Source organism: Onychostoma macrolepis, chromosome 10, assembly GCF_012432095.1.
Source record: "Onychostoma macrolepis isolate SWU-2019 chromosome 10, ASM1243209v1, whole genome shotgun sequence".
NCBI classification, from domain to species: Eukaryota; Metazoa; Chordata; class Actinopteri; order Cypriniformes; family Cyprinidae; genus Onychostoma; species Onychostoma macrolepis.
Genome location: NC_081164.1, coordinates 6,830,186 through 6,974,364, shown reverse-complemented (window position 1 = coordinate 6,974,364; position 144,179 = coordinate 6,830,186). Strand labels below are relative to the sequence as shown.

At 36.0% G+C, this 144,179-nt stretch overlaps 8 protein-coding genes and 2 long non-coding RNA genes across 16 annotated transcripts in view; 8 read left to right on the top strand and 2 right to left on the bottom strand.

The window, feature by feature from the left end:
* The window catches only part of tbc1d10ab (TBC1 domain family, member 10Ab), a 21,782-nt gene extending 16,696 nt beyond the window's left edge, over nt 1–5,086 (top strand). Inside the window, exons 7-9 of the mRNA XM_058789775.1 lie at nt 941–1,130; nt 1,575–1,729; nt 2,120–5,086. Of these exons, the coding sequence (XP_058645758.1) occupies nt 941–1,130; nt 1,575–1,729; nt 2,120–2,542 (768 nt within the window). The 3' untranslated portion in view covers nt 2,543–5,086. The remainder of the gene's footprint in view (nt 1–940; nt 1,131–1,574; nt 1,730–2,119) is intronic.
* A 22,309-nt stretch (nt 5,087–27,395) lies between these two features.
* Nucleotides 27,396–29,166, top strand: aplnrb (apelin receptor b). Its single transcript, XM_058789530.1, has one exon. The coding sequence runs from the start codon at nt 27,490–27,492 to the stop codon at nt 28,567–28,569; it is 1,080 nt and encodes a 359-aa protein (XP_058645513.1). The 5' UTR covers nt 27,396–27,489; the 3' UTR covers nt 28,570–29,166.
* A 2,545-nt stretch (nt 29,167–31,711) lies between these two features.
* Nucleotides 31,712–45,906, top strand: LOC131547761 (CD209 antigen-like). Of its 5 annotated transcripts, XR_009273004.1 has the most exons (8): nt 31,712–31,958; nt 33,851–34,144; nt 34,422–34,567; nt 42,686–42,764; nt 43,584–44,166; nt 44,694–44,792; nt 45,018–45,133; nt 45,502–45,906. XR_009273004.1 is itself a non-coding variant. In XM_058788394.1 (7 exons), the coding sequence occupies exons 1-6, from the start codon at nt 31,781–31,783 to the stop codon at nt 45,095–45,097; spliced, it is 825 nt and encodes a 274-aa protein (XP_058644377.1). In that variant the 5' UTR covers nt 31,712–31,780; the 3' UTR covers nt 45,098–45,133; nt 45,502–45,906. The 5 variants fall into 5 exon arrangements, 2 of the variants coding, with proteins under 2 accessions (XP_058644377.1, XP_058644376.1); XR_009273005.1 differs by lacking the exon at nt 42,686–42,764 and having other exon boundaries at nt 44,110–44,166; XM_058788394.1 differs by lacking the exon at nt 42,686–42,764 and having other exon boundaries at nt 44,110–44,166; nt 45,047–45,133.
* Nucleotides 45,907–52,002: 6,096 nt separating this feature from the next.
* Nucleotides 52,003–55,127, top strand: LOC131548745 (membrane-spanning 4-domains subfamily A member 12-like). 2 transcript variants are annotated; one of them, XM_058790249.1, is made up of 6 exons: nt 52,003–52,066; nt 52,656–52,841; nt 53,616–53,732; nt 53,817–53,873; nt 54,477–54,626; nt 55,073–55,127. In XM_058790249.1, the coding sequence occupies exons 2-6, from the start codon at nt 52,674–52,676 to the stop codon at nt 55,112–55,114; spliced, it is 534 nt and encodes a 177-aa protein (XP_058646232.1). In that variant the 5' UTR covers nt 52,003–52,066; nt 52,656–52,673; the 3' UTR covers nt 55,115–55,127. The 2 variants fall into 2 exon arrangements, with proteins under 2 accessions (XP_058646232.1, XP_058646231.1); XM_058790248.1 differs by having other exon boundaries at nt 52,038–52,127.
* A 5,027-nt stretch (nt 55,128–60,154) lies between these two features.
* Nucleotides 60,155–62,153, top strand: pmaip1 (phorbol-12-myristate-13-acetate-induced protein 1). Its single transcript, XM_058790214.1, has 2 exons — nt 60,155–60,167; nt 60,257–62,153. Exons 1-2 carry the CDS (start codon nt 60,155–60,157, stop codon nt 60,379–60,381), a joined length of 138 nt encoding a protein of 45 aa, XP_058646197.1. The 3' UTR covers nt 60,382–62,153.
* Nucleotides 62,154–62,285: 132 nt separating this feature from the next.
* Nucleotides 62,286–68,414, bottom strand: golph3b (golgi phosphoprotein 3b). The gene is made up of 4 exons (XM_058789687.1): nt 68,008–68,414; nt 67,373–67,504; nt 67,177–67,291; nt 62,286–64,158 (listed from the first exon to the last, which is right to left on the bottom strand). Exons 1-4 carry the CDS (start codon nt 68,215–68,217, stop codon nt 63,734–63,736), a joined length of 882 nt encoding a protein of 293 aa, XP_058645670.1. The 5' UTR covers nt 68,218–68,414; the 3' UTR covers nt 62,286–63,733.
* A 2,571-nt stretch (nt 68,415–70,985) lies between these two features.
* isl1b (ISL LIM homeobox 1b) lies at nt 70,986–76,129 on the top strand. Of its 2 annotated transcripts, none has more exons than XM_058789595.1 (6): nt 70,986–71,108; nt 71,252–71,483; nt 72,854–73,098; nt 73,359–73,633; nt 75,160–75,294; nt 75,373–76,129. In XM_058789595.1, the coding sequence occupies exons 1-6, from the start codon at nt 71,090–71,092 to the stop codon at nt 75,487–75,489; spliced, it is 1,023 nt and encodes a 340-aa protein (XP_058645578.1). In that variant the 5' UTR covers nt 70,986–71,089; the 3' UTR covers nt 75,490–76,129. The 2 variants fall into 2 exon arrangements, with proteins under 2 accessions (XP_058645578.1, XP_058645579.1); XM_058789596.1 differs by having other exon boundaries at nt 71,252–71,441; nt 75,373–76,128.
* Nucleotides 73,493–92,651, bottom strand: LOC131548354 (uncharacterized). Its single transcript, XR_009273126.1, has 3 exons — nt 92,561–92,651; nt 90,767–90,856; nt 73,493–73,551 (listed from the first exon to the last, which is right to left on the bottom strand). It is a non-coding gene; the product is annotated as an uncharacterized LOC131548354 (long non-coding RNA).
* A 474-nt stretch (nt 92,652–93,125) lies between these two features.
* Nucleotides 93,126–141,596, top strand: itga1 (integrin, alpha 1). Its single transcript, XM_058789703.1, has 30 exons — nt 93,126–93,382; nt 108,721–108,841; nt 111,250–111,362; nt 114,362–114,453; nt 116,078–116,192; nt 116,841–116,962; nt 118,651–118,799; nt 119,157–119,307; nt 119,440–119,614; nt 120,662–120,735; nt 122,075–122,219; nt 122,961–123,103; nt 124,480–124,623; nt 126,966–127,226; nt 128,544–128,674; nt 129,319–129,482; nt 129,566–129,702; nt 131,666–131,776; nt 133,475–133,551; nt 133,900–134,026; nt 134,152–134,232; nt 134,329–134,405; nt 134,936–135,025; nt 135,267–135,375; nt 135,654–135,767; nt 135,865–135,969; nt 136,066–136,176; nt 136,266–136,361; nt 138,707–138,820; nt 138,914–141,596. Exons 1-30 carry the CDS (start codon nt 93,340–93,342, stop codon nt 138,974–138,976), a joined length of 3,555 nt encoding a protein of 1,184 aa, XP_058645686.1. The 5' UTR covers nt 93,126–93,339; the 3' UTR covers nt 138,977–141,596.
* A 914-nt stretch (nt 141,597–142,510) lies between these two features.
* Nucleotides 142,511–143,786, top strand: LOC131548775 (uncharacterized). Its single transcript, XR_009273238.1, has 3 exons — nt 142,511–142,537; nt 143,199–143,268; nt 143,655–143,786. It is a non-coding gene; the product is annotated as an uncharacterized LOC131548775 (long non-coding RNA).
* Nucleotides 143,787–144,179: the final 393 nt, after the last annotated feature.

Here is a 144,179-nt window from a genome sequence, read left to right as displayed (position 1 = left end):
TCTCATTTTAATTTCATCACACCTGTAATGCCTGATAAAGTAGCATTTGAGCAGTACTGCTTTGTGTACAGCGTTACCGGGGAAACTGCTATTTTTACCCTCCAAAAGTGGCATCTAGTGGCAAAAAATGAATTTGCATTTTTGTTCAGACCAATATGAAAATCGACCGATGGTGAAGTTTTCCCAGGTCTGCGCACGCAACAAGTGGGCGGGCAATTCATACAGTAAATTATGATGTTGTGATGCTTAAATAGCATTTCAAAAAATAAAAATGTAAAATAACAACAAAAATGGAATATATTGCAGGGTATTTGATGTGTAATGTTCAGTAATGTGAAGATTTTATTGTGTGCAGGGTTACCTGTTGCTTTCATAAGGACGTGTATTAGGGTGCTAATTATGCTCTCAAATAGACCAGTGCAGTCTGAAGTATTACTAAACCCGCTGTTGTCCTAAACAGTTGTTTTCATCTTTCTCTCATATATATCTCATGCACAATGTTTTTGCTGGGCTGTTCCATTACCAGGAATCCAGTGCAATCCCAGCTTTATGTGAGGTCTTTTGTGTCTGACCTTCAGGAGAAGAGTGGGCGGCAGATATGGAGTGAATTAGATTAAACCGACATCAGGATCTTGCTTTCTCTCTATCACTCGTTCTCACTCTCTTCAGCCTGGGGGAGTTTCCTCTTATCGTTTCGGTTTTAAACCTGTGAATCGTTGCTGTCACAAAATTTGTTTATCACATCAATGTAAATAAGTTGTATTTGCAAGAGCATCAGATCATCGGAACTTATCAGCAAAATAATTCATTCACCACATATAATTTTACATTTTGAATAATCTCTTTAAAATGTAAAGCTGTTATAGGGAAATGGTTTCACTGTAGTACATCCCAGATTTCACTTTCTCATGCTGTTTCCTTCTCTTCTCTGTCTTCACAGGAGGCCATTCAGTTAGACGGCGAGATCCTGTTTGCTCTGCTCAAGCGCGTGTCACCGGTGGCCCACCGGCATCTGAAGAAATACAAGATTGACCCTATCCTCTACATGACTGAGTGGTTCATGTGTGCCTTCTCCAGGACACTGCCCTGGGCGTCTGTCCTGCGCATGTGGGACATGTTCTTCTGTGAGGGTGAGACTCACTCTAAAGGCAGATTTAAAAAAAACTGTGTACAGCTCACTGGATTCACACCTTGCTACTTGTGACTTTTACTTGCAGAGTGCAACAACTTTTTGCATTTAATGTCACGCATACTCCCAGTGAAACTTACTTTTTAACTGTGATGAATGATAAATTAAGCATATTTATTCATTGAATATTTATGTATTAAAATACATATTGAAAATTAAATAAAAAGTTAAGAAAATTAAAAAACGTGTTAAATTAAGAAAAAATACTAATGCTTTTCCATTCTTGCTTTTTTTATTTTTTATTTTGTAAATAAAAAGTAGGATACATGTTTGCAGTATTGCCTATCAATTATGAAACTTTGTGATATATAAGTAGTTAAAACATTTCTAACTTACATACACTGTTACTTTGTTTGATGGACATGCATGTCTGTGTGCATTGCAGGAGTGAAGATCATCTTCCGTGTGGGTCTGGTGCTGCTGAAGTGCATGCTGGGATCTCAGGAGAAACTGAAAGCTTGTCAGGGCCAGTATGAGACCATGGAGCTGCTCAGGTCAATTGAGCCACGATACATGCAGGAGGCTTTCTTAGTGCAAGAGGTATCGCACACATATTCACTTATGTGCTGTACTTCAATTACAATTTAAAACATTTTTAAACATGAATTAAATTTCAAAATATCCATATTTATTTCCTGAGAGTTGCTACATGCTGAGTAACAATGTAGTACTGCTACCACCTCTGGAATTGTTTATTTTGCCAATGGAAATAGAAGGCAGCATACATTTATATACTGTACAGTATGTAGTCAGCAGTAGCCAAACATAGCCTTTGTCTCCTCCTGCTGGTTGCTTTTTGCACATGCATGCCTTAATCAGTACAATTTGATTTGCCATGTAAAAATCCTCACTTGAAGTTAATTAAATATTCATTGTACAGGTTTATTATTGTTACTGACCTTTAAAAACCATATATCCCCACCATTTCAGGTCATTGAACTGGCTGTGTCTGAGCGTGACATAGAGAAGGAGCATCTCTCACAGCTCCGGCGCTGGAAGGAGACCCACGGAGAGCTGCACTGTAAATCCCCTCCCAGAATGCACGGCGCCAAAGCCATCATGGCTGCTGAGCCGCCCAGTCGCCAGGACCTCAAACAAAACCCCACAATCATCGTCGAAGTACCGCAGACCACCGAGAGCAAGACAGAGAAAGGGAAAAAAATGACAAAAACGGAGAAGATAAATGAAACGAAAAGCACCTCTCCACCTCCTAATCCATACCCGCTACCCAGCAACCCACCATTACCAAGTGATAAGCTCTCGCCCAGCGAATCACAGCACCTGCAGGAAGACACGCCCCTGCAGGGCTCCAATCAGAGTCTCAGTAGCGCCGAACACGACACCTACCTGTAAAGTGCTGGAAGAGGGACACCAGTGCTGACCGCTGAATGTTTACTGTGCAGAAACATCTGCCTCCCCTCTCTCAGGACTTGGCATCAAAGGGGAGATCACATGACACGACTGGACCAAAACATGCTTATGGGAGTCACAATCACATAGGAGGATGAAACTACATCATGAGGTTTCAACTGTGTTTATATGATTATATGTATATGTGTATGTGCATGTTTGGAAATGAAATGAAGGACCAACTCTCAGATCTCCAAATGAAGCATTAATGAGCTGCGCTGGATGCAGATGTTCTCATGCTGTTTAAACTAGTGAGCGAGTGCAGGGGACATTTCCTCCATCTGCCTCAGGAGACTACATTGGTACTTTAACACTGTTTTTGTACTTTAAATGAAAACGTATTTAGGCCTAAATTTAAGATGTTTTTTGAATTGCGTATAAAATTTCCATCCATTTGGATTGCAGAGTTTTAAAATGAACTTAAAATTATTATGCATATATGCCAGTCATACATAAATGAAACCGGTCACATTACTGTAATAGTACTAAATTGATTGTTTAAATATATATATATTATATTTCAAATCAAATTTCTTATTTTTAAATTTTAACTTAACTTTTAACAAATATTGCCTGTTTCACAGCAAGGCCAATTTTAACCATGTTCATACTTTTTAACTAGCTAAATCAATTTTTGAAAATGACCAAATTTATGCTGATTCAATTTCAACCAGTGCACTTTGAATATAATTATTTAAATAAATAAAAACTGATTTTTTTATGCAGAAATCTGACCTGATTCATTTATGACTGACAAATATGCATCGCATTAAGTTAGTTTATAAGACCATGTAATCCAAATGGATGAAAGTTATATATGCATTTCAAATACATATCTTGGGCCTAAATATTTTTTCAAGTGAATAGTTGATGAAAAAAAATCACCCTGGTCTCGTTCCAAAACTTTTGTTATTTTTTAGTGGAACCAAAAGCAGCAATTTTGAAGAATCTTTCCACTGCACATTTCCATAGAAACCCATCTGTCAATCTCCGAAAAGCATTAAATTGCTATTTAAGTATTTATGACATAATATGCTCAGACTGCTTTATAGTGTACTTAACTTTTATTATTATTAATATTCTTCAGAAAAATAAGAGTAAGTAAATAATTGACTGAACTGTTCCTTCATTGGACTGGCAGCAAATATTTTTACAAGATGAATTCAGTCCTGGTCTTTACCACTAAGGGGCTCTATTGAGCTATTTGTATATATCAAATTCAATTGCATTTCACCTTCTTGAGCAATAGAGGGCGCCAAGATGATCCCAGAGTTCTGCATTATATCAAACATTTTTGTTCTGTCGTTGAAAACATTAAATATATAAACCTATTTATCTGAGTGCCAAAATAAACATGTATAAAACAGAATCTAGCTCTTTTGCTACACAGATTTTAATTTCTGCAAATGTCCATTTGAATCCGTCCTTTTGGGAGAAATATTTAACGGAGGTCTGTGTTCAGAGCAGGTTTGCTCCTCTGTCATGACAGATTTTCTGTACATTCCTCTGTTTCAGTTCTCGTCATGATTTCTGTTTCGGTCGAGTGTGATCTTGAGTGCTGTGTATATGTGTGCGGGACAGTGATCTACATTACTGTCAAATTCTTGACCAAGAGATTGTTTTGCACATTTCCATCTTGATTTACTAAAACTGAAGGGATGCTGTAGGGCACAATCCTCTGACATTTTGTAGGGTGCAGAAAATTATATTTTTAAATATCTATGGATTTATTTTCTCTGATGTAAATAGCATAGCCAAGACAATTTTAACACTATTTTATTTCTCTTCTTGCTATGGCGTCTTGCAAGTATGGAAGATATGTATATTCATGAGCATTTATGGCCAGATTTGCTACGGTATGTATGCACTCATTGATCGAGCTGTGTACATATTTTTCTTTGGGAGGAAGTGATAATTTGTGAGCTAAATATCACGTTATTTCATTGAACTCACACTGCTTGCTGAATATTTCACTATGAGGAACCGCAAACAGATATTTAGTGTGCATGCTTGATCATTATTTGATTGCTGAATTTCATGCTCTGATGATCCAGGTGTCATATTTATCAAACCTTTTAGAATTAGGTTCAGTTCTCTTGTGGAATATTACATGCATTAAGGTTGAGAAGGTGTATTTGTATAGATTTAATCCCAAAAAATGCTGTAATAAAGCAATATTACATTTTTAAAGTGAGAAGCAAAAAATCTTAATTTTATCAATCACATTTTATGGTTTAATTGGAGTGGTTCAAAGATTTACTTCTTGAAAGAACATTGCAGTGCAATTTGGGAGAATTCGAGTTTTGAATTAATTTTAATATAGGCTGTGTGCCAAAACATGTCACTTTGATAAGAAAGGAAGTTACTTTAGATTTTATTTTCATGCAGACTTTCTTATTCACACTCAAAATTGTTACATCCTCCTGTATGCAAATGAAAATTTGAGCAAAAGGTTTTTCATGATAAAATAAATTTGATACACTCAGATTCTGTGTTGAGTGATTCTTTGCGGCTGTCATTAGTGAGTCAGGCAGGGTCCGGAGGGACGGCTGAGATGGAATGAGGGATGAGGAGAGGTGAAAGAGGCTACTGTGGCCGTGAGGACGGGACACCTGTCGTCCTCGCTTCTTCAGCTCTGAGATTTGCATGTCAATGGTGCTGGCGTGCTCCTCGCTGCTCATCTCCTCATCGCTCCCCAGCGTTTCCCAGAACCCCTCCCGTCAGCGGATGTACCCGAGTCAAACAAACACAGAGTCAAACCTCAAATGAAGCCAATAACTTGGCTCTAAAATTCAGTCTAAAAAACTTGTTTTTCTTATTTTACGACTATGCATAACCTAAATGTTTCTGGATTACTAAATAGAGATAATCAGCTAGATTCAATTAGCAAGTGGGACTCAAAAAAAGTGTGACAAATATACAAAACCATTACAAATATTCAAGATAACAACAAATATTATAAATACGTAAATTATACAAATAATGAAAACAGCCACACATTTCTTTTTTAAGTTCAAATTCTTCATTCACACCTTTAGGGAATAAAGATTTAGGTTCAAAAATCCCAAAAGCTTCTATAATAATCTCTTGTCTCTATCTCTACATCTCCTATGGAAAATCCTTATTAGGGGGCAAGCACCAAAGGTGCGTATCCCTTAGATTTCTTCTTCTTCTTCCATCCACTTTTGAGTCTATGGCAGCCCATAGAACTGCTTTCGGGAGAGTTATGAAATTTGGCACATAGATAGAGGGCGGTCTCAACATTAACCACAGCAAATTTGGTATCTCTAACTCAAACTCTGTAGCGCCACCACTTGTCCAAAATTTCACCCATGTTTATGCTAATAACTTTTGACCCATTAGGTTTAGAAGAAAAATGTTCTTTTTTTCCTCTGAATACTTGGCTCATGACGAGTCGAATGAACACTAAAATTTTAAATATCGTAAGGTCTAGTTTCTTCGCTATTTTTCATAGTTCGAAAAACCTACTTTTTCGAACTCGTCCTAGACGGTTTGTCTGATTTTCACTAAATTTGGCTCAGATCATCTTCAGACCATGCTAGCAAAAAGTTGTGGAAAGAAAGTTTATTAGTCAAACCTGTTCTCGAATAACGCATTCGATGAAAAGCACGCAAAAATGGATGTGAGGCTATATCTCTACAATGGTTTGGCGTATTGAGACCAAACTTGGTGTGTGTTATAACAAGCATGACCTGATGCTACCTTCTCAGTTTCGGAGCAGCGCCACCTAGTGGTCAGGTGATATGAAAATTGGTTATTTTTGTTTCTTCTGAATGGTTTGGCCAAAAATCACAAAACTGGTCTCTTTAGATTCGCTGGAGCATGCCGAGTCAAACCATACCCAATTCCCATGGCAGCCATTTTGGGCCGTTCTCAATTTTGTCGTAAATAAATTTTGGCATATCATTATGAAACTCTGAAACTAGAAACTACGAAACTAGACCGTTGCTCCGATTTACACTAAATTTGACTCGGATCATCTTCAGACCATGCTGGCAAAAAGTGAAGGAATTTGCATTGATATACGAAACGGTTAATGTTTAATGCATCAACAAATTTGCTGGAAAGATGCCTAACTGCATCTGAGGCTGTATCTCTGCAAAGCTTTGACATATATGTACACCAACCTTTGTATGTGCCATTATCACCTCACACTGACCATGTCACATCATTTTGGTAATAGTGCCACCTATTGGTCAAAAGTAATAAACCATTCATTAACCATTATAAATAAAACTATAAAAAAATGAAATTTTGATTATATTAGCCTATTGTAATGATACTGGTCTCAAAATATTCCTTGGGACATGCCGAGAAAATAGATAGCCATTTTGCCATAGTCGGTCAAACTTCCTGTGCGCCATTTTGATTTATGTTGAAAACCTACTTTTGAACTCCTCGACCGTTGGTCCGATTTTCACCAAAATCGAGTCAGATGATCTTCAGACTGTGTTGACAAAAAGTGATGGATTTCGTGTTTATAACCGAAACCGTTTTTGTATAGCGCCACAACAAATTTGAGGCATGATGCCAAACTGCATCTGAAGCTTTGACATATTGACACCAAACTTTGTGTGTGCCATTATCACCTCACACAGAAAATACCACATCGATTTGATAACAGTGCCACCTACTGGTCAACAGTGATAAGCCATTAAATCATTTTACTAGTGTATTTATGATTTTTAAGCCATTTTGACTAAAATCCCTTAAAATGGCTTCAGTTACACATTGCTACAGTTAGTCTGACGCTTGCTTGCTTCTGTTGTGCTTGGCCCCTTAATAGCTGCTTGCAGCTATATTTGTTTGTTGTTATTGAATTATTCTTTGTGGTTATTTGAATGGTTGAACTAAATCATCCAAGATCAATAACAAAAACATTTGAATGAGATTAAATACATAAAGCATATTTGTATTATTTTACACATTATTTAATTGTTGCAGCAGGTCAGAATAAGGCTAGGTGTTTGTAATTCCCTTTGCATTTTTATTCATTTTGAGGAAAACTAAATGTGTTTTGTGTGACTGAGATGAGTAAAAAGCATCTGTTGCAGAAATCAGCATCTGTCTGGAGTCTATATTTAAGCAACACATGCAAGTATAATCCAAAAGAATAGTTGAGCTCAACTTTTTACAAATATTTGTTTTTATCTTGATAGAAAACTGTATGTTAACACATAATGCATAAATAAAATACTAAATTATTTGTTGTTATTTTAATCTGTTCACTCACTTGTTACCTAGTGCCCTTCGGACTGAATATAAATGCTCACTATTATTTGGAATCTCACTTAAACTGGCAGAAAGAACCATGGCTTTCACAAACGACAGACATGAAATACACGTTACATTGAGACATTCCTCTGGAAATCAATATGGGGACTTGAGAACGGTGGGGAAAGCTCATAAACCATCCCGTAGGAAACGCTGTGATTATTTATGAGCGCTTAAGACAAAAATCCCCTCTCCTGCATGAGGTGTAACGGATGTCAGATCGTACGGAACGACTGTGTGGCTTTCCCATTTCTTCCTCCTTTTGTACTGCTTACTTTTGTTGCTCTTTTCTCCTCTGCTCAGTCACTGGCACTCATTTCCTGTCATGCTTACTGTCAATTAACAAGAAACCATCTTTTCAAAAGATCACTAAAAATAAAAATTCTGTCATTTATTTCTGGCATGGAGGGCATAAAATCTGAGACAGGTGACCCAGACATCACCTCAAACTTAAATCATTCACACTGAGATATTTTATCAGAATGAGTAGCATTTTATAAGCCACAAGACGGCTCCCATGCACATTACTGTGATAGATGAAGAGCAATAGCCCTAAATTCTTGTTATTGCTGACAAACTCCATATGTGTTTTTGACATGATATGTCAGCAAATCAGCATATTAGAGTGATTTCTGAAGGATCATGTGACACTGAAGACTGGATACATTACATTTACTTTTTTACAGTTAAATGCTAAAATAAATTGTAATAAGAATTCACAATATTACTGTTTTTACTGTTTTTGAGATACAGTAATTCTTATGCTCTTTTTATCAGTATAAATGCTTTTTGAATATATATTGTTTTGTTTTTCATAATTCAGTTCTATTTTGCTGAAACACTCATATTGGGGCATGTTGTCACAAAAGGTCAGAGTGCACATTTAACAAACTGTTGTTGTTGTTTTCCAGCACAGTAACTGTGGAAATAAATAACATCTTATGTGGTAAAGACTTCAATGTTTGCGACTAAAGAGGAATATCATTCAAAAGTAAACCCTGATGAATATTCAGAAGAGTGTGATGGTCGGCCCTTACATATACATTTTAACAGACAATCTTTCCATTAAATAAAAAAGAAAATTAGTCTTTCCCCTCCATTATTATTCTGTGCTTGTAATGCCGTAAAGATGCAATCATTATAATCCATTTACCAGTGAAAAGTAAAGTTGATTCATGTTTGTTTAAATGCAGCATTCACATTCCTCTCTTCTTCTGTACTGCACACTGAGCTTGTGTGTTGGGTGTGTGTAGCAGTGTTTGTTAGTCCAGATGATGGCCGTTGGCATGGACACATCCAGTAGTCCGTGCGGGTCAGGAAGCTGGTTCTGTCAGGTCAGGGTCAGAGGTCAAACAGATGCTTTTACTGTGGACAGAGGGCAGGAAGAGGAATTGGGCTGTTTACTCCTGCCACAGGATGACTCCGGGATCAACAACCCGCTCGTTCGACCTCACTGCTCGCTGTTCACTATTTACAGCTCTACAAGCACGTCTTTGGGTGCGTGTCTGCGGACTTTAACGTTTTGTTTGTCAAAATAATGGTTTAGTTTAGTCTCCGCAGGAGGTTGTGCGCAAATTTTATCTGTGTCAGTGGCCTATTTTTGGCCTCGCTGTCACAGTTCGCTTAGTTGAATTAGTTGCGGTCAGAATGATAGCCTTGCGGTCAATTAGTGTGCCGTCTGCTCTCAGTGAGAATATTTTTGCATTGCCTGTAGTCAGAGGCGGACAAAGTACACAACCCCACTATTTGAGTGAAAGTTCAGATCCTGCTGGTCAAATATTACTCCATTACAAGTGAAAGTTGTAAAGACAGATTTTTACTTAAGTAAAGTACTTAAGTACAAAAAGTAAATATCCTTTTTTATGTCAATGCACTGTTTTATTATTGTTGTATGTAATGCTTGCAATACCTCTGAAGCAACTTACAATACATTACACCTACTGAATACACTGACTAGCTTGTCTTTGGGATAAAGAGTTTTTAGAATGTTAAAAACCTATGGGGGGAAAAAAACAAAACAAAAAAATATTTAACCCCACAAAAGCAGGATGGTAGTGATCTCACACAGCTCTGACAGTGTGTGCACACATCTATGTGTAGCCATTCATCCACATTTGAACAGAGTGGACAGTGAAATCCTGTAAATACAGAGTGATATGAAAAAAAAAAAAAAAATCAAACCTGCTTTAAAACCCAGCAACACAACTGTAGCTGTATAACTTTACAACAGCAACACTGCTTTAACAAAAAAGCAAAACAGCAAGATTTATTTGACATCAAAACAAAAATGTAAAAAATGCTGTCTAATCGCTCTCGTGGTACTTTGATGTCACACACAGAACGGTCTGTGCAGTGCTGCTTCAAGTACAACACCTATATTGTGTTTTAATAGGAGACGCACAACAGTTCTTCTGTGGCTTTATAGGTAATATTTTCACTTACACAATTTAGCAAAATCAGACAATATTGTGTCTAAAATATACCACATTTTTAATTATTAAATTGCAAATAAATATCACATTTGCAACTGGTCAGTGTTAAAAAATGCTTCATGTAGCCCTACAAGAGTGATTACTGATAAACCGTCTGAAAAAAAGAAAGTCACGTTTTAGAGACGAAGAAAAAAAAATCACCCACTGAAGCTGCTACATAGTAACGACTTTCTACTTCGAAGACCTTGATAGAAATGTAGTGGAGTGAAAAGTACAATATTTGTCTTTCAAATGTAGTGATGTTAAAGTCATAAGTTTCCAGAAAAAATAATACTCAAGTAAAGTACAGATACTCAAAAAGTGTACTTAAGTACAATACTCAAGTAAATGTACTTAGTTACTGTCCGCCTCTGCTTGTAGTAGATGACTTGCAAATCCTGCTTTACATGGCTCATATAATGCAGTTGTATTAAATTTTTAATTTCTGAATTAACTGTAGTAAGTAAATGTATTACGTCCTGCTTTTATGATCTCTCGCACAACCATTCTTTGCCCAAAAAAACCTCCAAATCTCCATCCAAATGAGAGGGCATGCGGAGGGACTCTTACCAGCCGTTTGAGCGTGTTAAAGGAGTGTGTTTAGTGTTTATTTGAGGAATGTTTTTTGCCTTTATCTCTATTTGATCTGGAAGCTTTTCCTGCCATTGTTGCTTCATGTCCCTACCGTCTCCTATCTTCCCGTCCCTGAAACCCTCTCTCCTTAGTGAGGAAGCCATGGATGCCGATACAGGATACACACACACACACTCATTAGTGTGGCTGATTGGGGTGATTGTTGTAAAATATGGTGTTTAAATGGGTATAAGTGGGTAAAAGCTTAGAAACAGACAGAGATGCACATAATGGATGAAGATGATATGAGAAAAGCTGACGCGGGAGCTGTGATAAGAGTTTCCTCCGAACAGCTCGTCTGGACAGACTGGACGTCTGCATCTTCTCACAATCCCTAGACTTTAAAAAAAAAAAATGCTGACTTTTTTCCAACTAACACACAACATAAATGCTAATAATGTAATTATTGAAAACAGAAATACTCATGAAAAGTCTCTCTCTCTCTCTATATATATATATGATGATAATAATAAGAAGAAATGTTTATTGAGCAGCAAATCAGCATATTGGAATGATTTCTGAAGATCATGTGACACTGAAGACTGGAGTAATGAAGCTGAAAATTTTGCTTTACATCACAGAAATAAATTACATTTTAACATATTTTACAATAGAAAACAGTTATTTGAAATTGTAATAACATTTAATCGAGAAAATCTGTTCTTATTTAACTCATATTGTTTGAAACCCTTAATGTGAGGAACAGGTTGAAATTAAAATATTATTAACTGATAATCTTCCCTCTGCTGCAGTTTTCAAATCAAACACGGCATCATTAATGTGAATAATATTGATGTTTGAATCAAATATTGACATCAGTTGGTCACAAGAACTAATGATATTAGATGTAGACACTATATTTGATCTGAGCGCCACAACGAAAGAAATAAGAACTTAAAGTTGGCATAAAATGAAAAATCTGTTTTAAATGCATCTTGATTGATTTGTCTATGTATACGTTTAAATTTTTAATCAAAATGTCTTGATCTTCCGGTGAAAACTTCTCTCTGACGACTCCAATCATTTGGTCAGCTTAAACCCCGCCCATCCACAATAGACTGCAAGTGCCCCGCCCACATCTCCAAATCCAAGATTGAACCAAGTTCCCGTCCTACATTTTTTGCTTTTTTCGAATCTGTCTCACTCTAATGTACGTCACAATGAAAGAAAAGATTGGTTTCTATGTGCTATCAAAGTTTGAAATTCTTCACAATCACATCACGTAAAAAAAAAAAAAAATCTTCATATTTGTACGTTTTTGTTCCATAAATGAACTTGAAGGTGAGTGAATAATTACATTATTTTCATTTCTGGGTGAGTTACCCCTTTGAATGTTACTTAGGGACTTCTTGTAAATGAAAAAACCCTTTGAAAAGCAAAGACCTTGCACACTCCATGTGCCTCTAGAGTTTGGAAGTGAACAATGAGTCCTAATGAGGCAATGATGTCATACATCTGTGTGTCAGAGATGCATGATGCGTATGTGTGTGTGTCCTGACAGTGAGTAGGATGGATGAGTAGACACTGATGTTGTGCACAATGGGTAGCCACTTAAGAGCACATTTTGGTGTGGATTGATTACAAAACCATATGGCAAGCAAGAGTCTGGTTTTTGTGGACAATGGTTTATTGTGTTCCAGCTGCTGTGAACCGCACCTTCATTATGTGAAGCGTTTGAACGCTATATGGCATATGTGTAAGGACACGTGCAGTACAATTAGCATTTTCTTTAGCAAAGCTGATTTGAACTTCTATTCGTGGCCTTTGATTTGATCAAGGCCATACATGGCTACAGGTTCAGTGGCTACTGGTTCATGAGAGAGTCACACTGCTGAATTATGAGACTCATGAACTACACTGCAAAAAATGGCTTATCTTACTTAGTATTTTTGTCTTGTTTCTAGTCAAAATATAAAAAAATTCTTAAATCAAGATACTTTTACTAGATAAGCAAAATGACTTAAGATATTTAGTCTTGTTTCCAGGGGGCATTTTGCTTAAAACAAGTAAAATGATCTGCCAGTTTTAACTCTTGTTTTAAGAATATTTTACTTACCCCACTGGCAGATAATTTTACTCGTTTAAAGCAAAATGCACTTAATTTAGTTCCCCATTCACTTCTATTGTGCCTTTTCATTAATTCAATTTTTGTTTTGTTTTTAAAAGAAAGAAAGAAAGAAAGAAAACTAGGGATGAATAGATTTTTTGTGGTAATTGTTATGCCACAAATGCTGTCAATTGAGATTAAACGAATCTGAACAGATTTGGAGAAATTTAGCATTACATCACTTTCTCATCAATGGATCCTCTGCAGTGAATGGGTGCCGTCAGAATGAGAGTCCAAACACACAAACACAAAGTTCTCACAAGACATTAACTGATGGACTGGAGTGGTGTGGATTACTTGTGGATTATTGTGATGTTTTTATCAGCTGTTTGGACTCTCATTCTGACGGCACCCATTCACTGCAGATGATCCATTGGTGAGCAAGTGATGTAATGCTACATTTCCCCATATCTGTTCCCATGAAGAAACAAACTCATCTACATCTAATATTCTTTTGTTCTGTTTATTTTAAAGGACACTTTTTAAGGCATTTATGGTGTTCCAAAGAAAGTAACGCCTCAAGAAACCTTTTAGTCCAATACTGCATGTATCCTTTGCAGAGAAGCCAATCCCATAATGCATTGCAATGAGCTCAGTGAAAAAATGAATCCAAGATTACAGCAAAGCTGTAGAAATCTCAATTACAAAAAACATTCTGATAAAAAAAATAAATTAATAAAAAGAGTTTAGAAAATAACAATAAATAGTTTATCAATATGCTGAAACCATACTCTATTGAAGTAAATGGTGAGTAGAATCTTCTTAAGTCAACTCTTCCCCACTCGTTCAGTCCAACCCATTTTCTCCTTCCACATTTACTGGTTCAGGAAGAGCTTTATCAATAATCTGAAGACTTGCAGCTTGCAAAACAAGACTGTCCTCCAGTCTCAGCGGGCCACATCCTGACAGGCCCTTTCCTGTGACAGCTCATAAGTCACTGTGTCTGTTTTGTGCCGCCGTGATCGCCAGCGTAACCTGCGCTGGTCAGACTTATTCTCGTAAGTGTCTTGGGAGCCATTGTGATGTGCCTTTTCTAAATGAGGATTACTGCTGTGGAAATTTGTGCCCCTGTTTTTGTGTGCCCAAGCATTTTGTACAAACCAGAGCTATTTCAGGGGTCATTTTCAGGAGACAGTGGCATTTGTGTGCTATGCGTGTCCTGGTACAAGAAACAGGATGATCTTAATCAGATGAAACATTAATTCAAATTGTGAATGTTTGTTTTTCATTGAAATATCGGATGATCTGAATGTGCCAGTTTATCACAATTACATTTTAATGGGTTATTTGGTTGGTATACAAGTATTTTGTACATTCCATTTATTTTGGGACATTCCCTCCTAATTTTTTTTAAATGTTTTATTTTTCTGAAAATCGTAGTTAAGGAAGTAAACGTATTTGACAACAAGGTTCAAATAGAGATATATTTCTCCTATGCGTATTTAATTATTCATACATGTATTTTGGATCAACACTGCTATTGGAAAAATCATAGTGATCAATTTGACAAAAATACTGTTGAGACAAAGCCGGGTTTTAAAGGGGTCATATGATGCAATTTCAAGTTTTCCTTTCTCTTTGGAGTGTTACAAGCTGTTTGTGCATAGTTAAGATCCCTGAAGTCGCAAAGTCTCAAAACCAAAGAGATATTCTTTATAAAAGTTAAGACTCGACCACGCCCTCCTAAAACACCTCATTTAAACATGTCCCCACATGTCTACGTCACGGTGTGGGGAGATTTGCAAAACACCGCCCAAATGTATACGCAAAGAAAGAGGACGGGACTTTTATTCTCGCTGTAGTATTGTTGCTGCCGCCGGCACCATGTCGTGGAGACGCCGTGTTTCGTTGTGAAAGCGAAAGTACTTTGTTTGGGCTTCCAAAAGAGGACACAACTAGAAATCAGTGGTTAAGTTGTGTTTACAACACTGTTCCAGAACAGTTCAACCCAAATATTAGAGTGTGTGCAGCGCATTTTACGGAGGACTATTTCCTGAACCTGGGAGTAGCTGCCAGCTGTGCACAAAGACTGTTTCTATAAAGTGGGGCAATTCCAACTTTGCAAGGACAGTCTGGTGCTTCTGACTCACAGCCTGTAAGTATGTTTTCATATTTAACGAATTTGCCATTGACTATTCAAACGCGAGTTTTGAGCTGTGTAGAGTAGTGCTTGTTGTTTGTGGTTTCTCCGATCACAAATGCAGACACAGTAATGTTTACACGGCGCGATGCAACTATAATCAGTAATTATGTCCCCACTGGATGCAACAAATGCCTCGTTTATATAGGGTTTTATTGTTTTTGTGTTGTCGCGCCGGGACATGGCATCACAATAAGGTAAGGGTCGTAACATTTCCGTCTCACACTTGAGGTATTCGTCCAATCACAACGCACTGGATAGCTGGCCAATCAGAGCACACCTCACTTCTCAGAACGATGAGCTTTGTAAAAATCAGAAGTGTTTCAGAAAGGCGGGGCATAGAGGAGCAACAATAATGTACAGTATGTGGAAAATAATGTGTTTTTTTAACCTTAAACCGCATAAACACATTGCATTACACAAATACACAAAATAATGTTCTTTTTAGCAACGTCATATGACCCCTTTAAAGATAAATGTTACAGATTTTTAACATTTTTTTTAAATAATGAGCTGAATTTCTAAACTGAATGAGATTACTACATTTAAATTATTTACATTATTCCCTATACTGTTTAAAGGTTTATTTGATCAAAAATACAGTAAAACGGTAATATTGTGAAATACTACTAGAATTTTTTTTTAAAACTTTCATTTTTAATATATCAAAATCAACCAACATATTTGTTTAAAACTGTTTTCACTTGTAAACGGTGTTTGATTTGTGCATATTTCTCTCCTGATTCAGACAAGATGAATTTTTCACTGGAGAAAGCAATATTATGGACAGAGGAGTCATATTTTAGCTTTTTATTTCACAAGACGTTAATTGATGGACTGGAGTGGTGTGGATTATTTGTGGATTATTATTATTGTGATGTTTTTATCAGCTGTTTGCTGCTCAAGAAACATTTCTTATTATTAATGTTGAAAACAGTTATGCCGCCTCATTTTTTAAATAATTTTTTGTGGAAACCATAATAAAAATTTTCCAGGATACTTTGATAATCAAAGAGTTCAATAGAACAGCATTTATTTAAAATAGGAATCTAATGTGTCAGTTTAATGCATCCTAGCTGAATAAAAATCTTAATTTATTTTGAAGAAAAAAACAAAAAAAACAATGGATGAGGACATCCCTCCTGATATGTGCCAGATATTTACATCAGAAGCAACCTTTCCTCTTCCAAACAATGGCCATCACAAAAGAGCAATAAAAGAGTGATTTCTAAGGTCAAATGACCCTATTAGGAGTCGCCCACAAACTCAGGCCGGACACGTTTGCAGCAGTCAGAGTCGCCACATGTACTGCTCAAGATGGCTTTTCCTGTCAAAGCCTTTGTTTGGCCACTGAGTGTTTCACTTGAGCCATTAAGAGGGCAAAAATTGAGACGCCACACGTTTGGACGCACTTCAATCCATATGTCTAATTTTAAAACAGGCTGTGATTAAATCAAAGCTCAAGACTGAGTGCTAACTTCCTACACTTTAATGTGGTGCGGCGCTTTTGCACATGGAACGATATAACAGCATAAAAAGAGGAGGAAACCAAGCCACGGAGATACACCGCAGGGACAAAAGACACTCGGCTTTCTTGAGAGATCCGTGACACCGCTGCTCTCTGGGGGCAAGAGATAAGAGAGAGTTAAGTAAACACAGCCAATTGCTAGCCGCTAAATGCTAACAACACCAGCAGCTTCCATGTGGATCTCATCTTTCAGCTCATTTAATTGGGCCGGACAATAGCGTGTCCTGGCTGCTCTGTAAATCAGCACTGCTGGGGAACATGTGGAAAGAAGGCCAGCCATCTCGAACGTCTAGTGCGGAAGCTGAAATGTGTTGGTGTTACGTCTGCCTGATTAGCATCCGATGTTTTCAACAGGTCGTTAAATACAAACACACAGAGCGCGGGGCAAATGCTTATCTAGATTTTTGATCCCAAGCACAGTGAGGAAACTCTCAGCAGATGAAACGCACACAAATGGAGCTCCTTAGGAGGAGCTCATGACTTCTGGTATCAGGGAGCTTGCATGGTTGAAAAACTCAAAGTTGTCCCGCTACTAAATTTTCCAGTAGCATGATATTGTTTTCAGAAATAAGCAGGTTTTCTAGTAACAAATTACTTTTTCCAACAAGTAGCTGTGTAACGTGACAAAATGTTCATTTGTGATGGTTTTTCACATTGTTTTGCGCACTTTACAGTCATGCAAGGCAATGATCAAATGCTAGAATGACCTCTTTCTCCCTCTATGATTCATTTAGTGAATTGGTTTGTTCAAACAGTTCCAAAAATGACTTACTGATTCTTTCAAGTCCTTATACAGAATTCCTTGTGGCGTTTTTTTTTTTTTGTTGTTGTTGTTAAAAGCAGCAATCCTCAATACTTTTGGCTCGGTTATACAAACTAGCATTCTGTTAGTTGTGCTAGCTGTGTAAATGTGTCTTAAAGCGATAGTTCATTCAAAAATGAAAATTCTGTCATCATATACTCACCCTGAAATAGATCCAAACCTGTATGATTTTCTTTGTTTTGTTGAAAATAAAAAAAGACATTTCAAAGAATGTTGGTAACCAAACAGTTGTCAGTAGCCATTAACTTCCATAGGATTCCAGTCAATGGCTACCATCAGTATTGTAGGGCAAAGTTAATTTTGAAAGTAATGCATTACAATATTGCGTTACTCCATAAAAAAGTACTTTTTTGGAAAGTAATGCATTGCGTTACTTTTGCACTACTTTTTGTCGCCTGAGCTGGGTTTGCTTTTTTTTTTTTTTTTTACAAAACAACAACAACATCAACAACAAAAAGTTATATTTTTGGCAACTGTAAAGGCCCTTTCACATCAAAAGTGAAATGAATAATCCTCAACCTGAAGGAAGTGCCTCTGCACTTACTCGCAATTTCTCTCAACTTACTTATTTGAAAAAGTAACCAATATTGTATTGTAAATTGAAAAGTAATGCTTTGAAAAGTAATCTGATTACATAATTCATGTTACTTGTAATGTGTAATAGGGAATGACTTCAACTGTTGACGGTAGCCATTGACTTCCATAGTATTCCATAATAGTAAATGGCTATCATCAACTGTTTAACAACATTTTCACAGGAGCTTATACAGGTGCTGGTCATATAATTAGAATATCATCAAAAAGTTGATTTATTTCACTAATTCCATTCAAAAAGTGAAACTTGTATATTATATTCATTCATTACACACAGACTGATATATTTCAAATGTTTATTTCTTTTAATTTTGATGATTAGAGCTTACATCTCATGAAAGTCAAAAATCAGTATCTCAAAATATTAGAATATTTACATTTGAGTTTGAATAAATGACCATCCCTACAGTATAAATTCTGGGTATCTCTTGTTCTTTGAAACCACAATAATGGAGAAGACTGCTGACTTGGCAATGATCCAGAAGACGAACATTGATGCCCTCCACAAAGAGGGTAAGTCACAGAAGGTCATTACTGAAAGGTGTGGCTGTTTACAGAGTGCTGTATCAAAGCATATTAAATACAAAGTTGACTGGAAGGAAGAATTTGGGTAGGAAAAGGTGCACAAGCAACAGGGATGACCTCAAGCTTGAGAATACAGTCAAGCAAAGTCGATTCAAACACTTGTGAGAGCTTCACAAGGAGAGAACTGAAGCTGGAGTCAGTGCATCAAGAGTCACCACGCTCAGACGTCTTCAGGAAAAGGGCTACCAAGCCACTTCTGAATCAGAGACAACGTCAGAAGCATCTTAACTGGGCTGTGGAGAAAAAGAACTGGACTGTTGCTCAGTGGTCCAAAGTCCTCTTTTCAGATGAAAGTAAATTTTACATTTAATTTGGAAATCAAGGTCCCAGAGTCTGAAGGAAGAGTGGAGAGGCACAGAATCCATGTTGCTTGAAGTCCAGTGTGAAGTTTCCACAGTCAGTGATGATTTGGGCTGCCATGTCGTCTGCTGGTGTTGGTCCACTGTGTTTTCTGAAGTCCACAGTCAACGCAGCCATCTACCAGGAAATTTTAGAGCACTTCATGTTTTCTTCTGTTGACAAACTTTATGGAGATGCTGATTTCATTTTCCAGCAGGACTTGGCACCTGCACACACTGCCAAAGGTACCAAAAGCTGGTTCAATGACCATGGTGTTACTGTGCTTGATTGGCCAGCAAACTCGCCTGACCTGAACCCCATAGAGAATCTGTGGGGTATTGTCAAGAGGAAGATGAGAGACACCAGACCCAACAATGCAGAAGAGCTGAAGGCCACTATCAGATCAACCTGGGCTCTCATAACACCTGAGCAGTGCCACAGACTGATCAACTCCATGCCACGCCGCATTGCTGCAGTAATTCAGGCAAAAGGAGCCCCAACTAAGTATTGAGTGCTGTACATGCTCATACTTTTCATTTTCATACTTTTCAGTTGGCCAAGATTTCTAAAAATCCTTTCTTTGTATTGGTCTTAAGTAGGGTTGGGTACCGAACTCGGTACTTTTAAGGGTACGGACCGAATTGCGTCGGTACTACCGAGTATCGATTCACATGAAATCATTCGGTACCAAATTTCGGTACCTGAGAACGCATTTGGGCGCATACGAGAGAGACAGAGAGAGAGAGAGAGACCCTGTGACTTGTCACCCCTGCAACTCTTTAAAACACAACACGCAGAGCAAACCGAAATGTTCTGAAGTGTGCTTACATTTCTAGGGTCATATGGTTTCCGCGAAAACGCGGACAGGATGGCGGAGTCCATTCATATAAACGGAATTTACTCTATAACGCGGAATGCCACGGAATTCGGCAAGTTTTGGATGAATAAAAGAATGTCTGTCACTTAATTCGAATCGCGATATGAACTAGTGTATGTGAATATTAAAACGCAAAAAGACGGTTTAAATATGAATCCTGCATGTTCCGTTAGCCTCGGTATGTATGAATGGCGGAGACGCGGTTTTGTTTAATAAACAAATACTGAAGCACACGTGAACTCGCGGTGATTTTCGGCCTCTGCACTACATGAACACATGAACTTACAGGCTGTGAGTCACTTCATGAGAATTTTACCGTTTCATTTGAGAAAACTAGCATCATATCATACTGTATACACACAGAAACTTCACGCAACCTGTCAAAATAAAAGTGCGGTTTAACATGTAACAGAAATATATTACTCTTGTATTACTTTTGTACAGTATAATGTACGTCTTTATATATTCCATTTACTGACAAATTTAAATAAAACAATTAAATTATAAAAATAATTATTACAACCACATTAACGACTTAATTGTAGAAAAAAATACAATTATTATTATAACTTTTTTAAAGGTATATTCACATAATTTTTCTACCATGTATTAATTTTAACAGTAAACCTCTGTTTGTTTGCCAAAAAAATAAAAGGGTTTCATTTTGATTTGATTAGAAATAAATAAATGTTTCATGCCTTCATTTGATTATCAGAAAAAAAATAAAACACAAGAATTTCTGGAAGAAAAAAAAGAAAAACAATTGTTGGGTCCAATTGTTCAAAATGTTGAAATTGAGAGTTTTGGACTTATTTTTTCACTGAAATAAATGTTTTTGTTATTACACAGAGAGTAAAGTACCGAAAAAAGGTACCGTTGGGTACCGGTACCGAATTTCAGATACCGGTACCGGTACCGTACCGGTTCAAATGTGAACGGTACCCAACCCTAGTCTTAAGTAATATTCTAATATTTTGAGATACTGATTTTTGACTTTCACGAGCTGTAAGCTCTAATCATCAAAATTAAAAGAAATAAACATTTGAAATATATCAGTCTGTGTGTAATGAATGAATATAATAAACAAGTTTCACTTTTTGAATGGAATTGGTGAAATAAATCAACTTTTTGATGATATTCTAATTATATGACCAGCACCTGTATATTAGTTTTGAATCAAACCGACCACATATAAGGTGAATCACAACAGTACAAACTATGATTTGAAACAAAAATTATTTGAAAATCAGACAAAAAGAAAGGTACAAGATATATAAATAATATATAATAAATGTAGGGGCCTATACACACACACACACACACACACACACACACACAGATATTTAAATCGCCATTTGCAATGCATCAGGGGAGTGGGCAGAGCTGATTAACTGTTTTGTTGTGATTTGCATGCTGCATTTCTCTGATTGGTGGAGATTTATCTGCAAAATTATGGGTAATGTAGTTTTTCAGGATTGCTGCTGTTACACACAATTATTTAAAAAAATTGAAATAATGTGGGCTGATGGCATCAACAAAAGCATATATCACTGATTAACAATCTTGCAGTTCACAGTACATTTGTCTGTTAACAATTAATAAGTTATTGTTCAAAATCAATTCCCATATAGAGAAAAAGAATAGAATTGTTACTTCTAAGACCCTGCTGTTGCACTCTGTTGTTTCTGTACTAGATAAACACTGCTCTGATTGTATGAATCATCTAATTGTGATTTTAAAAGATATTGCCCACTTAAATAGCAATTAGCTTCTTAAGTAGCTTTCACTGCATTTTAAAATGTGTAGATTGACTTTAACCATTTTAAAACTTGCTTCCCACTTATAATTTATAGTAGATTCCCAAATGTTTTTTTTTTATAATTAGAGGACCTTAATTTGTGACAGAGAACAGATATGGATCAAGTGTCTTGTTTTGATGATTGTTGTTTTGGGTCATGGCAGGACAAGAGAGACAGGAAGGGGCTTTGAGTAACCTGGGATGTTTGGCCATATAATTAGCTTCCTTGCTGTCTCCAGGAAGAGCATACGGATGTTATCCGCACTCTTGATCCCGCGATCCTGTTTTCAAACCGTCCTGAGCCCTTGCTAATCGCATTTCCATGCATTTCGGGGTCTGACTAGAAACTGTAGCAGAAACTTATTTAAAACAAACATCCACACCTTCAATACACTGCCAGGCAGAAGGTAAGTGTGCTCAAGGGGTGAAAAGAAGCGTCCATGCGACGGCTCCAAGGTGTGAACTCGTTCATTGTCCCGTCCCTGGTGCTCAGCGACTTGGTGTCAATGAGTCGGAAACTCTTGTTAGAATCGGTCAATGAAGCATGGGTGGGGTGCCGTAAAAGACTGCCACACCTTTCCACGCAAAGAGGAAAAGCTTATGCATTTACATGTGCCTCTATGTGGTATCACTCAACATTTAAGATTCAGAATCAACGGGCAAATCAATTAAGCTCTTTTTGGAGCCTAATCTTTGTGTGTGATGCCAGAGATGCCGGTCAGAGCATATCAACACCTGAGAGACGCAGTTGTCACATGACACAGGGGGGATGTAGATCATCAAACATCAAACAGACCGGAGACCCTTCTCACACTCGGTTTATCATGCCAGTCACATGGCGAGCGAGACAGTGGGAAAAATACAAGAGATGCACTTTGCTGATTCCACCCTGCCTTGTTAGAGTGGATTGTAGGATTGTATTTATTTAATGTTAAGTTACTTAGACCAAAAGTTATTTTTTATTTTTTGCATATTTAGAAAATTATGATGCCATTTACTTATTTATTGGTTTTTGGTTAAGAGTTAACACTGTTGCTGGTGGTGCCCATACAGTATTTTATCATGTTTGTTACATATGCATATACATGCATGTATGTATGTATGTATGTATGTATACATATGCATATACATATGCATGCATATATGCATATATGCATATATATATATATATATATATATACACACACACACACACACACACACACACATACATACATACATACAGTGTGTACTTACTATATGTATATGTACTTACTATGTGTATATATAATATACTATGTGTATATTATAGAAATATGTATGTATAATGTATATTGTGTACAATTGTATATTGTTTATTGTATACTGTGCAAATGTGTATATTGTGTAAAGTGTGTATATTGTTGTATATTCTTGTCTATGTATATTGTAAATCTTGTTGCTTGTACTGCCATGGCACAGAGTCTGCACCTAAGAATTTCACCATTGGTACACTTGTGTACATGATGTGTGACAATAAAGAGATTTGATTTGATTTGATTTGAGTATATACAAAATATATACATTTTACAAGAAAATATTTTCATGTTTAATTCAGTTTACTCGCCGTTTATTTGTAATTATTTGTGAAATTTACTAGCAATTTCTGAATGAAAATTGTTTCTACACCAAATATTTTTCAGTATGGGGTTAATTGTAACACTGTATATTAAATACAAATTGTGTAACAAAACTAATTAACTAACTAACTCAATAGAAAGTAAAATAGAAGAGACCTTGGTTTCACAAAGAAAAACCTCAGAAAAGGATTTATATGTAGGATTGGAATCAACACAAAAAACAAACAAACAAACAAAAAATAGGCTTTTTTAAGGCTTTCTAATATTTTTAGTTGAAAAAAAAACTGAATGCCTTGTGCAGTAGTTATTTGTTTGTGTATTTATTTATTGATTTCAGGAAAAATTGTATAACTGAAGTTATTTCCTTAAAATATGTAACAAACTTTTATCTATAGCATCTAATATCTATAGTTGAAAATCTTTGGTATTTTTATTTTTTATGTATGTATTTACTTATTTTTATTCATTGAAATATTTATATTTCAAATAAATGTAAAGCACCACTTTGATGTTTTGCTTTAAATATGTCATTCGTGGCAGCTAAAATAATTAGTATTACTGTATATGTACAAGAAAATGATTCAGTAATGTTATTAAGCTTTAAAGCAATGATATTTCAATTATAGATTTGTGCTCTATTTTGAGACACAGCAACTTAATATTTTTTCTATTGTTACAAAGACTTCTTGTACTAAATGTAATATTATTATACATTTTTTTCTGTTGTATTATTATTAGTAAAGTGAAAAATTTTGTGTGTGTGTGTGTGTAATAAATCAAATCAAATATAATTTTAAAAAATCAAATAACATAATTTGCAAACAAATATGCACTGTAATAAGAATAATTAAATAAGAAATAAAATAAAATTGCACCATGTTAACATATGCGGTTTCTTGCAGTGTAATATTTCTATCCATTTCATTCATTCATTTAAACAAATTGATTTCATGGGGAAAAAAACAATTCTGTAATCGTTGATGGTTGACAACTGCTGTTTTGTTAAGATTTAATTTGGCTGAAAAGTAAATAAACACAATTGTTCTGCTCTGTCAGGAGGTCTATATGTTTTCTCAGTTGTCTAAAACATATAGATACACACCTAAATCTGTGCAGCTCTCACACAGATGCCTTGTACACATTTGTTCTTATTAAGCAGTCCATTTGCAGTGCACATTGAGTCCGTTAACTTCTTAAAACACAGCCACTTATTATCCATGGCCAAGGTTAGGCACAGCGGATCAAAGAGGCTGCACTGAATCCAGCTGCTCGGAGAGCTCTGTCACTTTGCCTATGTGTGTGTGCGTGTGTGTGTGTGTGTGGTCTAACACTGCGCTTGCCATTCATTCCATCTATGGTTTGTGCATGCAAATACCACATCAAACTCTGTCATGTGTCAACAGTGAAGCCGACAGAGCCTAATAGCAGTTTCAGTCCCATCATTTAACATTTAAACAACACTGCAGCATTTAGAAACAGATATGAGATACTTTATTTTGGATAGAGGACACTTGAGACTAACGGAAATAAATTTAATGGCTGAGAAATAAACAGTTTGGCAGTTGTCGGACCCCCAATTGCTTTTGTCATGCATTTGCATATCTATCTATACCATTTGTTCCATTATCATATCTATCTTGTTAAAATCAAGGGGAGATAAGTCCAGTGCCACCTGTGATGTGTGTGTATTTGGAGGGGGGAGCATAACACGATCTGTGATTTAGCTTGAGATAACACCAGTTTAGCAGCGTTCTTTTCAATAAAGAATAAATCAAAATAGGATCTTAAGAGTAAAGATTCCTTATTGGAATCAAAGGTTCTGTGAAGAACATTCTTTGCATTCCACAAAAGTTCTTTAGATTATTCAAACGTTCTTCACTTTTAGGAAAGGTTCTTTGGGGAACCAAAAATGGGAAAACACCCATTTGGAGCCTTTGTTTTGAAAAGTGTCGAGTGTTTCTGGAATGGGAGGCACATTAAATCTAAATTTAATTCTTGCTCAAAACTACCAAAAAGAGCTTGTGCACAATGTTTAGAGGGAGTTTTAGAGATTTCGACATCCAGCAACCATGATGAGTCATTTTTATGATGTCACTCACAAATGCTACAGCCTCCCGTCCTGCGCCTGCACGTGTGTGTGTGTGTGTGTGTGTGTGTGTGTGTGTAGGATGGGGTCAGGGAGGGATAGTTGTGTCTGAGCGGGTCAGGTCCTCGGCGCCACTGACGCCTCATCGCTGAGAGACGAAGAAGGGTGCCGAGTGAAACCTCCCGTCTGCTACTTCACTCTGAGACAGTAATACTGCTGAGCCAAATGCTCTGATACTGCCGTTTACAGTGCATTTCCTCTGTGAAATAAACCTCACCTCTCTGCTGTTGTCGTTGCCATTTACAGGATTTTAAGCTAATATTCTAGCTGATCTCTGACTATAAATTTAAATCATTATTCTCCTGCAGTATTTTATGAAAACCCCTTTTAGTTTTCATGCAATAGGCTACTTATTAAATTTTAGATACGATGCAGTCATAAGGCATGGTATATTTGGACTGCATCTCGCATAAGGACTTGAAGTGGGTGGGATGCTATTTTAGATTGTGTAGCAATTATCTAACCGATTTTCTGTAACTGGGTACTTTAACAGCTCCATGTTGATGTTAGGTGTAATGTTTTAATAAAAGCTGACAAAGTTTTTGTGTGCGTGTGTGTTTACTAAACCAAAAAGTGTCTAATAAAAAAATAAAGTAACTTAATAATATGCATTGTGATTTAAATGAAAGCAATTGGATAAGAAATCAAATTAAATTGAAATGTCTTTGTTGAAGACAAATACTAATACTAATACTTTTGCAATATTTATTTATTTATTTACAAATAAATAAATGCTAGATAGATATATTTTATGACAGATGTCATTGTTCATTATTTATTTATTGTTTAAAAGATCAATTGTATAGCCTTTGAAGTAGTTGAAGACTATATTTTGATGTTTTTAATTCTATAAAATAATTATATTTAAAATACTTATAAGGTATCAAATAATTATAAGGTGTTTATTTATTTACTATTTTAAGTTATAGGACACTGTTTGTTCAGCACAAAATGTTACTTTCAGTAGGCTATTCTGCATACAGTAGCTTTTATTATTTGATTACTTTGCACTCTGTCAGTGTATTATAATGTTTCTTATTTTTTAAACAATTCTGTAAAATAAATCGAGGGAAAACGCGGAGGTTTAGCATTTTGTTCAAATTATTGTGTAGTTATCCTACAATAAGTTATGGGCTACTGTGCGTAATGTTCATCATGAAAACTGCGTTAAGAGGTCTTAAACATGTTTATGGCATGCGTTGTTGATGCTGCACAACCATTTTTCGGATTAACTTGGACATTATGTGTTCTTGCTCGGGCAAGTCCGTGGGTGCAGCATGTCAAACGCATTGGGATGGAAATCAGCCCTCGAATCGTCCAACTAATAGACAATTGTTCACACCTTCGCATCCGTCCATTAAAATATCGATTTATCCGTATGGGCAAAAACACAAGTCCTGACATGTCAGATTGAGACGTTTCATGTTTAATTTGAAAAGTAGCAAAACTCCTGAAAAGTTAGCCTACTATATAAACCTATACTGTATACAGTAGGCTAGTATAGTTTATTCGCGATAAATAAACAGTCTAAATAAATAAATAAAACTGTAAAGCTGAGCTCTATATCAAGATAATCCTCTATTCTCTTTTTGCAGCATTATTTACGGCAGTGATTTGCGACTGTGATGCCCGTTCTGATTGTGTATGCTGTTTATCAGCAGTTCTGCTTGTAAAATATTTGTGTTTGCTGGTTATTTTTATAATTCGTTCTCTACTCCGCCGGGGTTTTCCTGAGGAGCTGCAGTGCTGAGATCGATCAAGGGTAAGGGGCGGGGTCTCCGGGGCAGAGGGGCGGGGTCAGGGGCGAGGGGAGGGGAGGGGAGTGTGAGATCCTGAGGGTTTAAAAGCACAGTTTGTCCAGCTGAAAGCACATTCTGACCTGAACACATCACATGCTGACTTCTCTGTGATCATTTAGCTCACTGATACTTTAAACACCGAAAGATCCTTGGAGGAATGAATGCCATGGACATCATGACTGCTGACTACAGCCAAGATGACTACAATGAGACAATAAACAACTCAATGTGTGATTTTGACGAGTGGGAGCCGTCATATTCGCTGATTCCTGTGTTCTACATGCTCATCTTCATCCTGGGCCTCACTGGGAACGGTGTGGTCATCTTCACTGTATGGCGGGCTCAGTCCAAACGGAGAGCTGCAGACATCTACATTGGAAACCTGGCTCTTGCTGACCTGACCTTTGTGGTGACCCTGCCCCTGTGGGCAGTCTACACCGCCCTGGGATACCACTGGCCGTTTGGCGTGGCCCTCTGCAAGATCAGCAGCTACGTGGTGTTGCTCAACATGTACGCCAGTGTCTTCTGCCTCACCTGCCTGAGTCTGGACCGCTACATGGCCATCGTTCACTCCCTCACCAGCACACAGCTGCGGACCAGAGGACACATGCGAGCCTCGCTGGCCACCATCTGGCTCCTCTCAGGTGTGTTGGCTGCACCGACGCTGCTGTTTCGCACCACGGTGTACGACGCTGAGACCAACCATACCTCCTGTGCCATGGACTTCAGCCTGGTGGTGAGCAAACCGGGTCAGGAGACCTTTTGGATCGCCGGCCTCAGCATCTCCTCCACCGCCCTTGGCTTTCTGATCCCCCTTCTGGCCATGATGGTGTGCTACGGATTCATCGGCTGCACCGTCACACGTCACTTCAACAGCCTGCGCAAGGAGGACCAGCGCAAACGCCGCCTGCTCAAGATCATCACCACACTGGTGGTGGTGTTTGCTGCGTGCTGGATGCCCTTCCACGTCGTGAAGACCATGGATGCTCTTTCGTACCTGAACCTTGCTCCTGACTCCTGCACCTTCCTGAACCTCCTTCTTCTGGCTCATCCCTACGCAACCTGCCTGGCATACGTCAACAGCTGCCTCAACCCGCTCCTCTACGCCTTCTTCGACCTCCGCTTCCGCTCCCAGTGCCTCTGCATCCTCAACCTGAAGAAAGCCCTTCACGCCAGTCCTGCCAGCTCCCTTTCTTCACAGAAGACCGAGGCCCAGTCGCTGGCTACTAAGGTGTGAGGAGGTGGGTGGAAGGGTGATGCAGACAAGTCAACAACTGTTACATCCTTCACAAGAACTCAATTGTTGTTGGGGACAAGCAGACTTTCCTTTTGCATCTGACTGTGGGAACTTGAGGAACCAGCTTCCCCTGTCCCAGGACTAAACATTGGTACTCTGTGAACTGCAAAGAAGTACGCTCTGTTTCTGAAGAACTTGATGCAGTCTGTTTGTCCTGGAGACCACAAGCAGACCGGAGCAGACCCCCTCCGACAGCTGCGCTCCAGACGTGTGGGACAGAGTTGGGGAGAAGGAGCGAGGGCTTTTCTGCTTTTCTCTTAGTTGCCTCTGGAGCTTCATAGACTTACATGGAGCTGCAGGGTGGTGGGTGGTCCACGGAGGGGTTCGAGAGCAATTTATGGACTCTGTACTTTTGAAACTGTATTAGTGCATTTAACCATGCTCTTTACCGTCTTGTTTTTCTCGGTTGCTTGTTTATTTTTTGTCCTTTAAGCACTTGTTCCTAAGGGGCAGAGATAAGAACCCTGGTGGCCAGTCAGTCTTATCTAAACCGTCAAGATAGGGGAGGGAGGGATGGGTGCCTTACTTGAGAAGAAGTGTTGCAGCTTGATTAAAGACTTTCGGGGGGAGGTGGGTGAGACGAAAACATGGAGGGGGGTGAACTCAGACAGACAGATGGCAGTTGACAAATGTTGTCGGGGAAAAGGGACGTCCAATTAATAGGTGGCAGCTTCGACAGATGAGATACTGTGCGTGTGAGTGTGAGTTAATGAAATGTGTGCCAGTGAATTTTTTATTTTGACAACCTTGTGGGGAAAAAAAACTGCTGTATGATGCTTTTATGCAGTACTCTATGAATAAAACCTGTATAATGAATTTCTCGTTTGTGCCTCATCTGTTAAAACTCATGGATTCAACTGGAATGTTGGTAACATTCCGTCATGTGTGGTGTTTTCCTGTTAATGCGGGAATGAGGGTATTTGCTTTGTCCCTTATTGTCCTCAGTCAGTTCAAAATCAAAGCAAGTGACTGACAGGAAATGCATGTTTAAAGCTGATTTCCTTGTGGTTCTTGTTTTGTACTTTTTGCATGTCTGTGTTGCATACTCAGACTCAACACTAAGGAGCAATTCATTGACTTAAAAATATTAATCCATTAGATGTCAAGTAATAAGCCTTTCAATAAATATCTTCACATATTTGGTCATTTTAAAACCATTTCAATTAACCATTTTTTATAAGTGTTCCATTTTGGTTGTATTTATTTAATGCATTTAATTACTTGAATATATGAGTCATCTTTTTGGTATTTTGCCAAAAAAAGAAATAATAATATAAATGCCTACTCTGCATATGGAGGGTTATCAGCCCCTAAAACAGACTTCTAATGATTAAGCTCCCTAATAAGCTTTGGTCAGGACATAATCATTGTCGGAGAGACTGTGCTAATCTGAGGTAATTAGGGGGCTGATGTCTTCAGCATGGACTAATATTTGTCCTTCATAATAAAAGGTGTGGTTATTATCAATAACATAAACAACAGAGATAACTCCAGTATGTGCATCAAGATAAAAAATTAAACTACAAAAGTTGTTTACAAAAAACAATGAGTTCAAAACTTTATTTGCTTATATATTTACCACATATGTAATAGTTAGAAACACAAAAAAGACATAAATATAAAAGCATAAAAAATTAAAACATTACTTTTTAATTAATATTTAAAAATCACTCATTTGTAAAGACATTTCACTATTTGTGTTACATTCCTCACTCTGGATAAAATGCATCTGCTAAATGAAAAAACACTAACAGGCAGTTAATGAATAAGTGAATTATATCTAATCTGAAGATTACCACATAATAGATATTGAATAGCGGACAGACTGAACATGCTACAGTACAGAGATTATGAGGCGGGAAAAACACATGCCTGTTGAGCGGAAACAAAAAGCAGAAGCAAGAGGGAGGGACTTTAAGATAGTAGAGGAAAAGTGAAAGAATAGAGAGTGTTTCTTTTATATAAATGGTCCGTAGAGACACCACAAGTGTGTTTTGTTTGTGTGTGTGTGTGTGCAGTTGCTAGTGTGGGTGTGTGGGCTAGTGACCACCTTTGTGTTTATTTTGGTTTGTTTATTTGTGTTCTGTCAGGGCTGTGAAGTGAAACATGGGTAGTAGAAGACAGGAAACTGCTGCCTGTCTTAGATGCCCAGTGAGTTAAATATTTCCTTAATGTTAATAAAGTAGAACGTGAGCTTGTATGGATGATTGATTCAATAAGGAATGTATAAGTGGAAGAACATCACTAGAACAGGGTCATGTGAAGCTGCTGTATGTCTGCTGCAAACATGTTCCATGTTTCTCTGCCAACAGCTGCAGTATGTGGGCACAGATCAAATGTTAGGCTCAGTATTGCACGCAGGTGTCAAATTATACCTTGGGTTTTCAAAGAAAATCTGGACAATATTTCTAGGGACATTTTCAAAGATGCTGTAAAGATTTAGAACAGTAATTTAATCTCCCTGATAAATGTCAATTTCATGGTGTGAAGTTGCATGTGTTAAATGAGCTGCTTCCTGTGCTTTAAAGTGAAACATTTATATGGTAGAAGACGGAAACCTGACAGTGTCAAGTCAAAGAAAGTTAGAGAAGCATGAAATCAAACATCAAAAATCTTTTGTAACTCACTCCATTTCAAAAAGTTAATCTCTACACTTCCTGTACACCTTTTTGTCGTCTAAGTTTCATTCTTTATTCTCTATACTGACATTGTGCATAGACAGCCAGCAATATAGACAGCAATGCAACTGTCTGTTAAGATAATAAATAAATGAATAAACTAACTCATCAACATCTTGGATGGCCTGAGGGTAAAAACATTTTCAGCTAGATTTATAAAAAAAAAAAAAATTTAAATTTAAAAAAATTTTTTTTGCAAATTCATCCAGTCATGCTAATGGTTGAGAAAGCACACACTTCAGTTTTAAAGAAAATATAGAAAATTATGAGATGAGTCACTTGGTTTTAATAGTTCTCTCAATTGTTCCTGCCCTGTCAGCTTGAATGCAACATGGTTGACACATTGACCACTAACAGTTTCATTTTGAGTTCAGTTCCAGCTTCAGTTTTTAAGACAGGCTGAAGAGATCTAAAGCAGTGAAGCTTTAACAATCTGAAACTAGAACAACATACAGGATCAACACAGAGATACAATGTACAACGCTGAGAGATCAGAGATAACACACGTTATTTATGATGATGTGATGACGAGGAAAGGGGACAGAGGAGAAAGCGTAGAGATGATGGTGGATATCTATGAGAGTGTGGATACTGTTAGACATCATGATCTCAGGACACACACAGAGAAACACCAGCCTCTTCAACACACAGGTAATGTCATTTATCTGAGACACAGAATAGTCAGACAGAAGTATTGTAGTATTTATAAAAGATTTTCTCAATTGCTTTGTCCTAACAGTCTCTAAACTGTAAGTGCAATTGTCACGACTGTTTTATGGGACATCACAAATCCAATGCATGTCCAACTCACCCCAAACATTTCATTCATGCTTCAAAGCCTAGTCCGTTAACTGGCCAGTGCCACCAAAATGAAACTATTTTTGTCAATGGGTCAGAAAGTTTAGATGTCTTTCACCATGCCAGTCAACCCCAGAAATGTTTTACAAAGTTCAGCGGGTTTTTTTCTACTTTTTTAATGCACAGTTGTATGTATACATGTATGAACATTGTATGAATACATTTTGTAGTAATGTGTAACATGTAAACATGTAGGTCATCAGTGTTGGGCTTGTTACTCAAAGAATGTAATATATTACTCATTACTAGTTACTCCTTTCAAAAGTAATATTGTTATTTATTAATTTCTGGCAACAGTAATTAGTTACACTACTAGTTACATTACTTTTTCTTCACGCCCCACAGAAGTTGTAACTGCGTATCTTCCACATCAAATTCTTCTAGAATATTACTAACAACATATTTCTGCCTCATCATTTGACCAAAATCCACATTGGATCGCAGTCAGAAGTTATTACAAACACTCAATATTGATTGATAGTGACATTAAAGTAGAAGTGTTGTATTAATCTCATTAATTGTAGCTTGAAGCTAATTGTAATTTCTCCGTTACCCATATATGATTATATGTCATTATGTATTTTATCAAATCACATAAGTTTGTAAGAAACTGTTTAATTTTCCAAAAATATTTTTAATTATAGTAAAAATATTAAAATTGAGTCTGGTGATCAGATCACATGCTGATCAGAGGGATGTGGGTGGGATTTAATGCCAGAGTAAAGTAAAGCCACAACTTACACAGTGTTCAGATCATCTTTTTTCCTGACAAAATCAATATTTAAATCTGCTGCACTGGGGACATCACATGCATGTGTGAGTCGTAAAATTTATGAAAATAAATCTAGGAATTTGATGGATTTTAAATCAGCGGGGTTGAGGCATCAAAAGTAACTTAGCTGTTTTATGGAAAGTAACTAATATTATTACTGAAATCTTATTAGTAATTAGTTACACTACTAGTTACTGCCCAACACTGAAGGTCATATATGGTGAACAGAAAAATTTAGCAGACATCACAAGCATTCCATGCTACAGATATTTTTAGAATATACACATATGTCAAATTAATTAAGAGTATGACAATTTCACTGAGAATCAACTTCAGTTTTGGTCAGCAAGCCATGTGTTTACAAAATCACAAACAACTGTAGGCTACTTACTCTTTTGCGCACACGCCAAAACGTGCATTATGCTTGAATGAATAACAAATTTAAATCAAGTGTGAACAAGAAACTAACTGTTTGTAATGTGGGTTTTGGGTTTTGTTTCATGTTCATGTCTTCATGTCTTTTATTTTGTAGTTTAGTCCTGTTTAGTCCTTGCCCTCGTGTGATCCTGCTATTGGTTCCTTTGTTCAATGTGTCATGATCTGATTGGTTATTTTAGTCATGTGTCTTGCTCCTCATTGATTGGTTTTATTATTTTGTATTTATAGCCCTCATGTTGCCATTGGGCTCATTTGAGATGAGCAAAATCTCAATCAAATTCAATAAAGCTGCACTTGGGTTCTCACTACGCTCGCCTCCAGTGAACTCGTTACACTGTTCAGGGATTTGAACTTCAAGAATTAATTCTAATTCAAAAATTGAGTCAAAGCAAAATCTTCAAGAATAAAGTTCATAATAGTCAAGTGTAAGGGTGAAGACACAACCTCGTGTTAATCTCATCTTTGTCGTCCACAGGAAGTGTCTCAGTGAAGAACAGAAAGCACAGAGCAGCTGAAGTGTGTTTGTGTCTGCTGTGTTTTCTTCTGCTGACTGCTGTAATAGTGCTGTGTGTGTGTCTCACCTCCGAGAGAAAGCAGTTACTAACTCACATCAGTAACCTGACTGAAGAAAGAGAGAAGATATTTACAAATAATACAAAATTAATAGCAGAGAAAGAACATTTACTGAAGAAGAACAAAATTCTGATTGAAGAAAGAGAGCAGATAAAAAACAAGACTGATGAACTCCTACGTGGCCTTTATGAACAAGGTAATTGTGTGTTTATTCTCCCTAAATCATTTTTTTAAAAATGATTCCACTACATACAAATAAGTATTTAATTAATAATTTATAATAATAATATAATATAATACTGCCATGATATGATATTTCTTATTGTTTTCAATACTGTTACTTTAACTTGCAATAAGGGGTGTGTCGTGTCTGTGAATGTAAGGGTGACTGTGATGGATGCAGCAGGTTTATGAACACAGCTAACCTGTCTAAACTAATATCTAAACTAATATCTAAACTGTTCTATTAACAGATCAGCGTGCTGAAAACTTCAAATGGATTTACTACAACTTCAGCTTTTATTATATTTCATCTGAGAGGAAGAGCTGGAGTTACAGCAGACAAGACTGTCATCAGAGAGGAGCAGATCTGGTGATCATAAACAGCCGAGGGGAACAAGTGAGTGACAAAGAAAAAGAGTTTGTGTTTGTTTGTGCACACTGAGGCATATGGGTTGATCTGTTTAACTACAGAGAAGGGTGTTTTTAAAATCATTTTAGCTGTTTATGGATTATATATATATATATATATATATATATATATTACTGTTCTTTCAAAACAGGATTTTTTACAAAAGATTGCTGCTTTTGAGAATTTTTGGATTGGTTTGAAAATGATGCAGGGAGTGTGGAAATGGCATGATGGTGCCGCAGCGGTAAATCGGTGAGACATTACTGAATTTAACTGATAATTAGCCTGAAAGCTTCTCTACAGTCAGCATCATATACTCCTAACTTACAAGTCTACTAAAAATCAAACAATTTGCTTCATTGTTGTTTCAGGTACTGGACGTCTCGGTATCTGCGTTCATATGGTTATTGTGCTCTGATGACTTCATCAGGTTGGGCAGATGAGTCATGTACTTATCATAAAAAATGGATCTGCAAGAGAACAATTCTAAAATAACTCATTGCATTAAATATGTACATACAGTAAAATAAACCTATCATGTTTTCTGAAAAGCAGTAGCTCTGCTTTGTAATTTTAACTATATTATTGTACAATCATTTTGAAATTAAATATCTTTACTATGTGACTCATCAGCATTTTAAATATGTAGCTAAATGTAAATAAAAGTCATGCTATTTTAAAGCTGCAGTCTGTAACTTTTTTTGTGTTCAATATTGACAAAATTTATATATTAAGTGAGTACACCATGAATCCATTTTCCAAACCATATTTTTTGGCTTGTCCTGAATCACTACGGTACACCTATAATAAGTGTTTATATTCTGACTCTTTCAGAGTAGGTACTGCTGCGGAGTAGCCCGGTACCTGCGTGATTCGTCAATAGTCATAGACATAAACAGAGAGAAGTAGCTCCAGGCACAATGTTCAAGATGCACGCAGTTCTGTTTATTAACCGCTAGAGCGCCAAAAGTTACGGACTGCAGCTTTCATGTGATATATCTGTTATTTATCTAAATGTTATATATCTAAATAATTATAGCTATCCACTCCATTAAAGTCCCAACTCGTCACATATTGACGCTTGGTCAGAACCCTTTGGCGTCATTTTTTGATGTGCAGGCAGGGTCCTCCATTGCTTTAAATAAGAAACCCTTGTTGTCAGTATGCCAACGCGAAAGGCACTGAGAATTTTATCGTCATGATTAAAGTATATATTGGGTAATAATATTGTCATTATTGCCACTTCTGAGGTAAAACGATTGATTTGTGAGAGGAATAGATGCGATCGCCGTCTCCGTCCGCTGTAAAGCTCATCCTGTGTGCTTCAGCATAGACATAATAAATACTATAAGTAATAAATAAATAAGCATTTATTATGTCTATGTGCTGCAGCCTGTGCGCAAATAGAAGCCTTATGTTAGCCTTGGTTGTGAAATGCTATTGGCTCTTTTGTGTCTTGTGACCGACTGCGACATGCCACAGGACGGGAGTATGTTTTTGAAAGAGATGTGAGTGAGTTAATGGATCATTTTCAGCGATTAAAACCTCATGTTTTACTCTCTTCTTCTCATAAAGAAATTGTATGGCTTCAGAAGACTTGGAATGCAGCACGACTTGTTTGTAATGCTTTTATACTGCTTGTTTATGGTCAGTTTTTGCAATAAATAGCTGTGACTGTACTTATATTTGCCTGCTATGTGATTTATATTGTTCAGAAGTGGGTAGGTTTAGGGTAGGGGTGGGGTTAGGTGCTCCAATGAAATTATAAATTTAAATAAATTTATTTCTATTTTTTACAAATGCATGCAAACCATTAAATTAAGACAAACAACTGAAAACAATGGACCCTGCACTTCGGAAAGTAATGCTAAATGTCAAAAGATTATGCTAAAGGGGTACCTTGGGTGTCAAAAAGCAACACCAAAGGGTCCTGACCAAGCGTCAATATGTGACGAGTTGGGAGTGAGAACGTGTTCGCCAATGAGAGAGGGGCAGTGGTCTGGTGTCTCATCCTGAAGAGGGTCTATCAGGCAGTTTTCCTCCCTGCTGGTCATATCAATAGCAATCAAAGCCAGCAGACAGACTGATGGTCCCTCATTCTCCTGAGTGACTCTAGTGATAGATGGATCACCACTGATGTGTATTTGTCTTACCTCATCAAAGCCTCAGACTCTTAACCACTGCAACTCAAGTACAGAAGCTTTCATCTACTTCCTTTCCACAGTGAACTAAAGAGTATCAGGTACTCAGATCCCAAATACTTACTTGACAAAGAGGGATGCCAATATATGGCAGTTTTGGTAAAAAAAGAAAAAAAGATTCAATGTAGCTATTGTTTATCTATTTAATTAACTGTACGGCAGATGGTAGCATCTAGTTTCAGCTAAAAGTACGCAGATCAGTGCAATCAAATACACATTTCATCAGTACATTTAAGGTAAAGGTTTTTATGTCCTGTAATTGAATCTGTGGTATTCATATATTCTGCTGCAGAAATAGGTGTGAGCAAAACTATCAACTGATCTCTTCTGTAAACTAATGTTTCATTAACACAGCAAAGCACAAAGCTAACGGCCTCTTGAAAAGTAAAACAACAGACTTTAAAGGAGATGAGCCATTTAGTACACAATACACTCTCTAACTAATAAACATCACAATATCACACTCCTTCCCCAATGCGCAATTACAAGTCCTGCCTCAGAAGCAAAAGCCAATAGAACGGATTTGATGAAACACAATTGATCTGTCAATAACACTGCAGCATGTGTGTGTGCTGTCTGTCCACATTTAACAGCATAGTTGAAATACATATTTTGTATTCGGTCTTTGCTTGCTTTATCTAAGTCACATCAGCTAACCACTGGTGAACCTCCGGGCTTGGTGCTGGGCCCTCTTCTCTTCCTGATGCACACAAACTCATTGCCCCCTATCATTCAGATTTTCTTATAACTTCTATGGCAATAACACGCTCTTCCTGTCATTCCAGTTGGATGACCCTATAGTACCTGGAAAAATCTCAACTTGCCTTTCTGACAGATTGACCTTAATGAAATAACACCATTTTCAGTCTAATAAAGGCTGAGTTGTTTGTCATCCCAGATAGTCTGCAATTCAACACAATATCATCAAACAGCTTAGTTTAACAACACTCTGATGGCCACAAACTGTAACCACACCTATGCAAACTGCCACAGCCTTATGATTGCTTGCAATGAATATGCATTACAACACAGTTTGGACCATGCTTATGTATTCATATGGGCTGTTGATATTGTAGCACAGCTATAGCTATTGAAGTAGATGTCATTGATGCTTAGTCAATGAGGCTTTGTTTTGATTGCGGCTGTTTTGTCACCGCCCAGGTCAGTCGTGAGCATTGGAAGAGAGGTGAACTGATCCTAGAGAACCCAAAAACACACTCAAGCCTCTTGTCCAAATAGCTCCAAAGCTGTATATCAAGACAGTGAAGCTCATTTTATTACACAATGGCATAAACTTGGACAATAATAAAGTCAATGGAAACCTCCATCCTTGAGGTGCAGGCACATTTCACCAAAATTTCAAGTGCAAAAACAGGTCAGTTGTCTATTGTCAATAGTGTAATGATGTATGAAGCACAGATCACAGTGAAGTCAGTTTCAAACAAAGTAGCTTTCTGCTGGTTAGCGTGGTAAATTCACTTGACCAACTTAAACATGAGCAAAATCTGCATGGGGAACTTTTCACTCTCAAGCAAAACTCCTGTTCATGTGGATTCCTATTGAAATGATTTCATCCACAAAATCTCATCAAGCAACAATGTGACCGCACCTTTAGAAAAAAAGGGAAAGACCCAGTCGAGACACAATCCATTATAAATCAAGGCAACAGAGCAAGTCAGGCAAAAATAACTCTTGAGGAAACGTGTGTGGCTTTACTAGGCCAGAACAATGGGACGAGAGGGCGGCTCGAGAAACAGCCTCATTCCGGAGGCCAGCAACTGCTACAGTAGAGGGAAACTAGCGATGACCTCTAAGGAGCTTGTGGAAGACTCGTGCCTCGTGGCTTCCTGCCCTGGTTCATGCCTCCCGCCTCCTCCAGTGTGAAGAGGGGCTTTAGTGCACAGGATGGGGGTCGCAGGGCCAGAGAAGGTCGGGGGTCCGATGAGGGAAAGGTTCCTGTCCAGGGAAATCCTGTCTTTCAACTGCATCACGTCGTGGTTCAGGACCCTCACTGTGTCTTCGGGCCCCTTAGGGACTGTTAGCTCAAAAATGCAGATTGTCTGACAAAGCAAGCCACACTTCCTTAACACTTTATGATCGAACCCGAGGTCACAGAGAGTGTACGCCAGGAGCAGAGGAGTTTCCGAACTGCAGAATCAGGCCAAAGATCATCAACACCTTCAGCATACACTTTTAAGAATAAAGGTTCTTTATTGGCAGTGACGGTTCCATGAAGAACCTTTAACGTCCATGGAAACTTTCCATCGCACAAAAGGTTCTTTATAGTAGAAAACGGTTAAAATGTTCATCACATTAAGAAAAAAGTTCTTTTAAGAACTGTTAACTGAAAGGTTCTTTGAGGAACCAAAAATGGTTCTTCTTCGACATTTATTTTTAAGAGTGTAAGCAGCATCTTCAGACACCTGAGGTTCATCCTGCATGAAAAGCGAAACTAAAGACTGAATATAGTGGGTTGTAGAGGCACGTCGGCGGTATGCATGATGCGATCGCACCGGATCTATGGGTGTGAGACCAGGAGGACTCATCCTCCCTGATGCACAAAGCATCCCTTCATGAGCAGCTCTATTCTCTCCATTGTGAGCGCTGGTTTTAGGGCCGTCTCAAGCTCTCCCTCTCTCAGGCCTGTCACTGGAGCTAAATGACTTCCCTGTCATCAGCTGAACCCACAGCCGGTTCAGCTGCAGGCATTCAGGCAAGCTGAGCTGACAGCTCGCTCCTGATCACAGAGGCTCACAGAGGCACATCTTAAATGGTATGCAGTAAATTAAATGAGGCTGAGTTATATTATGTGGCCTTAATGGGAAAACATTACCTGTCTGTCAAAACTAGAATGCCACATTGTCTAAAAGCAATGACACACTGAATATGTGTGTGTGTATGTGTGTGTGTGTGTGTGTGTGTGTGTGTGTGTACCTGGTATTCACTATATTATGGTTACATAATGTAGGTTCCCTACATTAAGTTTAGTAATACCAGTAAATTTTGACCTTGTGGGGACATTTTTGGTCTCCATGAGGAAACAAGCTTATAAATCATACAGAATGAAGTTTTTGAAAATATAAAAATGCAGAAAGTTTTTTGTAAGATGTAGAGTGAGGATAAGGGGATAGAAAATACAGTTTGTACAGTACAAAAACCATTACGCCAAAGGAATGTCCCCATAATGATAGGACCAGTTTGTGTGTGTGTGTGTGTGATATGTTAATTTCAGTGTTGTTTTCATGTTATTTTCGGGGGTTCGTGAAAGTTTGTATAATTGGTTTGAGAACTGATCGTTGAACTAAGAAACTTTGCAAAAAAATTAAAAAGATAAATAACAGAAGTATAAATTCTGTTTGTTTTGACAGAAATGAATGATTTTATTCAGCAAGGACACATTAAATTGATCAAAAGTGACAGAAAATACTTTTTTATTGTTACAAAAAAAAAATCTATTTCAAATAAATGCTGTTCTTTTAAATTTCCTATTCATCAAAGAATCTCTTAATAATTGTATCACAGTTTCCACAAAATATTAGGCAGCAACAGTTTGAAACATTGACAATAATAATAATAATAATAAATGTTTTTGAGTAGCAAATCAGTATATTAGAATGAAGACTGGAGTAATGATTCTGAAAAGATAGATTGACATCACAGGAATAAATTACAAATAAACTATAAAAATGAGAATTGGAGAAAGAGTTTTCTTATTGTATTTTAAACATAAATTTTGAGTTTTAAGTCAGCAAACAAATGAAACAATTGTATTATCTAAATGTACCATCTGGGGGCAGTAGCTCTTGTCTAAACCATACAGTCTATGGTCTAAACGGAACATGAAGTGTCAAGACACATGTTGATATGTGGTTTACAGGGGACTCTCCACAGGCATAATGGTTTTTATACTGTACAAACTGTATTTTCTATCGACACCAACCCTACACCTTAACCTACGCCTTACAGAAAACTGTGCATTTTTAGATTTGAAAAAACAAAAAAACAAAATGTATTATGTTTTTTTTTTAATCCTTTTGAATTATGGAGACATAGGCTGTGTCCTCATGAACCACCTTCACATTGTAATACCTCTGTCATACCCATGTCATTATACAAATTTGTGTCCTCATAAACCACCCAAACACAAACACACACACGCACACGCACACGCACACGCACACGCACACGCACACACACACACGCACACACACACACACACACACACACACACACACACACACACACACACAAACACACGTTTGTTTTTTGTGAATTGTGGGGACTTTCCATAGACTTCTATTACTTTCCTATTGACCAAACTATATTTTCTATCCCCTAACTCAACCCTACACATACCCCTTACAGAAAACCTGTTTGCATTACACTTTCAGATAAACATCATTTACTATTTTTAATCATTTTTTCCCCTCATGGGGTCCCCACAATGTCAAAAATTTGGTCATTACATTTGGTCCCCTCAATGTAGCATAAACAAGTACACACAAACACACACACAACACAATGTTTGTTTTTGTGAAAAGTGGGGACATCCCATAGGTGTAATGGTTTTTATACTGTACTTACTGTATGTGCTATTGCCCTACACCAATCCTACACCTAAACCTACCCCTTACAGGAAACTTTCTGCTATTTCAGATTTTCAGTACACTCCATTCTGTGTGATTTATAAGCGTTTTGAAAAGTGGGGACATGGGCTAATGTGCTGAAAAGTCACCTTCTCTTTGTAATACCTATGTCATACCCTTGTCATTATACAAATTGATGTCCTCATTTGTCACAAAAACGCGCACACACACACAAACACACACACACACATTTCCATTCTGCCTCCGGATTAATGTGATTTGAGAATTTAATAGTGCATCAAATTACTTAATAGGTTTTTTTTTTTTTGGTTCGTGGTTTGTTGGTTTTACACTTGATCTTGGTGTCAGTATATTTATATTGTTTACTTGAAGACTAGTCCTGTTTGAAATGTCTGGAATCAGAGTTTAATGTCCATTAAACCAGGATTCTGTTTAATGAATAAGAATCTGTCCCTGTGCATGGCAAGAAAGCATGAAATTTGTAAGTGTGTGTGGTTTGTGGTCAGTTCTTCAGCATTCGTTCTCACTCACAGGCTAATGGTTATTATACCTCAAAAGTTGATATTGATCAAAATATGACATCCTGTGTATGCCGCTCACATGCTCATAACTCATCTTATTCTTGATTTCAATTTGGTCAGTGCTGAAAATGAGAAAGGAACATTTTAATGATGTTGCAAAGTCTGCTCAGGTTAAGGCTTTATAGTTAAATATTTTACATTACCCAAAACAGCAAAAGTACAGCTAGCAGACTGAGAAGGAAATATGAGACGACCACAAATGATCCACCGACTTCAACTTGACACTAGGAACATCTGCTGTGGGTGTCTGAACTTGTAAAAGTGACTTACAGTTAGAGCTGCAGGAACACCACATTTCTGTTCAGTTCAGATCTTGAGAGCTTTGTACCCTTTTCTTGTAATATGGTGTATAAATAGTCTCAATATGGCCTGTGGCTTTTGTTGATGTATTAAATGTGCCAAAGATACTGTAGACTAAGTAACTCTTTGTGCCTAAACAGCACAGCAAAGAGTTATGTAACTATGGCTTTCAATTGATGAAACATTTACTTATTTGGATGTAATATATAATTAATTTGGAATATGCATCCTAGTGCTCTATTCTTACTATTTATAAAAAAAATACCTAATTAGGTTAATTTATAATTCTGTGTCTCATTGTTTTAGACACAGAATGTCATTGATTACACTGATTGTCTTAAAGTATTTAATGTTTCGACAATTTAATAATATTGTATTAATCCTGACTGTACTAACTTTTTTCTTTTTCTTTTCTAGTCCCTCCTTAACTGTTCTTCACAGAGTCCACACACTCTAAGATACATCAAAAGAGTTTCCAGACATTATCTCATTTCAGGTTAAATATTATATAAATATCTTTCACAAATCATTATACGTATATTTATATCTTTTTTTTGTTTGGTACTAAATGTTTTGTGATTTGTTTTTACACTAGGCTGGACAAAGACATCTTTGTCAAGAAAGTATTTAGCTTCACTGTTAAGTTAAAAAGACAAAATCAATTTAAAGTGAAAATGAGGGTGTGTTTTTATTTGTATGCACCTTAAATTTATACGGTGGCCGAGAGAGCCGAGCGAGCTCAAAGCGCTGCAACTTCAGAAAACATATGCAAATGGAAAAAGCACCAGCAAATCAAGAAAACATCTTCATCAGTTTGACAGCAGGTGCTGCAAATTATCACAACACAAACAAAGAATTTTATTTGCAGCGCGTTTCTTTGTTTGGTTGTGCTGTGAGTATTTGCAGCACGTGTGTTGTCAAATTGATGAAGTTGTTTTCTTAATTTGCAGGTGTTTTTTTTCTCTTCTATTTGCAGCGCGTGAGCTCTCTCGGCCACCGTATATTTACCTTGTTATGCTCTTTGATTCATCATGTGACTTTCTCATTACTACCTGTTTTGGTGGTTGACGAAGATATGAAACAGATTTTAGTAGTAACATTACATCTGTATGTTAATGGAATATACATTTACAGAATATACAGTTTTATTATTACTGTAAATTTAAGTTCAATCCATAAAAAATAAAACCACCATAAAGGCTTGTGTGTGTCCAGGTTCTAAGAAGAGATATTTTTATACTCTTTAAACATCATTTCTCCTGTATGCAAAGTACTTTGCTCATATTTTTTATTGAACTTGACATGCATATTACAGAAATTGAAAACTTTTCCAATAATGGAAAGCAGCAAGGACATCTCAATGGACAAATCTACAGTTGTTATCCAGTTAAATGCACGGGTGACACAAGGCGGGGTTATTTGTGATGAGGGACAGGAGGCTGGTGGAGAAAATCAATATGCAGCTCTTAAAGGATTTTTCAAAGCAGAACCAAAGGCACTGGCGGTAATGCATTGAAGGATGAATTAGAATTATATGATGTATGGTTTGGAAAATTATCTGTTAATATAAATTCGACTAGATCGCTGTGTCCAAACATGCCATGATGAATATAACATCTGACCTTCATCTGCCCTCTAGATAGTCCAGATAATGGTTGGACTGATGGTCTTCTTTCTTGGTATTGTACTCAGCACCAGTGTCCCTGAATACAATTACTTAGCTGTTCTTGAATAGTGGCATAACCTACTGGGGATCCCTTGTTGTTAGTTTCATTTAATGGTTTTGGTTTTTTGCTTCTCATTTCGAGGAATCTTTAAAATGTCCTGTGTTTCCTTCTCAGTACATCAGTGCTGGATCTCTGTCTGTTGCTGCGCAGAATAAACGTAGTCCGTGCCTGGTATGTACAAATCAACCAATTCAGCCTATTATAACTCTTTAATTGTAACATTGTTTTTAATGTATTTCCCCACTATTATCAGTTGTAACCTTAGGTTGTCAAAAATGTAGCAGAAGTTCACACTGTAAAAAAAAAAAAAAAGTTGAGCCAACTTAATATTTTAAGGCAACCAGCTTCAGCAGATTTTTGAGTTTGCTCAACTTATTTTTGTGGGAGATTCTCAAATTTTTGTTGTATAAACTTAAAACGACAAGTTGAGAAAACTCAAAAATCTGCTGAAGCTGGTTGCCTTAAAATTTTAAGTTGGCCCAACTTTTTTACAGTGGCAGATATCATCTGATAACAAAGACTGGTTGTCTGGAATCTTGTAGCCTGGCAGCTAGTGGTAAAAACTAAAGACTATTTTATTTTATTTGAGTAGGTCTCCTCCACTTAAACGTATTCATGAGTTTAATGCTTTTTCATTGATCTTTTCATTGAGTTTAAAATACTCCCAGTGGTCTGAAACAAGTATTGTTTTATTGTAGGTGAAAGCCTCTCAGGAAATGAATATTTTCAGCACCCTAATTGCAATGATAGCCATTCTTCTGATGAGCTTGCAGTTAGCATTTATACCAACAAATCGTGTAAGTTTACATCCTCAGCACAATGTATGCAATATTTTGCATTCATGTTTAATATGCATTCATTTGTTTTTAGCTTGTAATTACTGTGTCAATTGTAACTGATGTGTGTGTGTGTGTGTGTGTGTGTGTGTGTATTCTGATTGTTGAGATGATCTAATAACTAGCTCAATATATCTGCTTCAATACAATTTTTCTTTAATTTTCATAGTATTGTATTTTGGATAGTTGTAATATTGGCATTCACCATCCTTCAGTTCATCATCTCCATCTGTATCTCAACATTTGCCTGCAAAGCCATCAGCTAAACCAACTCTTCAGTAGTAAATGTGGCACTAAACCAGGTAAATGATTTAGAGATGATGTTATTATTCCCATTACCAGGGTGGCAGTCAGTTATTTGAGTTGAAGTCAACTGAGAGAATGATGCAACTCCACTGAACAAGCCATAACCAAAGTTAAAGCTATTAGAATGAAAAGGAAATACAAAGCAATGTTTCAAGGTGAACTGCTTTTAGTGCACATCATACTGTATGAAATGGGTCTAAGAACTGTAAGTCAATCAGAACATGCTTTATTGTTTTTCTCTTTATAATTTAGCAAAGATAATACAGCCTATAAAACAGTCTGTATGGTGTGTGGCTCTTATTAGCAGTATTAAAACTGAGTCTCTTCTGTACTAACATACAGTATCTTGTCTGTTGCTTCCCAGGGAAACTGAGTCACAGTGAAGAGATCAAAGGCTGCAGGAAATTCATATCTCACATTGTTGCTTTTTTTTATCTGTTCTAGTGTTACAGTGATGTATTCATGCATATTTGTTTATGTTTGACATGGAGAAAAAGATTGTATTTGTTAACCAAGTTTCCGAATGAGTATATTCTGAAAGTCTTTTAAGACCCGTTTTGGGGATAACAAGTATGTGAGTTATGTAACTTGTCACACACTCATTGTTTGGATCCTGTTTGTGTTGTGTAGTAAATTGGTTGTCATGGTTGTTCATCTGACTTCATCATTATGTTCAGGTGTGTGTCTCCCCTACTTAAGTGTTTGATTGTTGGGTCTTGTCTCTGTGTAGTTGTGCTGCTGTACTGTTGGAATTACTCTGCGGAGTATTAAAGCCTGTTTTCTTTAATCTTATTCATGCATTTTGTCTCTCGCCTCACAGCCTGTGACATAACTAGTAAAGTAACACATTACTTTTTAATTTACAGGAAAAATATCTGAGTTACTTTTTCAAATCGTTAACACCAGCTACTTTGGGGTGCGTGATCGCAAAATCACGTTCAGTTGTTCAGTGGACGAGTAACGCAATATTATAATGCATTACATTTAAAAGTAATTTCCCCAGCAGTGGTTAAGACTGTTTTGTCTTAACGTATGTTAATACATCAGAAAAACACACACACATGCAGAGCCGCAGACACACACACACACACACACACACAAAAAGCTGATTTTAAAGATATTTGTATTCACAAATTTACCCAAATTTATGCTACCTTGTAGTTTTTATTAGAATTTGAGGAGGAAGAGTTACATAATCATTAAAAGTATAAAGGAAGTTCATATGGCACAAGCTCCTCCTCAGCGGTTCTTCACAGAGCACACACAAAGATACCTGATCACAAGAGCGATCAGACAACACACCAACACAACTCATTTCAGGTCAAATATTTCATGCATCGATTAACATCTCTGATTATTTCAATTCTAAAGCCTATATTTATATACACACTTTGAAATACATCATTTAAAAATCAACCATCGTCTTTTGAATTTTGTGATCTTCACACCAGTGATTGTTTTAGTGTAAGTTTTTGCTCATTTATTGAGTGTATATTAGAGTGACAACATTTTTAGCATTTTTATTTTTAATTTTTTTTAACTTATTTCCTTGCAAGCTAATGTGAGCCTTAAAATGAATCATTCTTGTTTTAGAAACCCTTGCAGTATGGCAGTTTTATAAGTCACTCTAGACAAGAGTATCAGCTAATGTTTTAAATATTTAATACAGATATACTGTACATGAAAAGCAGAGAAAATAAACTGTAAATGAAATGTAAACTGCAGAATTGTAATGCTTAAAGGGATAGTTCACCCAAAAATGAATATTCTGTTTCTGTCATTAATTACTCACCCTCATGTCGTTCCAAACCCATCAGACCTTCAATTCATCTTCGGAACCCAAATTAAGATATTTTTGGTGAAATCCGAGAGCTTTCTGACCCTGCATAGACAGCAATGTAACTGAAATGCTCCCAGGCCTAGAAAGGTAGTAAGGACATTGTTGAAATCATCCATGTGACATCAGTGGTTCAACCGTAATGTAGTGAAACTACGAGATTACTCTTTGTGAGCAAAGAAAACAAAAGTAATGACTTTATTCAGCGATTTCTTCTCTTCTGGGTCAGTCTCCGCCGCCATTCATGACAGTACCGTGATGCATGCGTGTGTGTTTCTCTGCTTGTAAACAAGGTGCAGCGCATGTGTGTTCTACGTCTGCAGCAGCATCACACGCATGCGTTGTGGGACTCTCCTGATTAGTGGTGGAGACTAACCGGGAAGAGAAGAAATTGTTTCAGTGCATTGCTGTCTATGCTGGTGCATTATTTTCTCACCCTGATGTTGTACCAAACCTGCATGAGTTTCTTACATGTTTTGAACACAAAAGAAGATATCATCATTTACATCCATTTCTTTCTTCTGTTGAACACAAAAGAAGATATTTTGAAGAATGTTTGTAACCAAACTGTTGCAAGTAGCCACTGATTTCCATAGTATTTTTTCCAAGCCAATGGTCACGGCAACTGTTTGATTTCCAACATTCTTTGAAATATATTCTTTTGTGTTCAGCAGATAAAAAAACTGATGTAAATGAAGACAGAATTCTAATTTTCTGTGTGAACTATCCCATTAATTCCAGGTGAAAACTTTGACTAGAATGGAAAGCAGCAAGGTCATCTCAACTGACAAAGCTACAGTTATCATCCAAATCAATCCACGGGTGGCACAAGATGCTGTTATTTGTCGTAATGGACAGGAGACTGGAGGAGCATATCTTACAGAATTTGTCAGAGCACAACCAAAGGCACTTGGGGTAATGCATTTAATAATGAATCATAATTATATATGGTTTTGGGAATAGGTTTAGAATCACATTTCCTCTGTGATAAAATAGGGGAAAAAATGTCATAAGTCTTGAAGTGAATAGATGTGTGCCATTCAGATTGCTTTATAGTGCATAAAACATTACTATACTGTACATTTCCTTTGTGTGTGTGTGTCCAAACATGAATGATATGCCATAAAAACAGTTATTTAATCAATATGGACTTAAAGTGCACTCTCTGATCGTTCATTTGAGGGTATTCACATCAACATTGGAGGAAAGGTTAAGGAATTAAAGCTCTTTAACATGTACAGTACCTCCCCTCTTTTTCAAGGGACCATAAGTAATTTGACAGTTGACTCAAAAGCCATTTCATGGACAGATGTGGGCTATTCCTTCATTATGTCTACATCAAATAAGCAGGTAAAAGGTCTGGAGTTTATTCTAAGTGTGCCATTTGGATTTGGACATCACATCATGAGGTCAAAGGAGCTCTCCATACCAGTGAAACAGACAATTGTTAGGCTTCAAAAACAAAACAAATCCATCAGAGAGACAGCAGGAACATTCAGAATGGCCAAATCAACAGTTTGGTACATTCTGAGAAAAAAAATGCACTAGTGAGCTCAGCAACATTAAAAGACCTGGACGTCCACGTGGATGATCGTAGGATCCTCTCCATGGTAAAGAAAAACCCTTTCACAACCAGCCAAGAGAAGAACACGCTCCAGGAGGTAGATGCTTCACCGTGAAAGTCTACAATCAAGAGAAGACTTTATGAGAGCAAACACAGAGTCTTCACCACAAGCTGCAAACAAGACCAGATTAGACTTTGCCAAAAAACATCTAAAAAATCCAGACTACTTCTGGACAAACATTCTTTGGGTGGCTAAAATTAAGATCATCCTGTACCAGAATGACTGGAAGAAAAAAGTATTGAGAAGGCTTGGAACAGCTCATGATCCAAAGCACACAACATCATCTGTGAGCAGTGTGGTGGCACGAGCATGCATGGCTTCCAGTGGCACTGGGTTACTGGTGTTTATTGATGACGTGACAGAAGACAGAAGCACAAGTGCCTTAAACTTTTAACAGTACAGTACTGTAGCATTTCTTGATGCATCTTGAAGATGTTGCCACAGTTCTTGTGGATTTAATCTGTCTCAGTTTGTTCTGTTTCTTCATGTCATTCCTGGACGACGATCAGATCAGATCTCTGTGTGGAGCACTGGCTGTTGTCAGACTCCTCATGCAAACAAACATTTCACGGGATTGTTACAATTAATGGGCAAAATGAATGTTTAGAAATGTAAACTGATATTTCCTACTGACACTCTACAGCAAAAGAAAGAAATAACTGACATAAAAGTCAAACCATTTTTAGCAGGTGAAAATACTAGTGTTCTAATAATTTTGGCCACCACTGTTTCTACTTTTACAATGTGAATTACGGCTGTTTTACAAGTGTACATCATTACTACGGTCACCTTTCATGTGTCAGCTTTTCTTCCTGCAGGTGAAAGCCGCTCTTATAATGAACGTGATCAGTGCCATAACTGCAGCGGCCGCCATTCTTCTGATGAGCACAGAGATAAAACTCCTTTCAGAGCGCATTGAATGCTACGGTTATGACTCCATGTGTTCAACATTTAAGGTACAATGTGCAAGACTATATTCATGTGATCTGTTTAAACTTATTTTTTAGTTTTTAATTGCTGTTTTATTTAGATAAATAGTTTGTGCCATCATTTAATCATTTCATTCTTCAAAATGATGCAAAGGCATCAGAAAAGTAGTCTGTGTGACTTGTGCACTGTTTCAAGTGTCTGAAAACCATATGTAACTTTTTGAAACTCATTCAGTATAACTGATGAAATGTTATTTGAGAAACTGCTTTCATTTGGGTATGTTGAATATTTTTTAGAGACATGATCTGGGGATCGTTGGAATATTGCTGGTGTTCTCCGTCCTTCAGTTCATCATCTCCGTCTGTATCTCTGCACCGACTCTACAGTGGTAAATGTGGCACTGAACCAAGTAAACGATTTAGTGATGATCACCAGGGTCAGTCTCATCCCAATAACCAGTATGTACTTAAATTTTACACTAAACAAGTCCCAACCACACAGATAAAGTTATCAAAATGAATTATTTCATTGTACACCTCAGTGGTCTGAAACTAGGACATCACACTACAATACTCTAAACTGTTTAATTGTAAATAAATGATCTTTTGTCTTGTTTTGCTGAAATGTAGTTATGTTACATACAGTAAAACTAATTTTCTCAGAATTAAAAACAACAACAGCACACTTCATTGTAAACTACTTTTTCATTCTGCTAGACTGCTGTGTGACAGTGACAGATTTGCTTTGGATATTTCTCATATTTAACCTATAAAAAATTTGTATGGATCTTGCTAGTAAAATTAAAACTGATAACGAATCTCTTCTGCACTAACATACCTTGTCTGTTACTTTCCAGGGAAACTGAGTCACACTGAGGAGATATTATTATTGTTATTTTTTAATCTGTCCAGGAACGGATTTAAGAATTACAAGTACATCAAATATTTGTTTGTTGATACAAAGATCCTTTTTGTGTGTCTGGTGTCTTTTTTTTTTTTATATAAAATGTATTTATGGTTGAAAAAAGTTTTGCTGCTTGTGTTGACTTAATTAAACCATCTTTAAATAAATGTAAATGTCTCTCTCTGTTGGACAATACGGTAATTCAGTGTTTCTAGGACACTATGGGAGATCATTGTCAAACTATGTCAACACTAGTCTAATGTAATGTAATAATGTTTACAGTGTTTCTGAAACAATCAGAGAGAGATGAACAGTCTAACTATATCTATCAAATGCAATGCAAATTTTGTTTTGTAACAAGAACGTAATAATCCCTGACTGTAATCCCTCATTATGACACACTTTGAAAAGCAATGGCAATCAACATTTTGTCAAAGGTCATATGTCAAGGTCAAAGGTCAGGAAGCTCTAAAATGCTCTAAAATGTCCTTTTGCTGCTTTCAACAGTTGAATACTGCAAAAACAACAAGATGCTACACACACACACACACACAGCTTCTTCCAGACAGGTGTAACCATCATCTGGTGTCAGAACCAACAAAAACATGAATCATTGCCTGCAAAGCCATCAGCTAAACTGACTCTGTGGCACTGAACAAGGAAAATGATTTAGAGAAGATGTTATTCCTATTACCAGCATGGCAGTCAGTTTTATCCCATCAGCCAATAGTTATTTATGCTGAAGTCAATTGAAAGAACGATGCAACTAAATTCATAATCAAAGTTAAAGCCATTAGAATGACAAGGAAATATAAAGCAACGTTTCATGGTAAACTGTCTTTAATCAATAGATATATATAAGAACTATTAAGTCAATCACAACATGCTTTATTGTTTTTTTTGGTCACACTTTATATTAGGTGGCCTTAACTACTATGTACTTACATCAAAAAAATTTCATATTGTATTGCAAAACACTATTGCTGCTACTGAGGTGTGATACGGGTAAGATTAGGGACAGGTTTGGTAGTAATTGGTAGGTTTAAGGGTGGGTTAAGGTGTAAGGGATGGGTCAACAGTGTAATTATAAATGTAATTACAGAAATTAATTACAGATGTAATTACACATAGGTATTTTTAAAAATATAAGTACAATGTAAAAGCATGTATGTACACAATAAGTGCATTGTACCAAATGATTAATTTAAATGTAAGTACATAGTAGTTAAGGCCACCTAATATAAAGTGGGACCGTTTTTTTCTCTCTCTCTTTATAATTGATCAAAGATAGTACAGCTTGTAAAATAGTCTGTATGGTGTTTGGCTCTTGTTAGCAGAATTAAATCCGAGTCTCTTCTGTATACTAACATCTTGTCTGTTACTTCCCAGGGAAACACAGTGAGGAGATCCTGCTTTTTAAAGGTTACAGGGAATTAAAGATATTTGTATTCACAAATTTATGCTACCTTGTAGTTTTTATTTTAATTTGAGGAGGAAGAATGTTATATAATCATTAAAAGTATAAAGGAAGTTCATATAGCAAAAGCTCCTCCTCAGCGGTTCTTCACAGAGCACACACAAAGATACCTGATCACAAGAGCGATCAGACAACACACCAACACAACTCATTTCAGGTAAAATGTTTCACCATCATCTTTTGACTGTTTTGATCTTCACACCAGTGATTGTTTTGGTGTAAGTATTTGCTCATTTATTCTTATACTTTCGTACATATAATTCCAATTAAAGGGTTTTGGGTTTTGTTTGGATCTACTACATACATTCATAATAAATGATTATGATATGAGTATATATTAGTGACAACATTTTTAACTGTGAAGTTCTTTTATGATATAATTTCACCTTTTTTATTACATTGCAAGCTAATGTAGGTTGTGTTCTTTTTTAGAAACCCTGGCAGTATCAGAGTTTATAACTCTAGACACATAATGAAGATGTACTGTACATAAAAAGCAGAGAAAAACAACCTTAAATCAGTTGCAAATGCCTAAATTGTAATGCTTAATGAAGATATTTTGAAGAATGTTGGTAACCAAACAGTTGCCAGTAGCCATATAGACTTCCTTTGTATTTTTTCATACTATGAAAGGCAATTGCTACCGGCAACAGGTTACCAACAGTCTTCAAAATATCTTCTTTTGTTTTCAGCAAAAGAAAGAAACATAATTCTCATTTCTGTGTGAACTATCCCATTAATTCCAGGTGAAAACTTTGACTAGAATGGAAAGCAGCAAGGTCATCTCAACTGACAAAGCTACAGTTATCATCCAAATCAATCCACGGGTGGCACAAGATGCTGTTATTTCTGAGGATGGACAGAAGACCGGAGGAGCATATCACAATACAGCTCTTGCAGAATTTGTCAGAGCACAACCAAAGGCACTTGGGGTAATGCGTTTAATGATTCATCATAATTATGAATGATTTTGGGAATACTTTTAGTATCTCATTTTCTTCAGTGATAAAATAGAAAAGAAAAAAAATGTTGTCATTAGTCCTTAAAGTGTTACTCCACCCCAAAATGCAAATTTTGTCATTAATCACTTACCCCCCATGTCGTTCCAAACCCTTAAAAGCTAATTTACTTAATTTACTTTGATTACAATTTAAGATATTTTGGATGAAAACCGGGAGGCTTGTGACTGTCCCATTGACTGCCAAGTAAATTACACTGTCAAGGCCCAGAAAAGTATGAAAGACATCATCAAAATAGTCCATCCGCCATGAGTGGTTCAATCTGAATTTTATGAAGTGACGAGAATACTTTTTGTACGCAAAGAAAATAAAAATAACGACATATTATTATTATTACTATTTTGACTATGTTTTTTATACTTTTCTGGGCCTTGATGGTGTAATTTACTCGGCAGTCAATGGGACAGTCACAAGCCTCCCGGTTTTCATCCGGAATATCTTAGATTGTGTTTCGTGGACGAACGAATCTTTTACGGGTTTGGAACGAAATGGGGGTAAGTGATTAATGACCAAATTAGCATTTTGGGGTGGAGTATCCCTTGAAGTGAATATTGTGGTCTGATTGAGACTGTAGTACATAAAACATTACTGTACTGTACATTTCCTTTATGTGTGTTTATCTCCAAACATGAATGATATCCTGTTATATATAAATAATTACATTTGACCCATATCTGCCCTGTCTAGACTGTCCAGATAATGACTGGAGTGATGATTTTTCTGTTTGGTATCGTTCACACCCGCTATAGATATGATGACGTTATTTCTGTTATTACTGGCATAACCTACTGGGGATCCCTTATTGTAAGTTTATTTTAATGGCTTTGCTTACTAGCTTCTGATTTTAATTTCCAGAATGAACTTGAACATGTGCTGTGTTTCTTTCAGTACATCAGTGCTGGCTCTCTGTCTGTTTCTGCGCAGAATAAACTTCATCCGTGTGTGGTGCGTACATACAATGTGATCAATGTGTTGTGCGATTTATACCACTAAAAGCACAAAGCAAGCCTTTCTATCATCTGTTCATTCAGTAAAGCCTGTATGCATAGGGTACAATGTGGCTACAGGGTAAATTGTGATTTTATTTAAAATCACAGCAATATACTTTTTATTAACATGATTTGTAATGAAAACTAAAAAAATAATGTTGCAAAAAACATTCTTAAGGGGACTTTCAGCCTCACAGACACATTTGCGTAAATGCATAAAAGGAAACCACAAGATTTCCATTACCACAGTAGTCTGAAAATTGAGACACTTTTTCCACTAAAAGGATGTGAACTAAAAGACATCCGACTCATTTTCAATTTACAAAGTTAAAAACGCACTGAAAAAAAAAAATTCTACTAAGATGTTGCTAGTAAATTTCACACTTAATTACAAAGAAATGGCAACACATTGAATAAAACATGAAATTTACAGACTGAAATTAACATACTCCAATAATCTTTTTTATTTTAATTTACTTAATTTTAATTTCCAATTGTTTTACAACCATGTACACCATTACTACTGTCACCTTTCATACATCATCCTTTCTTCCTGCAGGTGAAAGCCGCTCTTATAATGAATGTGATCAGTGCCATAACTGCAGCGGCCGCCATTGTTCTGATGAGCATAGAAATGGGATTCCTTACAGGATACAATAGAAGCGGTTTCATAAATTACAACAGTTATGACACCACGTGTTCATTGATGGTAAAATATGTAATACTATATTAATGTGATCTGTTTAAATTTATTTTTAGTTTTTAATTGCAGTTTTATTTATTTAAATAAATAGTTCACCCCAAAATGACAATTCAATGGTGTCATCATTTAATATTTTAAGGTAATTTTTACTAATAAATATTGTGCTGTATACAAGTACAATGAACTGGACATTTCATACTTCAAATAATGCAAAGACACCATAAAAGTATCATGAAAGTAGTCCATGTTACTTGTGTCCTATGTTTCAAGTGTTTGAAAGCTATATGTATAATGTAATATAACTTTTATAAAATCACTCAGTAAAATTCATGGAATATTATTTGAGAAACTGCTTTCATATGTGCATGTTGATTAGAGAAATGATCTGGGGATCGCTGGAATATTGCTGGTGTTCTCCATCCTTCAGTTCATCATCTCCATCTGTATCGCAGGATTTGCCTGCAAAGCCGCCAGCAACAACTCTACAGTGGTGAATGTGGCACTGAACCAGGTAAATGATTTAGTGATGATCACCAGGGTCAGTATTTTTCCCAATAAACAGTATGTACTTTAATTTTACACTAAACAAGTCACAACTAGGGATGTCCCGATCAAGTTTTTTGCTTCCCCCGATCTGATCCGAGTCATTGAGTATCTGCTCATACCGAGTCCTGATCTAATACTTGGATATTCCTAGTGTTTGATGCACAATACAAGTACATTAAAGTTATTAAAATGAATCCAATGTATACAAAGTTGTGCAGAGAATAAAAGTAATGTGTGTGTGTGTATACACATATATAGGACACACTCTCTATGTTTGTATTTGCACATACTGTATAAAGACATTGGGACTACTGAGTAATGATGTGATTATATCAGGCTGAGTTACAGCCCATCAGCCTGTGCCATCTAGAGTTTCATAAACATAACTTATTTACTCCTAAATAAAAAAACATCACGCTTTATTGTACACTACTTTTTCACTCTGCTAGACTGTTGAAGTGTGTGATAGTTTTCCGTTGGTTTACTCTCACATATAGATTATAAAAATAATCATTATGGTGTGTGGATGTTAGCAAAATTAAACCTGATAAGTCTGAATCTCTTCTGTACTAACATACCTTGTCTGTTACTTCCCAGGGAAACTGAGTCACACTGAGGAGATCCTATACCTTTAAAAGGCTGCAAGAAATGAATAACCCATATTGTTGCTTCTGTTGACTCAAGCCATTTTTTATTTTATTTTATAAGTGTTACTGAACTGAACAGAAAAAATGATAACTGAGAATTAAAAGTACATTAAATGATTTGTTTATTGACACAAAGACACTTTTGTGTCTCTGGTGTCTTTTTTATTTTAACCTAAATCAATAATAATAATAATAATAATAAAATATATATATAAAACTTATAAAATATTTATTTATAATCAAAACAACTTTTGCTGCAGCTGTTGACTTAATAGAGCATAAAACCATCATTAAAGTTAAATGTCTCTCTGTTGAACATTACAGTAAATCAGTCATTCTTGGACATAAAGGGAGTTCATGGTCAAACTAGCTTAACACTAGTCTAACGTAATGTAATAATATGTGACCCTGGACCACAAAACCAGTCTTAAGTGTCAATTTTCCGAAATAGAGATTTATACATCATCTGAAAGCTGAATAAATAAGCTTTCCATTGATGTATGGTTTGTTAGGACCGAACAATATTTGACCGAGATACAACTATTTGAAAATCTGGAATCTGAGGGTGTAAAAAAAATCTAAATATTGAGAAAATCACCTTTAAAGTTGTCCAAATGAAGTTCTTAGCAATGCATATCACTAATCAAAAATTAAGTTTTGATATATTTACGGTAAGAAATTGACTAAATATCTTCATGGAACATGATCTTTACTTAATGATCCTAATGATTTTTGGCATCAAAGAAAAATTGATATTTTTGACCCATACAATGTGTTTTTGGCTATTGCTACAAATATACCCCAGCGACTTAAGACTGGTTTTGTGGTCCAGGGTCACATATTTGTTAATCTCATAAACGAACAGGTACAGTGTTGCAGAAACAATCTAGTTTAGGGCTGGCTGAGAGTCGCTGGGTTAGAAAGACTGACAAACCCTCTACTAAAGGACCAAGAGAGATGAACAGTCTAACTCTTATCTATCAAATACAAAGCAAATGGTATCAGACATGTTTTTTGTAACAAGAATGTAATAGTCCATGACTGTAATCCCTCATAATGACACACTTTGAAAAGCAATGGCAATCAACATTTTGTCAAAGGTCATATGAAAGCACCCAGACGCAGAGTGCTCTCAGAAAGCTCGAAAATGTCCTTTTGCTGCTTTCAACAGTTGGACACTGTTGGTGTAAAACATCTCTTGTCTGCAAAAACACAGAGATGCCACACACACACACACACACAGGTGTAAGAACCATTATCTAGTGTCAGAACTAGCAACATGCATCATTAGATCAGTGCACTAAAGAACAACTGCTTAATTTAGATGAGAATGCTTCTCTTTTCTCTCCATTTCAGCACTTCTGACTGACTTGTGTCTCAGTCTAATCCAGAGGTAGCAATTACACCTCCTTGTGGAAAGTCTAGTCCAGTTAACTCTGCTTTTGGAACACGGTTAAATTAGTCAGCTGGATATTTGTTGGACCAAAATATAGTACTAATGAGCTACCATGTCTAAATACTAGCTATTGTTTCTGGTTCAGGATGATATACCAATTTGTACCAGCTAGAACAAGTTTGTCATCATTTAGGCTACAAACTTTTTCACAAGCCAGAATGTGTTTTGTTTGGACCCCAGCATTATTAGACATGAGAGTGAGTAAACGACAGATTTGTCATTATTGGTGAATTATCCCTTTAAACGTGATTTCCCAGCAGAGTTGTTAAATTAACGCAGGTAATAATAAGCCTTCGGTAAGAATAATGAAGATCGAAATATAATAGGTTATATAGGTAATACACTGTTTAAAGTGCAAATCAAATATCAATTAACTGTATTGTCCAGATTCAGATTTAATATTGTTTACGAAACCCGCCACTTAAAGGATTGAGTTTGAGTGAGTTTATATGTTGGGAAACAGCGCCACCTGCAGGTCAGCCTGCAATTTAAACACGTGTGGCTTTAATGGTAGTGCAGCTGCTGAACTGCAGGAGGTAGCCTATACTTTTCTACTACTTTATACTTCTCTCTGCTCTTTCTGTATCCATGAGGATATGAGTAAAAATGAATGTTTTTTTCTTTATTCATGCCAAGCAACTTAAGTGAACTTCATACAAGTAGTCTATAGAACAATGACATATGTAATCAAAAGTGTAATAATAAAATAAAAACCAAAAGCCAGCAAGAAGAAACATTTAGGCCTAGATAAGGTTAAGAATTGAAATTAATGCTTGACTTTTCAAAGATTTGTTTTATGCCCATCAAAGACAAAATACAGGTAAATACAGGTATTTAAAATTTGGATTTATGAATAAAAATTACCCAGAGTTAAAAATACATAAACAATGTACTCGAGAATATAAAGAAAAATATTAAATGTGTTTAAACATAGATTTTTTTCCCCATAAAAGCTTTCACACAAACACATTCACAAAACAGATGTACAATCATCTCTTCTGTCACAGAAAGAGCTTTTTTTAAATATACTTTTTATAAGTGTGCTATTACAAGGATACATTTTATAGGCCTATGTGACAAGGGTATGTTTATTATATGTGACCCTGGACCACAAAACAGCACGGATTGTTGCAATAGCCAAAAATACATTGTATGAGTCAACATTATCGATTAATTTGTCATCAGTAGTAAGAGTTTCCTCAATTGAGCAATAACAATTCCTCTGTGCTTCCCCTCGCCCAGCGGAGGAGTCCAGAACTACATGAAATAACGTGCTGACCATCAGTTTTATATCAATCTTGTGTTCAGGTCATTCATTTTGTATTGATTTAGTAATGTGTACATAGACAAAAAATGCTTCTTTTTTTTTTTTTCTAGTTTCACTTTTATTTAATCAAATAGAGAAAATAAATGATCTGACCTAAATTGTAGTTAAGATTTTGTTTCACCACTATTAGTTAGGTCATTTGTAGCCTATTATGTCATATTTTAAGCAACAAACAAAGTAGTTTTTATGATTCTCACATTCTTCCAAACGTAGGCTAAATGTTATCTGCTCATGTGATAAGGACAGCAATCTCTTTGAACAACAAAATACACTGTCACAGTACTAAATGAACACAGTGGACTGTTTGTTAGCTTCTTTCTTTTAGAAAAACATTAGTTTTGATAATGCAAATAAGAGCTCACCTCAACTAATCAAGAGACACTTCTGTCTGTCTGAACAATGAGTTGCATGCTGAAAGCATGCCTGAACAAGTGAAACTAACTAAGAGGGTTACAGGAAAGGAGTGTTTTCTTGTAATAGCATTTGCATATGGTCACCTGATGAGGCTGGAAACTCCATTATGAACCAAACCACAATGATATATGGAATTTGAAAGACGGATTAATCAATAACATTATCTGAGTTACACCTTGTGATAACCCACACCTTAATTTTTCTCCTGACCCCATTGATGACACAAAATCTCTTCTTGACAGATTTAATGAATGTCAGTTTTGAGGTTAATTGACCTTTGTGTCACTGGAAAGTAATGATCTGATATTGTATTATGCATCTGTTTGTTCATAATGGATTTGTGGACATGTCATCAATTTTGAAGTAAAAAGATAATTCCATCAGATGTACAGTTCAGGTGTCTTTGCTATCCATACAGGCCATCACAGAGTTGTTCAATTAAAACATGGGCAATTAGGCCTAGATATATTAATATGCCTGTGTATAAGTCAAAGAATATATTACCTTTAAGATTTTTTTTGTCTGTCATTTGTTATTCGGTTTAGTTAATGGAAATTAACCAAAAAATGTAACAGCCTATTTTACATTAATGCCATTTTACAAAATATTATTAAGAAATTATATTAAAAGTTAATTGTAAAACTTTAGCCTACCTGAGAGGTTTTAATAATTCAGTTTTAAAAAATACATTTTGTGCTGTAGGCTATTTTATCTGTATTTCCATCAATAACACAAAAGTACATGCAAATTGTTCTTAAGGGGAATCTTCATTACGAGATAACCTTGCTTTATGGTGTTTTTTGCAGTTCAGTTGCCGATGTTTAAGTTAAAAGATATTTTTGCTGTTATCGTTCTCACAGTGTACAAAATGTACTGTAAGTAAAGGTGGTCAGTTGATCAGCTGAACGGCACAGGTTTCCTCTCACGAGGAACAACAGGTAAACAAAACTTCATCCAGCGTGACGTGGACGGGGATTCTCAGATAGTCACGTTGTTATTTGCGTCACTCTATTTAACTCTACAGCGTCTAACTCTGAACTCTACACTCAGAGAAGCGCGTCCGTCGCAGTCAGGAGCTCGCGCTTGTGAATCCATACAGGAACACACCTGAAACCCCTACACCGTGTCAACTCTACGATCTGAAATGGCGAATAAAGGTAAAACAAACTGATGGATCTGTTTAAATAAGTTTTGTAAACTAATCCAGGTGAACAAACTAACTTACTCTCGACCCTTCCTCGTCCAGAGCGAGCCGCTGTTGTCGAGTGCGCGAAGGAGCTGCGCAGACTCGGAGATCTGCTCGACTGGAAATACAGGTTGCTGGAGCTCATAATAACGCTCCAGAAACAACAGACCGGCGGCAAACGCTGAAACGGACAGCTTTTGGGAAGGAATATGCGAATATTCAACCAACGTAGACCCAACATCTCGAGAGGATTCATATCCGAAGACGAGGCGCATCGTCTTCCAAAAACAACAAAAAAAGTTGAACAGGAATATGGCCTTCCAAGATGAAGACATGGATACGATGGTCCTTCCGTGGATCATTTCTGGGCTCTTCTGAGCCATATTTATCTCTGGACGGTTTCTCTGAGGGGTTCTGAAGTGTTTTGTTAGCAGGAAGAGTTTTCATTCATGAAGTCGAACGGTGGAGAGCTTTACAAATGGACTTCTCGTTATTCTCAAAAGGCTGTAAAAGTAGAGAGGGTGTGAAATGGATGCCCTGCTTTGTAGCCTATGGACTTTATTTTTTTTATTTCTGTAACATATATAGGCTTAGCCTAATAAATTGCAACCTATTTCAATTTCAGATGTGGAAACTTGACTCCATTTAGCTATAAAAATGACCTGGAGACCCATGTAATTTTTTTTTTTTTTTTTTAGGAAAAACTCGAAACAAAACAACTTTGAATACATTGTTTGCAGATGTCACTTGCTTGATATTTCATAAGTAATGCGGTGAAATTCATTTTTAACAGTGACTTAACATGTCCAAATTCTGTTTAGGGACCACTCTTTATTTATTTGTTTATTTTTCTGAGGACCTGCAGTTGCATTTTAGTTGAATGATCCCCAATGTGCAAATTATGCATGTTAAAGAGTTGCCTATTTTAAAGAAGTATCAATTTTTATAAGCAATTTAAATATAAAGATAAATTTTTGGGCACAACTTGTCTAGGTGGTATAGCCTATAGGCTATTTTATGATGTGTAAATCTATACTTATGAGCAACACTTTTTAAATGATCGCAATGAAAATGTTCCTACTGTATAACTCGATTTACTGTCAAAGCAATTGAAATGTTTAATACTTTAATATTTATGGTGTTTTCTGAAATAAGTAAATATAATCAAGACTACAAAAGAAACTGCTTGCATGTGTGTGATTGGTTCCTGAATTTTTTGATTTATGAGAAAGTAAAACAGCCAGTCTGACTTATAAACAAACAACACCTATAGCAGCTTTTTGATTCTCATGGGCTGTTTTTTCTTCTTCTTCATTGTTTCATTCAGTAAATCAAGAACAGTGCGACCAGCGTAGGCTGATAAACAAACAAGTGACTTTTAGTGAACTGGTTCTGTTCAGTGAGTCAAAAACCTTGAGTGCAAACAATTCAGTGTTTGTATTGATGGTAAATTTGTTAAAAAAAAATATTTTTTAAATTTATTATAAAACTAGTTGCATGTACAAAATATGACAGTAGACCTAAAGAATGATTACGATAGATTATTCAATTTAAAGCAGCTTCATGAACTGAATATTTTATAAAGCAAATACACACCTGACATGCATTTTTGTTCCTTGTTTTTCCATTGGTTTGTAGAAGTACAGTTTAAAAAACAGCCAAATTGTTTGTAGAAAAGGTACCTCGCCATCTTGAACACACCTGACGCCGTAATAATGACTTCTAATAATATGAACTTCACAAGAAGACAAGAACGTATCATAATACTTCACTGAACTGAATCCATCAGAGCGATTTCTTAATCAACAATCAACTAATTTTAATGAACAGGTGAACTTCTTGTTCAATCTTTTCTGAACTGCTCATACATGATATGTTCGGAGGAAAAACTGCACAATTTTACTTTTAGCATATGCAGTTTGGAGGTTATGATCAACTTACTCAGGTATGCATTACTAATCATGCCACATTTATACCATGTTCTCAGTACAACTTCATTATAACTCAGTCATAGCATTGAAAACTAGAAATCTACAAGAAAAGATCTGCGATACACAAAGGAGGACATTTAATATTCATATACCTTCCAGGCACTTAAAGATCTTCCTTTATTATATGATAAAAAGCAGATGTACAAATCAGGGCATCCATTTCACACCATCTCTACTTTTACAGTTCATTAATTATTGTTTACTAACAGTAAATCATCATGTCAAACACCTGCTTGCTTACACAGGAAGGGCATTTACCTACCCTGTGCTTTATCCGTCCTCTTTCAGAACAAGAGACAACCAAAAACAGGACAAACGACTCAAAATATTGTGCTAACGGCTAAAGGAAGGAACAAAATAAAAATGATTAAAAACATAGTATAAAAATTGGAAATATAGCAAGAGGAGAGATTATGACATGAAGAAAACCATATATATATATATATATATATGTGACGAGACAGCTACATCAATGCAGTGATCACTATGAAAAGGCCTCGGGAGTGAAAGCCTTTCTTAAAGTTGGGGCTTTGCTAGTGTTTGACTGGCCTTTTGCATGAAATGAATGAGTTATGAGGCAACTTAAACCCAGACGTTTGATTTAAGGTGTATTCATGAACTCAGTGCTTCCTTGACCTGCTTGTGGTGTATCAAAACCGGAGCCATTCATTGTCAGAATGAACTGTGGATCTTGTATGGGAGAGATTAACTAGATTTGATCAGCCGAACAAAGAACAAAAAGGCTGAGAGTAATATAACAATCCCTATCCAGTTATAGTCAGTTCATACACAGGCCGATGTGAATTGCCAAGCAAAAAAAAAAAAATATTAGCACACATTAGAACATTTTATTCTTCGAGCATTTCTGGAAAGACTTGCAAGGAAGCAGGGTCATGTATCTTTAAAGCACAGAAGAAAAACTGATGCTTGCTTTTCAGTCTTTTGAAATGTGAAATGGTTTATTTTCTTTCGACTCTAAGACCCATTTCAGGTAGCAGAAATTAATAGAACATTTCCTGCTGATTATGCAAATACAACCGAAACAGGACCTTTCATGTAACCACGGGAAGGATCATCAAGCCTGTGTGTTCTGAAGAAGTGGCTCCTTTTTCAAAGATACATGGAGTTTGAGATAACTGTAGAATTATACCAGGGTCTGGATTAAGATTGCAGTCACGGCCTATTAAAGTACAGACCCTTTAAAAACCACCTCCTTCAATGCGCTCATTTCTGTTCTTACGTGAACTTTATGATCTAAGTGCATGAACTACAAGAAGCCTCACAGTGAATTGCAATCATGTAGCAACTATTGGCCATTTGAAGTAGACAGGGCAACACCTTTGTGAAGGTCAGAGACAAATCTGTGACAATGAGACAAAGCCGTCACTTTCCAGGTATCGTCATCATCAGCATCATCTCCTTCATAATTTGTATTTCCATCATCACCATCACCAATATTAGTCTGAATCAACCAAGCTTGGGGCCAGCGGTCTGAGTCCAATGCCATGAGCACAAAGTTGAGTCCCTTTCTCTCTACTCTGGAGGTTCATTTGGTGAAAGCAGCCACCACCGCCCACAGCAGCTCGTTGGCGCCCGACTTGGCAGCTTCAGCCTCTGGCTCGAGATCCAGAAGCATCCGCACCCTCTTCATGGCCAGATCGTACTGGTCGTCCAGCAAAGGAGCGAAGGCGTTCTCTAGAACATCAGAGGAATGTGCCAGGAACAGCAGCGCCAGTATGCGCTTATCCATCCGTTGGGGATCGTTGACCCATTTCTCCAGGACGGCCTCCTGGACCTTGCGCACCAGCCGCTGCTTGATGGTGTTGTTGGTGAGCGGGTGGGTGGTCATGTCAAAAAGCAGGAAGTTTTGCTTCTCCGTGGTGAGGACGCCCTTCTCCACCAAGTTCTTGGCCAAGCGCTCTCTCACGTTTCGCAACTGGTAATGCAGCTTCAACGGATTCCAGGTTTCACCTACAGAACGTAAAAAGGCTCTTGAAATGACTAGTACAACTGGACTGACCAATTTCTAGTACTTTTTTGATGTGTGTAGCAATCTTATATCTTACACAATTCAATATCAATGTCTTACATAATCTTATTCACAATATAATTATTCACAATATAACATGCATTGACTTATTTACACTGTTAAAGAATAGGATTCTCAAGCTAAACATGGCCAAAGTTTCAAAAAACAAGTTGGACATATGACAGTATTTCTGTGCAAATACACTCCTTCGGGGTTCATATTAGGGCTGGGCGATATATCGAACGCGATGATCATGCGCATCTCGTCAGTAAAGCCGGTTCCGTGATTAGCAGTAAATCTCCATCACCTGCTTTCAGATGGAGCGGCATTTAATACACAGAGCCGTAGTTAACTGACAAGCTACGTAATATCGCGTTCATAATGGAAGGCGATTCATCTGCGATTATGAACATGATATTGCGTAGCTTGTCAGTTAACTACGGCTCTGTGTATTAAACGCCGCTCCATTTGAAAGCAGGTGATGGAGATTTATGACTAATCACGGAACCGGCAACTGACGAGATGCGCATGATCATCGCGTTCGATATATCGCCCAGCCCTAGCTCATATAAGTTTCGGAAAGTTTTTTTGTTTTGTTTTGAGTATGTCCCTGTATGACGTCATAAAGGGTGGGATTCCTTGTCTGGGCACTTTTCCAGGAGGAGCACTAGCACAGGTCAACTAGAGCGAGAGCAAGAGCACACCCATCAACGTGCTTCATTTGGGTTACTGAAGTCATCTGCAGCACTGCACAGGACTTGCTCAAGAAGGATTTGTCATTTTTTTTAGACCAGAAAATCAATGTCACCAAAAAAGTGTGTTTTTGGTTGTGAGAGAAAGATAACCTTGTTCAGCTTCCCAAAGAACCCAGCCTTAAGGGAACAGTGGATGATGTTTGTTTCTCTGGGGCAACAACGGAGTTGTGCAAGTGTGTGTTAGTTCTCGGCATTTCGGTGACGAAAGTTTTCTAAACAAATTAAATAAAATTTAAGTCAATAAAGTTTTTGTCGCCGTTTTATTTATTTCAATGTCACAGCTTGCAGACGATCGCTATGCAAAAGCTTTGTGTGCTCATGACTCTTTAGCTCCACCCACAAACTCGACTGTTTTCGGAAAGTAGTATTACGCTGTATCTGTCTTTTAAAAATCTAAAAAAAACTAAAGACTCTTTGGAGATATGAAGGATGCAATACTACCCTATAGGGATGGGTACCGAGAACCGGTATTTTTTTGGACCACTACGTAATTGGGTCAATGCCGGACTACCGATAAGCTTCAGAACCAAGGATACTGTTATCGATACTTGCTTTGTTTTATCCCCATATACTTCAATGTTAATGACGAATTAGAAGCTGCTGTTTGTCATTTATCTTCACTGAATTATGTGGCCGACGTTTGCTGGACGTGCGTGTGATATCCGTGCGCATGCGCTGTGTGTGTTTGCGTGCAATCAGTCATCGCGACAAGAGTAAAATGTTCGAAAGTGTGGGCTCACGTGACAAAACTAAGCGACACCAGCGTCAGATGCAATACATGCAGTAGTGTAATAGTGAACAAAGGAGGCAACACCAGTAATATATTGAAACATTTACTAACAAAACACAACATCTACCTCAAGCAAAGCGCTGTATTTACGGTGTCTCCCGGCTTCAGCTCCAACTGCAACTCGCGAGACACATTCACTTCAAATGTTGATTCAGCGGTCGAGTTACACTCACGAGACACTGCACTTATTCGCAATCACAAAAGTACATTATTTGCGTGTGCTAAAGCCTTGCTGGTTAAACATTTCATTCGTGTGCTGCTCTGACGTGCACTTATTCAGAGCACGTACACCCGAAGCATGCGGACACTAAAAGACCTGTCAAACAGCACCTTATTACTTAGTTATCCTAGTTATCGTCTGATTGCGCTAATACTGTCAAAAACACACAAGGTTTACATATAAACACAGTTATGTCTAAAGTGAAGGTAAACAGCTGAGGGAGAAACAGATGCGTGCTCTTAAAGGGACAGAACTAAACATGCAGCCGATTGTCATTAAAGGGATAGTTCACCCAAAAATTTAAACACTGTCATTATTTACTCACTGTCATGTTGTACCAAACCTGTATTAATTTTTATTCTTGTGCTGAACACCAAAGAAGATATTTTGAAGAATGTGGGAAAGCAAACAGTTGCTGGTCCCCACTGACTTTGATAGTAGGAAAAAAAAAATATGGAAGTCACTGGGGACCAGCAACTGTTTGGTTTCCCACATTCTTCAAAATATCTTCTTTGGTGAAGAAACTCATTCAGGTTTTAAAAAACTTGAGAGTGAGTAAATGATGACACAATTTTCATTTATGGGTGAACACTGCTCTTGACTGAAGAACTTTAAGACAGTTGCTAAAGTTCAGCAGTAATAAAATAACTTGAAATTTTCAACAACTTTTCACATCATATCTTTTTGCACCAAATAGTATCGATAAGTACCGGTATCGATAAGCAGTATCGGTATTGATCAAATGTAAACGATACCCATCCCTGCTACCCTATAGGTACTCAAGATTAACATAAGATTTCAAATTTCTCCATTATTTTGAATTTTATGATGTCATTCGCAATGCTTCGTGGGATTTGTAGTTCTAAAGCCTAAAGAAAAACAGAAAGCAATTAAGAACACAGGCTTTTACCATTTATCTTTTCAAATTTTTTAAATACTTTGCTTCAAATCAATGTTTGTAATGTAATTCACCTTGTAGCTGGTTGGTTTGGGTTCATGGCCTGTAAAGCTTTAATGAGCATTTTACTAAAACCCCGACAGCTGTTTATTGTATCAAAATTCCATTTCACTCTAAAAAGCACCGCATCCCAGAAGTAGAACGGTCAGTCAGTCATACGAGTTTGGACTTTCCCTTGAAAAGAAATAACTTGTCGTCTTGTGAACATATTTGCTAAAACACATATGTACAACTCACCACTTAACAACTCAATCCAGCTCTGGACCGTCTCTGGAGGCTGAGTCTCTTTAACATGTTTCAATGCCTCGTCTAGCAACATATCTCCAGTGGGGGTATCGGATTTACAAATCACCTGAAGAACAAACAGGTTTAAAGAGTAAAGACAGTGTAAAGAGTTCAAATCAAGCCGCAAAAATCACACACACAGACCTACCTTTCTGGTTAGCAGGCTTTTCCTCCTCATTCCAGATGCCTCCAGTTGCAAGCGTCCTCTTAAGGCCAGTTCAATAAGCATACACCCTCTCAGTCCAGACGATATGCAATCATTCCAGAATGATGTGTAACCCTGAGTAAGAAAAAAGTCAATCAATTATTATTCTAAGAAAAACACCAGTAGGTATCACATAAGATATTAAGCTATTATCATTAGCGTGGATACGGGGAAAATGGCATGTTTGCGTAAATCAACAAATGTCTAAAACTCGAACCACTTTAAAGTTAATGCCACTTATGGTCCTGACTGAGTTACATTTTGAAATTACTGTCCTAACAGTTACAAGCCAAGTTGTTTGCAACTGTTATATAGAGGCAAGTTGTAAAGAGTTACACAATTTACAACTAAGACAGAACACTTACTTAAACAGCTCTAGAGACCGTCGCCTTTTAGCCATATGTTACCATAAAACACGACTGCGACCCTTCTAGAAGGCTAAATGGTGAAGGTCTCCAGGACCAGCTGCTCTTAAAACACTTAATCTCTCTCGTATTACAGGATTTATCTAGTCCTTCAGTTACTAGCCGCTTCCTGGCGATCATTTGACTAACAAAGCCACAGAAGTCGCGTCAAACCTCTCGGTCCTTCAGTCCGAGCAGCAGCACCTCTTCCATCAAAGTCAGCCTCGTTTCTTTAGAGTCGCCCTTGTCGTCCTCCTCCTCCTCTCCGCGGCGGGACTCGTGCTCATCCTCATCGGGGCTTTTCTCCTTCTCCGCGGCGGCGTTACGCGAGGCCTCGGTCCGTCTCTGCACCAGGCCCGAGCTTCTCTGCGTTAGGGAAGTCATTGTTTGCACAAACCTAAAAACACCACCGTGTTTAACAGTCTTTTAATTATACATCCGCCAGAGCCGATAACGTCTATATATGCGCTCTTCCGTGCCCTTATAACTGTTTCATTAATACACCTTCTGTTGACGTGGATGTTTACATGCATCCGGGACGTTCCTCTTCTTCCACTCTAATATTTCCTTATTCAATATGGCGGACATTGATGACGCAATGACGCATGTAATGTGACGTTAACGCGAACGCCCGCGGATCCTATTTCTGTGGGTGACAAATTTATATTACAGTTATATTACTGCTTACACGGTCATTCTTGAGAAGTGGGACAAAACAGAGTGCAAAATTGAAAATAATAATAATAATAATAAAACCTTGTACTCAGACAAATGAAACTATATTTATGTATCTTATGTACTAAGCTACTGAGGTATGCTTTGATACAACCTCCCAACTTTTCTCTTTTTTTTAACAAAATGTGCTTTTTACCTTGGACTGTGTAATATAATTTCAACTTTATCTTTAACAGCATTCAAGATGTTTTTAACGTTTCAAAACACATTCTCATGTTAGCAGACAGATTGCACTTTCACATGTGACCAACAATTCCACAACAAATATAAAATATCATAATGAAATATTAGCAAAATATTCCTCTGACGGAGGTGACACATCTGACGGTGGTGACGAAAACCTGAATTTGTAGTCTTTTAACTATCAAATACATTGAATCAATCAATTACTGTATTAAAACAACCACAACAAACAGTGAGTATGTTATTGTTTATAAAGCTTTTATTCAAGAGGCACATTTGATATATCATTGGAACACAAAATCTTATGGTGGTGACATCTGACGGTGGTGACAAATTTGGCATTTCTTTCACAAAACAAATAGAGTTCATGTAGTAGCCATTTTGTTTTTTTCTGTTGATGCTAGATGCTAATGGAACCTGCTTCAGGAGAAAATGATCTAAATATTTCAAATAATTTCCTCAGAAATTGGAAGATGGTGTTGACATATCATGGTTGTGACACAGGGAATATTAGCCTTAGGATTTAAAATATTCTAAAACTATAAAAATGACCAGAGAGGAGGATTGTGGCGAGGGGGTCCTTTAGAGTGACAGCTGCCCCTGATATTCCCTGATTTTATTACATTTTAATAAATGTCTGACAGAGCTGACAAAAAGTGGGGACACAACTTTGAAACTTTATGAAACATGCACGTGTCACTGAAAAACAACCTTGCTTTGATATATGAGATATTACTAGGTGTTGCTTTTCATAAAAAAAAAAGGTCTTTTTCATCATTAAAAACATTTTTATCCATTTGATTGCATATGAATGATTGAACCCTTCTCCGTGGACACACTGTTTTAGATGTAGTGAGAAGACAGTAAGAGTCATAGATTTGGTATAATAATGAGAAAATTTAATTTAAGGGGATAATTGTGTTAAATACATTCTATTTTTAATCCCTCATAACATTTAAAATTGAAAAAAAAAAGTTCAGTTACACTTGCTGGACCTGTTTTGTCCCATGTCTCAAGAATCTTTACTTGTCACACAATTTCTGAAACCTGACACTCAAACGCCAGAAGCACATACGGAATATGCAAAACCATAAACTAATTCTTGGCCTTTGACTCAGTTTTCAATTTTATAAAACACTTTTTGCAAAACACAACATACAATTCTCTATGTAACACACAAAATCTAACAGGAATTAATATTATAGCAAAGGTGTTTGCAAATGTTTGCTTTTGAGATGTGTTTGCGATATTTTGAATCCAGTGCTTCATTTTGCAAGAGATGTGAGGCATTTTGCATTTTGTGTGTGCAATTCTTGGATTTGTGTGTAAAGTTTTGAAAAAAAAAGAGGCAACGTTTTGAAAATGTGTGTAAGCTGTTGAAGAAAACTGTAATAGAGTGTATAAATCTGGTGTAAATGACAACGTGCCGTTGTCCTCCTGGCTTTTTTATTTAATAAAGTGATCTCTGTGTGCTAGGTTCAAATAAATTAAACAGTGTTCTTGTACATAGCCTAAATGTAGCTTTAGAAATTAAAAAAAAAAAAACACACACACACACACACATATATATATATATGTACACACAATTCTAGAAACGTTATTCTTCTAATCAAAAACTAACCAAAAAAGGGACCAAAAATCTCACATAAATAAATAAGTTTAAAAATATACAATTCATACCATTTATTTTACCATTAAATCTATTTAATTTCAAGAAATTTAGTGAATGAATGAATGAATGAATGAATGAATGCCCTTTATGTGTTTATTAATCATGAGGAAAGGTCATGTAGCTACATATAAAAAAGCCTGTTGCTTAGGAACAACGTTGTTAAAACACTTTAGTGTACAGCACTTGAACATAATTCAGATTCTATTCAAAAGTGCTTATAGGTGTCTGTGATGTGACTGAGAAGCATCATAGACTATAGCCTATATCTTATCAGTTTTCTTTAATTAATTAATCTGAATTAATATTTGTTTACTTTTTTGGTTAATTATAACCTATTTAAACCCTGATATATAATTATATAAGCAAGCATTCTCTATATTATTTATTTGTTTATTTATAGCCTACAGCATGATCAGTTTCCCACGGATTACCTGCAGTGGGCGTGTCGCAGTGTTAGTGGGCGGGGATTCCGCTGGCGGGTAATTATGAGGTCTATTATTCGCAGTACTCAAGTTCAACACTGAGCAGCTGATTGGCGCTGCGCTATGCGTCACATCAAATAAACGAAGAGGAGTGAGTGAGTGAGACAGACTTAGATTAGTGGCCCTGTAAATGTGTAGATCGATAGTGTCTTTCTTTATCTTTAGTGTTTAATATCATTCTGAGATGGGAGATCTCCAGAAAAGTAAGTTATCATTGATCAAAAGTTTAGCTAACTTAGTTATAGCATGAGATGAGATGCTTGAGTAACTGTAGGTGACATGTTTTATCCTCGTTAAATGTCACTAGAATGAAATGATATGAATAATGTAATGTGTGTTCTCAAAGGAAGTAAGCTGGTTTCCTACTGTGTGGGCTGTGGGCATCAGATCCGGGACCGCTTCATCCTGCGGGTTTTCCCTGATCTGGAGTGGCACGCGCAGTGTCTGAAGTGCGCGGAGTGCCAGCAGTCTCTGGACGAGTCCTGCACCTGCTTCATCAGAGACGGCAAAACCTTCTGCAAAGACCACTACAGCAGGTGCGTGCCGTTTTCAAAGGAGTGCCGCTTTACTTATCGGAAGTAAGTTACAATAAATCGAAAGGGATAATAACAAAAAGAAAACTTTTTTTAAATTGTAGGCTGAAGTGTTGGGCCAAACATTCTAAAATATGTAAATATGTGGCCCTGGACCACAAAACTAGTCTTAAGTGTCAATTTTTAGAAATTGAGATTTATACATCATCTGAAAGATGAATAAATAAGCTTTCCATTGATGTATGGTTTGTTAGGATCAGACAATATTTGGCTGAGATACAACTATTTGAAAATCTGGAATCTGAGGGTGCAAAAAAATCAAAATATTGAGAAAATCGCCTTTAAAGTTGTCCAAATGAAGTTCTTAGCAATGCATATTACTAATCAAAAATGAAGTTTTGATATATTTACGGTAAGAAATTTACAAAATACCTTCATGGAACATGATCTTTACTTAATATCCTAATGATTTTTGGCATAAAAGAGAAATCGATAATTTTGACCCACACAATGTATTTTTGGCTATTGCAACAAATATACCCCAGCGACTTAAGACTGGTTTTGTGGTCCAGGGTCACATATTTCATTCAACAGCAACTTCTAATTTCATTTCATCACAATTAAACTTAAATGTAAAAAACATATTTCATTAACTGATATAATGATACTAACTTAGGCTACTGAAAATCTAAAAAGTTTATTTTTTTACCTTTATAATACTCTGACACCCACCAAAAACCACAGGTGGTAAAGAGAAAGCACTTGATGAATCAAAGCTTTTCTAATGTTAAAACTTTATCAGTACACTCTTAAAAATAAAGATTCCAAAAGGGGGTTTTCACAGCGATGCCATAGAAGAACCAGTTTTGGTTCCTAAAAAGAACCTTTCAGCGAACAGTTTTTTTAAATTTTTTTATTTATTTTAATAATCTAAAGAACCTTTTGTGGAATGAAAAGGTTCCATGGATGGTGAAGGTTCTTTGTGGAATCATTGATGCCAGTAAAGAACCTTTATTTTTAAGAGTGTATAACACACATGACACTAAAATAAGGCAATAAACATTAATTTAACAACATAAGATGTAACATAAAACCCTAATGTGCATATGAAGAAACATTTCAGTGAAAAACCAAACCAATATGAGCTTTCTGAGAATGTAAATTTAAGATAATGTGTTCTTCACTCCCATTTAACAGTATTTTACTGTCTATCTTTCCCATTAGATTTAGATTATAAAGTATTAATTTACCCAATAATTATGATTATTATAATTAATTATATTTCCATGTATTTTTTTTAAATAGACACTGTATTCCTAAGTGCAATTCTCTTCCATTAAAAAAAGTAATGTTTGTAATGTATAGCATTCTGTAACAACTGTCTTGACTCTTTTCTCCTTTATATTTTCTGTCAGATTATGCACCAGTAAATGTGCAAAATGCCACAAAGCCTTTATCAGCAAAGAGTATGTCATGCGAACACGAGTGAATATTTATCACGTCCAGTGTTTTCGATGCGAGGGCTGCAATCGTCCGTTACTCCCTGGAGATGAGTATGTTCTGCAGGAAGGTCATCTGCTCTGTACAGACCACCATGAGCTTTTCAACAAATTCATCGGTACTTCAGATAAACAACATAAAGAGACTGTTGATCCATCCGGTAAGTGAAGTTTATGAACAAGCTATAACACTTATGAACAATATCGAATCACTGTTGATTTTGCGTATTGATGGCGATGTCTTACTTTTTAGCATTTGTGAATTAAAATTTCACAAATCTATCAACCTTTTATAACCATTTAGCATTAATGTTATTTGATGTTTTTTTCAATGTTGAAAGAACAACTGATATAATTTCAACCACATTTTTGCTGTGTGTAAATGAGCGGAAAGTTTTAAGGTAAAACCTTTATGTATCAGAGGGCATCAAATCCACACCGTCCTGGTCGTCGATGGAGAGGAGGTCAGAGAGATCCACGCGTGTGAGGACGGTGCTCAGCGAGTCCCAGCTCCACATGCTGCAGACCTGTTACAGCGCCAATCCCAGACCGGACGCCCTCATGAAGGAGCAGCTGGTGGAAATGACGGGCCTCAGTCCTCGGGTCATCCGCGTCTGGTTCCAGAACAAGCGATGCAAAGATAAGAAAAGAGGTCTGATGATGAGAAACACACAGAAGCAGCTTGACGGATGTCTGGTAACATTTACTTCCCTGTAACTTTAACTTTAACACTTAACTTTTATTTATTTTCATCACCATGCATTTCCTAATATTAACCACTGTCCATGGCAACCAAGTTTTCTTAGTGGTGCATGAGCTGGTGTGGCTCATTAAAATACTTTTTTGTCCAAAGTGCAAAAAAAGTATTTTTGATGATTTTGAAAGAAGTCTCTTATGCTCACCAAGGCTGAATTTATTTTATCTAAAATACAGTAAAAATAGCAATATTGTGAAATATTGTTACAATTTAAAAGAACCTTTTATTTATTTGAACTGTGATGAACAAAACTAATCATTAGTCAATTTGTAAATACATTTATAGTGTTACAACACATTTTTGTTTAAAAAAAATCTTGTTCTTTTGAACTTTCTATTCATCAAAGAATCCTGAAGAATTAAATGTATCACGGTTTCCACAAAAATAGGAAGCATCACAACTGTTTTCAACACTGATAATTATAAGAAATGTTTCTTAAGCATCAAATCAGAATATTAGAATGATTTCTGAAGGATCATGTGACTCTGAAGACTGGAGTAATGATACTGAAAAGTCAGCTTTACTGTTTATAGTGTATTTTTGATCAAAGCATAAACGAGAATAAGAGACTTGTTTTAAAAAAATAAAAAAATCCATTGCACACTGTAAAAAAAAATGCCGTAAAATTTACGGTAAAAAACCGGCAGCTGTGGTTGCCAGAATTATACCGTAAAATATACGGTAGCAACGTTTTAGGTTTTATGGTTTTAACTTAAATTTACAGTTAAATACCGTAATTTCAATTAACTGATATAATGTTAATATACCAACCTATTGAAGTACTGAAATCTGTTTTGTACCTTTGAAATACTGATAACCACCAAATGCAGGTGGTGATGAGAGTTACATGATGAACCAAAGCCCATCACAAGCAGCTTTTAAATAATGACATATATAGAAGGTGCACAGTGTCATTCACACAAACACTAAACACCATCATGGTGAGACTCATTAAACTGAAATATGCAATAAACATTAATTTAACAACATTAGATGTAACATACAACCCTAATAAACATAACTGATAAGAAAAAACTAAGAAGAAACCTAGTTATTTCAAAGAAAAAACATCAAATTCAAACAGAATTTGAAATGCAACGCAGGGAATTCTGGGAACGTCAGTTTACGGGTTTTCTCTGTAAATTTTACATTCTTTTTCACTTCCAAAAGCGGTATTTCACCGTAAAATTGTCTGAAATGCCTATTACAGTTTTTCACCGTATATATTAGGGGAACTTACCGTTAACCATTTAACAGGTTTTTACCGTAGCTTTTTCACAGTTTTTTTACCGTTAAAATCACGGTCATTTTTTACAGTGCATGGATGCATTTTATTTCTTATTGTACCGGAAACAAAAGCAAAAAGAGATCCTGGAACAGAGAGCTCCTCGACACTCTAGCAGCGTATATGGCTTGGTTAGATTGCAGTGGAGAACTCAAGTGGGTTTTGTTGTTTCATTCTCAGAAGCTTTCAGAGGAGCCGCTACTGCTGGCCAGTCCAGAGGAGCTAGACAGTGACTTGCTGATAAACCCACAATGGAAACTACTGACCGACTTCATTCTGCAGAAGGATGCTGAACACAGATCATGCCAGCAACTGGTAAATATCAAGATAGACAAAAGATGGCTTACTATCATAATTTTGTACTGTTGTTCACTTGATTGGTTTGGCTTTCAGCTTTCTTTATCAAAGGAAGGTCCATGTTCCGCTGGAAGTGAAGTTGTGTCAATATCAGCTCAGCTAGCAGACCCACCCAGCAGCCTGACAGCAAGTCCTGCAGACATCAGTGAGTAAACAGAGCCATCTCCCACCACTGAAACAGCCAGTGCTTGACAATGATGAAGGTCTCCTTTATATAGACTACCTTTTAAAAGTTTGGGGTCTGTAAGATATTTTTGGGTTTTTGAAAAAAGTCTCTTAGGATCACAAAGGCTGCATTAGTACAGTAAAAACAGTAATATTGTGAATATGATTATAGTTTAAAATAACTGTTTTCTATTTGAATCTATTTTAAAATGTAATTTATTCCTGTGATCAAAGCTGAATTTTTAGCATCATTACTCCAGTCTTCAGTGTCACATGATCCGGTCACATGAAATTATTCTAATATGCTGATTTGTTGTATTTATAACATTATAAATGTATTTGATGATCAATTACTGTGTCCAATTTATATCAAAAAACCTATTACTAATTCAAAACCTTTGAATGGTAGTATATATATTATTAGAATAATAGTCAATTACTGTGTTTAAATTTCATAATCTCAGGATGTTCCTGCTGGGATAGAATTTGACAAAGTATTAGTGCTCTGACTACTATTATTTTACCATGTATTTTTCAGTTAGAATGAATTGTTATTGTATTTTATTCCTCAGCATATATAATTATAAATGGTTTTATGAACCTGTGTGCTTCATTTTCTTAATTTGTTCAGTTTCTAAATTAAAAATTAATCTGTGAATTGTCTACATTCATGTATTGTATAATGTATAGTTTTTGTAGAAAGTTTAATTGTTAAATTATTGTATTTATTTATTGAAATATTTTGTAAATAAACTTTGGTGCTGTGTTGTTCAGGTGCCATTGTAGTCTAATAAATACATTACAAATATTATTTTGGTGATTATCAAGCAGTTTTTGTACTTTTTGGTTTCTCTGACCAAAATTTAATCCATTGATCAGTCCAATGAATGTTGAAAAAAAACATATTTATTAAAAAATGTTCACCAGTCAGGCATTAAAATTGAGGACACACTGTAAAAAGGTATTTCAAATGAAACAAAGATGACTGCAGTACAATTTACAAAAAATACTATTTCAGTTTTTCTACTTAACGTGGAATTGATTGCCATTATATTATTTGTGAAATTTGTGAAATGTTCTGCAGAAACAATAAGAAACTGGCTGTTATCTGTATGCCCTACAGATGTTTTGTCTTTAAGCAAGGAGTGTTTCCATTTTTAATACTGTTCTTTGAAGGAAAAGAGAAGCAGTTGTGTTGTTCTGAAGCTCATATTGCACTGTGAAGGACCTCTCTTATGCAGGACCCATGTTTTGAACTGAATCATGTGCCGCATAATCAAATCACTGCATCTACTATTTCCCCCATTTCTCTGCTGTTAAGCATGTGAGTGAACTGAAAAGATCTTGTTTGGAGATGGTGCTTTATAGCATTGGTCTGGGCTCTCAACCTTTTGTGCTCCAGATCAAATAATGAAAGAGGTGCTGCACTTCAACGGGCCAATTCATCCTCACAGAAAGAGATGAATTAATGGATCAAATCTCTGCTTTTTGCTCTCAGAGCTTTCATCTTTGCCCCTACCTATTTATTGTCATGTTACAAAACAGAGTGAGAAATATCAAGCCTCAACCGTAATTATCCATGTCTTTGAGAAGGTTTTATTAAAATGCTAATTTTGTGAATGTGCCGCAACAAGGAAAGTACATTTAAGTGGTTGCATGAAACACTAGACAGAAACATTGATCAACCATTTTTATTTTACTATTTATCTGTTCTTTTATGATTTTTAAATAATTTTAAGAATTACATTTTGTTGTGTTTTGTGCTTTGTTGTATTTTTTTTGTGTTTGATACAGTATTTTGTTTTGTTGTTTTGTGTTTTGTTGTGTTTGATGGTTTGTTTTGTGGTTATATTGTTGTGTTGTTGTTTTGTGTTGTGATTGAAGTGTTGTTTTGTTTGGTGTTTTGTTGTGTTGTTTTGTGTTTGATGTTTTGTTTTGTTTGTTGTAGGGCTGTCAGTTTAACGCCTTAACTTAATAAATTAGTTATGAAAAATAATGCGATTAAAATATTTTAATGCAGTTAACGTACTGGCCCCACCCCCAGACCTGTAGCCTACATCATCTTACATTTCATACAGTTGACTGTTGACAAATATGATGCAGGGCAACAACTCCATAAATGCAGTTATGCCCTAAAATTCAAGATATCGGGGCAAAAATGCTCCTGTATGAGTTTTTGTCTCGTATTTATATCGTATATGACAAGCAATATCACACGAGTGCTGCTGGTCCCGAATATAATGAGTGCAAATGTAATTTAAACAACAGTTCAGTAAAGAAGTTAATATTGTGTTATATTGTAAAAACAATTTTGTCTGTTTTTGCTCAGTTTTGCCAACAAAAATATTACCTATAACACCACAGCAGAATAGTTGTGCGTCTCCGAGCAACACAGCAGTGTTTTCTGAATGAATCCGCGTTTTAAACGAATCGAGTGAATCAATAATTCAGTAGCCCATTAATAGAGAGAGCCATTTACTGAATTACTGAATGAATCAGCCTTTAAACAAATCAAACGAATGAATGACTCAGCTGGCAGTTTTAGTTTCTTATTTAGAGTATTATTTCATTTAAATTATTTTTTTTTTCAAAGGGATAGTTCATAGTAAAATATTTCTTTCTAAAGCTAAAATTTTTTATATTTAATTAATACTTTCTCATTTAACACAAAAATAGCTTTACACAATCTTTTGGGGGTATTTTCACAGCCAAATGTAATTTGCAAATAATTCGATTAATTAATTGACACATCATGTAATTAATTAGATTAAACATTTTAATCGACTGACAGTCGTAGTTTGTTGATTTGTTGTTTTTGACGTTTTGCTTTGTGGTGTTTAGTGTTTTGTGTTTGGTGTTTTGTTTGGACTTGACTGTGTTGTCTTTATAGTTTATTATGAAAAACCCCAGTTATGTTTCTTTTAAAAATAAGATGTTTTAAAGGCACATTTGAGCAGTCATTCATTACTATTAATACTTTTTTACCTTTGAAAGAAAAAAGTGTTGTGAGATGAATATTGCATGAAAAGCAATTTAAACATGGGCCGATATTAACATCACTCTTCAATTACAGATGCTGAGAATCATGAAGCAAGTACATTAATATGCATTCCCCATCGTCAAAATGATTACATAGAAATTTAATTAGAGATCAGACAAATGCATTTCTTTCTTTGAGGCAAGTGATTTCTCTTTTGGATTTTTTTTTACATTTTTTTACTTTAGATCTAGTTTGCTTCCACTGTTGGCAAACAAATACAATGTGTTTTGTATATGATACATGGGTAGTATAATCAGTTGAGTGAATTCTCTAATTCCACCCATTTCTCGACTGTTAGACTCAATGTTGTTGAATTGAAAAGATCTTGTGTGCTTTATACTGTTGCTCTGGGCTCTCAAGACCATACAAACACCTTTGCGCTCTATAGATCAAATAATGAAAGAGCTGCTGCACTTCAACAGGCCAATTCATCCTCACAGAAAGAGATGAATTAATGGATCTAATCAGTTTTTTTGCTCTCAAAGCTTTCATCTTTGCCCTGATGTATTTTGTCATGTCAAGTTACAGAGAAATGTGAGACCTCTAACGTAATTATCTACTCATTTTGACTGAAAGTGACCAGTCATAATTCATGCACACTCATGGTGTTCCAAATGACTTACTTTCTTCTGTGAATCATAAAAGATTATAAAGAGAAGATATTTTGAAGAATTCCCCAGTGTCATTGTGTCAGACTACAATGACATAAAATAGATTGTAAATATTGCAGTACCAAACTAATAGTCATTTCAAAAATGACAATTTCCCTTCCATTTTTAAACATGCTCCTATGACTTCGATGTTGAGTAGGACTGAGACCCCAGAAAGAACATGAGGGCCAGCACAGCACAGCCCAGCCTGTACACTTCTGACATATGTTGTAAAATAGACAAAGCAAATACAAATGCACACTGTTAATATTAGTTTAAGATGTTTGGCTTGTGGCTGGATCTGCAGGAACTGAGGCACACACGCAACGGCCTTCTGTGTGAAAACACCGGAGGCCACTAGATGGCAGACTAAACACTTGCTATTTTACAGCTGGAACACACCTGTGTATAGAGTAAAATAAAATAAAATACAATAAAATAAAATAAAGTTGTTTCATTATGTACGGCTGAGCTGTAGAAAATAAAATAAAACAAAACTTTAATTAAATTTTTATTTTAATTGAATTGAATTTTAAATACATTTTTTTAAAATCAAATCAAATAAAAACTTAGCCTAAGGTGAACAGTTGGTCTCCTGATATAGCTGGACTTGCTATGCTTTCAGTTGAAATATGCCTGCTGCTTTATGTACAGAGCCACCAGCTAAAATCCAGCTTGAGTAGACCGGGAGACCAGCGCAACCAACTTAAACCAGCTAAGACCAGCAGAATCAGACCGGTTTCAGGTTTGAAGAAAAAGAGAGGCAGGAAGAAGAAGGAGTAGCAATGCACATCTCACACATGTGTTCCCACAGTGGGCAGAAAGCTCGGCCTTTGCCCCTTGTGGCTGACAGTGTAACTGAGAGCTGCAGCAGTCTGTGAGAACTACAGATATTTATACTATTAAACTATTCACTTCCAGACCTCAGACATCCAGCTGCACTCATTACTGATGATAATAGTTATGATGATTACTGACTGTTCAGAGGAAGGACAGGCCTTTCTGGGCCGTTTTGTTTAGCATGCTCTGCAGTAATGGGACAGCAGGATTCTGTCCTGATGAGGGGTTTTACAGTCTAATCTGATCTGTGTGTAAAACAGACAGAAACAGAGAGGAAAGGAGAGCAGAGGGGAGGGTTGGATGATCCTGAGGTTGCATCTCCACATCCCCATGAGGAACTATCCCCAAAAGGTATTGAAATATGTCTTGTGTAAACATGGTCTTGAATAAACAGTCACATCCAAATGCCTTGCCTCCCTGACCATTTTGGTAACATATTTGTGTGTTATCCAAGAGGACGGAATATCTGATTTAGTTCTCTGAAGATGACAATGTTCTCCTACACTAACTAACACCGACAGCTCAAGTCTATTAAAACCAATATCAGTCACATTAAAACTGTCTTGGAAATGTTTTTAATATGTCTTCATTTTATTTCGTTTTTGTGAAATTTAGTCCTAATTTTCAAATGCTTTTAATCCATATTTTTATAATTTATTGTTTGTTTTATATGAAATATATATATATATATATATATATATATATATATATATATATATATATATATATATATATACATATGAATGATAAATATATAAAATATAAAAACAAATGTATAAAATTGTTTGTATATAACCAATGTGAAATAAATATAAATAATTTCAATATTTGTTATGTGAATATTTATAGAAATGAAAAGTGTTGTTATTGTTAGCTAAAATGAAAACAATTAAAAATTATTTTTGTTAATTTAAATAAAGCTGAAATATAATACAATTTCAATATTACACGAAAAACTTAAAATGTAACAAAAATGAGAAATGCTAAATTGAAATATTTAAAAAAAATATATGTAAATAACAAAAATAAATAAAACTTAAATAAAATAAGTTTTAAACTTTTTTCCATTGAAAACTGAAAATATTTTCTAAAAATCCAATTCAAAATATTTTTAAATACTACAATAGTATATAAACAATACTAAAATAACACTGCCTTGAGTTTTGGAATCATTTTCTCTGCATTAAAAAATTATGGCCTGCTGCATTACGTACAGTTGTGCTGCTGAATTTATTTATTTTTTTTAACTGAAAATACATAATTTAATATCAGGGAGAAGAAAATGACAGAATTCCTCTGTGATGCATAGCCTATATGTACACTGTTGGACAGGTTAAGTTTAAGAGTGTAAAAAGATTAGCAATTTCTAAACGTCCACAACACAAGCTCAAAGGCGCCAGCAGCTGAAGACACACTCATGTTGTTTACTAGAACATGATCGGCTCATCTAAAACATCATTGTGCTCATTTACACAGTAATGAGTCTATCATAACTGATAATGAGCCTATGTGAAAATGTGAAACGCAAGCCAGTCAAGTAAATCGATGATAATTACTGTAATAACTCTCAATGAAAAGTTTACGGTGTTCTTTACTTAGTTTCTAGCCCCTGCTGTTCACATCAAAGACAACACGGAAAGTTTCAATAACGGAAGTTAGAAAATGCAATTAACAGGCCTTAAAAAGAGAAATAAACATTCGCTTTCTCTGCATTTCCGTGCAGTCGACTCATGATGCAGCATGAGCTGCGCTGACAGGCACGCTAAATCACTCCAGAGAGGTCGGCCGTGAAGACCACCACTCACTCCAGCTCATACTGGAGCCATTTCCTGGCCCATTCGTTAGTTATACGCCCCCCGTGTGATCCTGCAGCCAGTGCCCCTCTTTAAGACAACAGCCGCACGCTGAGAGATACTCTTCCCCCAAACACACGCCTCAGACACCTCAGGAGCTTGTGTAAGCATGCAAAGGCCTCTAATGGCATATGTTACTTCGCTCCACGAAGCAGAAACTATTGTGGATTATTTATGAGTGGAGGGGACAGCAAATGCAGACGATGGGCAGCTCTTTAAAAAGCTTTTTCCTTGCGCTAGTACATCAAGTGAACTCCATGTAATCTCATTTAAAGATGTATGAAGACACTGAAAGACAATACCGTCAGTACAAAGACCCTAGGCATAACATGTTTAGTAATGGACCATATCATGGTCCGAACATAATATAAACTAACAAAAATAACCTACATTAAGAATGCAAGTCCATCTTACAGTGACATAAATAGGCTTACCTCTTCCCCAGCTAATACAGTTTTGGGGTAACGCGAGTTATACGTAATCAGATTACTTTTTCAAGTAACTAGAAAAGTAAGGCATTACTTTTTAATTAAAAAGAAAATATCGAGTTACTTTTTTAAATAAGTAGGCTTACTTTGTTTTCCTATATATTTATTGACTGACAGCTCTCCTGTCGCCATGTGGGAGTGCAGAAAAACAGATTCAGTATTCCTCAAAAATAATAAAAACAGAGAAGTGCTAAATCAGAATATGATGTAAATCTACAATAATTAAATGTTAAGTAACACAAATATCCTTTATGTATTTAATCCCATTTTATTAACCAATGTCTTTGCTACTGACCTTCAAAAATCCAATTCAACCGTAATAAGCAAAACATTTTTTTTAAAGGGTGAAGGGTGTTGAATGTTCTTCTCCAGTATTAATTTAACTTGATTAATTTTTTTTTTGCCAAAATCAAAATCATGTGGTGCAACCAACATGCTAAAACATTCAGTGGAAAAAAAGTAAAACTGTAAATGAACAGTGTTAATTATCACCTTATTATAGAATGCCAAGGACACATTCCTTATCGTTCATAAACAAAACCAAGGTTAAAATGCCATGTGCTCTCAGAAGCTCATTATATGTGTAAAATGAGCCCAAGCGACACAGGCGTGCAGTTTTTTTCCGAAAGCATTGCAGATGTCATCTGTTCAAGACGGGACACTTAGAGGAAGCTCTGTCCTGTTGCCTTTTGAAAACATGCGAGAACAATCATCAAGGCTTGATAGAACAGCCATAACACAGATGCAATCTGAAGAGTTTGAGTCAGTAGTCATTGTCTGTGAGGAAAGAGAATCAAACAGTGAGTAATATATTTGCAGTTTAAAACTCGCAACCTCACACATTTTGACCTCTGCAGTCAGTGTCATAATAAATAACACAAAAGTAGTTATCATCAGTGAAACATTCATTTTGTACATTTGACACCCACTTGTGGTTTTTAGCTTTTACTTGTCAGTCAGTCAGTCATATTTATTTATAAAGCACATTTAAAAACAACAGCTGTTGGCCAAAGTGCTGTACAAAATTAAAACATATACCAAAATACAAGAGTAAACAAAACACAGCAACAGATAATACACTACAGTTACACCACTGAGCTTACTTGAGACCATATGCAACAGTAAATAAGTATGTTTTAAGAAGAGACTTAAAATCAGCGTATGTTGGGGCAGATTTTATATAAAATGGTAAATTGTTCCAAAGCTGTGGGGCAGCCACTGAAAAGGCACGGTCACCTTTCAATTTCAGGCGTGTCCTTGGAACAGTCAACTGAAGACTACTGGTTGATCGAAGTTCCCTGGAAGCACTACAGCAAAACAGGAGATCGGAGATATATGACGGAGCCAGTCCATGCAAACCTTTGTATACAAACAGCAATGTTTTAAAATTGATACGATATTTAACTGGGAGCCAGTGAAGAGAGATCAGCACTGGTGAAATATGTTACTTGTCTTGAAAAAGGTTGCTAACAAGTGGATAAATGGGACTATAGAGGCTGTCGGATTCAATAAACGTCGTCAGAAAGAGCAGAAAATCTCATCTACACACTAGTCGCTTTCACAGCCTCATTGTGCTTATAATCACTCTCTTGCAAACTATCCTAACTCAAACTTTCAGAGAAAGTTTATTTAAACAGAGACTGAAAGAGTTGGCGAAAGCTTAATGATGGTGTTCATTTACTGTATAGCATACATTTAGTTTTTCACTTCTAGCGATTGTATTTAGGATTCAAGCTTCACAGTGAACAGCTGAAGAGTTATCATGATGAATACAACGTGGAAGAATCATAAACTTTTGTTGGCCACAGAGCTTATTTTCTAAGTGTGTGGGAATTACTGTGGACACAATCTTCAAGATAAGGGAATTCATCAGTATTGCCAAGTCTGCGGGTTTCCCGTGGAATTGGACTCCTTTTAAACTGCTGCTGCGTTTTTTTTTTTTTGTAGTCAGCGGGTTAAAGTGAAACACCTGTCCCACCGAGACTTGATTTTGACCAAGGTGGAACTCCCTGGAAGAAGTTTTTGACCTCCATGAACATGAATGTGGAGTGATTTCGACGCAGTTTTGATAACCATTTCCCCTGGAATGCCATTGGGCTAGTTTTGGCCATGTTTTTGCTGTGATCGAGCTAGTTGCCAAGTGGGCTGGTTTTGTAACGCAGATCTGGCAACCCTGGAATTCATTAGCCACAACTCTCCCAGTGCATTGTTATTCTCTAGCAGCTAGCTGTTGAGTGTACATCGGTTGTTGTATTGTGGGATTGAATGAGCGCACTCAATAATGTCCACTATGGTTTTGGACACCAGTATAAAAGTCTCGTCAAATAATGCATAATGTATAGGGTGTGACTGCAGACACAGCTTGATTTTAACTTGCTCATCAAGATTCTTTTCTAAATGTTGCTCAGAGAAAACCATGTGTAGAAGACGTTTATGCCTGTTCTGAAAATGCAGTGCATACTTGCAGTTGGCTCAAGATTTAACAATAAACATTTTAATGGCTGTTAATGTGTCTGTTCAGACTAACATTCACACATGAACAGGTGATCTAATCCCCTTTCCATCACACTGCGAAGAAAACTGACCAACCAGTAAGAGCTGCTCTTTTGGTCATGTGCACGGAGACTCTGTCGCTGCTGTTACATAAAACTACAACTAGTGGTTACCCAATCTTGAATTTGATTGTGCAGGTAAAAGTTTGGGTGAGTGGACAAAATTTGGGCTGGTTTGGGGTCAGTTTGGCAGGTTAAAACATCTAAACTGTATAGGCCAATTGGTTAACAAAAAAATCCAAGTACATGTATTGCATCCAATCAGTCATCATGATGTTAATAAACATACATGCACACTGCGGAGTCGACCGGTGCTGAAGTTGGCTTCGCCTGCTGCACTAGGGATCAGTAGACAGACGTGATGATTCATGAGTGACAGGTTTTTAGTAGGGGTGTAACGATCCATCGATCAAATGTGTAAGAATAAGATGTATCGATGCCCCACGTAAAATAACGATACCTGTAGTATAAGTAGGCACATTGTTTTGGCACTGTCCATATTTTTACGCAATGTCCATCTATGCATTACAGCCAATGTGTGCATTCTCGTTCAAACTCATGTGTCTGGACTCGATAATAAGACTGCCTGAAGGCACGAGGCAAGCGTAAAAGACACTAGGGATAGTTGACGGAACTGCCGAGCACTGTGTGATAAGTTTGAAAAGAAAATGGTCCTTATCAACCTTGATAAAAATGGCAATAACATCACATTATTGTGCTACACACAATTTTTGAGAACATTATTAACTCCCCACCTAACAAAAAAATGTTCCAAGAACATTTTGCTAACATTTCATTAAGTGAATGTTCTCTGAATGTTCAAAAAATTCAATCTTTTAAAAATTTATACAAACGTTAAGGGAACACGAGAATGTTACTTTGGAATGTTCTAGATATTTTGAAACATGGAACATTTAAAAAAAACAAAAACGTTAGATGAATGTCCAACTAAAATGTTTCAGAAATAAACCATTCCACGAATGATGTATAAATAACATTTTTGTGCTAACATTTTGAGAACTTTGAACAAATGTTCTACTAACATTACTGGAAGAATGTTTCTTTAGATCTGTGAGGGAACCTTGGCAGAACATTAGCCAAAGTAATAAGACCGTTCCTTTTTAGCTGGTGCATCACCCTTACATTTCTGATTGCATATCAAAATTAATTTTAGAAATGAAAAACATGTTCAAGTCATTGTATTTGCAAATTACATTTTAAAGCATTTTTTGAATAAATTATCAGAAAAGAAAGATGTCTTGTCACTGACCCTAATATTGTATGTGTTGAGTAACAGTATAGCCGATGCATTTCCTGTAGCAATGAAATGGCACATAACAGCTTTCTGCCGAAATTTCAATGTGCTGATGAAACACACCCAGATTATATCCATTGATATGTTCTTTGAGCCTGCAAGTGGCTGCCAAAACCTCCCTTTCCTCTTCCCGCCACAGAAGACGTGCAGGAAGCAAATAACAATAGGACCCCCTCTGCTCAAGACTTGCTTTGAGAAAACACCAGTGGGGACCAGCTCACACAGGCCTGTTTACCATTAATCTAGACCAGGTGATGTGCAAGCAAGGTCACGAGAGAGAGCAGAAGTCATTGCCTGGTGGTCTGGCTCTAACCCGAGCCAGTGATAGGTCCTGTCAAGTGAGTAAGTGAGGCCACATGGTCTCCCAGATGTGATGTAACAACATGCCGAATGCTTGTCAAAAAGAGCATGAGACGTCCCGCTGTGACGAATTTTTATCGCAGTGCAGCGCCTTGATCAGATGCAGTGGGTTCACGCATGATAGACCCTCCACAAAGACGCTACGGTTCTGGATGGAGACCAAAGTGGGCATTAGATTACAGCAAAGAGGGCGAATCTCAATGAGAATATCACCATATCACTCGTTCTTTCTCTCTAATGGCTAGACGTTTAACATTTGAACTCAAGCGTCCTGGTGGAGAAGGTAGCTGGTTTCTCTTCGGCTCTTGTTACATTATCACAGTCCTCTTTTCGAAATCATACCAGACATATGGACTCTCACACTCCTAAACATGATCACTGAGGGTCTCTTTGTGAACTCTGAACTCTTTCGATTGGTGTTGATTGCTTGGGCACCTGCTGAGAGCTGTCAAACAAGCAGATCAGAAAAGGGCTATCCTGTGTCTGCCAATCAGTGAACATGACCATATAGATTAAAGGGCAGAATCAAATGCATTAAAGCTGTCATTTGTTTGTATTGGCTCGTCTCAAACTAACATGTCCAGATGACAAATAATAAATAAATAGATCAATAATATTAAAGTAAATATTAAATCATAATTCATCATTTCAATCACAAATCATAATGTAAATTATGAATTAAAGGCACTACAACAAAATTGAATTAAATTAATTAATAAAAATAATTAATTTAATTTAATGTAATTTAATTTAAGCCTTAGTATATGGAGCATGTAATAAGAATAAATTAATATTAATAATTGTATAATATTAATTATAATATTCATATTCATAATATTAATAATTAATAACTAATAATAATTTGAAGATTAAATTGATTATTTAATCATTTTATTATTATTATTATTAAATATTAATAATAAATTCATATTAAACATTATTTATTCATTTGTTTGTTGTGACATAATTTTACATATTAATACATTCTGACAGTTTTTTTTTTTTTTTTTTTTTCTCATTAGATTCTCTTAGAAATATCTGTATTACAATAAATATGCATTACTTTTTATTTTAAATCATAAATTAAAGGCACTACATAAATTTCATAATTAAAAAATTAAATAATAAATTAAAATTACAATTTAATTTAATTGTTGTTCCTTAGAATAAGGATAATATAATAAGAATGAGTAAATTCATAATAATTTGGCCGGGTGGGGGGTATTATTATTATTAGCAGTAGTAGTAGTAGTAGTAGTAGTACATTAAAAAGTAGGGGGCACTAAATGATCTGGATATGCTTCAAGTTTTCATGAGAGTCAGCCATATCCATCAATGTGCTCATGTGATCTGCTATGGGTATAAGCATGAACTAACTAGGCTACTGTACTGTACAACTGCACATTAATCAATTGGTCAGTTTATGTTGCTTCTTTAGTTTAGTGACTTCGTAATGAACCTGCAATGTTCCAATAACTCTAAATGCTGGAGTCTGCAGGATTTGTGGTCACAAGTTGCAAACAACTGTGTGACGGGGGAGGAAGGAAAAAAAAACAAAAAAACATTGGCATACGCAGAATTCCACTAAGAAAGTTTACACAGACCCATGCCAAGCCAACACAGTTGCACAAACACAAACAGGCGTGAAACTGGGGTGAAGGGCGCTTTGAATCTTCATTAATGGCCCGTATCCATGTGTCCAGCAAATTTCCTCATTTTTTTCAGAATCATTCCAAGGTCCTTTGTCACACAACAAGAGCTTGATAATTCAGTGATTTCCTAATTAACTGTCAAAAAGCCGCCACTTAGTTCTGATGGCACATCTGATTGTGTTTAAGTATTCATTATACTCTTTACCAAAATGAGTTATGTGGGAGTGAGAATGCAACATTTCTAAAGTGTTGCTGATGTTGCCTAATAAGTGAGTGGGTGTGGACAGGGTAAACCACAAAGACACTCAGCTCTAATTCTCACACAATCATAGTGATCCAAATGGGCAGGAGGTTTTCAAGATTCAAATCCAAGATGTTTGTGTCGTTCTGTCTTCAGTTGAAAAGAAATTAAGGATTTGAGGAAAACATTCCAGGACTTTTCTCCATATTCAGTGGTGGCCAAAATGACAGTAAGTTTCACTAGATAAGACCCTTATTCCTCGGCTGGTATCATGTAGAGCCCTCTGAAGCTGCACTGAAACTGCAATTTGGACCTTCCACACATTGATCCCTGTTGAAAGTCCACTATATGGAGAAAAATCCTGGAATGCTTTCCTCTAAAACCTTCATTTCTTTTCGACTGAAGAAAGAAAGACATGAACATCTTGGATGACACGGGGGTGAGTAAATTATCAGGAAATTTTTATTCTGGAGTGAACTAATCCTATAAATATGTTGGGTTATGAGTAGGTAAATACATATTCGATACGTACCTCGCTTTTGACGTCACGGTACGTATGGTTTCGATACAGCAGGAGGAAAAAAACTAAACTTATATTGCTTTTTTTTATTGAATAATGGTTTACTGAACAAATTGCTCTTTTATAAATTAATTCAATTAAAATGACATTTTTCTTAGGGATAAAAATCTACCTCGTCTTCTGCTCTAAACTATAACTTGAAACACTAATTGGGCGATTACGTGAGCGGTGAGATGTTCATTCATGTTTATTTCGTGTTAACACTAGTAATAAAGAGGAGGTGATCGTGCTCACTCACGCTCCGCGCTGCCGTTAGAACTTAGGCATTAGTATACTGCGATATGTCACGCCACATCAAAGAGCGCCAATAATAGCGGCATTTATTGTCTGAATTTCCTGAAAAAAATTGAACGATTTGTTCGGTAGGCTACACATGTGTACGGAACCGAAAGACTCCTACTCAAAATTTTCGGTACGAATACATGTACTGTCACACCCCTAGTTATGAGTGATCAGCAATGGGTTAGTTTTGAGTTCTGCATTCTGAAATTATAACTATTTATCCAGAAAAGAATCTAGAAAATGGAGAAGAACAGAACATGGCTTGAAGAACAGACTGTCCTGGACACGAGAAATCAGATTATGTTGTTGTATAAGAGGACTCCTTGTGCTCCATCAAACATCTTTTCCTCCACATTAAGGCAAATTTATTATTTTAAACCAATCTGTCAGGCATCTTCTGAAATAATGGCTCATGTATGGCTGTCTGCTGAAAAGCAAATGACATCTTAAAAGCTTTCCTTTGGTAACAGGGTAACTAATCAAGATCATGCTGTGTCCAAAATAAACAGACCAGCCACAGAAGAAATTCTGAAAGTTTGTGTGTGTGTGTGTGTGAAGAAGGAAATTAATTCCAGCATGTTGTTGCAAAGAACATCTTTGTCAATAATGCATCCAAAATTGTTATGTTTTATATTGTTACGTGATTAAATGACACATAAATATGTCCATGATGATGAAAAGGAAAAATAATGAAAAAGTATATAGTTTATGTTCAACCATCAAGTTAGAGTAAAATCATTTCCTGAAATATATATATACGTGCTATTTTATTTATTTAGGTAATTTTTCGGGATTTGTTAATCATGAATATTATGACATTTTGAGGGGTTAGACCATTTGATGATTTAAAAACCTTACCTAACCTTAAAAAAAATTCCTTTTTCTCCTTTTTTCTAGAAAAATCTCCTTTTTTTCTGTTTAATGGTTTTCTTTTCACATGAGCATAAGAACAGCAATATGGCATAAGAATAAGAATAATAAATATTATTATTGGTCAATATTGTTAAATGAATACGTTATTATTGATATTATTATTAATTTATTTTTGGGCCATTTTGTCAAGAATTTTAAGAAGGCTTTTAATGATGCTTTTCATGATATAACTGTTTATATCTACTGTTATACTGTAGAACAGGTATATTTAAGTCATGGTCTGTTTTGAATTAATTAATTAATTATAATAGATATAATGACTCAATCTGAACAAAAATATGTATATTAACAAAAGATACATACTGTATATGAATGATTAATTTAGTAAATTAGTAATTGAATTTATTTTCTTTAAAAATCATTATGTTATGATTTAAAATGCCCCAATAAAGCAAAAACATTGTTTGGTTATAATCTGACCTGTTGTCAAACCCGCCTCATTTCCTTCAGTCAGGGGGATTTGTTTGGGATATCCATACCTATAAGCTGTTGGTGGGGTACGCCTTACATGCGTCGGATGTGTAAAGTCTCTTCTGTAACAGGCTGTGTCTGCTCGTTCAAAGGCAGGCCTGCAGACGGGTGTGGTGGAGGAAATTGATTAAAGAAAGACACAGACTAAAAACACTAATCAGTGTTTTCCTGAAACATGATTCTGGGAGTACCTAGAGAACAGAGGAAGCTGGAATAATGTAAACTGTCTGTTTCTCTAGAGATTCTTGAGATTACATTTTTGATTGTTTTTTCTTTTCTGTTTCTTTTTCAGAAATACACAGGACTCAAGGGAACTATACACTCGATGGCCTCTTGCTCACTGACACTTAGGACTTTTCATTTTTTTATGTGACTGCTTGCCATCTGTAAATGTCATTATTGCAGGAAGAATTCTCCAGAACCCCCTCGGTGATGCTTTAGTCTTTGATGAAGAGCAGGTAGTGCATACGAAACAGATTTATAGCCACATTATTGTCAGAATAACTGATGACTAGAGAGATTTCAGATTTGTGTTTGGTATCTAGCACTGTTGGCATTAGCAATGTAAAACAGCATTTATGAAAATGGAAGTGACTAAAAAAATTATTCTGAGAAAAAGGAACTTTAAGTTAAATAGACACAACAACACCAGAGCTAATGACCAGCACTGAAAAAAATGATTCATTGAATTTACTCAATTTTTTTAAGGTAAGTGGTTGCAATCAATTTATTTTAGCTACATTTAAATAAACAAAGTTAGTTGACTTTTAACTTTCAACATATTTTTTAAAATTAAATGTAGCTAAAATAAATTGTTTGCAACCACTTACCTTAAATTTTTTTTTTAAGTAGGCCGGACGAGCTAATTACAAGACCAGACCAACTGATGACCATCTTGGACCAGATAATAATAAGTTTAGACTGTCTAATGACCACCTTAGACCAGCCTGAACCAGCTAATGACTATCTTGAACCAGTTAATTAGTTTAGACCAGCTAATGACCATCTTAGACCAACTAACGACTAGTTTAAACCAGTTAATGACTAGTTTAGACCAGCTAATTACCAGGTTAGGCTAGTTTAGGCCAGCTAATTACCAGGTTAGGCTAGTTTAGACCAGCTAGTGACCACCTTAGACCAGCTAATTACCAGGTTGGACCAATTAATGATCAGATTGGACCAGCAAATGGCCATCTGAGATAGCTAATGACTAATTTAGACTGGCTACAGACTTGTTTAGACCTACCTAGGTTAAACCAGTTAGTGAGCAGTTTAGACCAGCTTAATGACCAGCTTAGACCAACTAATGACTAATTTAGACCAGTTAATGACCAGTTTAGATGAGCTAATGACCACATTAGACCAGTTAATAATCATGTGACACACAGCAGCCAAAACAGCACTTATGTTTTATTTATTTTTTTCCTTTTATTCAAAACTTTCCCAAACGCATTAACTAGGCGCCTATATCATGAAATATCTTGATTCTCACCTTTATTAGTTGATCTAGTGGGCGATGGGCAAAGTAACTTAATAATGTAATCTATTAAATATGGGTGTCATGCCATAACATATTTTAATACGACTGACTTTATATTTAATGTGAATTTAACATTGAAAGTTAATGTGAATAAAAACATAGTAAGTTAGGCTACTAATCATAACACTTTCATTGTACAGAAAGAGAGCAAAGAACATGTACATAATCAAAGAACATTTTACTGACAGTCTAGAGTTCAAGCAACACCCATTCAAATCACTGAAGCAAGCTGTTTACACTATGAAATGAATATCTTACTTACATATTCGTACACACATTTGCACTTTGTTGTCTCTGATTAGATAATTCGCCGGAAAGAGGTATTCAGTCAGTGAGCCAGTGAAGAAAACACCGGCATTTTAGCGATGACTCATCTGAACGCCTCTGATTGGTCATTAGATTCATAGCTCAACAGAATCGTGTGTGATTGGTTATAATGCGCAGTGCTGTAAAAGCGTGTCTGTCTCTGGCTCAGCGCCAGCGAACGCAGATGTGTATTTAGCAGCTGATGATATGAAGCACTGGACGATCTAATCACGCCGGTGTGATTGTATTAAATATAGAAAATATTAATTGGCTATCTTTTGTATAAGCTGCATTCAAAATCCACTTGTCTCATAAATCTGAGGGGGCACGTGCCTCTGATCATCAGTAATATTTTAATTATTTGTGTACATGTTTGTAAATGTGTACATACTGTATATAATGTTACTAATGCTGCCTAAAACTCTGCTAGTACAGCTACTTGAATGTGAATGAGTGAGTCCTCCCTCAAATGCCCAGCTAAACCCTCCCTCACTGTCACTCCTCATGCTTTCAAATACGCTTTGTAAAGTCAGTCAAGTTGTAGCTCAGGCAAAAGGTGTGAGATCTGTAGACTTGCACTGGGACATTGACTTTGCGGATGAAATTCCCTTAGCAAACTCTGAGAGTAACTGAATCGACTGTTTGCCTCCAGAGAGTCAGGCTGCTGGTCAGTTGAGCGTCTGCGCTTCCAAGGAAAGGAGCCTCGTATCCAGGCTCTGACAGCGAACCGGGAGGATGCTTTCTGGGATCGTTCATTTCGCACTAGCAGCGCTTTTGGGTACGTTTTTTATTTTATTTTATTATTGTGTCTTATTTAGTCTGTTTTATGATAATGAAGATGTCAAAATCCTGAGCGCGAAACTGTGCGCGTTGTTTATTCGGGGCATGCCACTCTATTTTCTAAAGACCATGCATGCATTATAATGTATTATTGATCAGGTGTGTTATATCCACTTTGACAGACTGCGGTCTGTTATTCTGAACACAAGTTATTGTTATTTATCTTCTCGTAGACGTAAAGAATATTACTTAAATGCATGTTTACGCGGCGTAGAACGATTTTTGCGCATCACATGCTTGCACAGTGTATATGTGCATATAAAATGTTACAACGCACTTTTAGTCTTACATTAAGAGCAACTGGCTATGTTTATCAGACATTTTTATTCCCTACTGCTTTCTCATATTATTATCTCCATTACACTGACATTCTGCATTCTGGTTCACTTTGTTATTTTTTGCTACATAAAAATGTGTATGCATGAAGACATAAAAATGACTTCTATGTAAAATGACTGAAAACATGTACTACTCTCACATGAGATAAAGACTCCAGTTACATAAGTCTCCTATTGAAGAAATCAAAAAAAAAATGCAGTTTTATTCTACATGGAGCTGGTCGTATCATCATGGCAGCTGGCATGTTAAGATCACACACTGTGCCATGCAATTGAAGAAGTTACTAATCATTGTAGTAACAAAAATATATATTTCTTAACTTTATATAGCACTTTCAGCCAGAGTGTTACACAAACTTTTTACATCCAAGCCAATAGGTGTCAGTATACAGTACAAAACCGTCAGTACTGTTGAAATTAATAACAAAAATAAAAACTTCCTATAATGACACCTCAGAATATAAATCAACATTTTGGCTGTTGTCCACGAAGCTGCATATTGGCAACTTTTAAAACACCTTTCATGTAAACATTTAATTAATGTTAGGCTATTAAATGGCAGTAGGAAGAACACTTTTCTATAAAGAATATGTTCCCTCCCTGTTAGTTTAACCAAATGAAGACAGCTCAGATCTCCTTGGGTGCAGTTTCTTTGGAATGCATGTGATGAAGGCTCGTGACCCGCGTTAAGGAATTGAGTTGTGGATGCAGCTGCAGTTAGAGGTTCACATTGACTCAAATTAGGTGCAGGATCATCACACTGTCACTTCATCCATGCACTTAAAGGAACAGTTTACCCAATAATGAATTGCTGTCAATTTACCACCCTCAGGCCATCCAAAATGTAGATGAGTTTGTTTTTTCATGGGAACAGATTTGAATTAATGTAGCGTTACATCACTTGCTCACCAATGGATCCTCTGCAGTGAATGGGTGCCGTCAGAATGAGAGTCCAAACAGCTGATAAAAACATCACAATATCCGTTCCAATTAAGAAACAAACTCATCTACATCTGGAAAGGTCTGAGGGTGAGTAAAACTGGTCTTCTAACTCTGGTCCAGTACCTACTGGCTAGCACACTTCAAAATAGTCTACTGGTTTATTAACAATTTCATGCATATATGGTACTGTGATAAGCATAATACTACACTGCCAAGTGAGTACGCTGATACTCTTTGCTGGTTTTATTTTAGATCCTGTCATTCACTTACTTTTTTTAGATGCTCTGAAATTACAGATCAGCACCCAAGTGGACATCATTGCCCCAAAGACCTAGATGTGGTTATTGTAGTGGCGATATTTAAGCCGTGTAAATTCCTAATGGAGATGAGTGTGCAGGTGTTTTTGGTTTGAGACATTCATCTGTTTTCAGTCAGCATGCATGTAATCTGCATATGGATGCGTGGGACATCAGACGCATACATATTCACATGAATTTCTAAGGCCTGTGTAACATGTTATAAAAAGCTCTGTTGTGTTTTTAGATTATTGAATAATTTCCTAGTTATTTCCTCAGATGTGCCGACTGTTAAATGCTGAGTCATTGAAGATTATGATTATAATTTTTATAAGATTGCTTGCAGTGGTGTTTTCTTGGATAAATACATAACATTGCACAAAACTTTTTTTTGTTTGTATTTTTAGAATTATTTTTGTATTATTATGTTAATAAATGGCACTGGCTAGCAAATGCCTTAAAGCTGCAGTCCGTAACTTTTGGCGCTATATGAACTGCGTCAGTGTTGTGGAAGAACATTGTAGCCAGAGCTACTTCTCTCTGTTTATGTCTTTGACAAATCACGCAGGTACTGGGCTACTCGCAGCGGTACCTACCCGAACCAGTCTAAATAGTCAGAATATAAACACTTATTATAGGTGTACCGTAGTGATTCAGGACAAGCCAAAAACACGGTTTGGAAAATGGATTTGGGGTGTACTCACTTATTATATAAATTTTGTACATTTTGAACACAAAAAAAGTTACGGACTGCAGCTTTAAATATTCCATACATTTTTTCTACCAAAATTTTGTAATATATTATTGTACTGTTTATGTTTTACTATTATAGTATTTTTTTTATGTTTAATAATATTGCTAATATTTTACCGTATTGTAGATTAATAGATTGCATACGTTAAAGTTCAGTCTGTGAATGTTGAGATTTTTTTCCATGAATAAACAGTGTGTCCGGTTTCTCTCCAGGCTTTGATAGGAATGCATTCCTTCTGTGTGTGCTTTATGTACAAAACGCCTGCACTGTCTGGGATAAATAATGAATTCATTGAATGCTTAACAGATTCATAACAGTAGAACGGTTTGTGCATGCTGTTGACTTTGAATTTAAAGGCATATTTCACCCCAAAATGAAAATGTCATCACTTACTCACTCCTCTTTTTTTTTTTTTTGCACTGTAGAACACAAACAAAAATATCTCAGTGTTTTTTGTACATATAATGGAAGTCAGTGGTGTTTTGGACCCCATTTACTTTCATTGTATGGGCAAAAACATTTCTCACAATATCTTCTAATGTGCTCCACAATTAAACAACGTGAAGGTGAGTAAATTACAACCGAATTTTGATGTTATGGTGAACTATTCCTTTAAGGTATTTTCAGTGCAGACTCATTAAACGTTTCACTTCATCAAGTGGGCATCTAATATGGCTGACTGCAGTTTCATTTCAGCCCTTTTCGTCTAATTTAATAAAGTGAACCAAAAATAGGGTCATTGGGAGATGAATGGTCAAGTGTAGAGCGAGACGGGCTTAAGTTAGCCATCTGCCACTCCTCTCTCGCTGGCATGAAGAAGATCTCAACAGTTATAAATCCAGAGCACTTACTGGCAAGGGCTTCAAATCTCCCAGAAGACCTTGCTTTGAACTGTCTTCTTCCATACTTGGAGACTTCAGATTGCCGAATGCATTCCATTACATGCAGACAAGCCCCAGTCCTTTCAAAGGAAATGCTCTGACTCATAATTATAGTAGAAGATGGTTGTAGACAGTGGTGTATATGCTTTATTTGTGCTGCTGCAGTATGTTTCCTTAGAGAAATAATCTCCAGACCTGGCAAATTTGTAGTTGATGGTACCCAGTGAGGAGTTCATGAGCAGGTTGATCATGGAAAATGTCATAGTGGCATCAACACGATTTGGCAAACCACTTACTTGTCTGAGAACTGGCACAGAATGGGCAATTCGGTTTAAATGATCATAATCATTAAACATAATTACCGCTTTGGTCAGCCTCCAATTTAAAGGGGTCATATGATGCGATTTCTTGTTTTCCTTTTCTTTAGTGTGATTATGTAGCGGTTTGTGCATGTATAAGATCTGCAGATTTACAAAGCTCAAAGTCTCTCATAAAAGGATTTATTCTATCTAAAAGAGAAAGCTGATACAGACCGGGCTAAAATGCCTCATTCAAACACGCCGCCCAAATGTGCACGCGAGGAAAGAAGGCGTGGATTTAGTAACCGCAGTAGTGTTGATGCAGCCATGTCAGGCTGTGTGTTTCTATGCAAAAGCACTTTATTTGGCCTTCCGAAAGTAGATGCAATTAGGAATCATAGGTTAAGATTATTTACAACAGAACAGCACAACCCAAATGGTTGAATTTGTGCAACGCATTTTATGGACGACTGTGTTGTGAACCTAGGAGAGAACAAGGCTGGCTGTGAAGAAAGGCTATTTCTAAAAAATAAAAAAGGGTGAATTCCGACTCTGCTATGACAATCTGGCACTTCTGAATCAGTGACTGTAAGTATGTTTTGTTATTAGTTTAAGTATTTGCTGTTGACTGTTCAAATGCAGAGTTATGCGCAGTGTAGAGTAACGCATTGTGTGTGTGTGTGTGAGAGAGAGAGAGAGAGACAGGGTCACATCACAGTGGAGTCAGCTGTCTTGTGTACTGCAAACACATGTGAGCATCATCACTGTGTCTGTCACGTGACTCTCTTACCCTCTCAGGCTTGAACTGATGGTAAAACTAAGGACAATAATAACTGTCTTTATATTTACTTTGAAAGCTGAACCTCGCGATTATAATAAGGGGCGTTACATTTCCGACGCGTGCTTGTGGTGTTCGGCCAATCACAATGCACTGTGCCAGTCGGCCAATCAGAGCAGACTGCGCTTGTTGGAAGGAGGGGCTTTGTAGAAAACGACACGTTTGAGAGAGTCTAGGCATAGAGGAACTACAATAATGTACAGTATTTGAAAAATAATGTGTTTTTTGAACATTAAAATAACACACAAAATAACGATCTTTAAAAAAGCATCATATAACCCCTTTAAACAACTACTCAACGAGCTACTGTGAAAACATTCACATAGAATATGATACCATGCGATCTGGAAGGTTTCTCATAAATTGAGGAAACCCGTTGCAAAATGTGATAAGGCTTGTTTTTTGCTATTATGACATGATCGCAGGAAGTATTCCGGGTTCCAGGGTATTTTAAACATTCTTGCTAGCTGGGAAAAACATCTCCCGTCATCTGCTTTGTGCCAGCGGCTGTCAAGTTCTGGAAAAGTACTGTTTGGGCGGGTGAACCGGAGACTGGCACATGCCTCACTGGCGCACCGTTCCTCCATCAGATATGCCAGTGACTGAAGTTTCCATCCCATCTGCGCATGCTTAGCTTCCTTAGGTTCAAAAACATCTTCAACTTTGATCCACAAGTGACTACTTAGGAAAATCGTGTCTTTTGTTTCCAGTCACTCAAAAAACTTATGCGCTCATAGAATGACATAAGGTTTAGTTTTCCAGTTTAGTTAAATGGATAGTTCGCTTAAAAATAAAAATAATTTACTATCCCTCCAAACCGGTATGACTTTCTTTTATGGAACACAAACGAAAATATGTTTTAAAGAAGAATGTTTTAACTGTTTTTGTCCATACAATGGACAGAAAACAACATTGGACCCCATTGACTTTCATTGAATGGACAAACAGTTTTGTTTTACAGAAGAAAGAAAGTCATAATAATTTGGAATGACATAACACCCTCAGTAAATGATGACAGTTGTGCACAAGACCTGAACTTTTGGTGTGAAAGTGCATCTGACTTTAAAGCTTGTCTTTGAAGTGGTTCAGTTTCCTATGGAGCAGTTTCTTGTAACAAACACTTGTGACCTTGTACACTTACTTAAAAAAAAAAAGCACAGGAAGTAACACTTCTGAGACCAGACGACTATCATTGTTCGCTTTAGTTCAGAGATCTGCTGATGCTTTTGCACATCTTTGTAAGAACTATAAAGGCAAACTACAGTAGAGCTAATTTTTCTGATCTGCTTTCTGCTTAGTGCAGATTCCATGCATTTCACAGGTTTTTCTCGACTGATTAGACTCGTTTTAATAAAATGTAGCACATTTCTTAAAACTATAACCACAAAATCAGAACTGTCAGGTACAAACCTCAAATGTTTATGGCAAAAATCAGTTCAAAACTTAGTTTTCTTTAACATAAATCAGACGTTGCCTTCAAAGACAGACTGATGGACTGAACACTCATTACACACTGTCAGATTTAATAAAAACAATATGACTATGGCCTCTTACAGTGAATGAGATTTCACAGAGCAGCTTCTAAACAATTTAAGCCTTGCAACATAATACTGCAGTAATCTACATAAATTATAGTGATTATCCTGGTAAATAGAAGACTACAAAAATTTAAACAATTCCTTAAAATACAGTTTGTTTTTTGTGCTTACAGTACTGGGTAAATTAACCATAATTTGAGGAAAAGTAGCTTTGGAACTGGGAAAACTGTTCATTTGGATATGCATTACCGTCACACACATTTATGTGATGAAAACTTTAAAAATGAGATAAAACAGTTTGTATGACAAATGTGTGATCGCATTTATTCTGAATCAACATCTTATCTCCTGTCTGGATCAGGAAAGAAGTTACTGTACTACATTGCTCTGCTTTCTGTCATACACCTTCCAGTTTACCACAGAAAATGTCAAATACAGTAGCAATGATCACATCTGACACAAATGTTTGGGTGTTACATACCAGTAAGGAGCCAAGCGGTTAGAGGGTAGGAGGTGAAAAGTAAGAGGGATTTGTGATGTCAGCCGAAAAAGAAAAACACTTCAGAAGCACTTGTTCTTGGTAAAGCAGCATTCCTCAAAATGAGGACCGTTGTAATGAAACATTATAGGGGAAACCCCTGATCTCCCATAAAATGTTCAACATAATGAGCCAGCCATTTAGAAGCAGCTAAAGAACATGACCCCAGGGGCATGACCCGCTGACCTCTCTCTCAAAGGCCGTAAACCTTCACAGCACAAAAATAATGAGAGAACAGATACTTTACAGGTACTATTTCATCTGTGTGTGTTTATGAGCGAGCTGGGACATTGTCAAATGCTATTTTGCATGCTTTGTTGTCACTAGGCCTTGCATGTGGATTGTGTTCTTATGCAAATGTAAACATTTGGTTTACTTTTATGTTTTAACATTTGCTGTTTCTGATGTGAATGTCACCAGCGTAGTATTACCTGACATAGTGTGTGGGGATTTTTTAGGGTTTCTTTCTACAGTTACATGGTTACACCAGTAGTCACTATAAGTAAGTCATTGAATCATTAATTTAACCAATTTGTTAAAAATACTTGTGTGTTTAGGAATTTAACATGTGGTTGCAGCACCAAATTTGCATACTATACGTACCATATAATAGGTGAAAAACAGTATGTTAAAGAATAATACTGTATGTTAGAATTCAAAGTATTCATAAAACAGTTGGTGAAAAGTACCTGTTTTGGATGACAGAACAAAAACAATATTAACTTCCTGTTTATTGAATTGATGTTTAAAAGACTGAATCTAACTACTTATTCCTCAGTTACTTATTGTTGTGTGCACTTCACCTTTAAATAACATGACGATGTTTTCAATTTGTATGTATACATTGTTTTTAATATAAAGACACGTTGCTAAAATAAAACTTACTTTATAAGGCTGTATTTAGTGGGAGGACTGTGCAAGAGAAAGCTAAACAAAGTTCGTCTTCATGAGCCTTTTTTATATGTCATGTGATTGAACTTCACAGGGTATTCGCAAGGAAAGGGCAAAAAAGCCCCAACTATGATTGCATTATCTTCACTTTAGCACAACAGCAAATAACATATCTCTACCAGACACAGAAAAACAAAACTTTCAGACTGTTAACAAGTTGATATGCTGCACGAAAACACAGAGCTCTTGATTTATCAGGCTTCTGAGGTCTCTGACATAGAAATGTCATATTTCTTGCCATATTAATGATTTTTGATACCTGTAGAACGATATCTAAAGTGAGATATGCATAGAAATGATATATTCTGATAGGCTTTAAAGCAAGGTCCATTTCTATAAAATACTGCAGCTTTTTTTCCATCTCACCATAATGTTTAGCTTGAACTTTGGCCTCTACAGAGACCTAATCCCCAAACTCACATGAATCAAGTACCAACGGGGATAACTAAGCAAGCATTGACTAAAACGGACACTCCAGCTGAGAGACATCAGTTAGTCCATGTACATGATGGAGGATTGTTTAATTTCAGCTGCATGTAAAACGGCAGTCCCAGGGAATGTTGGCATCCAGTGCTGCTCCAGGAAGTGAGCTGGATAATGTCTGCTGCAGAGAATCGAACTCCCCTCCAGCGGGACAGGCAGAACAGCCTAACTGTTTCCAGAGCCGCTCTAGCATGTGACATTCTGTGATTAGCCACGGGGATGTTTGGCTTTATTCTCATGCTGCAGATAGACAGCCTAACCTTTTCCTTTTGGGAGGAGGGCAGCACTATTTATTTTACCTAATTTGCAATAATTGCTAAAACATCTATTTTATGGCTAATTTTGCTGTCTTATTGGAGGTTACCACAGGATCTGAATGTCAGTGTCATGAATATGGGAAAAAATATACACAGTCAGAAACGTAGAATAATTAAGATTTTTGTTGTTTTTAAAAGAAATGTATACTCACCAAGACTGGATTTATTCAATAAAATAGTAATACTGTGAAATATTATTACAATTTAAAAGAACTGTTATATTTTATGAATATATTTTAAAATGTAATTTATTTCTGTGATGAAAAGCTGCATCATTACTCCAGTCTTCTGTGTCACTTGACCCCTCAGAAATCATTAAAATGTGGATAATACTGGTGCTCAATTCCTAATAATAATAACAACACAATTTGTTGTTGTTGTTTTACATTTTTCAGGATTTTCTGATGAATAGAAAATTTAAGAAATTGCATTTGTTTTTCTTTTGTAACATTATAAATGTCTGACTGGGTTAATGGCTGTTCAAAAATCAGCTTTCTCATCACAGTAATAAATGGCATTTTAAAATATATTCAAATAGAATACAGTTCTTTTAAACTGTAATAATATTTCACAATATTAATGTTTTTACTGTACTTTTCATCAAATAAATGCAGCCTTGGTGAGGCTTCTTTCAAAAACATAAAAATTTTAATTATTAAATTAAAGTTTTGACTGGTAATGTATATTTTTGTTCTGACCAAAATATATGCAAAATATATTGTGTCAGTGGAAATATAATTCATTTAAACCTTCAAATGCCAAAATGAGGCAAAAAAAAAAATACATTTCCAAACTTAAAATACATATATTTTGTACGATATATGTATCTAATTAATCATGAAAACATAATTGTTTATGCAAATATATTGTTAAAATTCAAAATTGATATGACATATTTAAATATATTAAAAAATATATCAGAAAACATGCTTTTGTCATATGGGTTATCATGACGTTAATAGTTCAAGCTCGATTGTTTCCTTACTGTATTGGAAAGTTATACTCTGGCTATTATTTTTTAGGTTGAGATGCAGGATGTGACCTGCTTTGCCCTGCGCCATGTATTTTTAGTCTCGAAACATTTGTGTGTGCTTGAGCAAGCTTGGGTTGCTGGCCCATCTGTGCACCGTGTGGCCGCACACTTACGAAACTGTGTGGGAACGGCCGTTTTCAGGAGTGTCTGGGTGTGTTTGCGTGTGAGTGTTTGTAGAAGGTGGGCGTTTGACAGAACATGATCGGGGTCTCTCCCCTGCTAGTGCGGAGGAAGCTGGAATGAAAGCTTCTGGAATCAGCAGGGAGCATTATGTCATTCTGTGGGTGGACTTTTTCATGGCCAATAAAACGCTGGTCCTCCAGAGGACACATCTGAAGGCAGCATATTCAGGAACGGGATATTGGGGTTGTGTGGTGAATCCACTAAAGAGAGCTGCCACTTTTGCAAGAAGCATTTCAGTGCAAAAAATGTTGCTTTTACTAATGACATGCAATACAACAATGTGCCGAAATAAAATGAATTTAAAGTCATTCTTTTCCAAGCAAACACACCTCCTTCTATGTGCGAATTGCATTCACTGCTATATTTCTGGGCATTGTTGCATATGAATAGAGTAGGGCCTCAACTTTATTTTCTTTTCATTGAGTAACTGAGTAAAAAAAGGCAAATTTTATCTACTGTTTATCCACATTTCATGTTATTGTGGAATCCTCCAAATTGTGTGCAAATTGAAGGGTCTGAAAACAAAGATAGCAAATGTATTTGTGCTGCTGTGCTTTACAATATAGGGGGAAAAATGATGTTATAGTAATGTCTTAATGTCTTTTGTTTATACAGTGAATGTAATTGTTAATTATAATTTTTCCCTGAACTTTTTTTTTTTTTTTTTTTTTTGCCCAGATGTAAGATTTTAAATTAATATCTAATAATTTAATGGCACATTCAAATGTTCATAGGTTCACAGGTTCTCTAATGTTGTTTAATGGTCACATGATATGTAAGTAAACAGATAAAATATTTATTCTTTTTTAGACTTATTTAGACTGCATGTCTATAGGGCTTATTAATATTGTTGTTGTTGTTTTTGTTGTTGCTTTAACTGTAATGATAAAAATGAAGATATGAATATTTGATCATTATAGATTTTATTTTACACAGCAAGTTACAATACTAGTATTTATGTCTTAAATTCTAAACTTTCAAACATTTAAATATTTAAACTTTTTTTTTTTTTTCTTTCATAGAATACTGGTGAAATTGTCATGTATTGTTTGTCGATTTCTGTTCGGTGTTAATTTTGCTCTTTTATATCAATTTTCTCTTTTCCTGTGTTTAGTTTAAACATGTTTAAACACGTAGCATAACAGACCACTGTAAAAAGTGAAAGTTGACTTAACTTAAAAAAATTGAGGAAACCCGTTGCCTTAAAATTATTAAGTACATAATAATAAAAAAAAAAAAGTTAAGTGAACTTGACAATTCAATTAACTTATTTTTTTAATTATCATTTACTTAAAAATTTTAAGGCAACGGGTTTCCTCAATTTTTTAAAGTTAAGTCAACTTATCACTTTTTACAGTGATATACTGCGATGTTTAAGTGCTCTTTTAATAACCCAAGGAAGTGCTTCCTACACTGTGTGCGTGTCAGTACGTGAATGGAGTCAGATACATCAGTCCCTTTGGCCAGGAAATAAAGAACGCGACAAGGAGAGTGTGTGCAACAGGACACATTTACTTGATTATCTTGAGATCTGCTTTGTCATGAAAGAGCATGTGTGAACCAGACAAGGCCTCGACCCAGGCCTCGTTTCTCTTAATCACGTAGATCTCTCGCTGCCAAATGGGCTGATTTAAAAGTCGGTGTTGGATGACTAAATCTTACAGCTTAATGCAATTAATCAGATTTTGGCACTGTCAAGTGGCACATGATCAAACCTGAAGGGGAAAGACAGCATCATTTAACAGGCTTTGACCTTGTCTGCAATGTGAGCATGGAGCTCGTCACTTTAAAGATCCAAACCGCGTTCTTCATTTCTTCTTACATCTCCATGGATACCAAGACTTTGCATCACAAACAATCGGGCGTGATGATAACATTTTGATGATGTCAAGTCATCTAGCTATGTAAGTTTTGTTTTTTGGAACTTTGCAACACTAAGAAAACTCGAAGCTGCTGAGTTCTTTAGTATTGTCTTTATGTGGTTTTTGAAAATTGGATGGAGAATGTTCTGCTTTGTGTAGGTTTTTTTTTTTTTTTTGCACACTTAACCCCCTGCATGATGCGTAACGGATGTCCTGTCTAATATGAACGAATGTGCATTATATTTATTTTTGGAACATTTAGCAGATGCTCAGCTGTGACTTGCAGGAAGTGCACTGCACACATGTGAGACTACCAGGTCAAGATAAATAAAAAACATTTTCTGAAGAAAGATATTGACCATTTTCCCTCATTTTCCCATGTTTTTATAATCTAGAGCCTAAACAGAATCATACATTATCTGAGTTGCTTTCTGCATTGAATATGGTGGAATAAAAAAGACTGTGTGTCACAAAATAATAGCAAGAAATGTGTTTGAGTTGTCTTCACAGGCTGCATGCAAAAGCAACATACAACCGATTCACAAACAAATGACTCTTCTTAGTAAATCAGAAACAGAGTGATCGGTATAGTTTGATTCACAACAAATGACCCTTATGAGTCAGTTCTTTTTAGTGAATCAAAAACGTACATCGTGACCAGTGCAAATGTTCTTGTAATAAGCAGTCAGCACACTCTCATGGAAATCTGTAACTACTTTATTTACTTATTTTGGCAAATTGGTGGTGAATTCATTTTGTATGAATTTGTACAATCTCATTTGTATTTTTGTATGGCCTGCTTATAGACTCCACTGGGGGTTAGGTTTAGTGGTGGACCTTCTTGTTTCCTTTTTTTTTCTAAAAATCATACATTTTTGTATGAATCAAATCATAAAATAGTTGAATTGTTTTCATGGTATTGTAAATAGTTACCAGTTTAAATCAGTCTGAAAAACTGCCCTATATAAAAGTTTACTAAAATAACAATTAAAACCATTAAACATTGTTAAAATATAAATAATATAATATATGAATAAAAACGTTTTTATTTCAGCTAGTTGCTTTTCTCATTTATTTATTTGTTTTTTAACTTTTAACTTGACGTACTAAAATAACTAAAGCTAAAACCGAAATAAAAATGAATAAAAACTATATAGACATAAAAAGCTAGAACTAAAAATAACAATAACACAACAAAATTACTACAACTTCAGAGAAAATTTAAAATGAAATTGAAAAATAAAAAACTATATTAAACTATATTAAAAATATAAAACATATTAATAAAAACATAAAAATTACAGTATTTCAGTACTATTAAACACTGCATTTGCAGAATTAGTAAATTAAATATGCAAAAATTAATTGGAATTGATATTCTGCAAGTTAGGAGTTAATTTATATATCAAACTAATAATTACATATTCAGATTTGCTTCTATATATTCATAATTTACAATTATACATTAAGATTTTTATCTTTATATTCAGATTTATAAAAATGTATTCTAATTCACTTCTATATTCAATTTACATTTATATAGTCAGATTTTATGATTTTTTTCCTGTTTGGTACATCATAGTTTTTATGTTCAGCTGATATTTATTTAATAATCCATTTGTGGTTCAGAGGGATTCTGCTGTTCTTTAAGAGTAAGAAACCCCTGAACACCTGAATCTTGACTATAAACTGTGTTTTTGGAGTGCTGTGATCCATGTGTCTGGGCATCTTCCCCATCTGTGATCAATGCAAAGGGCCTCTTTGGCTGGTGGCCATCTTGAAGCACCTAATTGCATTTGTATTTTCTCTGACATACTGCAGAGGCTTGAAATCAATCACGTCTATTGAGGGAATGGATGATACATTCCCATTCACCATTAGCATGAATCCAGCAAAAATGATTGAACTCCAATGTAAGAGTGTTTTTAAGGCCTCTCTTTCCATGTATTCCCAAGGTTATGTGTGTGTGTCGCTGTGTGTATAATTTGTGGTATGTTTGCACTAGCTCAGAGTGCGTCCTGCATTAAACCTCAGCAGGAAGTCTTGCCTTTTCCTCTCGTTATACATTACAAACACCCTCTTCATTAAGAGAGGAGTCCGTTCTCCTGGTCTAGAGGATGGTGTGTGTCTGTGAGGAGATAGACGTAGTCGAGGAGGAAGCCAGCTGTTCGGTTGCCTTTGGCCCTCTACGTCTTTGTTTACAGAGTCAGTAGATTGCAGAGGAAATTCATTCTGTTTATCTAACTTGCAAATCCGACCCAAAACAGAACAGCTGCCCCTCAGGACGGGAACGGGTTGGCACATCTCTTCTTCGTCTGTCTTCTTTATCTACAGTATGTCATTTTCTTCTGCCTCTTTGTCTTAATTTTGTGGCTCTTCTTGCTTTTCCAAAACATGCTTGTTGGACATTTGTTATTTAGCTGACTTTCAGTTTCTCAAATATTCTTCACCTTCTTCACTGTTTTTCTTCAGCTCCTCCTTTGAAGTTTTTTGCAGCATTTTTCAGCTTCAATTGCTCCTTTTCAGCTTCTTCTGCAGCTTCATTTTCATCAGCTTCTTCTTTGCCTTAACTAAGCCTCTTCTTAGTCTTTTTCATGTTCTTCTTCTTCAGCTTCTTATTTATCTTCTTCATCATTATATATCATGTTCCTCAGATTCTTTCTGGCCTCACTGAGCTTCTGGGCCTTATTTTATCTGCTTTTCAGCCTCTTCTGTATCATAATTTTCTTGAACTTCACTTATAGCTTCTTCTTAGCCTCAACTTCATCTTTAGATTCTCTTTAGTCTACAGCTTCATTGTTTTCATCGGCTTTGTGTTGGTCTTCACCTTCGTATTTTGAATGTCTTCATGTTCAGCTTCTTGTTCTTTCTCTTATTACAAAGCACATTGCTTCCGTCTAGATTGCAGAGGAAATTCACTCTGCTTATCTAACTCGCAAATCTCACTCAAAACAAAGCAGCAGTTCCTCCGGCCAAGAAAAGGCCCACTGGTCGTCACATCCCTAATGAACATGCTTCTTCTTCTTCTGCGCTTCTTCGTCTTTTCATCTTCTTTTAATTCTGCTTGTTTTTCCAAAACACATTGGTTATGTCTTGCCTGTCATAGTGGTGAGTGTATGAATGGCCTTTGGTCTGGTCTTTCAGATGGTCACTCGTCATGCATATCGTCCTCAGAAGTTAAGACTCCATGGAAAGCGGGTTTGGAGGCTTGGCTGGAAATCTTAATTACCGTTGAGTGGACATTCATACAAGGCGTGTATACGAACATACACTGCCTCTCTGTTTCCTCATTGAGTCATGACTACACTTTCTACATTCATTATCTCAGAACATGACTGTTATCGACAACAGACATAAGACAGCTTCATGTTCTCACCCAGATCCAGCCATCCACTCAACACCACAGTGATTTGTTAATCTTCACAATTCCCTTCCAAATCCTGGAATTGAATAAATCATGACTGGAATTCCGTTGCACACAACATGTGAAAAGACTCTCTGTGGCCTCTGCACAATGAAGCATTTAAACACTATATTTAGTTCTCCTTTTATATACAGTACTAAAAGTCAGACTCTGGTGGTCTTCATGAAGAGGACATTGTCCAAGAGGTCAGGACGGCTACTCCGCATTGCTCTGTGAAATTCCTCTGCCTACTATGCTTGTATTGCTCCCCGTAGGATTCACATGTTTCATTCCCACACAACTGGGCATGAACAACTGGGACTATTTGTCTCTCTCTCTCAAAACAAAAAAGGGAAATGAAAAGTCTGTGTGTTTATTTACTTACGTATATTAATATTCATTACAAATATTTAACAGTTAATAAACAGCTGAGTAATTGCATTAACTTGTAGGCTAGTGTTCCATTCATGCTAGTAAATACTAGCATTTATATTATCTGCTCATTGGAAACGTTTCTTTTATTGGACAAAGTGACCCTTGGTCTTATTTATAAGATAAAGTGAGATGCATATTGTATGTGATGCTTATGTTGACTTAATTTATTGTATGTTTCTTGATAGCTCTGCTGCCATGGCTGTCATGTTTCAATGTTGACGAGAAGAACCAGATGTCATTCAGTGGACCAGTGGAGGACATGTTCGGATACACTGTCCAACAATTTGAGAACAGTGAGGGAAAGTGGTAAGTTTTTATATTATATCTATAAATGCTTAGGGGCCAGTTTTACTAAACAGGGCAAATTAGTGAGAGAACGCAATTCCAAAACAGCGCCGATGGGTGTGAACATTTCTGCGGGTGATTTACAGACAATGCGCAAATTAAAGAACACAGACATTTAGGACATGCTTTTTGGGCATTAAATAATGGCACAAATACCAGTAATTTGACAAGCACAAACCTTAGTAAAACACGTTGTATGATTCATTTTAATACTCTCCTCCCATAAATTTTGAGTCTGAAAGAGAAACTCCAACAAATGCATATTCAGTGAGGTCAGGTGCAAAAATAACTGTGTCTACACCTTTTCAGTGCTGATTCTTCACTGCGCGCCTTTAGTAAATACATTTAGTAGTACAATTTTAACGGCAAAAGTTGTTAGTAAAACTGGCCCTAGATGTGCTATTTATTTTAGTATTTACTGTATATTATTAGAACCTTTAGATTTGAAAGTTTCAAAATCTCAACTTGATGTATGTGATTAGAATGTTCGGCATTCAAAATCGATCCGACATTGATAATGTCACTGAAATATTTGAATACTGAATTCTGATTGGTCATTGCTTTTTTGCCTCTATTTACCATTTTGTACAACCAAAACAATTCACATGCTTGAGTGTCATGACGATGGCAAGCAATTTTGATGCACTAATTTACTACATAATAATAAACAATATCACTCAGAACCATCCCATAATAATGCCAGGAATTGTCATTGTAAACCTATGAGCACCACTGATGTAGTCTGCTTTTGTAATGGCTCATTTTTTTCCAATAAAGTCATCAAGCTAATGTACTAAGGCCTGCTAACTCCATTACGAATATAAATAAATGGAAAGGATTCCCTACTGTACGAAACAGTTCCCCTCAGCGAAACCTCAGTGAATTCAGACATCTGTAGTCTCTTAAAAATAGGTCCAGCAGCACGTTTTAGCACTCCTTGTAATGGTTAACCCTCTACTTCCAGAGAAACACCTCAGCTGCTGTGAAACCCCCAAGACAGCTTTACATAAGCCTCTCACAGGTGGCCTTGACTGACTAGTGAACCTTGCCAATGACCTGTTCAGGGTAGTTAGATGATTTGACAGACGTGATCGGGATGGATTTTAAAAAGTACATTAGGGTTTTTGAGGATCACAATAACAGCGAAGCAGCAAAAATTGTTTAATGGAAAGCTTAAAAAAACAAAAAAACATTCATACAGTACTTTCTTTGAAGAACCAAGGAAATCACATTTCTACAAGAAGTTACTGTTATTTTATTAACATTCTGTTTAAGTTGGCTTTAGATTTTAAGTATTTTCATTAACTAAAAATTAGACGACGAGACTTAAATTGATTTCTCAGACCTCAGTGATTGAATTTCTTCCCCTTTTTTTGTTAAAAAAATATATTTTGCAGAATATAGTTGCCGCTCTTTTCCATACAATGAATGTGAATAGAGGCGGAAGGTGTTGAGCATCAGAAATGACATAAAGCATCATAAAATGATCCATGAAGTGGTTTAAGACATCAGTGACTTTGTCTAAATTGCACAATGTTTCTTGAATGTCTTGTAGCCGCATTTATTGATGTGTCCTTCATGCATCATATTTCAATGTATTTGACCACAAATGAGCCCCCATTCACTTTCATTGTATGGAAAAGAGCAGCCAGGACCTTACAAGGCAAACAAGGTTTGAAATGACATTCAAATTAGTTTATTAAAATGTTTGTATTTTTTGTGAATTATCAGTCAGTCAAGGCTAAAATATATTGTTTGTATATTTTGGAGGTGACTGGTGTTCAAAGTTGTAACCAAGGAAGATTGCATGGACTCCCACTTGTATCCACTGCTGTGTCAAGGCCCGTTTGTGCACAGGAATGTTAATGACTTGAGTTGTTTACATGCTTACACAAGGATGTCTACTTTTAGCACTGTTGTAAAAAACCGCCATTAGAAACCTGAGGAACATGGCAAGTGTTCTTTATTCAGCTAAGTGCACTCAGATGTAGCACAGAACATAATGAAATGTAAACAGCCTTTCATGTTATCTCACTGTGAAGTGCAAAAATCACTAAAAAGTGGGCTTCAAGGGTAAAACATCACATATCTGTCAATATCATATTCAAACCCTCTAACAGTCATTGTACCGAAAAAAGCAACTCTTTTCTCCCCATCGTTGTGACATTTCACATATGTTCCATTTTACTGTAATATTTAAAAATAAGCATGTGCATATTTATGTTATGCTTTTCTTTCCCACTGGAAAACTGGCGAATCAATCAACTGCACTTTGGCTCAGCATGCTTCCACTTTCTCACAAAGCCCAAGGGTTTTTTTGCGGTCAGGGATAAATGACCCTGCTCTCTACTTCCTGCTTTTTTCTGCAGGGTTCTGATTGGTTCTCCTCTGACTGGACAGCCGGCTAAACGGACCGGAGATGTCTACAGGTGCCCTGTGGGACAAAACAAAAACACTGGATGTGAAAAATTCCTTTTGCCAGGTGAGATGTGGCCTTCTTGAAAGCATCTGTGTGTTCGGTTAGTGACATCATGTTTTCCGCAAACTATTTTTGTTCATTTCTGTGTATCATCCGTCTGTATTTACTGTGTGCTTTTACTCTGTGGGTGTGGTTATACCAGAAAACTTGTTATAGGACGGGTAACAGACATTACCTCAGTTGGCAAGAAATTGCCATACTTCCTCAGTTGGTACTACTTTGACTGTCCCAAACACTGCTGCGTGACTCAAGGGTACTAGCAGATTTCGGCTGATAAACATGCACTAACATGGCACTTTGACTTGGCATGCAAACTCCTCCAGAAGTTCTCAAATCATCTTTCCAAAATAAAACGTCCAGAGAGGGGAAATAGTACACCCTTCCTTAGTCCTAAAGTCAAAACAATTACTGATTCGTCATTACAACTTTTCGTCAAAGAAATACCTTAAGTGTAGTAATTATTTTATCAAGTCAGGTTTATGTTTTATCAACAGTCTGTTTCAATTTTCAATCTTTTTTCTGCAAGGATGCATTCAAGTGACAGTTATGATACAAAAAATTCCATTTCAAATAAATGCTGTTTTTGTAACTACTGAACAAAGAATCCTGGAAAAAGTATCACAATTTACACAAACCAAATGAAGCAGCACAACTTTTTTCAACATTGATGATAATAAGTGTTTCTTGAGCATCAAATCAGCATATTATGATTTCTGAAGGATCATGTGACACTGAAGGCTGGAGTAATGATGCAGAAAATTCAGCTTTGTAATCACAGGAATAAATTACATTTTAAAGTGTATTCAAATAGTTATTGTAAATTGTAAGAATATTTACAATATTGCCGTTTTTACTGTATTTTTTCATACAAAATGCAGCCTTGTTGAGCAGAAGAGACATTTTTCAAAATGTAAAACAAAATTCACATAGCAAAACTACAATGCATTGCAAAATAAATCTCATGTTTACAGTTTAGATATGTTGCTTTGTCCTTATTATTATCAGTCACCAAATGCGGAAGTGCATTCCAGAGGAAAGTCCCATCCTTCTAATTCAGGATCTAGTAGGTAAAAAAAGCCAAGAATGTGCATTAAGAATGTAAATATGATCTATTTTGAGTAAATGCTTACATTAAGAGAGTATTTTTGCATCACTGCACATTTTGATCAATGATATAATGTTTTGTTTGTAAAACTCATTAGCCTGTAGCGCTAAATCTGTTTTTATGTTTTATACAAAATGCAGCCTTGTTGAGCAGAAGAGACATTTTTCAAAATGTAAAACAAAATTCACATAGCAAAACTACAATGCATTGCAAAATAAATCTCATGTTTACAGTTTAGATATGTTGCTTTGTCCTTATTAGTCAAAGTTATTATCAGTCACCAAATGCGGAAGTGCATTCCAGAGGAAAGTCCCATCCTTCTAATTCAGGAGCTAGTAGGATAGTTTAATTTAGGAAGCCTTGTGTGAGTGCTAATGTCTTGACACTTAACAGCACCTGGATGTAGCCTGTAAAACATGCACAGAGAAAACCCCGCAGCTGAAACATCTGTGTACACTTTCTAGAGGTGTTACTGTGAGAGTACAAGAGGAGCAAAAGCAGACTGTGGCCTGAGAGCTCATCCTGATAATGGCCAGAGAGACTTTGACCTTGACTCATGGGTCATTTACATTTATTATATATTATATTTATCTTACAAATGAGGAATGATACAATCCAAGAAATTCAATACAAGTAAAAAGAACAAGCTAGTACAGAGGCTCTTGAATTACCCCAATTTATTTGTTTATATTCGGAGTAAATTTGGTTTGGTTTACATTGTTCATTCTTAAAGAAAAGAATCTTTTATCTATAATGGTGGCAGATATGATACCTTCTTGCTCAGACAACATATTTTTCAGATATGGACCCTGTCAGTGAGCCTGATATTGTGATTACAGACTCACAATGTTTAGCTAAAATCATCAGATTCATCTGCGCAGAAGAGCTGTACCGAACCACAGCTTACGTGAAAACAACTTTGCAAGTAACTTGCATTGTTACATTTCATCCACAGTTGGCGATAGAGAGGCCAAAGTGCAGCAGCGCAGCGTTAACTTACAATCAACATAAAACAGTATGCGCATCTCATTTTAGTTTAGTATTGTGACGCATTTTGGAGTAAAACATATTTAGAGCGGGGAAAAAACTGATGGGCGCGGCTTGAAAAATATTTGTAAAAACGTGAACCATGAATTCTAAGACTAAAAAAAGTCAAGAATGTGCATTCAGAATGTAAATATGATCTATTTTGATTAAATGCTCACATTAAGAGAGTATTTTTGCATCACTGCACATTTTGATCAATGATATAATGTTTTGTTTGTAAGACTCATTAGCCTGTAGCGCTAAATCTGTTTTTATGTTAACCTCTGCCTCAGTGTCTGACTCTCAGAGGAGGCCTAGACAGGAAGTGATCCAAAAAAACATTTTAATGTCTAATCTACACATAATTACTTAATCCTTCACCAGATAACTCAATGTTGCATGTCGTCTTTCATTACTTCAGGGATCTGCCTCAAAATCAGACACTTCCAACAGGAATTCTGATCTCAGAATAGATGAATGTCTAATTGTTTTCACTTTTATAATTCAGCTTTTTAAATATGTCTCAATGTCAATGTACAATGTAGATTATATGGGTTTAACAATATTATTTTTCTTACTAGTTTTCATGCCCGTGGCTTATATTGCTTTCGCATGGTGTGTTTGTGAAGCAGGAAGGGACAAAAAAAAAAAGCTGCAAAACTGAGTTTTTCTCCATTAAAACCCCACATAAAGGACCCTAGCCATGCTTTTTGTTTTTAAAAAGGCAAGTAGAAAGACAATCTCAAGGGTCCTTGTATGAACAAAAGTGTTTGAAATCCAGAAATATGGGAAAATGCAGGGGAGTTTTTGTTTATATGTTCTTTTCATAGGATTTTCACTGTGAGTGCATATTTGTCTATTTTTCTTACAGAAAACACAACAATTCCGAACATAAATGAAGTGAAGGAAAACATGACTATGGGGACGACGCTGGTGGTTAACCCAGACGGCAATGGCTTTCTGGTAGGGAACATCTGCGAATGTGATTGCACTGAGATCTTTATATGTCTTCTGTTACTTCAGCCACTGTTAATTAATAGTGTCTGATCACAGACTTTTTAAATCATTACATTAAAAAAGCTTTGTGGAAACACTCGGTTTTCCAGTTAATGTTTATAATTATAGAACAGCCATGACATGCTGGCACTATGTCTATGTTTGGTTATATTTTATGACTGAACAAATTGTCAGCAATCTGTGATTGCAGTTCATGAAAATGCAGCTGTTCCAGTACTCCAAATATCCTAAAGAAATTTATAATTTGGACCTGGACTTAATGGGATCAAACAGGAATCCAAATGGATAAACCGACATTCTGTGCAAAAAATAAAAATAAAAAATGCAATGGAAAAGTATTTCAGTTTATCCAGTAGGATCTTATTTGATCCCATTAGGACTGAGTCCAAGTTATTATAAAAATTGCTTTAGGATTTTGTTTGACAAGGTGAGTAACACAGAACTCAGATGAATCTGTATTAAAGCAAGTGACAACTGGACATTTTCAGCACTTTTTATCACCTCATTTCACTAGTTTATTTGACTGGTCCTGCAGTGTGACAAATGACGTTTTAATATGCAAATATTCCATGTAACCAGTTTAATAGAAGGTAATGAAAACGATACAGAGTTCAGCATGTCACCCCTAAACATTCCCATGTACTATTAAGTTTTTTGACACATTGTTTCCAACTGTTCCCATATGCAGTTCCAGCTCCCATATGCTGCAAAGGACTGAAACGGAAAGAGTTCCACATAAACATTACAAATTAAATAATGAATTGTGGGAGGTCTCAACTCTCAACAGTTACATTAAAAATGGAATAGTCACTCCACAAGACTGGATATGTGTGTATAGACTATCATTCAAAAGTTTGGGTTCGGTATAATTTTCGAACGTTTTTTTTAAAGAAGTCTCTTACGCTCACCAAGGCTGCATTTATTTGATGAAAAATACTGTAAAAACTGTGATATTACGAAATTTTATTACACTTTAAAATAACTGCTTTATATTTGACTTTATATTTTTAAAGCTGAATTTTCATCATCATTTTGAATAAATGTTTGTTTTTTTTAAACTTTGTTTTCATCGAAGAATTTGAAAATTTCAAACTTTCAACATTGATTATAAATCAGCATGTTAGAATGATTTCTGAAGGATCATGTGACACTGAAGACTGGAGTAATGATGCTGAAAATTCAGCTTTGATCACAGGAATAAATTACATTTAAAAGTATATTAAAATAGAAAATCTTTATTTTAAATTGCAATAATATTTCACAGTATTGCTGTTTTTACTGTAGTTTAGATCGAATAAATGCAACCTTGATGAGCGTAAGAGACTTTAAAAAAAACAAAAAAAAAACATTAAAAATCTTGCATTGTACATGTGTATTTTTGTTTCTATTTCCATTTCAGTTAAAGTTTTTAATTTTTTTTATTTAATTAAATTTTTTTTATAGCACTGTACATGTGTATATAGATGAATCTTTGCTGTATGCGAGTGCAAAATGCAAGGCTTTTTTTCTGTGAGGACCGTAAAGTTTCATGTCATGTCAGCTACTCAGTGCTCTCGTTCTCTCTGGACAGGCCTGTGGTCCTCAGTACGGCTACATGTGTGGAAAACAGCAGTACATCACTGGGATCTGCTCGAACGTCAGCTCCTCCTTCAAAGTCCTCAACTCCATCTCTCCAACTGTACGAGGTACGACACACACGTGTTATGAGTGTACATTAGCGCATTCCAGCCATGTAAACCGCAACCGGTCCCCCGGCGCCGCATGTCCATGTTAGGACAGTGTTTAGGAGAGCTGACATCTCCCAACGCAACACAGAACCAGTGACTCATCATAAACACACACATACATACTGTATGATGTTTCATAGCAACGACCAGCACTGTCCGCCGCATCATTTGAATTTTCAGTTTGATTCTAAATGGCAAATAGCGCTGGTTAGCATTCAGATGTGTAGACTAAGCCTTTATTTACCACGGTATAAACAGATGTACAAACTATATTGAGTTTCTAATGAAAGGTCACATCTCTTTTCTTCCATATACAAAAAGTGACTGGAAAAACAGCATAAGCTGTGATTAATCACTGCTTTTCTGTGTCACAGTGAGGTCAGTGTCACTTCCAATTTCATGGCTCAGTATGTTTCACAGCATTTTTATATAAGTGTGCACAGTTTCAGTCAGCTATGGCATGTATTTCCTATGTAAACCTTCTAGTTGGCTGTTGGCATTCAGCTTCCTTTTAGGAATTTAAACGAAAGCAGTGTGGTATTTATTTCTCTTTCTCACTATATAATTGTAAGGAAGGTGCTCATTAAGTTTATTTGCTTGTTTCAGAGTGCAAGCAGGAAATGGACGTTGTCATAGTGCTGGACGGTTCCAACAGCATCTACCCATGGGAACCCATCACCGAGTTCCTGGTCAAATTTCTCCAGAGCATTGAAATCGGACCAGCCCGGGTGAGATTTTTGTAATTGTAGTGCTCTGGAGAGCAACCATGAAGTTTGTCTTGAAACACTTTAGAAATGACATCAGGTTCAAATAAAATATCCACTTACTGCATCATTGGATGTTTAACACAAGCTGATTTTTTAAAGGAATAGTTGGCTCAAAAATGAAGATTTTGTCATCATTTACTTCCCCTGTAGTGATTCCAAACATCTACGACTGACTTTCCTGTTTTAAAACTCAAAAAAGATCATTTGAAGAATATTTCGAACATCTGACCCCACTGATTTTCAGTGTATGGACGAAAAAAAAAAAAAAACATTACTGAAGCTTTTTTGTCCACAGGGCAAAATAAATGTATACAAGTTTGGAAGAGTGTAATTTTAGTGTTATTTATGTACTATTATAGCATTTATTAACATTTTGAATCATATGTTTTTATATTTTCAACTTTCATTTTAATTTCCATGTAAATGTAAAAAAGAAATTATATTATTATTTATTGGTATTTTTATTCATTTTATTCGTTTTTTATATTTATATTTAGCATTCATTTATTTTTATAAATTAGTTTTAGTGATTTCAAGTGGTTGCGAGACTATTTTATTTTAGCTAGTTTCCAAAGCAATATCTTATTTTCACTTAGTTTTATTCAATGTACTAAAATAAAAATAAATTAAATTAATTAAAACTATATAGTAGTGCTGTCAAACGATTAATCGCGATTAATCACATCCAAAATAAAAGCTTTTATGTAGATAATATATGTGTGTGTACTGTGTATATTTATTATGTATACATAAATACACACACATGCATGTATATATTTAAGAAAAATGTTTGTATATTAAATATATTTAGATATAATATAAATTATATGAATATAAATATATAAATGTAAATACATGTAAATATTTTCTAAATATATACCGTATGTGTGTGTCTTTATGTATATATACATAATAAATATACACAGTACACACACATATATTATGTAAACAAAAACTTTTTTTTTGGATGCGATTAATCACGATTAATTGTTACCCAGCACTACTACAGTAGACATAAAACAACCCAATAACTAATAAAAAAATAAAAAAAATAAAAGGAAAAAAAATAATAAAACTTTAACTGAAATTAAAATAGAAAACAAAATATAAAAAGTAATTAAACATATTTTTGAAAAAACTAATAGTGTCTGAATGATACTACAATAACTCTGATAATGAAAGATTTTTCATTTTTGGGTGAAATAACCCTTTAGTGGTTGGATTTAAAACTTGTTTTCTGAATTGTGTACTTGTTAAAAACCATAGCGATTTGTTTTGTCAAAGTTGTGTGCAGTTAGTCGCACATAAGTGGTTCTGTCATCAGCTTACACTAACATCATTACAAGGACTATTACATAAAGTCTTTCCATGGAGAAGCTACTGGGTGGTTTGATTCTAGGGAAATAAAGGCTTTCTTGAGCACACCGCTGGAAAATACAGCTCCAGAACGTTGAGCTGGGGGAAGACCACATATTCCATGGTTAAATAAATGCTCGCAGGGCTTTTTTGAGAGAATGACTTCACTTTTGAGTCAGCACAGACAGAGACGTTTAGCAGAGAGAGACCACGGTGTGTCTGAAACTCTCTATGTTTTGTAGCATCGCCTGAGCTTTATGTGTGACTTTTTGTTTGGGCTTTTGATTCTCCAGGTGGGTATCGTTTCTTATGGAGACGATGTCGGCCACGTCTTCAACCTCAGCCAGTTCAGTAACACAAAAGACCTTCTTAAGGAAGCTGCTAATATACCTCAAAGAACCGGCCACAAAACCATGACAGCTCTCGGCATTGATACAGCAAGGTATCAAACAATAACATTCAAAGACTCATTTTAAGCTTTAAATTTAAAATAGAAATGTTACGATAAAATGTATTCTGGATGACATGATCTTCAAGCAAAAGGGGAATAAGAAATTCTGAAATGTTTTTTGTTTTTTGTTAAATTCAAGTTGTTATGCTGATATTGTAATTTGTAATGTATAGAGTTGTATTAAATTATATTAATTAAAAGCATTTTCACCAGCAGTCTTAGACTTTTGGAGCCTGTTGTATTTCAGAAAAATCCCCTAATAATAATTATTTTCGGTGTGTCAATTCAAACAAAGGAAGTTGTAAACTTTGTACAGAATCCTGACCTGATGTTGTTTATTTTCCAAAGGAAAGAGGCCTTTACATTGGAGCGAGGAGCAAGACCAGGGGTCAAAAAAATCATGGTGATCGTCACAGATGGCGAGTCACATGACCACTACAATTTGAAAAATGTCATTAATCAGTGTGAAGAAGATGGGATTGAGCGGTTCGCTGTTGCTGTAAGTATATCCATCCGTGTATGATAAAAAATAACATCATAAATAGTATGGTGCATGGATTCAATGGTTTCAGTAGACAATATAGATTGCTGTTCATTTTTAACGTGGCACATGTAATTTTGTGTTTTGTAGGTCCTTGGTGACTATAATCGACAAAATAAAAGCAATGAAGAAATAAAGAAGTTTATTGATGAAATTGAATTTATTGCTAGCGAGCAAAAAAGTGATCATTTCTTCAATGTGTCGGATGAAAGAGCATTAGTGACCATCGTGGATGCCTTAGGAAGCAAGATCTTTGCCTTAGAGGGTAAGGTACCTAATATAATATGTTTACATTCCTATTAAGTATTAAACATATGGTTGGACATACAATTTTCACATTGTAGATGATAAATCAGGCAAAACAATCTCCTAGACTGGCATTTAAGGAATAGTTCACCCAAAAATGAAGATTTGCTGACTATTGACTCACCCTCAGGCCATTCGAGATGTAGACAAGCTAGTTTCTTCATGGGAACAGATTTGGAGAAATATAGCATTACATCACTTGCTCACCAATGGATCCTCTGCAGTGAATGGGTGCCATCAGAATGAGAGTCCAAACAGCTGATAAAAACATCACAATAATCCACAAGTAATCCACACCACTCCAGTCCATCAGTTAATATCTTGTGAGAAGTGAGAAGCTGCACATTTGTACAGAACAAATCCATCATTAAGACATTTTTAACTTTTTAACCATTTCTGAATTATGAGAGAAATATGCACACATCAAGCACAAGTGACAAGTGAAAACAGTCAAATCACTTGTAAACAAATATGTCAGTGGATTTTGATGTGAGAGGACAACAGGAGATGAACTCACTGGAGGAAGCGTTATTATGAGTTATGAACTGGTTCTTTGACTAAAAGCGTCTGAAGTTAAATGAAGATAAAAATGAAGATAAAAATTTAGACTAGAAGCAACCAAAGTTAAAACATGTTAATGATGGATTTGTTTCTTACAAACATGCAACTTTTCAATTCACAAAACATTAATTGATGAACTGGACTGGTGTGGATTACTTGTGGATTATTGTGATGTTTTTATCAGCTGTTTGGACTCTCATTCTGACGGCACCCATTCACTGCAGAGGATCCATTGCTGAGCAAGTGATGTAATGCTACATTTCTCCAAATCTGTTCCGATGAAGAAACATCTACATCTTGGATGCACGACACCCTAACATCATGATTTAACTATAACTAGCATATTTTCTTGCTGCAAATAAGTGAATAATATTTCAAATGTTTAATGTTGAGCATTTTTCATGAAACCTGTGTCAAAAATGTAAAAATGGCCTTTGTCTAACAGCCACATCTGAGAACCACACCTCCTCGTTTGAGATGGAAATGTCTCAGGCAGGATTCAGCGCTCACACGTCTAAAGTAAGTGTCCTGTCAGTCTGGTCTCTTGAGAAGCATACAGTAATTCAGATTAGATCAGATCAGATTCTAACCCCGTCCTGTTGTCTGATTCACCTCATCTGACATCCTGCTGCTGGCGTGTCATGCGTAACTACAGAGGAAACGTGCAAACGCTTCAGTCTTTGGCTATGAATCACAGGAGGAAGTACCCTGAATCTATCAGCGTGTCACATCCTTTCTCAGTTTGACAGAGACAGCAGTGTTACTTCATTAGCAAATTTTTGAACGCATTCCTGGGTAGTCTGTAAACACATTGGGGCTTAGTCATAAAATGTGAATGGAACAAATAAATTGTTTGTAAATTATAATCCAGTAATCACATCCTGAAAGAATGGCACAAGTGGACTTCAGGGTGTGGCACTTATGGAAGGAAATTGAGCAAGTTTTGGGGGAATTTTGAAGTAAAAATGCGAAGCTTGATTTTTGATCTTTAATTATTTTGTTAAAACTTGTGTGATATATGAGATGCAGAGCTGTTTCCATTTTTACAGTTGTTTTAGTTTTTAGGCACTGCAGTGTAATGTCAAGTACATTTAAAAATAGGATATAATGCAGAAAAGGTTCATGAAGAATTTTTCACAGTAAAATTGTTTTAATAAACATAAATTGTCTGTAGCTGTACTTTTGAATCAGTGAGTATTTTATCATTTATGAATTGACTTCCATTGTGTCTCATTAGCCATGTTTCCATCCATGTATTTTTATGCACATTTTGTGAAATGCCATGATGCGCATGAAATCTTAAAATGCATATAAAAACTTACGTGCTCAACTGATGCAGATCATTTTTTTTTATTTGATAAGAAGACAAACTACAACGGAAATCTTCGGAAAGTTCACAACAAAAAACTTAATGTGCAAATGTTTTATGCAATATTCCAATTTGAAAGGAAAAATAGCTATTTTTAAAGAAAAGGAGGGACAAGTGGATATTCTGTGGATTGAGCTTAAAGGGATGGTTCACCAAAAAAATTAAATTATTGTCATTTACTCATGGCAGTCCAAACCCATAAGACTTTCATCATATTCAGATCACAAATGAAGAAAGCAGATTTCTGTCCCCCGTTCTTCCAAAACTTTGACACTTCGGAGTTCATTATAACATCATAAAAGTAATCCATATGAATCCAAGTCTTCTGAAGACACAGGATTTGTTTATATTTAATTTATGCTTTCATTCGCATATAAACATTTATCAACGTACACACATATACAGTATAGCACCTCACATATTGTAAGTGGAAGTTCAAATGTGCTTGTAATTGTTATATATGTAATATAATGTATATTTTTCTGGCAGGCAGGTGTGATGCTGGGAGCCGTGGGCGCTTTTGACTGGAACGGGACTGTAGTGATGCAATCTGGGCAAGAGTTTGTCGTTCCCAAAAAAAACACCTTCCAAGACCCTGCAGACCAGAGATACGAAGGCATGGCGGGATACATAGGTGAGGACTACGAATGACATTTAACCTCTTCTTTTGGGCCACTTTTATTCATAGTAAGAGTAGAGAGTGGACAGAAAATGATGAATGGAATCAGCAAATATCGTAAGTGTCAGTTTTGAACTCACCTGCATGAGTTTGTGTCCCATCCATTGCAACAACAGCTTTACTAACTACCTATACCTCTAACTTAGTTAAGGCCTAGAAGACTAGAAAGGCAATAAGCCAAGGCCTTGAACGATTGTACTTCTTGAGTACCAAATAATCAACAATAAAAATGCTGTATATACTGTACATATCAGGAATTTTATTTCCTTCATAATATTCTCCTTGGAGAGACAAGGAATCTTACAATAGAGGACAGTATGGTGCTAGTAGTCTAAACACATTGTCACGATCTTCTGCCGTCCCATAAACACTCACACTCTCCACACATGCCCTTTTAAGGCTGTTGCTCCAGAAACAAAAGCAGTAAGTTGAAATGACTCTGCCTGATAAACGTGTTTGGAGAACAAGCTGCGCGGAAGCACTGTTTCTCAAATGCTGATTTACAGAAAAAGATTTATAATCAGTCAAGCTGGTTTATTCTAGCATTATTCCCAACAATGTCTGTGTCTGCTGTAATGAAACAGTTTATGATTTGGGCCCCAGCTGTTTCGTATTAAGCGTGCAGACTGCTGTAAATGACTGTGAGGTTGGGTTAGTTGTGTGGTGGTAAAGGTTGCAGTGTGATTCTGTTTGCAGGTTACGATGTGCAGTCAGCGTACACACCCGATGGAGTGCTGTACATCACAGGTGCACCACGCTTTAACCACAGCGGGCGGGTCACGGTTTACCGCTTCGATGGAGAAAATGCCACCATAACACAGACGCTGAAAGGAGAGCAGGTAGCTTCATAACCTCAAACAATTTTGGGTGGATCTCGCAAAAGCAGATCATATTTCACCCCAAAAAACAAAGGAAACTATATAAAGAATTACATTTTAAAAGTAAATATTTATAAAATGAAATTTAAAACATGCTCAGATCACATTCCACACCAAATTCAAAAGAAAATATATAAATTATATAAATTATTGTATATAAATAAATAATATATTTTAATAAGAATAATATATTTTGTAAATGTGTGCATGTGTGTGTGTGTGTGTGTGTGTATACATACATACATATATATATATATATATATATATATATAGTGGTGTAAAATTATTAGAACACATCAAAATACTAGTGTTCTAATAATTTTGGCCACCACTGTATACATATGTTATAAAAAGCAATTTTATAAAGAAATATAATTTTATAAATAAATATATATATATATATATAACATGAATATTAAAATATGTTCAGAAATATGTTCTGATCACGTCACCCCAAAATCAAAAAAAAAAATAAATAATAATAATTATATTCTATATATAAAAATAAAACGTATATAAAAATAATTATATAGAATGAATATTCTATATATGTATATTTAATGAATATTCTGTGTGTGAATATTTATTTATAGAATTAATATTTTATAAATCAATCAATCAATAAATTTTAAGAAACTTTTTTAATTAAACAATTTTTATGTTATTGTGTATACAGTATATATATTTTAAATTTTTTGTTTAATTTCATGACTATTAAGCATATTTCCTTCCCAAATTGTCACTACCGTTGTTATTATTGTCATTTTTACTTTTGAGTGTTTTTTCATTACCATTATTCTTAAAAGATTTTCATTACTGCAGTACAAAAAAAACTATGAATGAATGAATGAGGCATTTATATATTGCTTTATTGTGTATTGCTGCACACCCAAAGCGCTTTACAATCATGTGGGGGGTCTCTCCTCGACCACCACCAGTGTGCAGCATCCACCTAGATGATACGATGGCAGCCACAGGACAATGGTGCCAGTGCGTTCACCACACACCAGCTACAGGTGGAGAGGAGAGAGAGTGATAGAGCCAATCAAGTAGATGGGGATTATTAGGAGGCCATGATTGAAAAGGGCCAATGGCGGGAATTTGGCCAGGACACCGGGGTTACACCCCTACTCTTTTACGAGAAGTGCCATGGGATTTTTAATGACCACAGAGAGTCAGGGCCTCGGTTTAACGTCTCATCCGAAAGACGGTGCTTTTTGACAGAATAGTGTCCCCGTCACTATATATCTGTTTTGTCTGGTATCTGGGATTTTTGCATGTTTCCATTGAAGTTTCATTTTCAGTGTCATTTATTAAGTGTGTCATGTTCTTCTTAGATCGGCTCCTATTTCGGCAGTGTTCTCCAGACGCATGATATCGATCGTGACAATTACACTGACATCCTTCTGGTCGGAGCTCCCATGTATATGGGTCCAGAGAGGGACGAACAAGGTCAAGTCTACGTCTACAGACTCAATGAGGTGTGTATGTGTCTTTAATCAGTGTGTGATATGCCTCATTCCACATACTAAAAACACGTGTAGGGGAGTGTAGTGCCTCCATTCCACACCGAGAGCATGTGGGAGTAGTAAATCTGGATCTGTCCTCAGGGAGTGTGTGCTGTGTTGGTGTTCAGTCTGAGATAAGTGTTCCCAGAGCAGGGGAAGAGTTGGAATGAGAGTGCTGGTAGGAGCTTGGCATCATGGGAATGGAAATCTAATGAAACTGTAATATCTCCAGCAAAATACCAGCCTCTTTGGAGCACCTGCTTTCAACAGCTTACAAATAGTGGCTTAAAATTTCCATCGGTTTTGTCCATTGGTCAGTGTTTCTTTGTGAAGCATTTGCGTTTACAAGGCAGAACTGTATTGATTGCACATATTGTTGATGTTTTTTCGCTGTGATTTTCAAATCAAATTACTTAACATTCAGACTCCTTTCAATCTCTGGACATTAATTCAACTCTTAAAACCTTTTAAAAGTCTTTGACATTCTTACAGTGTTTGCTAAGAAGAATGTTCAAGAAATCTAATTGACAATGGTCAAATATGCATATTAGTTGGTCATTTTTCTTGTTTATTTGCATATAACGATTTGTTATAAGTCTTTTCTTTCCTGTTTAACTCCATCGGTTTATCCATTTTTAAAACAGTTTAATCTTTTCTCTCATCTTATCTCAAAAAAAGGGTCAAAAGTCTTTTTGGGTTTTGTCATTTTATGGGTTTTGTACATTTTCACCCAATCCCATGGTGCAACTCTGTGAAAATTCACAGAAAATCCAGTCATTTCAATAGAAAGCTTCACAGGGAGTTTGACTGACAGGCGATCTGACCAATCATAACGCCAAATCTGCCATTTTGTCCCACAAACACACCAGACAGGAGATTAGATTAAAGGGGTCATATGATGTGATTTCAAGTTTCGTTTCTCTTTGGAGTGTTACAAGCTGTTTGTGCATAGATAAGATCTGTAAAGTTGCAAAGACTAAAGTCTCAGATATTCTTTATAAAAGTTAAGACTTGTCCACTCCCTCCTAAAACGGCTCATTTAAACACGCCCCCACGTCTGCGTTACTGTGTGGGAAGATTTGCATAACACCGCCCAAATGTATACGCAAAGAAAGAGGGCAGGACTTTTATTTTCGCTGTAGTATTGTTGCTGCCGCCGGCACCATGTCCTGGAAACGTTGTGTCTGTTCGCTCGCCGCAGGGCCCCCTCAAAGCTCGGGGCCCAGTGCAACCGCACCAGTTGCACCGCCCAAAGGATGGCCCTGGTTACACGCTTGAGGTATTTGGCCAATCACAACGCACTGGATAGCTGGCCAATCAGAGCACGCCTCGCTTCTCAGAACGATGAGCTTTGTAAAAATCAGCGCGTTTCAGAAAGGTGGAACATAGAGGAGCAAAAATAATGTACAGTATGTGGAAAATAATGTTTTTTGAACCTTAAACCACATAAACACATTGCATTACACCAAAATAATGTTCTTTTTAGCAACGTCATATGACCCCTTTAACATCGGTGGACTTGAACTAGAAGATAGTGTGTATTGACATCTTTCTGCAGTTGAAACAATATACCCTCTGATGTTCGTTCATGTTTATTTCGTGCTATAACTAGTAAAGAGGAAGAGATTATCAGTTTACGTGCCGCTTGAACTGAGGTGATCTGTCACGACACATTAAAGAGCCACAAAATGGCATCTATTGTTTGAATTTCTAACAAAATTACAAAATTTGAAATCGGAGACTTAGTTTCACACCAGAAGTAACCTGCTCCGTCTTGTCTGTCAATTCCCTCTTTGCTCCGCGATGTATTTTTTACAGCGTGAGAACGTGTTGTGTGGCGTGATAGCGGTATGGCTTGTCAGACATCGCAACAGTAACTAAAGGGGGTGGGTCTTTGCGAAGGGTCAATTGGGAGTTTCGCGTGAGGTGATAAAGTTTCCTGTGTGGATTGTGCTTTTGTTCAAGTTGGTCGAACAAATTTGCCATATTGATCAACAGTAAGCTTCTTGGTTTGAGCTCTGAGGTGCAAGTCATTTATTATATGGGAGAAAAGAGCCAAAGTCTTCCCCAGTTGCAGCAACTTTCATTTTTATTATTATTACTTTGCGCCAGTTGGAGGTGACAGTTTTGTTCTCTTGAACGCATGGGATGGAAACGGTTTATTCAGATTTTATGCATAACTTTGGATGGAAGCTAATGACTGGCTCTGACCGAACCTACATTTTTTACCCTTACCTTCATCCACTGGTCTGTAGGCCACACTGAGATTTCCAGTCTCAGGCGTTCACGTCGTGTGTCTGGTTGTTACTCCTCAGGATGGGCTGTTTGAACATGAGATGACACTGAAGCCGGTGAATCAGACCTGCTGTACGGCTCACTCCCAGAGCAACTGTAAGAGCGTCAGTAAGAACGAGCCCTGCGGCGCACGCTTCGGTACCGCCATCGCTGCAGTCCCTGACCTCAACCTGGACGGCTTCAGTGACATAGTGATCGGATCACCTCTGGAGAACGACCACAGAGGGGCAGTGTATATTTACCACGGCTCTCAGAAATCAATAAAGGAGAAATATGTACAGGTAAAGAATCATCAAGTGGTCTTCAACATTTTTGAGGCCAAAGACCCCTTGGTGGGGAGAAAGGATCCCTGTTTAAAACAGTTGCATTTTAACATGGAAACAGTAACATATTCATGTATTTAGCCTAATGCTTACAGTGTATTTGTGATAATTAGACATTAAAATATATGTACAGAGTCACATACTTGTTCATCCATTTATGCACTCTCCAAATACTTATGTATCAGGGTCACAGGGATGCTGGACAGTAAAATATTTAGCTGAACTGAGCCACTTGACTTGATGTTTAATTTTTACATGAACATGAATGTTTATTATCAAAGTAAAAATGATAATAATAATGGTGACCATTAGTTTGGGGACCAATTCTCACTATTAAGTAACTATTAACTACGACTTTTGCCTCAATAAACTCCTAATTTGCTGCATAATAATGGTTAGTAAGATAGTTGTTAAGTTTAGGTATAGTATGGGGTGGATTAAGGGATCTAAAATATGGTCATACAGAATAAGACATTAATATGTGCTTTATAAGTACTAATAAACAGCCAATATGCTAATAATATGCATGCTCTACAAGCAATTGGTTAATAATAATAATAATAATAATGTGCTTTTGTTTAGTGCATACTGTATAATGGGATATTTATTATATAAACATAAACTTTTAATAAAATACTATTGTATTTCTATATATTTTAATTCACTTATTTTATTTATATAAACTAATATAATTATAAATGTTGTATTCTTGGTTAATGCTTATAATGCAATATTTATTTATTTATTTATATTCAACTTTAGTAAATATTGTATTTCTTAATTCATATAATGAAGTATTTATTTTATATGTATATAAATAGTATAATAAATATTGTGTTCTTGTTTGATGCCAATAATGCAATATATATTATATTAATTTATGCTATATTAATAAAATAAATGTTGTATTTCTACTTTGTTCTTATTGTGTAGTATTTATTTTATTTATATAAACTTCCAAATACCATAATAAATATTACCGTTTTGTTTAATACCTATAATGCAATATTGCATTAATATAGACTACATTATATATTATATATTAATAAAATATATTATATTAATAAGATAACTAAAATAATGAAATAAGTATGGTATTTTGTTAAATTGATAGAATTCAGTATTTATTACATTTATGCAAACTTACTTATAAGTTACACATTTTTTTGTTTAAAAATCAGACAGTAAATGACTGGACCTCTTCCACATTCTACATTCATAAGCTCCTACAGGAATTAGCTGTGTTATATATGATCTGTATATGTCTGTGTTTAGCGCATTGCTGCTGGAGGAGACGGAGAGAGCATGAAGTTCTTCGGCCAATCGATTCACGGCATCATGGATTTGAATGATGACGGCATCATTGACGTCACTATCGGAGGAATAGGAGGAGCCGCGCTTTTCTGGTGAACTTTCATTCAATTTATTCCTCTCAATCTATCTTGTAGTACAACATTTCAAATTCCCACTAATGTCCAGGGCTGAAATAAAATCATGGGTATGTAACTTGAACCCACTACCCTCTGGACGTCCAGCTTCCTCGTTCCCACCCGCAGCAGCTGTCTCGAATTTGGACCCGAGCCTAAACATCCCACATCGCAGAGGCTTGTCCGTCAGGGGTTACGTCCCTTCGCTACGACCCATTTCTGCTGGCCTCTGAAACTGTGTGAGAGTCCTTCCAACCACCAAATAAACGCTTGGCAGCATTTCCTCTCTTAGATCCCCTGTAGAGATCACAGATTCCAGAACGGCCACAAAATGACCCCTAAACGCTGAAACCCTGTGACTGTAGAGCAAAGCCATGGAGTCTAGTGACCTCTGCCATCTTCACTCCCCAAACTGCACCACCCAGCCTTTTAGGAGCTCTCAATTTGCCTGTAATTGACCACATATAGCATTTTTTGGAGGCCGTCTGAAACTTTTAGTTGGACTGAAATCAATCTATGATCTACAAACCAGCTGTTGTTGCACAGAGTGAAACGAGACACCTATTAATCCTCCAAATGCGGCTTCGTTCAAGTAAACATCTTGTTGAATTTATTTAATCCAGGTCTCGGGATGTCGCAGAGCTTCTTGCCGAGATGACCTTCGACCCTAGCAAGATCAATCTGCAGCAGACCTGTCAGGTTCAAGGGAGGACCACAGTGTGTGTGAAGACCAAAGTGTGCTTCAAATATCGAATCAAGTCTGACAAAGACACAAACACAGGAACGGGTGAGGAATTGATCCACTTTCTTTATGTTTTGTCAGTCAAATCTTTCAATTTCTGCTTTTTCAAATGGGTTTTTTTGCTCCAGTCATCAGGTACAGTTTGACTCTGGATTCGCTGAGAGCGATTGCTAGAGGACGGTTTAACGAAACGGACAACAGGAGGCTGCAGAAGAACGAGTCCATCGTGGACAAGCTTTGCAGAGAGCACACCTTCTACACGTCGGCAAGTAAATCAGTCTTCTTATACGCAAGAGAGCCGCACAAATTTCACTCTAAAAAAAAATAAAGATGCTTAAAAGGTTGTCCACAGCGATGCCATAGAAGAACCATTCAGTCAAAGAGTCTTTAAAGAACCATCTCTTTCTTACCTTTTTATAATCTGAAGAACCTTCTTTCACCACAACGTTTTGTAAAATTGAAAGGTTCTTCAGATGTTAAAGGTTCTTTATGGGACCATTTAGACAAAAATGAACAGTTTAGTGCATAAAAACATGATGTTGCTCCTTTTTTGGATGACATACGTAGCCTTAAAGACAAGCAAACAAGGCAATAATCAGAAATGCTCTTCTAGAATTAAGATGTTTTTGGTTTTATTACAGTAGTTGTTCATTCATTAAAAATTATATTAATACATTTACTTGTGATGAAAATATGTTTGAATTTCTGAATTGAAATGAATTTTGATATGTTTGGGGGGCCTAAAGGCAAAAATGTCAGGGTGGTACAACCGTCCTGATATTATAATGAAGAAATACGCCTCATTAAAAAATTTAATTCTTTTAAAGAAAACTTTATGAAGTATCAGTGTTATTTTAGTATCATTGATATACTATTATAGTTTCAATTAATATTTTGAATAAGTTGTTACTTTAAACTTTTGTCATTTTAATTTGAGTAATTTTGTTTTCTTTTTGTAATTTTAATGGTTATATAATTTTAGTTTTGGCTTATAATATTTATTTACATTTATAATATAATTATTATATTTAAATTGCAGTTATTTGATTAATTCAATTTAACTGAAAATGTTGTCTTGGCAGCTAGCTGAAATAAAATACGTTTTTAATATTTAATTTATTTTGTATATTTTATTTCATTTAATGTTTGTTTTATTTTGAATAATGATAATGGTTTTTATGGTTTTAGTTTTTGTTAACAATAATAACCCTGTTAAGTAGTTTGTCATAATCTTTTATTATTACTGTTTCTTGAAGCACTTTTGTTTAAATATTAGAAATATTTGAAGAACTTTGATGTGTGGTGCTATTAACATGCAGAAATATGCAGGGAAAACAGGAAATTATATCATAGGTCAATAAGTCTCTTAAGACGTCAGATGATATGACCTTTTTATGACAAGGTTAAAAGTGTCATGTGGTACAACCGAAAATAAATAAATAATATTTATGAAAATCTGTATGTATGTGTATATATATATATATATATATAGTGTGATTGATTTTGGTTGTTGTTGTTTTTTGTATATCATATATCATCTATCCAATTGACCTTAAAAATATATTTTAAAGCTTTCTGAACATAGTGATTAGGATTAAGTTAAATATGTTAAAATCTGTTAGTGCATGTAATGTATGTTGCTTTGAATAAAAGTGTCTGCCAAATCTATAAATGTAAAGTAGTAGCTTCTAATGGAGACTACCCTCCCTCCAGACGGGCTTCTTATAAAACCAGTCCCTCCTCTTCTCCGAAACCATTAACTGTCTATCGTTTTTGCCTCTGATCTAGATTATGTTACGTTAAACATCTCTCAGTAGATAAAGAGCATAAAACTAAGCGTTTGAAACAAGAGGACTTGAGTTTAATAAAAGCCAGAGGTTCTCTGATCAAAGGCCTGAGGCCAGTAAAATCAGTCCAGCCTCCACTGAGAGACTGCAGCACATCCTCCTTCACTGCATACTTGCCCTCGGAGATCTAGAGCAAGTATGCAGTCTGTGAGCAAACTGAGCAAAAGAAGTGATGCCCCCTTGTGTCAATGATGGATGGCTACAACACTGCACCATCAATATGAGAATATGACTTAAACCAATAATATATAGTTGATAATGGCGGCTGCTAGCAACAGAATGAATCTGATACCATTTCTGTAGCTTTTCAGTCTGTTTATGAGTTGTTAGACAGACGTTAAGCTGAAAAAAATTTGCAACATCCTTTATTATCCCCCACAGGATAAACTGGATTTCAGAGACCCCATTATGGTCATGCTGGAATTCGGTTTAGCGGATGGAGACTCGGGTCCAGTTCTAGACGGGGAATTACCGACGTCACTCAACAAGACTGTAAGATCTCATGCTCTCTTCCTCTATCAGAGCTGGAGGTTTATATGCGTGTAACCGCTGCACTCGCTGCTGCTGCAGTAATAACACTCATTAAAGAAGGAGTGAATGTGGGTGGCAGCTGTAAGTTAGGCTAATGAAGTCTCTTTAATTTTACAAGCGCTAGGAGACATTCTCCATGCTGAGCTGCTCTCTCACACACAGTTATAATGAGATTATTTAGCTGAAGCAGGGATGGACTGTAAGTAGAAGTAATTTCAAGACTTTTCCCAGTGGGCCAGCCAACTAGTTGGGCATTTTATTTATTTAAATGTACATTTTTTTGCAACATAAACATGAAAAGACATGCTCACTTTTTTGCTCATGAAAGGTGAAGTATAATTATTCAGATTTGAACGAATCTGAACAATTTCCTTGTGAGTTTTGATTACTTATTAGATTCTGTTGATTTTTTTTCATTTATTTTGTAATTTAGTTGTGCTGACTTTTTGATGAGAAAATATGAAAATATAAGTGATGTATTATAAAGACGTTGTTTAGAAATTAAATATTTTTTTAGATGTATAATATGTTATATTATTATAACATTAATGTATAATAACGTGAGAGGAATATATAAATACTCATACTTATCATAAAATATTTCAAAAATGTCAAGCGTGATATTATAAAGACAACATGCTGTTTACAAATTCAGTAATGTATTTAAAATTTATAATAGTGTGAAATGAATATAGAAATACGCAAATACTTTCCACAAAGTATTTCAAAAATAACAAACATGATATTATAAAGACAGCATGTTTTTTACAAATTAAGTAATATATTTAAAATGTATAATAACATTTGAGTTTAATATAACTATTATATTAATAATATTAATATAGTAATTACCGGTGTAACTAGTGTACAAACCCCTGAATTAGACAATACAGCAGGCAATATTTGTATTATATGCATGGACTTTACACATTAATTGACTTCACACAGTTATTTAACTGAACTGAATCAGCAATGAGCTGATTTCAACTGAATAGTGACTATTTATCCGTTTCCTTTTATAGAGTTGCTTTACAGCAGAATTCAATTCTGTTGCATCACTGACTCATTATTTTCTTGTTTATCACTGTAAAGCTGTTTTGAAACAATCTGTATTGTACAAAGCGCTATAGAAATAAAGGGGGAAAATAAGTGATACATAAAGTAGAGGATTATGGCTGGAATGAGTCCTGTTTTTACTCCCAGTCCATCCAGAACTGGAGGTTTCTTATATGACTTCGCACACACACACACACACACACACATACATAAACCCAAGGAGACAGTGTTATACGCTGACAAGATAAGGTTATCAGGAGGAAGAGCACGTTTTCCTGGAAACTTCACTGAGTGTTTGCTTCTGCTACTCCCTCAAGTTCTGCTATTCATGTCTTCTAAAGCACTGGAGCAGGAAAACAATTACTGACACAAATATTTGTGGGAGACATTTGGCTTAATGCTTATTGCAATTAAACGGCATTGTTGGGAAAGGGTGTAAAACAAAAGCTGATACTGTACAGCAGGCTGGAAAATGTTTCGGACCAACATTTTTTGGCAAACTTAAAGGGATGAAGATGCTTTTGAAGTTTGTTTTTACGACCATTCGAGCATGTCAAAATAAATCGTCCATTATTACGTTTCTTTGTGTTTTCTTTGATCTAGATTGCATTAGTGGACTGCGGGAATGACGACAAGTGTGTTGCTAATCTACACCTTAAAGCCACTGCAAACATCTCAAGGTATTATTATTAATTGCTTTTAATATGAGGTCAGTTAAATCATCCAATTTGTGTCTTTCTGCTTCATTCTTTGATATTATTATATATGTAAAATGACAATTTAGAAAATTATGACAGTTTCCGAAATGGTTGAATTATTGGTATAGTACATGATTTCTTGTTTATTCCCATGTATTCTTGTAATTTCCTGTTGTCTGCTGCCCCCTTCTGTTGATTTTGAGAGAATAAATATTCCCTGTTAGGTTCAGTCAAAGTCATCAGCCTCAGATTTGTCTGCAAGACATTACAACAAGCGAACTAGAGCACTAGATGCAAACTGACTTTGTCCATCTCCATGTATTTCTATAGACTTCTCATAAAAAGCAACCAGGAGAAGTTTTATGTCAACGTCGACATCCACAACAGCAGAGACAATGCTTACAATACTAAGGTTACATTGAGCCACACGAAAAATATCAACTATGTGAAAGTTGAGGTAGGATTTGTCATCTTTAATGTGGTTAAAAAACATTTAGATGGAACAAATCAGTGAAAGCAAAATGGGGAAAAGGTCATTGATATTGTCAAAAACAGTTCAAATCTGTTGTCACTTTTTTTCAGCCCAAAGATAAAGACTGTGAAACGAATCATACCAGAATAGTATGTGCAGTTGGATATCCTTTTCTTAAAAATGACAAAAGGGTGAGATTTGCCTCTTACTATTAAATTAACCTAATAAAATAATGTGCATTATTATATCTCGTTCTGTTTACACTCTTATCAATGTCAATCCAACAGGAAAGCTTCAAAATCCAGTTTGAGCCCAATCCCTCTCATATTCGTAAGGATATTGTGATCAATGTTACTGCAACCACGTAAGAATTACGCCTTTGACTGCTCACTAATTAAATCCACTTTTTACTGTGTTTGACTCAATTAAACAGAGAATAATATGGAAGCCTGTTTCCACCACTAAATAAAATTGTTTTACTTTTTATGTCGCAATAAATAAAGTCAGAATTTCAAGCTATAAACTCAGTTCTTACTTTTTATTGTAATTCTGAATTTTTCTCTCGCATTTGAGAAATTACATCTCGCAATTCTGACTTCTTTTCAGAATGATTAAAAAGATATAAATTCACAGTTTCAAGTTATAAAGTCCAATTCAGAGGGGAAAAAACTATTTTCTTACAATTGTTTTCATCTTGCAGTTCTGACTTTATAACAAACAAATGCGACTTTATATCACACAATTCTGATTTTAGTTGTAAACTCACAACTGATCGAAAAAGACAAGACTTCTGAGATAAAAAGTCGCAATTGCCTTTTTTGTTTTTTATTTAGTGCTTCCATAGAATATGAGTACAGTATTTTGATGTATAATTAATTATTATTTTGACTGCAGTGACAGTGAGGAGCCAGATTCAGACTTGAAAGACAACTTTGTGAGCATCGTCATCCCTGTGCAGCATGAAGCCAACCTGAGATTCACTGCGTAAGTGGCTTTTTAAACCAACCAATCAGCTTTGCCAAAATAAGCGTCTGAGCAGAACTGAACTAAGCAGTAAAGTTAATGCATTGACAGATGAGATTTATTCAATTTGCCAATTAATTCTGTTGTATATCTAAAATTGACTCTAGATTTAGTGAAATGTAATTAAATGTCAAATGTCAAGTTCAAATGATATATACACCAGGACTGCTGGTCAGAGTATCAATACATGTTTTTATCCTAGAAATAAGTATATGAAGGAGGACCACATTATATTTAAAGAGAAGGAGACGATACCCAGCGTTTTCAACCACACTAGTGTGATCGGGGACAAGGTTAAAATCAGCTACACGGTAAGACTGAAAACGTCAACCTTAAGTTTGAATCACTTCTCTCAGGGCATCATGTGAACAAAATGAGGAACTTTTAAAGAGAACTATGTCTATGTCATAGCAGTTAAAATGGTAAAAGTGGCTAAACTAAGATACTGCATGGCTGAGGAGTCATCTTGGAGTCAAATGGAGTCTGATGCCAATGTCAGATTGTCATTGGGTGTGGTTATGATCCAGATTTACTTAAACTAGTTTGAGTGTGAATGCTCTGTTGATGATTTATGTTTTATGTTCAACAGATTGAGAGGGATCCTGAAATGCCGAGTCCTCCACTGCTGATCAAGATAATGTTTCCATATCAAACGTCTGTCAAAAACTTTCTGCTGTACTTAACAGATGTCAGCCACACAGCGGTAGGTGCTGCTCCGATTCCTCAAAGCTATTTGTGGCATTGACTCCAGTACATGACTGGCTCAGAAATATCTCAACTGCCTCATTTCATTCTTACAGGGCATCAGCTGTGATGCCAGCACACTGATTAACCCTTTAGGCATCAAGCCTGACAAGCCTTATACAGTGATTCCTAAAAAAGAGACCTTGAGTGTATATCTTTTGGTGAGTAAGCAATGCTTTTCTCATGAATATTTTTTTTTCTCATCTGATGGTAAAGAACAGATGGATATCTGATGATATAATTTTTCGTTCTTTCAGAGTTGCAAAGAAGAAAGACATCCCTGCAAGTCGTTTAGCTGCTTCATCCCACCTGGAGACTTCAACCAGATCAACACCACTTTCAGAGTGTGGCGACCCACCTTCATCAAAGTACGCCCTTCATCTTCTCATTTACTCTCACAGTTCTGCTGCGTGTGATCTGTCACTATGCTGTAGTAATAGTAATAATTCATCTATAGGGAGAATTTTCCAACTTTCACATGGCTATCGATGCCAAGCTGGAGAGCAAGGACACGGCCCTGTTTGTGTTAAATGACAACGTCAAGATCAGAGAGGTATGAAAACGAACACACCCTGAATTCTGCACTAATATCAATATAAGCAGCAATTCAAACAACCTATAATATATTATTAATATATATTAATATATATATATATATATATATATTAATATATATATTTTGTATATTTCACCCAAAATGAAAAAGAAAATACCCCATGATTCACTTTCACCTTAAGCCATCCTAGGTGTATATGACTTTCTTCTTTCAGACAAATACAGTCGGAGTTATATTAAAAAAATGTCCTGACTCTTCTCTTCCAAGCTTTATAATGGCAGTGAATGGATATCGTGATTTTGAAGCCCAAAAAAGTTCATCCATTCATCATAAAAATGGCTAAGATATGATGATATTGCAAATTGCAAAGATATGATGCTCTGTTATTTATTGTGCGTAACTGATTGTTCTAATTATTCTGTATTTTTGTTATATGCAATTAATATGGAGTAGCAATTTGACGATTTCATGTTAAATTAGTAAATAAAATATTGCCCTGATCTGTCATATAGGCTATTAGGGCTTAAACGGATCGTTGATCCGTGATATATGGACCAGGTCCAGACCCCACTGTTCGGTATGTGATTCGCATATTAATTTGCCAATTTACACGTTCAAGCTATTTAAAACCACAAGAAGAAGAAACGAAACAGAACTCAATTCGTTACTTGCGCGCTGTACTCTCACACACCTGAAGCGCGCACAAGCATAGAGACGTGTTTCAGACAGCGCGGCATACCGATTTGATTCCTCTTTCATGTATCCCTGATACATATTTTGTATTTGTGGTTTTGCGGTTACGTCTCAATACTGGAAATATTTCTGTTTTAAACCATGAAGGTGAGCCAATAAATATCACAAGCAACGTGCAAACTTTGCGCAATAGTTATTGTCCGGTGAACGTCTTAATTTCAGTCATACAGAAAGTGAAAGTTAAAAAACTGACAGTTTTCTAACGCTGCATTAATAGCACATATTCACTCAGAGACGACAAGAGACAAATCTACTTCGACATGTGCTGATAACAGTAGAAATGAATAGATCTGTTTGAAAGACCCCATCCACAACACCCGAAACAAATCCCCACCCTTACCCCCAGTCCGCAAGATTTTTTTTCAAACCGTAAACAGTCCGCGGTGTAAACAAGGTTGGAGACCCCTGTCCTACATGATCTGCTGGAACGCCACTCTGTCATGAACAGCTGTATGACAGCTAGAGATTACGGTTTATAAAGTTTTTAATATGGATATTTTTCTTACATATACTCATCGGTTCACTTCAGAAGGCCTTTATTAAACCCTCGGAGCCGTGTGGAGCACTTCTTATGATGGATGGATACAATTTTTTGGGCTTCAAAATCTCGACCACCATCCACTGCCATTATAAAGCTTGGAAGAGCCAGGACATTTTTTAATATAACTCCAATTGCATTCGTCAGAAAGAAGGAAGTCATATACACCTAGTATGGCTTGAGGGTCAGTAAATCATGGGGTAATTTTCATTTTTGGGTGAACTGTCACTTTAAATTAACTTCATGACCATTAAGATTAAACATTGCATCAAGTATAATCTATATATTCTGTAAAAGTGATGTAAGGGATTGTTTTGCAATTCTACACATAAAATGTCCCTTATCGGACCTGTAAATGTCATGTGAATAATCCATCTGGAATTAACCTAAAATGATGGCAAAGCTGACAAACCCTTCACTATTGATGGGTAACCCTTGACCATTCATAGCTGTAGAGAACAGAAAGGGAAAATAGTGGGAATGCAGTGATGTTAGAACTGAATTGGGTAACACTTTCTATAAAGCCTGTATTTATAATACATTATAAGGATATTCTTAAGGTATAATGAATGCAAAATGCATTATAAAAAAAATGTATAATATGTTGTATCATCTCATGAATATTCATAAGAATATAATTAATAAGAAATCGTTTTATTGTAGTATAATATTTACTTATTTGTGGTTATAGCTTTAAAGAGAATGATTATTTTGTTTGCTCTAACCCTTGGTGTCACAAGTGTTGCTGGTATTGTCTCAATATAACTGTTTTTTCCACGCACCTTGTTGATTGTGTGAAGTTGCACCAGAACAATCAAACAACCTTTATAAATATGGGCTTCATAGAAAGTGTTACCATGAATTGTCATGGCTGATAACTAAAAGTAAAACACTAAAAACAATTGTGATGCTACAAGTGAATTTAGGCATCTATAATGTGCATCATTTTTTTCTTTGGATACAGATACAAATCTCTTACAGCACCTTTAAATTAGCACTTGTACTCCATTTTACCTTTTAAATAGTGACTAGTGTTATATATTTTCCTCAGGTGAAGATTCAAGTCACCAAAGACATACGAAGTGGAATCCCACTATGGATTATAATCCTTAGTATTCTAATAGGACTTTTAATTCTGGCACTTGTCATCTTTGCTTTATGGAAGGTAAGCATTCTAATTTGCTTATGGTAATTCCTCTGCACACTCACAGTACCACAGTGATGCTGAATGTTGACTATGTTGAATGTTCTCCTCCAGGCTGGATTCTTCAAGAGAAAATCAGTCGAGGACATGAAGGAAGATATGAAGGACTCTAATTGAAGCCTGTGGATCTGTAGCCTCCACCCTTCAGGTCAACTCATATTTCTAGCCAAGGTCATTGAGAAGCAGAAGCATCACCAGGAACATTCAGAAATGAAGATCAGAGTCATGTAGGACATCTGGGTTCACAACTAGTGTATTTTAGAGCATACCAAAGAGGACCCAGCGCTTTGCTTGACATGTTGATTCATCTTCATGTTGCTCACTGCAAAATTCGACTGAATGTGAACTCAAGTGATGCCACAAGATTGGTGGACATTTTGCCAAACCACGAGAGTCAAGCTTGAACAGCAAAGCACCAAAGGTTCATCTTGTCTGAACTCGACATCCCACCAGCCAACCTCAGACCCTCATCTGTAACCCGCCTACTGCATTCATCATCAGCATAGCAAGGATCAGGAACCTGTCCTGGCAACATCTACAGCGATCTACAGTCCCGTAATCAGAACCATACACTCATATTGGCAACAGGTTTAAATATGGAGGTCTATTCCAATAACTCAATTTTAGAGCTTGTTTTGATGAAGCGCTGTACAGTGATGTTTTTCATTTCAAAGCATTTGTTTTGATTAGTGTTATGGGCTATGAATATTGGCACATTCCTTTTGTTCACAAAGCAGTTTTTTGGCACTGACGTTTTTCACACTTTTTGTCTTCAAGTATGAAGAGGAAAAGGTCTGTACTGTAAATGTAAAGCTTTAAAGTGTATATAAAGTTATGTTTGCAATACCATGTTAATGATAAAGTAATGGCTTTATCAAAATTATTAGATCATCTGTATTCAGTGTGATACCTGTCTTATTTTCTGAGGTAGAAAGCGTCTTCATGCCCACAGTATTTCTCAGGTATTCCAGATGGGTTGCAGTGAATGTCTGGAATCATCAAATTTGACAGCCATTGACTTTCTTGTTCAATTTTTTGTCCCGTATGTAAATTTTTGCCGTATGTAAATATCAGGAAAACAATTACTTGACTGAAATAGAAATGTTAAAGCTAAAGTGTGTAATTCATGCACCATTATAACAGCACCAAACTAAATAATGACTGTTTCCAAATAGGATTCCCAAACGCTCTCCTATTGGTCGATAGCCCCGCCCTAAACTCACACCATTGGTTAAATCAGTGTTGCTGTTGTCAGGAAGATCAAACAAACAGAGAAATGTTTTGAGATTACCACAAAGACACGATTCTTATAGTTTTAAGGTGATTCATCTACAAATGACTAATAGTTGACTCTTCATATTAATTTGGAGTAGTAGAGAGTATTTTAACAATAAAAAAAATGTAGGTTATGAACCCCAATAAATATCACACACAGAGTGCACAAATTTACCACTATACATATATAGTGCGGTTAAATTATACAAAATGCAAAACATGAGACTAAATTACAGATATTACAAAGGGTGTAATCAAACATACATATAGAGTATGAGTGCCTTAATTTATGATGCTCTGGGTCTTTGAATGGGGAGAATATATATATATATATATATATATATATATATATATATATATATATATATATATATATATAATTTTATGTCACTCATTTAATTAAAGCATAAGTAAATTTGTAATTAATTAATGATGCATTAAGCCAATGTTTTGTGTTAGTTGCATTGTTTCTGGTTCCACAGTTGTTGTTGTTTTTTGTTTTTTTAGACCACTTTTTACCTTTCTCCTCATTTTTCATAAAAGCCTTAAAGACCATGTGAAAAAATATGAAACTCACATTGCAAGCTTTTGTGCAGCACAAAGCACCACAATTTGCATGTTGCCATTGACTGGCATCAGTTTCAACATAATTGATTATTAATGATCCTGTTTTTGCCAAAAATGCTAAATGTGGCATGCTAGAACTTCAGCTTAACCCCCAAGTGTGAATATTTAAGATACTCAGAGAAAAAGAACAGAAAGAAAGTTTTTCCCAACCATGTTTTTCAGCTTTATAATATGAGTCATAAATATAATTTAATTATTTTTTTATTTTATTTAATTGGTGGTTTAAATGAACACTTATTCATTGGTGAAAACAGATCAGTTTTTTTTAGTAAAACAAGAAAACAATGCATGCAAAGGTGTGAACGGTGTTCTGCAAGAAGTTTCAGAAAAAGGGCTTTGTTTCTTATTCATGTGGTACTGCCTTATGATGTGTAGTATATGTCTTATTATATAACTGTCATTTCAACACAAGAAACAATTTTTTCTTTAAAGTTGGCATGAAAATATTTATTGCTGTGTGGGTTTAAAAGGTGTTCACACTCATATTTGGCACTGTAACTTCCAACATCCACTCACATATTTTTGTGTCATTTAGTCACTTTTTTCATGAATGAGATGTCATGATTCTAATGTATAAAATATTACAATCAACTGCATTAAAAAACTGTTTAAAAATAATTTGGTGAAAACGTAGGATAATCAAGCCTCACTCTCAGATGATTACCATCGGTCTTGGGCACCTGTCAGATACTCTGCTGTGAAGTTTCTATGTAATGCACTGGTTTGTCATATTGTACATAATTTTCAGCACGGGCTTAAAAAGCCTTGCACATATTGTCCAAAAACGTGGGAAAAAAAATAAATGCTTATTTTGTAATTTAGACACTTTAAGAGACATATGTGTGTGTGTGTTTATTTATACAGTACTGGGGTATTCCAGGAAGCAGGTGTTAACTTACTGTACAGTCACAACAGGACTGCCAACTTTCACACATTCAGCGTGAGACTCACGCAAATGACACTTTTCTCATGCTCTCATGCCACACATCCATTTTCTTACACAGTCAAAAGCACCCTCAGTTTAAACTGTAATAATAGGATATTGGCGAAAGGCTCCTGTGCCCAGATATGCTGCAGGACATGAGTATGCATAATTACAACAAAAATTGTTTATTTTTGCTCCACCAAGGTAAACAGTTCAAAAATAAGCCAAAGCAGAAACTCTGCATGTCTCTGAGCAAACACAACTACCAGTGAGGTAGTGTAGACTGTAAAAAATGACCGTGATTTTAACTGTAAAAAACTGAAAATGCTACAGTAAAAACCTGTTAAATGGTTTACAGTAAGTTCCCCTAATATATATGGTGAAAAACTTTAATAGATATTTCATTGAAATACCGTTTTTGGAAGTGAAAAAGAATGTAAAATTTACAGGGAAAAAACGTAAATTGATTTTCCCAGAATTCCCTGCGTTGCATTTCAAATAGGATGTTTTTTCTTTGAAATTACTGTTTCTTCTTAGTTATTTTCTCATCAGTTATGTTTATTAGGGTTGTATGTTACATCTAATGTTGTTAAATTAATGTTTATTACATATTTCAGTTTAATGAGTCTCACCATGATGTTGTTTGTTTGTGTGAATGACACTGTGCACCTTCTATATACGTTATTATTTAAAAGCTGTTTGTGATGGGCTTGAGTAGCATCTGCCTGCAAAACCGGAGGCTGCATTTTCAGGAACGCAGTCCTAGGACCGCATTTCTAGGACCCTAGGTTTTTAATGACAGCGCCACCTACCGAATTAGAGGACCAGCGAAGATGGCTGACAGTCAGAGTGTGAGTATCAAATGTGAATAAATTTTTATTTGTTTAACATTAAAAACAATTGTGAGGCATTTCATTGGAAAGTTAACGTAGCCGAAGTGATCGTGATTTGCTAAACAGTCTTGAATTCATAGCCATCATATATTAGCCTCTAATGCTGTAAAATGAATTGTTAGCATGATAAGCCTGTGTTGAATTATTGACAGCACAATAAACTGTAGCACGTTCGTTGTGAAAGCTTGTTAATTACTCATTGTTTTTCCATTTTAATTAAGTTAAAATAATCTTAATGTTTTAACTGTCACGTGCGCATTCGGCCTGTTTAACGTTACCCCAGTATACATGTTATGAGTACGTCTCTTCATTTTGACATGGTTTTATAATGTTGGTTGAGACATATGACATTTTAATAGTCAGACATAACAGAGAGGCCATAATAATAATTGACTGTTAAAATACCACGTGTTAGATTGTCATTTACTGTGTACTGTACTCTATATGAAGTGCTTTCAAGGACACAGCTCAGGGCAGGCAATATTATGACAAAAGATAAATAAGTAAATTGGTCAAGTATTGGAATTGTTTTTACACAATGTCCAATGTATCCTTTTTTAAGCGTTAACAGTATTTCTGTTAACCTAGCAGTGATTATTTTCTCCATTTACTATTTCAGTGAAGTGGAAGAATTAAATAGGGTGATAGAGAAACAACTGAGAAAAGAGGGGAGAGCATCCAGGTGGAAGGTAGTGCTGCTGCATACATCACAACGTGTGCTTTAAATATTTAAAGTCATGTCAATAATATGTTATTTCTATTCAGATTTCTTGCATCTCTCTCTATTATTTTTTTTCTCAGTTCAGATGGGCTTTATTGACATAAATGTTTCAAGAAACTTTGTTCCCACAACATCAAAATAAATTTTTCCAAATCTTTGAACAGTAGCTATGCAATAATAGTATTATGAACATTAATTAGTATGAAGATTGATATAATTATTTTTGGATCGTATATGTGTGTGTGCTCTGTGGTAACTAAGATCTTTTAAATATGAAATTTAAAATTAGAGAGTAGAACAGGTTCAACTAAATGTTCCTTATTTCATTCACTTCTCTCTCTTTCTCTCTCTTAGGAGTCAGTGAAGACGTCGTCCATGAAGTTCTTTCTATGTGGTTCACATCATGAACAAATTTGTTTTTGTGTGTTTTCAAGTTCAACTGTTGTAATATATTATTTTATAAAATATACACAATCTTAAATCTACCCCCAGAGTCATCCTTGTATCTTCCCTCTGTACTTGAAAATGTGGTTGATCTAGTGACTGAAAAGACTATACCATGATTCCTTGTTTATTTTACTTGAGTTATTATATTATGCTACTTAGACCCAATAATTACTCAACATTCCTAGGAACCAGGTTTAATTGCAATAAAGAAAGTAGTATTTGGGTGTAATAAAACTTTTAAAAAACTCTAAAATTCTAATGTAGTTAAAACTGGGTGGAAATACCTTAGTGGCACTTTTTTCAGTCCTCCAAAACTAGGGTCCTGGAAATGCGTTCCTGGGTTCTCCGGCTCGATTTGAGCCATTGCCCTGCGATTGGCTGGTGGTTGTGCTAATTAAAAGCGACCACAGCCACTGTAAAAACTATTTAAAC

What these genes read in the sequence shown, in the direction of transcription:
- LOC131547761 (XM_058788393.1), top strand. Translation starts at nt 31,781, where the DNA reads ATGTACAACGCTGAGAGATCAGAGATAACACACGTTATTTATGATGAT. An exon ending in ACGTGGCCTTTATGAACAAG is followed by an intron (nt 34,145 to 34,421) that starts GTAATTGTGTGT and finishes TTCTATTAACAG; the next exon opens with ATCAGCGTGCTGAAAACTTC. An exon ending in TAAACAGCCGAGGGGAACAA is followed by an intron (nt 34,568 to 34,730) that starts GTGAGTGACAAA and finishes CTTTCAAAACAG; the next exon opens with GATTTTTTACAAAAGATTGC.
- aplnrb (XM_058789530.1), top strand. Translation starts at nt 27,490, where the DNA reads ATGAATGCCATGGACATCATGACTGCTGACTACAGCCAAGATGACTAC.
- isl1b (XM_058789595.1), top strand. An exon ending in AGAGACTGTTGATCCATCCG is followed by an intron (nt 73,099 to 73,358) that starts GTAAGTGAAGTT and finishes TTTATGTATCAG; the next exon opens with AGGGCATCAAATCCACACCG. An exon ending in AGCAGCTTGACGGATGTCTG is followed by an intron (nt 73,634 to 75,159) that starts GTAACATTTACT and finishes TTTCATTCTCAG; the next exon opens with AAGCTTTCAGAGGAGCCGCT.
- itga1 (XM_058789703.1), top strand. Translation starts at nt 93,340, where the DNA reads ATGCTTTCTGGGATCGTTCATTTCGCACTAGCAGCGCTTTTGG. An exon ending in GGAGGAGCCGCGCTTTTCTG is followed by an intron (nt 128,675 to 129,318) that starts GTGAACTTTCAT and finishes TATTTAATCCAG; the next exon opens with GTCTCGGGATGTCGCAGAGC. An exon ending in CGACGTCACTCAACAAGACT is followed by an intron (nt 131,777 to 133,474) that starts GTAAGATCTCAT and finishes TCTTTGATCTAG; the next exon opens with ATTGCATTAGTGGACTGCGG.
- LOC131548745 (XM_058790249.1), top strand. Translation starts at nt 52,674, where the DNA reads ATGGAAAGCAGCAAGGTCATCTCAACTGACAAAGCTACAGTTATCATC. An exon ending in CACAACCAAAGGCACTTGGG is followed by an intron (nt 52,842 to 53,615) that starts GTAATGCGTTTA and finishes TGCCCTGTCTAG; the next exon opens with ACTGTCCAGATAATGACTGG. An exon ending in ACACCACGTGTTCATTGATG is followed by an intron (nt 54,627 to 55,072) that starts GTAAAATATGTA and finishes TCTGTATCGCAG; the next exon opens with GATTTGCCTGCAAAGCCGCC.
- golph3b (XM_058789687.1), bottom strand. Translation starts at nt 68,217, where the DNA reads ATGACTTCCCTAACGCAGAGAAGCTCGGGCCTGGTGCAGAGACGGACC. An exon ending in AAAGCCTGCTAACCAGAAAG is followed by an intron (nt 67,292 to 67,372) that starts GTAGGTCTGTGT and finishes TTTGTTCTTCAG; the next exon opens with GTGATTTGTAAATCCGATAC. An exon ending in CTGGATTGAGTTGTTAAGTG is followed by an intron (nt 64,159 to 67,176) that starts GTGAGTTGTACA and finishes TACGTTCTGTAG; the next exon opens with GTGAAACCTGGAATCCGTTG.